The following is a 144,179-nucleotide window of genomic DNA, read 5'->3' as shown; positions in this document are numbered from 1 at the left end:
GCAATATGCATAGTCCCTAGGACTGGTGGCGTTGGAAAGTGGTTCCCATGGCCAACGTTGGCTCCATGGTTTCCAACCCTATTTCCCTCAAAATCACGCCTCCTACGGTCGTGGGATTGTCGCCTTGAGCGATTACCTTCTTGAGCATTTCGATCGTATGGATCATGACGTCGATGGCGACTTTCTCTAGCCATAGGACGATGCTCTTGATAGCTATCTTGAAGCCTATCAAATCTTCTTTTCACAAGTTCATTGCCATGTCTTTCAGTAGTGACCATAGCTTCAATAAGCTGTTGAAAACTTGTGATCCGCCTTGCATTTACATGAGTCCGGAATAAGTCAGAGGACCTCATAGCATAGACGGGGAAGGTATTGAGGGTTTTCTCAATCAATTGGTCTTCTGTGATTGTTTTTCCACAGAGACGCATCATTGCTCTGATGCTGAGAGCTTCCGAATAAAATTGCATGACAGTGTCAAATTCAGAAAAGCGAAGATGTTTCCATTCTGCTTCTGTATTCGGAAGTATGGAGTCACGAACATTGCCATATCGTTCGCGAAGCGCATGCCAAAGCTTTATGGTGCTATCCTCATTTATGAACTCAAACTGTAGGTCACTATCCATGTGACGTTTCATGAAGGCAAGTGCCTTGGAATTATCTTTCTCAGTTTGAGGGTCTGGAGCTGTTTCTATAGGACAAAGCTCTTGGATTGTATGCAATAAATCATGGGCAATGAGGTGGATCTCGACATCAGTGACCCAAATTAAGTACCTTTTGCCTGCATAATCCAATGGAACAAAATCGAGTTTGTTTGTGTTTGACATCCTGAAAGATGAAACAAAAACAAGTTAGTTTCGGAGTCAATGCTTCCACGAAAACTAAATAAGATTTCCGAGCTATGCTACCAAGAAATCGATTTCCAAGAATAATTGGATTAGACCGAAACAATGATGTTTATATGGTCGTTAATCGATGCTTACGGACGCTCTTAGTCCGAAGTCTTACGAACGCTCTTAGTTCGTTAATTGCGTGAATCCCCACGATTCCGCTTTTCTCAAAAATCGAACCCACGTTATAAGAAAGGTGGGATGTAGAAGAAGGGAGGTTTTCAAGTCCCCGAGAAAAGAAGAAGGAATATAACTTCTGAAATTATAGGAACTTCAAAACTTACTCTTTTGAATACTTACTTGTATTTGGATCACGCGCGTGTCGATGCAGGCGTGATGGAGCGAAGCAATCCGAGTAGATTCTGTTCTGAACAGCTTGTACCTCGATTGGTGTACAGATCTCAATATGACTCCGATAAGGCTGAAATTCGGAGGTTAGATGGAAGAGACAGAGACGAACAACTTTGATGAAGAAAGTTTTTCGATCTGAGCTTCCAAACTAGACGTTTCGAGGCTTGCAAGAAGACGGATGTGCACAGGAACGGGAAAAAGATGCAGTGGGTGTGCGTTGGCTTGTTTGCGCAGCAGGGATGCTTCGGTGGCAGCAGGCTGGAACGCAGGGCTGCAGGGAGGGGGCAGCAGGGGCTGCTGTGCAAGGTTGCAAGCGCAAGGGCGCTCGGGCTGCAGCGAAGGCTCGGCTAGCTCGGGCTAGGGGCTGATTTGTGAATGAGTTTTGGTTTTCTGTTTTTGTGGTTAGAGTCGTGCTGATAACGTGTTTAAGTATATTGGTATTGAGAGAGATTGATGAGAGAAGTGTGTTCTTATTATTGAGAATAGGAGCCCTATATATAGGGATTACAAAGTGCTAGTTCTAATGTTACAAGGAATACCAATCCGTGTAGGATTGGGAAATCTAGAACCTTCTCTCCTATTGCTACTCCTAGTTTGATAAGGCACACTAAATCGATATTCCTTCAACACTAGCAGTATTCTCTAGAACAATGTTAAACAATAGTTGTTCGAAAAAAATCAAGAGTTGGACATATAATTTCACTCATTCTCAAGACTTTCCTTATTCTGATCAAAATGGATCACTGTCTGGCCAATTACTAATACATGATTAGTACATTAATAAACGGCCCCTTCATTTAGCAAGTTCGACTTATTTGGGACTTACTCTATGTAGAGAAGTGGCATCGTGGCAAAGAAAAAGCAAGGGATACTAATTCTAGACTCAAGCTGACAAAAAATGTTATTTCATCAATAAAGATGTCCACCCAAGGCTATTATTGTTTGTATGCATCAATTCCAGACATTATTGGGGATTACAAATATGAGGCTAATATTACAATTGAACCAAGAAGCAAAATTCAAGTGCTTGCTTTTATCTACAAACCTCCAAGAAATTGTCATACTTTATAGAAAATTATTATTATCAATCGCACTATCTCCGAGTTCTACATACTGGGTCCGTATCAAACTCTCACTAATAAATTGTACATTTTCTCACAAATATTTTGGCAATATAGATTATGGGCATGTTATGAAGGTCAATACCATGACTTTGATCTCATCTACATAGTTGGTGCTAACAATTACGGTGGCGATTGAATTTTTTTTTTTCCGCTCAAGTGACCAACAATGATATAGGAAATGAAACCTATGTAGGAACCACATGACAAATTTAGTTTGGACTTGACAGTGTGATTCATCCTAAAAATTTTACACTCCAATTACTCATCCCGGAAATTTTACACTTCAATTGGCATTAGCTTCAGCCACTCATTCAAAATTGCAAGATCATTTTAAATTTTTCAACAAATAGATTAGGCTTGGACAATGCTATAGCAAGACATGGAATTTAAGGTTAATTTGTATTCATTGTTTAGTGTCAGTATACCAAGTTCTTTGTTGCATGAAGAAACAAGTATAATCTATCTAACACACCCAAAAGACTGATAACTTTTCGAAGAAATCATGTATGACTATATAGGACTAGTGATAACATGAACATATTAGCAGAACAAAATCACAAGATTGCATGTCACACAACACAATATTGGGAGACAACTCGTTCTCTCTCACCCAAGTACAATAGACAAAGTTTGTTGCTACATTACAGACTATGAAGATCAAGTATAACTATATATTGAATTGCACATCTGACAACTCTCTTAACATTCACATGTAATCTTATTGTCTGATAACAGCTAGGCCTTCTCACAATTGTAGTATAAATGTGTGCTCTTCTGTAATCATTATTCATTTCAATCAAGCAAATATCATTTCTCATTTAGAAGGACATTCATTATAAACATCAACCCCATTCTTCATTTCTTTCGATGTTTACAATATGATTGGATTGGGCAAGACTCAAGCAGGTCGTCAGTGCATATTTATAATAAAAAGTTTTGTTGATCAATCTAGAATGATTGATATTTGAAGTTTGCAATAGATGATCTATTTCTAGTTGGATTCGGCCAAGACCACCATCCAAACAGAAGAGAAAAACAATTAGATAACTTAGTGGGTATATATGTTGGAACTCAAATATATGAACTCAGAATAACAATAAGCCAATGAAGATAATACGAGACATGCGAAAAAGATCATGCCCAAGTGAATGCTGTAGGAAACGAGGCGGAAAATTGCACTAATAAGTTCCATTATTAGCCACACCATGATTTGCTAGCTTATCGGCAACCATGTTTTTCTTTTTGAAAATGTAGGATATGTGAATATTTAATTGACTGACAATATATAAACAATGAAACCATCTTGTCCTTAGGCGCCATGGAACCAACTCTGGCTTTTGAAGTAGCAGAATCACAATGAGAACAAAAGGAATCACATTGATCAATATAGCATGACATCTACTCTATCGATCAGTTTATGATTTTTAATCACAAAAAACATTCAAGATTCACTATGGTCATCTACCTACTCTTGCATCAAATAACTTAAAAAAAAAAAACATAAAAGTACCAATCAATAGGATTATGAAATAAGTGACAATTCTTACGGTGATTAAAAACTCAACATCAAATTCATAACTAATAATCATTCAACTAAAAATGTAAAATAGTCGAGCTAAGGTTCCATCATGACCCTAACAAAAAGTCTAGCAAAGAATAACTAAAGAAAATATAAAAGAAAGTAAGAAAACAGAGGAAGAATGGAGAGGATGATAAGAGCTAGAATTGAGATGATTCCAATAAAAACTCATCAATTAAGTTTCATTTTCGAATTTCCAAACTTCTGAATGCTCCATCTCAACAAAACATTTCTACATGCATTTAATTTCGTCTTCCATTGAACGTGGTTGTTGCCAGAATAAGGTTTGTTTTAACAACTAGAAATAACATTTTTGCATTCTGGGTCTCGATTCTATTTCTCTTCAAAGCAAAAAGGCCTTGACACTTTTGAATCTTTTGGTGAGCAAAGAACGTACTGCAATTAGGTAATGATTACTTCAGAATTTAGCCAACATTCATACCAATCCTCACTAAGCAAGACCTTATCCAACCTTCCTTGAAACAAACTTCGATCCTTAAAATTTTGAACCAAGTGAATAATGGACCACTATAACTACTGTTCAATTTTGCATCAAAAATGAAATCTTTGAAAAACTGCATTCTTCTTTCCTCTCTTAAAGCACCACCATAAGCATGATCTCATTGAAGTCTCCAATGCATAACCAAGGTCCATAGATACAGACATCTATAGTAGAAGGTAACTTCCAAAATTCCTTCCTTCCCATGCCATCTCACTAGGAGGACCATAGACAAAAGAATACCTAGAACATTTATTTATTTTCAAACAAGTAACATAAGTATCAGTGATATATTTGAACTTGTCAATAATAGAAATATCCACCAAATCATCCCAAAAAAGAGCCAACCCGTAGATTTGTCTTATTGCTCCACTAATTAACCTGCCATTTATTCATATACCCAAACTCCTCTTAATACCATCTAACTTTTTTTTTTGTTTCCATAATAAAATAGATATTCTGGTCCAGGTTACTCCTAAGATTTTCTAAAGCATTTTCTGTCAAGATAGGACCCAAACCTTGACAATTCCATGATATAATCCTCATGGCTTCCTTGTGGTGGAATGGGGCCCACCACCACAACCTTGTTCAGTAGTACGCCCCTTGTAACTGGCACCTTGTGTAACTCATCATCAATCAAATTTGGAGATGGAATAATAGCTGCATTAGCATTCTTATGCAAATATTTACTTTTTGAATTTATGCTCTTACTACTGTGAGTTTGATGAGCGATAATATCATCACTATCAATGATCTAGAATAGAATTCTTAAGTTCTTCATTAGGTCACCAGCACTCTTCCATCTCTTTGTTGCTATCCACATCTTCCAATAACTCATTTTAGCATTTTAATTTAAGACGATCAAAGACTAGCTGTGAGTTCCACTTCAGGTTGGAATGGGGATTTGGACTATACACTGGCCTGAATAGAACTTTGACCCCCTAACTTATCCCAAAAGTCTGGTAGAGGCACCATTGTGTCCTTCACCGAAGGTTCATCAAATGTTAGCCTCCAAGAAATACCAACCTTAGTTTCTGAATCCAGAGTAAGCTATTTTCGGTGGCAATCATCCCATTTGCAAGTCTTCAAAGCATGGCCAATGTGACCACATTAGTAGCAGAAATCACGAAGACGTTCAAATTGAATTCTAATTTTCTAATGTTCTGAAAACCCTCTTTTGGGTGCTAGAACCGATCGAATAGAGGCTTCTTACCATTAATACCTTAAACCTCAAGAAAGTCTTAGGATATTTTATTGGATGCTCCACCTCCACAACTCTACCCATTTTCCAACCAATATTCAGTCCACTACCATCAAAGATCATCACCGGCACAAGTTGGGAGTGTGCACCAAAATTAAATTAAGAGAGAAATCGACTTCAATAACTAGATCCTTGGCCAATAAACCGTATTAAGTAAATAGTTATCAATATTCCATGGACCAGAGTTTAGGATATGCTTTACCGTAGCTTTAGATCTAACCACGAAGGAATACAAACAATTAGTGACCAACACAATTTGAATTTCATTATCATCCATAGCTCCTCATACCACTGTCAAACCACTAATCACCGCCACTCGATATGGTGGTCGATAAGCTAACAAAGCAGTTGCAACCAATTAGATCCGGGAAATCAAATTGCGCAGGTAAAAATCGACTAATAAATTTATGATATGAGGCTAAGAAGATAAAAATCCAGAGATCATTTGGAGTCAAAATGCACAAAGCCTTTCATACTTGTTTGCATAATTAATACCGATTATTTATTGATTTAAGAAATTTTTATGAATCGAGATTTTGAGACACATTAACCCTTATCTTTAGTTCATCTTTTTAGAGATTGCCTTGCCATTCAGTTTATCTGGAGCTCCTTTAATCTTCCTCCTGCTATTGCAAATACGTTCTCCATGAGTTGGATTGGATGGATTAAAGCTCATCTTCTTAGCAATATTAATTTTGACATGGATATTCAGTGGAGTTCCTTCTTTGTGTTTATCTGTTGGTTTATCTGGAAATGGAGAAACAAGCACATATTTGATCCAGGTTTTCATTATCCTCATTCTCCTGATATTCTCATAAGCAATGCTGCAAAGGGATGGTGTGCAGCTCAAGCTAAGCTATCTTTGACCTCAGATTATTGTTTAAATATGCTAAATTGGTCTAAACCATTTGTTGGTGCTTTTAAACTTAATGTTGATGGCTCTAGAAGTGGCAACTCTGGAAAAATTGGTGCACGTGGTGTCATTCGAAACTCTGATGGGAGCTGGATTAAAGGTTTCCAAGCCAATTTGGGTATTGGGGAAGTTCTTCATGCCGAATCATGGGGCCTGTACTAAGGTCTAAAGCAAGCTCATAAATGTGGAATTAGTATGTTGGAGATCGAAACTGATTCTACTATCTTGGTTAGACTTATTACTGACAATGATATATCGTTGCATCCCCTTGGCTCTCTTATCTCTTGCTGCAAAAATATGTTTGCTCAGTTTCAATCTGTGTCTTTGAAACACATTTATAGAGAATGCAATGTTGTTGTTGATTGTCTTGCAAAGAACAGCATTACCCATGACTATGGAACTGTTGAATTTGAAGATCCTCCCTCTCATGCCTTGAAAGCTTATTTAGATGAAATGGACTCTGTTGCTAGAGTTAGAAAGTCCAGAAACAAACCTGCTGATAGGTCTTCTAGTTAATTTGCTCCCTTTGCTCTTTGTTTTTTCCTTTTAGGCCCCATGTAACTAAAAAAATAAAACATGTTTAAGGAAAAATGAAATTGGGAGAGAATTGAGTCGTACTTTCATTGATAATAGGGGCCTCTTTATATAGAGGATTACAAGGCATAGAATCAGAATTCTATAAGGAAACGTAATATTACAATTGATTGGATATCTCCAAGATTCTCCGATATTATCTCTAATTCTAACCTTATTACCACTAGGTCAAGTAACCTAGAGTTTGGACCAGACATATATTCTGGATTTACTTGAACACTCCCCCTTGTGTCGCCCAAACGTGGTGCTCCTCTCCTTGCCTCATTAAAACCCTTGCCGAGTAACAAAAACCAAGTGGGACAAAAATAACCTCTGTCGAAAGGGAAAAAGAGCACAACACACCCTTCACGTTTCGAGACCATACATGTAAACACCTCCCCCTGATATCTGCATCTCCCCCTGACGACTACGGTCATTGGAGTTCGGATAACTTCCGCAAACGATGCTACCAACATGTTTCTCGAAAGTGGAATTTAGGCAATGACTTAGTGAGAAAGTCTGCCATACTGTCCTCAGATCGAACCTAGTTCACTTTGATCTTGAGGAGAGTTTGTTGTTGCTGATTATCCTTGGTGTTGTCGCTTTTGATGTAGCCTTGCTTCATTTGTTCAAAACAAGCAGCATTATCCTAAATGCTTGTAGGCTCATCTATGGTAGACTTCAAACCACAATTGTTCGAACATGCGTAGTTCTGGATCCAATCCATAAACATTCACGAACCACTTCGTAAAGAGAAATAATCTCTGCATGGTTCGAAGATATAGCGACTAGGGTCTATTCTATATACCTCCAAGATATCATGGTCTTTACCCATGGTGAACACTTAACCAGTTTGGGAATGACCTTTGTATGGGTCAGAGAGATACCCAATATCAGCAAAACCTTCCAAAACACATGTTGTTTTGGGATGGGGATAGTGGAAGCAGGCCAGTGTTGGCGGCGTTCCTGGTGTGTAATGGGTCCGAATCCATCATCTCTCTGTAGGGATAGAACAAGCCCATATCAATCGTACATCTCAAGTACTGAAAGATATCTTTTACACCAATCTAATGGTGTCGCGTTGGCGCAAAGGTATATCTAGCTAACAAGTTCACAACATATGAGATGTCTGGTCTTGTGCATTGAGATAAGTACAATAATGCGCCTATTGTACTTAAGTAAGACACTTCTGCCTCTAGCACATCTTCGTCATCATCCTTTGGATGAAAAGGATCCTTTTCAGGATCAAGACTACTGACGATCATAAGGGTGCTTGAAGGCTTTAACCCTGTCAAAATGCCGAAGCATCTATCGACACGATGCTCAAGTTCCAAACCGAGACATAATCGTGTTCCCAAAATCCTTAATCTCAAACTCAGATTTCAAGTGTTCAGCGGTTTCCCTTAACTCTTTAAGGGCTTCTAATGAAGATCATGTCCAACATTAACCGCGATAGAATCCGAAACTTGTTATGGAAACGTGCGGGCATATCCCTTCCCAATCAAGTAGTCACTTTAGTGACCTTTTCAATCTCTTGTAAAACGCGCTCCGTAGTTTAGAGCCACTTGACTTGGGTAAATGAAGTTCACCATGAACCTTCATGTATATTCCGTATCTAGATCCCCATAGAGATACGTAGTGACCACATTCGTAAGCTGCATGATCAGTTATTCGGAAACTACCAAACTGGTAGGGCAGTGGAGTGCACTGACATCCATTACAAGAGAATATGTCTCATTGTAGTCGATTCCAGGGCGTTTTGTGAGAAGCCTTGCGCCATAAGGTGAGATTGCCATATCTTTTTCTTATCACGCTTTCTAACAAATATCCATTAGTCAACAGGTTTTATGTTAGGAGGTGTTGACATCATTGGCTCAAAACCCTTCCTCTTCGTTAGAGAATTCAACTTAACCTAGATCACATCTTTCCATTTAGGTCAAATTTCTCTACATTGGTATTCATTCATCAATGGAGCGTGGTTCGATATCATCGGACTCAACAAACTCATGCACAACGAAATGCGCAACTACATCATCAATTATGATGGAGTTTCTATCCCACGTCTCATGTACACTAGTGCAATTTTCAAAGAGCTCTATATTCTCAAGAATAGGTTCTGATGTTGAGGCTTCCCCCAACGATAACCATAACCCAAAAGATACTCATGAGATGGATTTTGAGTCTTGATTATCAAAGGATTGGAATGTGCCAAAGTATACTTCGAACCCACGGGCCTCCCACACATCATAGCTCGGGTCATGGCCTATAACGCCAGAGTGTCACTCTCTTTGGCATTGGCTCCATGCCTACCTCTGTGTAGGGTGGCACTACGTCCTCTTGTAGGGACGTCCTTCCTTGCAGACATATTTGTAGCAGATGTGTGATCTCGTCACTTTAATGGGGACCGAGATGAGACATAGTGGGGACAGACCACGACAATTCATATCGTTCATGTTGAATATTCGTGTTCTTATCTCCCCCTAACAACTGGAAGACTGTCTCATCAAAGTGACAACCCGCAAATCTAGCGGTAATGAGATCGCCTTGCAAGGGCATTAAGTGGTGGATGATTGTCGGAGTCTCAAATCCAACGTAGTTGCCCATTTGTCTGTAAGGACCTGTCATAGTGCGTTGTAGCGGTGCAATTGGCACACTCAAATATGCCTAAGTACGATACTTGTACCCAGTCACTAGCTGTAACGCAGAGGTAGATTGAGTGGCGATGGGTCGTAGATGAATTAGCATAGCTGCATGCGATATTGCATCACCCCAAGTGGATATAAAGAGGTTGGTGCGCATTACCAAATCCTGACGACCATCGTAGTCATTTCCGCGAGACCATTTGGGTGTGTACATGGGAATATGATGTCCAACATCAGTCCCATTGCAATAACCATCGAAAGTCTTCGATGTAAACTCTCTAGCATAGTTAAATCCAATTGACTGAATAGGATGATTCAGGGAGTGAGCCCATTGTCATATGATATATGCTAGGAGTGTAGCAGAAGCAACATTACAAGTGGACAATGGCACAACACGTGACCAACGTGTTTGCGTGTCAACTAACATCATGAGATATTTAAACGTCCGCAAGTTGGTTGAATCAGTCCATAGAATCCCCATGGGTTCTATGTAAGAACAAAATGAGTATTTTCATATCCTTTGCATAGGACGGTCTCAGTCATAATTTCCTTAAGGAACGGGCTTTGTAAAATGAGCGAGAGGCATTAGAAGCAACCAATGAGGATTTTGTTTGGATGAGCGTTTGAAACGCTATTTGAAGCAAAGTTGGTGATTGGAACATCACCAGTGGCGTCATCACCATGATGTATGCTATCCATGGCATCATGGTTAAGGACTATGCCAGCCCTAGGCTGGTGGTGGACGGCAGCGGCGGTCACACTTTGTCCAAGAATCAACTTTTGATTCATGCTTCGTTTCGCTCGAGAAAATAGATATCCGTGTGAAGTCTTTAGTAGATGGATCATCATGACTAGGATGACCTATCCTGTCGTGACAAAGCTATTATGTGTCTAAATCCAAGAGATCTTCTCTCATAACTTTTATTGGATTTAATAGCTCGAATAGTGACATAGAGTCTATTAGAGAGACACATAAACTTCTGTAAGATGCGCCTTTGTTCGTAATCATTAGCGGCATTGCAAAGGAACTCACTTTCGTTCTCTACATGCGCTTTCGCTTGAATCCGTTGGCTATTCATAGGTGCGATTTGACCTAGAAGCGTAGAGAGTTTCTGTGACAGTAATCAAGGTGCCATTTGGCAAGGCAGAACTTGGGCTATTCCATGTCCTTGAATCAATACTGATGGCCCAGCCATCATAGTCACAAAGTCATATGCTCATAATCAAAATGGAGTCATAATGAAAAGAACTCGAAATTTTATTCATAAGCCAACATAGTTACATCATTATCTCTTTGACCAATGAAAATCTAATCCAAAATGTTAGTTAATGCAAAACAATGGTAGTCCTCTAACTTCTTTTGATAATTCCAAAATAAATGTGACTAGGTGAGTAGAAAGATGTCGGTGGAGCAATGCTCACTTAAGTACTACTAATCTCATAACCTTCCTAGACATCATACTTACTTTGGGTGGGCCTACTTTGAAGAAAGACTAAACCATTGGCATTTATTACAAAGTATATGGCAATTGCCTATTACATCTCTTGGAAAAATAAAGACTTAAACAAAATTGGCGATCTATTAATCCTAGCCAGATTTGTAGTCTTCAACCCTTCACTCTAGATCATCTCCATGATCTTCTTGTTCCACATAGTGAGCTTCTCTTGCTTCACAATATGCTTTGTAGGTGGTGACAATTTCTTCACGAGCTCTACAAATGTGTGCCCAATGACCGGATTCGAGAACATACATCTTTTTGCTCAGATTTCATTTATTGAGGCGCTTTGAAAGCGACATTTAGATGGTTCTTAGTGTTGGTGGCACCACCAACATGGCCAGAGGCGTTGCCTCCCTCTCTCTTTCCATGTTGACCTATTCGGTTCCGTGTTCACCTATTTTGGCGGTTACCTTCCCAAGTAGAGCAATTATATGGACTAGAGCGTCCAGAAGTATCCCTAAGATTAGAGTTTTGCTCTTAGTGCCCTCTCTTAGAGGCGCGACTATAATTGGATTCCGGAATATGCTATGTTTCCATGGATCTTGAATTATAGTTCTTCACAAGGATGTTGTCATGCTTTTCTGCTACATTCATAGCTCCAATGAGCTCATGAAACCTTGTGATCCGTCCTGCAGTAACATTGATTTGATAGTTCTTAGCAACCATCAATGCAGAGATGGGGAAGGTAGAAAGAGTCTTCTCAATCAACATCGCATTTGTGTTCTTTTTACCACAGAATTTCATTAAGGATTTAATGCGAAATGCTTCCGAGTTGTAGTTAAGAACTGACTTGAAATCACAGAAGCAGAGGCTATGCCATCTCACTTCTAGGTCAGGAAGCAGGGAGTCACAGACGTTGCCAAATCTTTCTTCGAGTGAGACCCACAACCTTCTGGGGTCTTCTTCATTCATACACTCGCACTGGAGCGAATCATCCATATGACGAGTCATTAGGATGGTGGCTTTCGCCTTATTTGCCTCTAAGGCTGCTCTATTTGCTTCCAAAGCTTGAGCTTGCTCAACAGTTAGCACGTCTTAGCTAGGCACGAGAATCGTATCCAAGATTTCATTGGCCTTGAGATACTGGTGGACATCACGAACCCACCTGTGATATCCAGAGCCAGTTGTTCCCAATGGAGCAAAGTCCAATTTGTTCAGGTTACTCATCCCGAAATAGAACAAGAAATTAGGGTTAGTTTCGGGGCGTAAAAAGGCTACCCCGAAAACATATAAAATTTCTGAGCGTAGTTGCTCCCAAGAAATTATGAATTTCTGAGCATAATCGCTTCTAAGAAATTAGGAATTTATGAGTGTACTCGGTTCCAAGAAATTCAATTCGAAGAGGTATTAGATTAGATCGAAACAATGATCATAAATTCTCTACAAACTCTAAGTTTGGAGATCTTAACAAGCTCCAAGCTTGGAGTGAGCACAAACCCCCACAGTTCGGCTTACTTAGGTCTCCCCTATGATGAAGAAAATGGGGGTAGAAGAAGAGAGTTTGCAAGTCCCCGAGAAAAAGAGGAGAAATTGAATTAAAAACTCTAAAAAACGGGAAGTTTTAGAAAAAATATCTCGAAATAGGTCGCCGGAAAATTTGATCTGAAAAAGTCGCAGTAAAAAGTGGTCGGAAAAGTCGCCGAAAAAGTGGTCGGTGGTCAATGACCGGCGTTGACCAGGAGCTGACCGAGCTGCCGTGGCAGTGGGGTCCGATACTGACATGGCAGTGGGTCCCCCGGATGCTGATGTGGAGGCTGACTGTTCTGCTGACCCTGTGCTGACGTGGCTGTGGGGTCTGTGTTAGTGGGCTTGGGCTTCTGGGCTTCTTTTTCTTTCCTTTTTTTTTCTTTTTCTTCTGCCGGCTTTTCTGTTGGCCGGTTTTGCTACTTTAATACCGGTTTTTGGTATTTTTCTTTCGGTTCCTAGATCTTGGTATCGAAGAGCTGCTACTAGAAAAATCTGGTAGCAATCGGAAGTTTGGAAGGTGGTGTACCAGTGCAGGGATCCTTTTTTTTTCCTTCTTGGAGGGCTGGTTCGATACTTCCAGTGGCCGGTTCAGTGGTTTTCTGGCCGGTTCTGGAATTCTGGGATCGAGGGCTTCAATATATGCTGTAGTGGTGGCTAGGGTTTGAAGGCTACGAATTTAGGGTTTCAGGATTAGGGTTTCGTGTTGATAACGTGTTTAAGAAAAACTGAAATTAGGAGAGAATTGAGTCGTACTTTCATTGATAATAGATGCTTCTTTATATAGAAGATTACAAGACATAGAATCAGAGTTCTACAAGGAAACGTAATATTACAATTGATTGGATATCTCTAAGATTTTCTGATATTATCTGTAATTACCACTAGGTCAGGTAACCTAAAGTTTGGGGCAGACACATATTCTGGATTTACTTAAACAAAATCCTACTTAATGGGGTAAGTAGGAAAAGAATCTCTAAAAATGGGGTAAATGGACAAAAACCCTTTACAAGGGTCCTTGACCAAAAGCCCAAAATGAGCCAAAGTTATCTCACTTACCCCAGCAACAGATTTTTATTCCCACTAACCCAATGTAAAGAGAAATGACAACTTTGCCCTTCACCTAATTAAAAAACTACATGATGCCACTCTGTCCTCTCTCCTCTCTTTCCACGCTGCCAGCAACCCCTCTCTCCCCCCCTCCCCGATCTCCACCTTCGGTTACTCTATCTGCAATTGTCTCGCCGGAGATGTACTCCAAGCTCGAAGAGGACGAAGAAGCTCCGATCGAAGCTCTAGCCACTTCGAAGTTCTCGTCGCCGTTCAATTGATCGGCGATCCCGAGCCTCCGTAGCCTCGCCGTCATCGCTGTTATCGTTACGGCACTCGCCGTCGAGTAATTGCCCAACGCCACCATGATCGACGTTCTCCGTGCAGCTAGGTTGGAGTTCCAGTTAGTGCAGCAAGCTTGGAGGTCGCTCTATCCATCACCGGCGGCGAGTTCGTGCTGCAGCCTAAACTTCGATTCTGGTGTGCTTGCCTGTGTGTCTCTCGAGCTCCCCCGATCTGGAAATCAAAAGGCACTGTTGAGCTGGGTTTCTCATAGTGCAAGTCTACAATCGGTGAAGAAGGAAGAAGAGAATGGAGAGCAGCCAGATCTCTCACAGTACCGGTGGGTGCCCAGATCATTTTCTAGCTACCTTTTTTTTTTTTTTTTAAGTAATGGGACAGATTACAGAAGGAAAGAAACAAAATGTTTTGAATGTCTATTGGGGGGCAATAGACATTTTTAAATTGATATAATCTTTTCGTTTTTTTCTTTAAACAAAGTTTTATTATCTAAATTTTAGGAGATTAGTTCATATTATGGCAACCGAAAGTTCTATTAGAGGGCAATAGACGTCTATTGGGGCAGCAAATCTTTCCGGTGGGAGGGTGCCGGTGACCGGAATCTGGCGGTCCGTGATCGAATTCCCGTCGGATTCCTGCGATCGGTGACGGGACTCCGGTGAAATCTCCTATGGTTTCTCTCTCTTCCATTTTTTTTTCTCTCTCTCTAAGTAACAAGGGGTGAGGGTAAAATGGTATTAAAAAAAGATAAAAAATAAAAAAAAAATCTTAATGGGGTATTAGGGAAGTGTTTTGGATAAGAGAGAATTAAAAAAACTTAATAGGGTAAGTAGGAAAAGAATCTCTAAAAATGGGATAAATGGACAAAAACCCTTTACAAAAAATAAAGGGGTAAAATAGTTTTGTTTAGGGACTGAATTTTCAATTTTACAACAAAAGAGGGGCATTTCAGCTATAACTGCCAGTGATATAATATAATATTCCACCCTCCTTCTTTCGCACCAATTCATCTCCCACTGTCTGTCTCTGCTCATTTCTCCGTCTCAAGCTTTCTGCGAAGATCCAAAGTCTCGATTTTTATGAGGCCGATACGTCTTCCTGAGCCGCCCAGCCCCAAAATGGGGACGCCGGAAATCTTCGAAGGCGGCGTATACGGCGTCGTACGCCGCGCCGTCGTGATTGGCAACGGCTTCCCCGGTTCCGAGAATCAGAGTATCGGCCTGGTTCGCGCTCTCGGCCTCGCCGACAAGCACGTCGTGTATGTAAGTCTCATCTTTAAACCCCTAATGTCACCTTCAGTTTGATTTTGTCAGTTAAGTCTTGTTGTTAGCTTTATGGCTAAGCCTGTTCATATTTTAGTGGGATTCTCCTTGTTGGGGGTTTATTACTTTTGTGGGGAGTATATTGCTAGTATCTATGTTGGGTTTTATTAGAAATTTAAATTTCGGAGACTTTGAGTTTGCAGACGTGAATGATTTGTTGCCTTTTTTTTTATGGGTGGAGTGGTGTGGATCAGTATTGTGCTTGCTTAAAGGTGTTGAAAAACCCAGATGGAATCGAGTGAGCTTTGAATTAAAGTTTTTTTCTTTGTTCTATTTAAGCGAGTCTGGGGCCAAAGCCAGTTCTCTAGTTTCCAAGGTCTACTTTTAGTCTCATTATTAATCGCTAGACATAGAAAGGCACAAAACAAGGTGACAATAGGTGAAAGGCACAAAACAAGGAGTCTTTATTACATAGAAATGAGGTGTAATTGAGTAAGGGACAATAGGTGTGCCTATAAGGAAGGAGGCTAATGCCTCTGAAATTACGTTAGGTGTATGCGTCTTCTTCCCCCTTTTGGAAAGCAGAGAAATGGCAATGCTATTGAGAGCTTTGAATTCGCTTATATATGCATATATGGCTACCACCATCACTGTAGTTACCAAGTGCCACCCAACCTAGATATGTTTAGTTTTGAACTCCTATGAAAAGTATGTTTAATGCTGAATTAGATTTAACTAGAACTAGTGGAACCAGTGTACAGCTTTCCAAATTCTGAATTGTTTTTCAAGATGTAGGAGATTTCTATTGGTTAACTTGAGAGGAGCTTGTGACTTGCTTTTGGTGATCACTTGTTTGTCAGTCTTGTGTGTATTGGTGTTATCATGGAACTTGTAAGAGGGTAGCTCCATGGCTATGGCAACTAGAAAATATTAATATTTCTTTGGGCAAGTATTTCAACTAAAGATTTTGGTTTGTCATTGCTTGTGTGCACATGGGCAGCGCCTCATCATGATTACTTGTTACAGTCCCTTAGTTGCACTTAAAATATTATTGCTTGTACTATATGTTTCAGGTGTTCATATCCCTATTAGTTTTCAAATATACTCTTTTAAACTGTCCAGTCATGTTAACTTTTATGTCCTGATGCAAAACGTATAAGTTATCAACATCAGTTGTGTTTTCTTCCAATGTTCATGCTATGGAAATCCACTCTGTTCTGGTCCTTCGGTGTAGCAACAACTTTTTCTCTCTAAGAATTATTTTCCCATCTATTTTTGTAACAACTGCAGTTTCACTTATATATGTAGTTCCATTTTGTCTTCTAACTTGTCAATGCCATGCAGCGAGTTACAAGGCCAAGAGGAGGTCTAAATGAGTGGCTTCACTGGCTCCCGGTTTCTGTTCACAAGAAGTTGGATTGTGTCATAAGGAAGATGTGTATTTTGTTAATATATCGGGGGCAGAAAGTTGGGTCTCTACCAACAGAAAATGGTGGCAGTGCTGGGTTGAAATGTGTCTTAGAAGCTGATGTCCAGGAGATTGTAACCATGGCTCGTCAGACTTATGAAAAGTAATTTTTTTTTTCTTTCATTTTCGTTATAGATTTAGTTATCACAAGTACGTTCTTTAATAGGGTGCCAAATAGTGTTGTTAGGAATCAATCATGGCCTCTGTCCAGAATAATTTTTTTTTTCCCTCAATAGTAAGAATATGGTTCTTAACTTGATAGATGTTCGGTACTTATTCTCTTTCTTTATCAGGGATGGACCCATACTGGTGGTAGCTTGTGGCAGGGATACTATTTCCATTGCAAGTTCTCTTAGACGACTAGCATCTGAAAACGTCTTTGTTGTACAGGTTTGTCATTGCAACCTTAATCTATTTCAAGTTCAACTTTTTTTATTTATTTTAATTTTTTGCTATCTGTGTGCTGTTATACTATATAATCTGCTCTGAAATGATTTTAAGAGTAACAATTTATATCATATAACTTGATTATCTTTAGCTAGCAAGAAATGGAATATATCAAAAAGTTTATACTTATTCTGATGCTGTATGTACATGATAATCACTATATGCTTGACTGGAGTTTCAATCAACTTATGATTTTTAAATTGTGCATTGACTTTAGCACTCCAATTTCAACACAATTTAACACTTGCACTCTAATTTTAAGTTGTCAAAGTGGATTGCAAGTTTGAAGGCAGAGTGCCAAAATCATTCTCTAAAAATGTATTTTCAAGTGCTGGCAATTGTGTATTTAGTTTACTTATTTTCTCTGGGATGTAATGGATTGGTTGAACCTTGTGAGATGTTGGATATATATGCTCCATTAATTTCCAGTGGTCGGTTTCTTGGCTTTACTATGCCTTCGAATCTGTTGACCACTATTATTCCTGTTTGTGTTGTGTTCTTGTTCTTGTTCTTCTGCTACTTGCTCCTTGCTGCAACCATTTCTTTATTGGGGTTTTGGTTCTAAAGTGTTGTTACTTTGGAATGGCTTAAAGTTTTTTTTTGTTAGGATTTTATTTTGAATATCTGGTTTCTGAAATCAATAGTCATCTTTGTTGGCCACATGATTTAATAGAGCAGATCCATTTTCACCAACATATAGGATGTTAGGAAACATAAATGAAACATGAAAAACTAAGTTCAAAGAACTCTAAATTGATGGACTTTGTGTTCTATAAGTTCACTGAAGAAAATGCTCAGTTGTATCCAAGTTATTTTGACACATGGCCTTGAGATATACACCAAATGAAATTAGTTATCTGAGACAAGGTATAGCGACTAGACTTCACCAAAAAAAAGAAAAAAAAAAAAGGTTTAGCGACTAGGAATGCTTCAGCCAAACAAACATGAAAGCTAGTCCCTTCAAAAAAAAAAGAAAAAAAGAAAAAAAAAGAAAGCTATACTCTCTTAATGGTTTGACACATGACCTTTAAATTTCTTCTCAACTTTTCAAACTGATGAGAAGATATGATCATGTGTCAAATCACTCAGAGAATACTGCCTTTCCTATATTTTGCTCAACTGAAAAGGAGCTCTAGTCTAAGATTTCGCTATGTTCTCGTCTCAGCTAACTGATTGCATTTGGTGTAGTTCTCTCTGATTTTTGTTTTTGATGTCTTTGTTGTCAATTTCTTGTCCACTTTTTTCTCCATCATCCAGGGTGATTAATAAAACTTGTGGGAAGGCTCTCATGTTTGGGCAGCCTACATAGAGTGGTTTTATTTTTTAATTTTTTTTTTAACTGCATAATTTTCTGTTAATTAAGTGCTAAGGCAATAGAGATCTTTCAACTTGGAGCCTCTTAATAGTTAATACATTTAGCTGCGAAAAAATGTTAATTCTAGAAGACTGTTTTTGCAGCCTATACCCTCTTAGCTGCTTGTTGTAATACTGTGGTTAAGTAGTTTACTTTTGAAAGCAAATATTTTAAGGTTTTGCAAGAATTGTAATCTTTGTTAGATTTTCACTCTCTTTCAATATGATGGATAAAATCCCAAGTTTACAAATAATTAGGGCAATGTAAAGTTACTAAATTGACATGGTGTCTGATTTTTTTTTCCCTCACATCTCTAATATTGAAGTTTGTGCCCAGTTTTATAATTTTCAGTAGTGGATCTATTTGTATTTTTTCCTGTTTTGTGGCTCGTCATTGTTGGCTTAACATTTATACATGTGTGTGTGTGTGTGTAGTATTCCTCATTTTGCTATTTCTTTCGCAGATACAACATCCTAGGTTGCATCTCAATAGATTTGACTTGGTTGTTACCCCGAAACACGATTACTATCCTTTGACCCCTGAAGCACAGAAGCAGGTTCCTCAATTTCTACGTGGGTGGATAACTCCTCGTGAACCTCCTGACAGGCATGTGGTATGTATGATGGCCTCTAATAATACGCACTTGTTTGCTTTGTTTTAGAAATATAAACCTTATTTTATCATCAATTTCTCCCAGTAAGCTATTACGTACTAAAAACTTCTAAATTCAGGTCCTCACTATTGGAGCTTTGCATCAAATTGATGCTACTGCCCTTCGTAATGCTGCCAGTGCATGGCGTGATGAATTTGCAGCTCTACCAAAGCCCTTACTTGTGGCGAACATTGGTGGTCCTACAAGTAATCTTTTGTCATACACTGAATCTTTGTTGCTTGTTACTTATAGGATTGGCATCAAAGTATTTGATTACCGAGCATGCTTGCTAGTTGCTGTTATTCTGTTTTTGAATTAAATATTAGGTTAAATTAAGCTCTTCAGTGTGATAGCAGATAATTAGTTGCTACATAATAGGCAGAACCATCTTAGAAGCCACGCCACAAGGAAATTTGAATGACATATAAGTAGGCATTGCTTCTCAAAAGATTATATTTCTACCACTGGCCTGTCAGAGAGAAGTGAAACATATTTCTTTGATTACAGAGCAGCAATTTTCTGACCTAAAAAAATTATGTTCCTCTCTTTCCAAAGTTGTTTGGGGGTTAACTGCTTAAATGCTACAGTTTGCTAGAGGACATACTTACCAACACCCTTCAGTAAGGGCAGCCAAAGCAGGTTGGATTTATTAGATTCTAAAAACAACATAAGAAGGGTTCTACACATTTTGGAAACAGTAATAAATTGGCTGGTCCACCACACTTCTTGGTGATGTTTTTCAGATGTTTTTCACTTATTGGTTAGTTCCAAATAACCAATTTATCATCATGTGGTTTATGTCTTGGTCAGAAGTTTGGTAAATTTATAAGAATTATTTGTTGAATACTTTTGAGTATCTCTGTGCTGTTTCCTTCATCAACTAATTTGATAAGATATTAGATTATAAGCCATATACATGCAAAGTTTTGAAGTCCTAGAAATTCATTATTTTTCTGTAGGCATAGTATAAAATACAGAAGTAGCCAAAAACGAAATATAATCAATACCATCTTGCAGACCTTTGATAATAGTGATCTAAAAGGGTCAAATTAGCATTCTGTTATTCAGGAAAACAGACTCAGGTGTGAAATGTTTGCTTGCTGATTTGTGTTGGCTAGTGGTTCTGTTTTCTGGTATGTTACCTTTTATTTCATTGACTCCCTATGGACACTAGGAAGGGTAATGCAAGACATAGTTGGTATGACTACAGATCTCGTTGTTGAAATCATTATGGCTGGCCTCCTGTTACAGAAACTAGTGTTGGAATCTTTGAAGAATATTGGATCACTCATTTTTTAGGATTTGGTAGAATGTTTTGAATAATTTTGATGATTTGAATTTCTTATTGTTGTTGTTTCGAATGTTCCATTATGAGTCCACCATTTTCATTTGACAGGCAATTGTCGTTATGGTGTGGACCTTGCGAAGCAATTGGCAACCTATTTGCTTAGTGTTCTTGTAAGCTGTGGAAGCATCAGAATATGTTTCTCTAGTAGAACACCTGAAAAGGTATTGCCACAGGCCCAGAGGCAGATAACATTTTCTTACAAAATAATTATATTACTTTAGTTGGTACTCATTCTTTTTCTCTTTTGCTTTCTTCTACAGGTATCCAATGTTATAACAAAGGAGCTCGGAGGTAATCCAAAAGTTTACATTTGGGATGGTCAAGGTAACATGTGAAATTTAATTTAAGGGTTTTAGGTCAAATTCTGTAAACAGAATGAATAAAAGTTGGAAATGGACTGACAAAATATTATTATCAGCAGAGCCAAACCCGTACATGGGCCATCTGGCCTGGGCTGATGCTTTTGTTGTCACCGCAGATTCCGTTAGCATGATAAGTGAGGTTTGCAGCACCGGGTATGGTCAAGAAATTATCTCTATAACTGATGACTGGGGACTTATTTTCTTCCATTTTATTTAAAAGTTTGTTGGTACATAAGGATTTTCGTTTTGTCTGCCGGTATTTCCAGGAAACCTGTGTATCTAATGGGAGCTGAGCGTTGTAAATGGAAGCTTTGTGATTTCCATAAATCACTCAAGGAGCGAGGAATGGTTCGGCCATTTACAGGCTTGGAGAATGTAAGTAATCTGAATGAAATTCATTAACTTTTCCTATACACAATGATGGCCTTTTAGAATGGACAATGCTGAATATTCCATTTTTTCTTGTAACAGAGACCACATAATGTGGCAGTTATTTTTGCTTGTAAACCTTGGTTTAAGACCATGTGGTCTGTTTAGGATTGCCCAATTATCAGTGCCACGTCATGTAGTTTAAATGTACAAAGCACTGTGGCCTATCTGTCATCCTTATTTGTCAAGATAGATGCTTATGAATTAAACCTGCATGATCAATTGCCATGTGTCCCTGATTTCCATGTCATGTTGATGTCCATTTGGATGCCAAGTAGATAACCATTTGGATGCCATCTTGACCCTTTAGTTGCCCTTCCTCCCTCATGTAGAATTATTCTCACTGTTTTGAAACCGATAGTTCTGTATGATCCCATATTCATTTAAATGAAACTAACTAATGGCTATTTTGTTTAGGTAGAACTGTATGATCTGGTTGTGATTTATCCTGATTTTCATGTATAGTATTATTCTAGTTAGAAAATGCTCTGGAACTATTCTGTCAACTTCTGACTTTTGCGATCTTGACAGCTCCATGAGATTCATCGGGCATTTATGGTGTTAAAAGGATTTGTCTTTTAGTTTCTTGGTGGCATCACATTGTTGGTTATAATGATAATTTGTTTGTTCATGGAACTTCCATTGAGTTTTGATGAATGTTCTCTGTATAAACTTTTTTTACATTTTTTTCCTTTATTTTTGATCACTTGTCTTGTAGCAAATGCAATTTCATACATTTGAAGTGGTCTCTTGTTTCATCTCTTATAATCTTGATGTTTTTTTTCCTTCTTTGCAATTATTTTTTACAGATTTCAGAGAGCTGGAGTTATCCACCGCTCAATGAAACTGCAGAAGCAGCGAGTCGAGTGCATCAAGCCCTTGCTGAACGGGGATGGAGATTGCGGGCATAGATGGTCGATAATTTTTTTTCTTGTAAACACTGTTCAATCTTATGAACAAAAAAAGAAAAGAAAAAAGAAATCTTTTGTTAAAAGGTGTTAGGGATTTCTGATATCGCGTATAGTAATGACAGCTAAAGGCTGTGATAGCTCATATATTTGATTCTTCCCCTTTAGGGGTCCTGAGATATGTAGAACGAATACTATCCGTAATTGTGCGGCTTGTAAAATAGGGAAGAGGTTGAGCTTTTCTTTTGTCCATGGGTGGGTTTGTTTCTGTGAAAATGATTCTTTTGTTGTAAACGGAAGGAATGAAAAAAGAAAAAAGTGGATTTATTTATCTTGAACTTGTAGATGGTTGTAATGTGTTCTCATTACGTACATTTTGCTATTGTCAAAATGAAAATTATGAAATAGGCAAATATTGTTAACTTGGTTGATTGAAGTGGCTTGTACTATAATTTTTCCTCTTTGAATGGAGATATATCAAGCCAACGGCCCCGTTCACATGGTCACCTACTGACCAAATATCATTTGGTCAGTCACCGTTCGATTGAGATCAGACGGTTGACAGCTCTCATCTCAGATTTCATCACTTAGCTGTCAACCGTCTGATGTCAATCGAACGGTGACTGACCAAATATTATTTGGTCAGTAGGTGACCAGGTGATCATGACTGCTGGGCAAAATCATGAACCAAATCTGAATTATGATGCATGTATAGAATCCACACTGACTAAATATTAGTACATTGGGTGATGAATCAGGTTAGTGTATTATGAAATGAATAATCGTCATGCAAAAACTCCTTACACTATTTGGCTTGTACTATAATTTTTCCTCTTTGAATGGAGATATATCAAGCCAACGGCCCCGTTCACATGGTCACCTACTGACCAAATATCATTTGGTCAGTCACTGTTCGATTGAGATCAGACGGTTGACAGCTCTCATCTCAGATTTCATCACTTAGCTGTCAACCGTCTGATGTCAATCGAACGGTGACTGACCAAATGATATTTGGTCAGTAGGTGACCATGTGAACGGGGCCGTTTTGCCCAGAGTGGAGCAAGGTAAGCATTTGACAACTACTCCTGTTCCTCTACATACATATGGTACGATGTTTAACACATCAGTATATATTGGATTAAACTAACCTATTAACTGTAATACATTCCTTGCCAATTTTCTTCAAACGATCTCTCACAATCTAATATTCTATCATGGACTTGAAAGAGTGAAAACATAGCAGTTACTGAAGCAAAGGCCGCGGCCAAAGGAAAAGCTGCAGAAGGTGCTCCTCATACTGCTGTCGTCGACGAAAACCAAAACACAGACTAGAAGAGGATCCAAGATAGGTCTAGCAATCGTAGACTTGGCGCTGAGGCTTGGTGCCAGTGCAGCTGCTTCTGCTGCTGCTTACCTGTAGTACTACATGTTATTCTGACCAACTCTTCACACAGTTCCTCCAGTTCCATGCTGAATACAATGATCTCCCGTCTTTCACGTATGCAAATTAGAGACGGTATTGCATGGCCGTTGAATTCTTAAAGTGATAATGATGTATTGCAACAGATTTTCTTTATTTATCAATATTTAGACTGTATCTCCATGATGCATTACATACCTTTGAAATTTAGCAGTATTTGCTTTTAATATGAATCTTCTATCAGGGCTTATCAGTAATATTCTCTTACTAAATACAGGGTGATATCAGGGAGTAAATGACTGGACTAGTTTACTTAATGTGATAATTCAAGCAGGTATCAGTTACATCACTCTTGTGTGCTAGAGAGTTAAGTTACTCAGCTACATCCAAATGTGGTTCCTTTTGAGTCAGAAGAATTGGCCGAAACTTTGTTGTTGCTACTCAAGAATCTTTCATTCTTATGTCTTTGCTTTTCCATTTCCCATTAAGACATCTGTAATTTGTATGATACTGATGAGAACAATTAGTAAATTTGTGTAACACGATTCGGCTTTCAGTTAACGAGCAATTACATTTAAAATGAAATTGATAGCACCAGCGTATTCTGTTTTCTATTGCAGATGAGGAACAATGGTAATGAATTCATGGTTGACTCTAAGTTATCAAATTTCAGAGTCTTTTATCCTCGGCCTATTTATTGGTCAGATATTGTACTTTCATGTGAAGGAGATGACATGTTTTTTTAATGAGGGCTGGAACCCAGTCTAGCTGGGGGGTTTGGCACTCACACCCATATTATTAGTTGAAGATACAAGAAGGGGGGGGACTTAATGCCTAAACCCCATGAAATAAAATTACACAAATCGATTCTCTTAGAGAAATATATAAAAGAGAAAAACTGTTGACTAAAATGCTAAGTACTCAAAATCAGAAAAAGTGGCATTCCACTCTCCCATTTCCATGGTATTTGGCTGCTCATCATTCATTAGCTCTTCCACAAAAAACATAGGCCAGTTTTCACCATTCATAGCGTCACTCAAGTTCCCTCCATACACATTGGGTTCAGCCCCCATTTGCTTCGCCGGATTTTCATCTGGGTGAAACTGAAAGCCACTCATTATCTCATCAGCTGCAAATGTCGATGGTGCATCAAGTTGCTGCTCCAGATTTTCTCCTCCTAGTTGAGGTTCAGCTTCCAATTGTTGCAGTCCTGAATTCTCATCAACAGGCAAGGAAACTTGTTCAGCCTCTAGTGTTGTAGGTCTTGCTTCAAATTCCACTTCAAACCACTTTTCTAGTTCAGCCAACTCCGATTGCTGCAGTTCCATATTCTCATCCACTTGCAAGAGAAGTGGTTCATCTTGTACTGCTTCTTGTTCAGATTCTAATGATGGTGCTGGCTGCAAGAATTGTTCTTGTTCAGCTTCTAATGATGGTAGAAGACGTTGCCGTTTCTCTTGCGGCTCCTCAGTAACCGATTCAGGATCTGTGTTATCTCTGTCATGGTCCTCGACATAGTCTCCAAGCATCTCCTCTTCTTCTTGCCTTTTTCTCTTTCTTTCCGGCAGTACATCGTTTTTCCTAAGTAAACAAAGAACATAGTCATTCTTGTTTACTTGTTTCTTGTGCACGAGTTGTGACTTATCAAGTTCAAACTCATACATGATCCAGCGACCATCATGCACAGACCCCTTGTTCTTATAGGTGTAGGTTTTCTTGAAACCAAGAAGAGTAGTCGTTGGCTGCTGATTATCATCAAGAAGATAGATCTCCTTGGCTGCATTCTGGCCTTTCCAAGTACCGCCACTCCCAACAGTTCGGCTTATACGTGAGCTTTTTGCAGTCTTTTTCTTCTTTTGGGTGAAGTAGAGATCTTTGTTCCTCCTCAAGTCGTTGGCCTTTCTTACTTCGACTCTTTCCCATATCTTCCAAGGATCGTTGTCACCGTAAAGATCCAACTCGCAGATAATGTCGTCGTTGCCGGGCACTTCCATCCCGCTCACCTTAGGCTTAAGGTAGAACATGAGTAGTTCATCTTCGATGGGGCAAAACCTTTGGCCTGGAAGAAGCATACGACCACCCTCCATGAATGAAAAAAAGGAAATTCTTTTTGTGCTAAAGAATTGTTTTGCCCTAGAACACTGCTGCGAGTGTATTTTAGAAACTAATTAATGTTGCTGACTATAGGGTTTGGGAATGGAGAGGATGTATTTATAGAAACCAATTGCGTACAAAGCAAGAACCGATTTTGTAGGGGTGAATTAGGTGGACCAATCAGATTTCCAATTGATAAATGGATTTTTTTTGTTCTTTTCTTGATCATTAAGTAACGAAATGTTTTACGCTATTTCCTTCTTTTCAAGATCACTTGTACTAATTTTTAGCAATTTGGGTGAGGGTATTGTAGGGGTTACTTTACTCACTACACCTTACAGCCATATTTTCACACCTAAAAATTAAAACTTACTGTGATATACAATGACTAAAATAAAATCCCATAGGATTCGATTACTCATGCAACAGTTTGCAGCTTTCTCATGTTGTTTTGTGCTTAGAACTTGCAATAGACTTACCCACGAGATAGCCGGACATGCTTTGAGGTGTGTTAAATTAATACTTGGCAAGTCTCTTTTCTCTCTTGGCTCACTGAAGATCTTGACGTAATGAAAGTTGTTGCTCTACCGGAAGCCTATTAACTTCCTATGTGTATTAGTTTCCCCATTCAATAAAATCGTATTCCCATTCTCTAAAAGAAAAAAAAAAAAAAATCCTATATCCTTTGCAGTAGTCCACCGGAAACGTTCCCCTTTCCCTTTCTTTCTCTTTCTCCCTACTCGATCTGTTTGATCTGTACCCTTATGAAAAATGAAAGCAATCTTTCTCCGACCACCAGATTTTATGTGACACTTCCGGCCAGCCCGCATGATCTTGACGCCATCTAAGTGGCTCGCACAATTCAAGGAGTTTGAACAAAATTTGAGTAGCGTGTGTGGCGCAAGTGGAAGGAAGAGGGACAGATTCTAATTTGTGTTAGCTAGTGGTTCTAATTTCTGGTATGACGTTACCTTTAATTTTATTGACTCTCAATGTAGACTAGGAAAGGTAATGCAAGACTTATTTGGTAGGACTTTAGATCTCATAGTTTAATCATCATGGCCAGCCTCATGCTTCAGAAATTTACTGCGACATGCATAATTGGTAATTTGGGTCAAAACTGAACGGTTATCTTTAAAGAATATTGGATCATTCATTTTCTAGGGCTTTGTAGAATGTTTGGAATAATTTTGATGATTTGAATTTCTTAATATTGTTCTTTCGAATTTCTTATCCATTTTCTATATTATTATAATTATTTATCACTGGTGAATGGCCTTACTTAAACCTTGGTTATGCCCTCTAGCTAGTCTAAAATCAAACAGAGGATACTTTGAAGAAGAAAGACATAGGCCTTAAAAGCATGATTAAGCAAATGAAAAAAAAGTTGTAGGTAAAATAATTTCATACGCAAATCATATGAAATTCAAGCCAGCCCTTGCTTGGATTAGTATTTTCCAAGCATAATTTGAAAGATGAGTGCCATACCTGAAACCAAATTTATCTGATTTCCTTTTAGTTACACAAAAACTGCCCGAATATGTAAAGTACCTAAGAAATAAACCAAATTTATCTGATTTCCTTTTAGTTACACAGAAACTGCCCGAATATGTAAAGTACCTAAGAAATAAAACAAATTCCCAAACGTAAATCTAGAAGAAAAATTGATAGGATGATAATCATCCAACCAACAGTGACCTATACTCACCCAAAAGTGCAAAATCTTCAGAGAGAACAGGCTGGATGATGTAGGACGAGAACGAGATCGATTTAGCCAGAACACCATAAAAACAAAGAAGCAGCATAGAATCAAGAAGAGTGATTGGAAAATAAGTAACTCACGTGTAATGAGGTTACTAACCGCTGGAATATTCAAGAAGATTTGGTTTTGGACTTTTCGGGTTACTCGTGCAAAAAGTTAGGTTTTGATTGTGAATCAGATTTGATCAACTTTTAGCCATAATGTCCATTTGAGACACATGATACCTTTCCGGAATGGGAACGACGAGATCTTCAAGACTCACTTTAGTGAGCCCTATCAGATTTAGGCCAAAATATATCGTCTTAATTATCCTATTCGGCATTTAATATTTTTAGGTTTGTTTTACATTTGTTTTAGAATTCTTTTATTTTAGATTTTTAGTTTCCTTTTAAATTTGGATTCTTTAGGATTTCTTGTTAGATTATGATTTTAGGTCTTGGATGCCTATATAAGCACCATCATATTTTGTACGAGGACCATTACCATATTGGGTAGATTTCTTTCTCTCATTTTTGGCATGGTGATAAAGGGATTAACAAAATGGTGGTTCTATTCATACCTCCAAATTTCGTATTTAGACCTCTTCAAAATCAATTAAACTTCCAGTTGTGTCCTTTTTTTTTCTTTCTATTCTTTCATGTCCCTTCTACCTACTCTGCCTTTGCATCACATCACTGGCAACGTAAATAGCCATTTGCAACTGTAACCATATAGGCAGATCAGAAGTAAAAGAATTGTTTTGTTTCTTTTCTCCTTAACTCATCTAAAACTTCAAAGATTATGCTTGGGTGAAATATAAAATGATTAGATCAACGTAAATGTCAAGGTTTTCCTCGTTAGTTGCAATTGAATTCATTAGATTACATGTTAATATTTTAGTTTGGGAAAATTTCGCAAACAGTACATCAAGTAAAGGCCACTAATAATTCTTATACACAAAGTTTCAAACCAAACATTTCGATACACGAAATCTGAAACTCGACCCACTATCAGTACATGACGTCAATTTTTGACACCAAAATGTCCATTATGCCCTCAGTTCTTTTTTTTAATAATATTTTTTTTTTGTTATTTTTTTTTCCTTCGTTTATAAATGACTCGAGTCATTTTTTTTTTTTTTTTTTTCTGTTATGCGAGGTGAGGAAGGCGGCGTTGGAAGCGAGGAAGTGAGCCTGGAAGAAGGAAGAAGAAACGAAGGAAAAAAAAAATAACAGAAAAAAAAATTATTAAAAAAAAAAGAACTGAGGGCATAATGGACATTTTGATGTCAAAAATTGACGTCGTGTACTGATAGTGGGTCGAGTTTCAGATTTCGTGTACCGAAATGTTTGGTTTGAAACTTTGTGTATAAGAATTATTAGTGGCCTTTACTTGGTGTACTGTTTGCGAAATTTACCCTTTTAGTTTTACTGCTCTCTTCCAATTACGAGAAACTCTAAATGATAATCCCTGGGTAAGAATTTGTGTCAAAACTCTCTTCCCAAAATATTGATCTTGTCTGAAAGAGTAAATTGTCATGTATTAAAAAAATAAAAAGTATAGTTTCTTCAAGATTGTTTTGTTTATCTATACTATTATTAAGAGAGGAGACTTTGTTAGCAAAAACTGAAATTTTTTACTTTTATACCCTCAAAATATTAAATAAATTTATATCTAATTGTCAAGGATAAAAAAGTTAAAATTTAAATAAATAATTTAATATATATATATATATATATTTAATATATATACACACACACACACACTAGAAATTGCCTACACCCGATGGGTGTGGGAGTAGTGGGTAGTTATGCTTCGAGTGGGTAGTTTTAGGAAATTTTTTTAATTGATTTTTTATTTTGTTTATTATGGTTTGATACTTTTGTTCCTGATGAATAAAATGTTATTCATGATATTTTATTCTTTGAGGGTTGAAAAGGTAAAAAAAAATCAGTTTTAGCTAACAAAGTTTCTTCTCTTAATAATAAAATATATATATATATATATATATTACTTTTCAGAAATTAATTACCCACTTCTAAATTGGTAGCCACCCACTTCCCCACACCCATAGAGTGTGAGCAATTTCTAGTCTATATAAGACTAAGGTGAATAAACCTTCAACTGCTTACGTTCAAATTAAAAGGAGAGAAAGCCAAGCATGAAACTAGAAGGGGGCTGGGTTGAGTTGCAGCTAGCCCGCCTCATTTTTTTGAAAAATTATTGTAAGTACGTACAGGTAAAGTTTCATATATATTAAAGTCAAAAATCTCCTCCCATCCTCTTTTTTTCGTCTATCATCCCCATTTCTCAGGTCTACCTTTTGTCTAACTTAGTCATTAATTAAGAAAATGACTCTAAATAAAAGATCTTTGGACTTAAATTTGAGTAGCAGTCTTTATTAAAATTTACCACCCTGTTTTAGTGTTTTTTAGTTCTAGTTCCATCCATGGAGGAAGCCAAGTAGCTAGTAGCCTTCACAGGTTTGTCCAAAAAAAATAGTCACCTTCATAGGGCTAGAGTCCATCCCGCAAATAGTTGAAGGGCCATAGAAGACTCAATTTTGATGAAAAACGTCAGCTCAGAATTTGAATGAACTCGACTATTAATTTATTTGTTTGGATTTATTGAGCTCAACCAACTTCTTCAATGTCTACCGGCCCCTAAGAACTAATGCAGCTCATTCTCCACATGCCCCATTCGGCCAGTTACATACCCAAGCTTACTATAAATGAGAGGACAAATTATAGTCCTTGTATACTCGATTTCTACGTGCTCCATATTTTCTACACAACTCTTCCTAATTTCCTTTTCTCTCTCAACATGATGAAGCAGAACAAGAGCAACCGGGTGGCTGTCCGTTCAAAGCTAACGGCAGTATCCAGCCGGCCGGTGAACCCGGGTACGATCCATTCTTTCACGGGTCTGGATCATGCAATGGCCCTGCACAGCGTTCACGTGATATTCTACTACAAGGAGAAGCTGTTTTCATATTTTGACTTGGACCCGTTTAGGGTGTGTCTCTCGGAGACCCTATCGCTGTACCCGCCAGTGACGGGTAGGATAGTCCGGAGAGAGGTCGACGGTGAGTGGGAGGTCAAGTGTAACGATGCCGGCGTGAGGGTGGTGAAGGCCACGGTGGCGACAACACTTGATGAGTGGCTGGCAACTGCTGATGGGGCGGAGGAGAGGTTGTTGACGGCGTGGGATGATATGCCTCATGGTGATTCTAGTTCATGGTCGCCGTATAGAATCCAGGTGCGTACTCCGATCCGGCCGGCTCTTTCCCTCTCTTTTTAACGAAACAGAAAAAAGAATATAGGAAAAAAAATAGAAGTTTACCTAAAATAAAGACTGCTTCACTATTTCCTAATTTGTACGCGTCCACGTCAGTGAGTTATTATTTATTTACATTTGGTCTCGTTGCTTCTTTTAAGAGATTTTAAAGTTGGGTCCTTGACCACCAGCCCCAAAATAGGCTAATTTTAACCCACTTACACCACCAACAAAAAACTGTTCTCACTAACCCAAAAGCAGATTAAAAAGACGATTTTACCCACTAAAAATTAAAAAATTACACAATAGCAGCACTACCTCTCCTCTCTGTCTCCACGTTGAGCACAGCTCTCCTAAAACTGTTTCATTCTCTCTCTCTCTCTCTCTCTCTCTCTCTCTCTCTCTCTCTCTCTCTCTCTCTCTCTCTCTCTCTCTCTCTCTCTCTCTCTCGGATTCCGAACCCGACGCGTCCGAGCCCCGCGAGCTCCACGACGGAGGCTCCGGTGAGTACTCGATCATCGATGGCGCTGCAGGCTGTCGTTATCAAGTCCGGCACGACGAGGAATCGGAGAGAGATCCACCACTCACCGGATCCTTCATGGGCGGAAGACGACGTCGATTGCATACGACGAAGAAGCTCCGGTTGTGGCGTTTGCTTCCGAGTCGGAGAGGAACTGGATTAATGCTAGAGCGGCAGCCGGAGTTAGAGTCCGAGTCCGGGTCGGGTCCGGAGTTCAAGCTGGAGTTCGGTGCTCTCTCTCTCTGAGTTCGACACTCTTCCTCTGTCAACGACGTCGTTCTTCTGTCTCTCTTCCCCGATCTCTGCCTCAGATCTCTCTCTCTTCTGTCTCTTTCCCCGATCTCCACCTCCGGTCTTTCTCTCTCTCTGATCTCTAACTCCGGCGCGGCGTCGAAACAGGATTTAGGTCGAGGAGATGAGTAGGACCGGTCCACGTCGTCGGAAGTCCGGTGGTGGACTAGTGGTTGTCGTCGAAACACGGGCAGAAGCACAACATCTCTCACCGGAAGATTCCGATTCCGGTTTCAGATGGTTTCACCTTCGACAGCCAAAGATCGACTGACATCATCAACGTCGATTATCCTCCAGTGCTCGACGCAGGTTGTGGCAGAGAAGAAAGATGATTGGGTGCCCAAAGCATCTTCATCGAGCATTCCTTCGTCTGAAACTCCTTCAGAGTCGCCGGCGATGTTCTCATTGAGCAGTAGCCCACCAAGTCCGACGCCGGTAGGTTTGTCGCCTAAGGGTGCTTTGGTCTTGGGTGCCCAAATCATTTTTTTTTTTTGTAAACTGTGGGAAGAAATCGGAGAAGGAAAGGAAAAAAAAAAAAAAAAGTTGTATTGGGGGCAAATCAAAATGGTGCTACTTCTGTTTTGCAACAGAAGGCCCGAAAGGAAAGAAAACATGAAAAATAATATTCTATTGCTCCCCAATAGACGTCTATTGGGGAGCAATAGACGTTTGAATTAATGTAATCTACTCGTTTTTTTGCTTAATCAAAGTTTTATTTATCTAATTTTAGGAAGAGTAGTTCTCATTTTGGCTATCGAAAGTTCTATTGGGGACAATAGACGGCTATTGGGGGCAATAGACGTTTTGAATTGATGTAATCTCCTTGTTTTTTTTTTCTGTAATCAAAGTTTTATTTGTCTAAATTTAGGGAGATTAGTTATCATTCTGGCAACTGAAAGTCCTATTGGGGGGCAATACATGGTTGATAGTCGTCTATTGGGGGGCAATACATGGCTGATAGTCATCTATTGGAGGGTAATAGACGTCTATTAGGGGGCAATAGATGTCTATTGGGGGGCAATAGAGGTTTATTGCCCATCTACTAGGGGGCAATAGATGTCTATAGGGGGCAAAAAAACTTTCCGGTGAGATTTTCAGCAAATTCCGGTGGGCGGCAGTAGGTGACCGAAATCCGGCGACCAGTGACCGGATTCTGGCGAAAGTTGGCAGGAATCCGGCGTTCAGTGACCGGAATCCGGCGACCGATGACCGGATTCCGGCGGCCGGTGACGGGCTCCGGCGAAGTCTCCCATGGTTTCTCTCTCTTCTATTTTTTCTCTCTCTCTCTCTCTAAGTAACAAGGGGGTGAGGGTAAAATGGTATTAAAAAAAAATTAAAAACAAAAAAAAAGGTATTAGGGAAGACTCTCTTAGAGTGTATTGGGTAAGAGAGAATTAAAAAAACTTAATGGGGTAAGTGGGAAAAAAATCCCTAGAAATGGGGTAAATGGACAAATTGAGAATTCTAACCTAGATAGTTTATGATTCATTTATTCTTTCACCACTTTGATTACTAATTCCGAAAGACTTGAGGTATTCCTCAAAAAAATGATATTTACTAATGATATTTACTGCATGAAGCCCTTAGGTTTCCCTTAGGATTCGACCAGAGTACTATTAATCCATTATATGCAGGTCTGGTAACAAACATCAAGAGCTATCAGCTATGAATGCTTGTTTGTTTCTTTGATATGGGAGAAAAAGCTAGGGTAATTGAGAATAAATGGGTAGTTGCGAGGGGACACTTGTCGATATCCAGTGAGTTAATTTATATGGGGATGCGAGTAGGGGTGGGCTCGCGAAACCGAAAACCAAAAAAAACCGCACCGATACCCGAACCGCAGCCGAAAAAAACCGCACCGCACAGAATCTGTTCGGTTCGGTTTTCGGTTTCTGCAGGGCAGAAACCGAACCGAACCGCAAAACCGCACCACAAACCGCAAAACGACGTCGTTTTTGAATAGGGTTTAACTTACCCTAATGACCTAATCCACTCGGTCTCGCACTCTCGCCTAACCCTCGCAGTCTCGCACTCTCAGTCTCCTCTAACCCACCCTCTCGCTCCTCAGCCTCGCACTCTCAGTCTCCTCAGCGATCTCTGTCGAACCCACCCTCTCGCTCCTTAGCCTCCTCTAACTCTCTATTCTCTAAGCCTAACTCTCTCAGATCGCCTCCTCTAAGCCTCTAACTCTCTCAGATCGGCGACCTCTCTCTCTCAGACCAACCTCTCTCTCGATCACCTTCCGGAAATCGAAGCTCTCCCGACTAGGCGACTAACGACCTCTCTCTTAGACCGACCTCTCTGCCGATCACGTTCCGGAAATCGAAGCTCTCATCGATCTCGCCTGTAAGCACTGTGTATCTCTCATCGATATGATATTTAGGGCTAGTTTCTGAGTTTCTCTCATCGATCTGATTATGATTCATTCGTGACCTTCTGCCATGTTAATTTAACTTCAATATTCTGGCTGTTATTTGTGAATGATAATTTGAACTTAACAATGTCAACATATATACGTACGTAAACTTTTGGTTCCCGAGTCTTGTGATTCTCTCAATCATAGTAACCATTATGTGGTTTTAACCTTCAGGGCTATGATTAGTGAAAGACCTAGATGGAGAATCAAAGCTAAAAGTGTGTGCTGAACCAAGAATAATGGGCAAAAGAAAGTAATATTCATTTGAAATTAATGAATGTATAGCTGGACTTGCAGCAATTCCAGAGTATGTACGTATAGAAACCTAGCTAATTGATAGACTGCATTTTTTTTTATCTCATCTTAGGCAGAGAAGAATATTTATGCTCAAAGGTTAATTTCCAGTCAATGTGTTAATGATAAGATACTTGCACTCATTGCTTGGTTGTAATCCTTTGTTGTTTTCCTTAATCTATACAAATACGACATCATTCGAACTGTACGTTGAGACTTGAGATCATCAATGACTTGCATTTGGTCGTTGATCCAGATATGGGTTTTAGTTAAGTTTAATGTTCCCATCTGCGATTAGGATCATTACTGTTAGTATGCACTACATTTATATGATTTCACCAGATCATACTACATAAGAGGCCTCCTGGAATGGTAAATAATGTTAATGATCTGGAATTAAAAGCTCTTATAAGGAGCATGAAGCTGCAGCAAAAAGCACCTTAATTATCCTAATTCTTAACAAATTTGAAAGATCAAGTGCAATAGCCTAGAGAGAGAAAAACCAATACAAAGTTAATTTTATTGATAAGAAATTGATTTACAGTTCGATGTACTGTTTGCATGACCCATTCTTTAATAGACGTAGCATCATGGTTTCTGGTACACAACCCAAGGCAGCTAACAAGCCACATGCATGCAACGAAGTTGCAATCCTTAAATACACATCTACAAAAAGGACGAGTTTTTTTTTTTGAGTTATACAAAAAGGACAGAGTTGCTCATCCAATCTTATCTTGTTATGTAGAGCATTCTTCGTCGGCAATATATTTTTCACCAGTCGCCAGACAAATGATTTCACCTTAGGTTGAACGTTGGCTTGCCAAATGAGCTTCCACAAACCCTTATTAAGCTGTGTGTTGGACGTAGAAACTTGGTTAGTCAATGAAGCTGTAGATCTAGCCAACTGATATCCGCTCTTAACTGAGTAGAGGCCATGCATGTCTATCAAAATGCCAAACTAGTCTGTCTTCCGGACTTCGTATACTCAGAGGGATTTTGAGGGATTTTACGAATTAATTCAACCTCATCTGCATAGAATAAGTCATCCAACCAATCTTCCATCCAAACATTCGTCCCAAGGTCGATTAAATCAGCAAAGTTTAAATCTTCCAGGCCTTCCATTACTACCGAATGGTCTGAATGTGTGAGGTCTGGGTATCTACGGATCATTCCAGACAGAAATAGACGAACCCGTGCCAACCTGAAAACGAATCTCTAGCCTTTTTCCAAGAGCTTCTTTCCTTTCATTAAACTCCTCCACGTGTAGGAGTCTCCCAGGTGGACACTAGCATGCATTGAATCACCGTTAGGGTAGTATCTTGCCTTCAAAATCTTACCAATGAGAGACTCAGGATGCCTCAACAACCTCCAGCCCTGTTTGGCTAAGAGTGCTTGATTAAAAAGCTCCATATTCTGGAAACCTATTCCACCCTCCTCCTTCGAGACGCACATCTTATCCCACGTGAGCCAATGAATTTTCCATCCTTTCTCCGAATCCCCCCACCAAAACTCAGCCATGCAGCGGTGCAATTCTTGACAATGATGCTTCGGTAGCTCAAAGCAACTCATGACATACGTGGGCACCGATTGTACAACTGATTTGATCATCACTTCTTTTCCGGCCATGCTAAGTGTCTTCTCCTTCCAATTCTTCATTTTGTTTCTGATCTTCTCCAGGATGAATTGAAAAGCCTCTGTTTTAGAGTAACTGACTTCAGTAGGGAGGCCCAGATATTTATCATGCTTATCAACTCTGGTACTTACTTATGGGCTAACATGTCACACTTTGGCAACTCCGAACACATTAGCAATTTTATGTATGTGCAGAAGTTTAAAACATGCATCGAGGTACTGCTTTGATGTATAATTGTATATATCAGTCTATTATGACTAAGGGTCGTGTTTTGGTCATCTTGTTTCATAAAACGGTTGGTTTCTGAATGGTAGTTATATGTAGTTTCATAATTTTTGTTGATCATTAAATATAAATATAAAATGGATTGAAGAACTGCATTTATTATTATATGATTTCGTTTGTGATATCAGTTATATGTGGTAAATGGATTAGAAGCAGTACGTGAAAGTTTAGATCATCTAGAGGTCGATAAGGACTCTTGTAAAAGTCATAAATATTCTTTACATTAAATTCTTCATATGTGGGGTATGAGTTTATGATCCAACTGCATGATGTCCGTTCATATCCATGGACAAAATATATCCTGCTTCAAGATATATGATATGTACTCGTAAGGCCATCTCCAACCCAAATGGCTAAAAATAGCCCTGGGGCTAAATTTTAGCCCTAAATTTTATATTATTCATTGATCTGACATCAACCGTCTCCAACCCGTCAATGCTAAATTATAGCCCTAAAATATATTTTAACATTTTGGATTAGTTATATATATATATATATATATATATATATATATATATAAACCAACGGCAATAAAAAAAAATTTAATTAACCAATGGCTAGCTGACGTCAGCTACTAGCTATTGTTGACATCATGCTGCTGTCACCCTCCACTACCCGAATGGGCCACCTTTAATCTAATCCAGTTTTTTGAAGGGCCAAAGGGCTCCTGCAAGGGCTAAAAATGCCCCTTTAACCTCACCTTTGACCCTAAAAAATGGCACTTTACCCCTTAGCCTCATGGGTTTGAGAAAGAAAGGGCTTTTTTTTGGCCCTTTGGCACTTTAAACAATTGGGTTGGAGAAGGCCTAAGGGTACTAAACCCTAATAGTACTCCTATTTTGTATTAAATATTGTTTATCTAAACCCTAAGGGTACTCGACTACATATCTCTTTCTTAACAAGATATCTGCTTCTCGTCAACATAACTCCTCTTCGATAAGATGTCTGCTCCTTCACAAGATATTTCTTTCTCTATAAGATTATTCAAATAGGCAACTCTACTTATACTTTGCATTATCGAAGTCTAGACTTGAATCATGTACTACAAATTTTTTTATCTAAAGTCGTTTATGTTTAGACTTCGACCATCTTTGTCAGTTGAATAAGGTTTCATAATCATACTTTTGTCAATTCCATACTAGTACATCAAATATATACTATTATTAAGAGAACCCACTTTGTCAGAGCCAAAGTGGGTGTGAATTTACATAAATATCCTTATACTATAGGTTAATATATGAGAGGTGTTATGGTAAATAGCAAAATATAAATATAAATAAAAATTCAGGAAAAAAAAATTCATCCCACTTTCTACAGATATAACTTCCCACATCTTACAGTTGTAACTTCCTACTTTTTTTTTCTCCAAAAAGTAAAAAATAAGAATAAAAATAAAACTATTTAACACATGCATCGCATGTAGGGCTGGGCATTTAAGCCCGAAAACCCGCGAACCCAGACCGGCCTGTCAAAGCCCGACCCGTACGGTCCGGGCCCTATTTTTTTTCTTCCCTAAAACGGTTCGGGTCGGGCCTTGACTTTCAGATATACAGTTCGGGCCGGGCCTTGATTTTCAGATAAGGAAAAACCCGCCAAGCCCGTTGTAGATAAAAAAGAGACAAGTGTCCTTATATTACTGGTTATAAGACAAGGCTCAACCTTCTTATTATACAAACAAACACAGGAGATTAGAGTCCCCGGCCTCCAAAGGGGCAAGCCTAATTAACCTTCACTCATTTCGTCTTCACTCCCTTCAGACTACCAAAGAGGCCGCCTCTCTCTCCTTCAGTCCTCACTCCTCACCAGTCAACAGTCAACACGATCAGTTGAACAAACTGATCGGAGACGCGCAGACGACTTGATCTGATTCTCCTTCTTGATGTAAATCCCCAGTCAACACTTTCTCGCTTGTCAGTCGAACAAACCGATCGGAGATGCGCAAACCAATCAGAGAAACAGAGATCTGATTCTCCTTCAGTCCTCTCCAGATCTGATTCTCCTTCTTTCTCCGCAAATCCCCTAGACGCAGACAAGCGACAGATGGGATTGTTCCGGTCTTGTAGCCTGGTTACCAGCTGCGATTATTCTGGTTATCAAGGTTTCTCAATCATGTTATCAAGGTTTCTCTCTTTCTCTCTTTCTCTCTCTCTCACCATATGTGATTTGATTTCCTCTGCGAGTCTTTTGAAAGTCTGATTACTGAATGTGACTTTTTGATTCATAGATTTCATACTCGTTGTCGCTGATACTGATTACTAAATGCGATTTTTGAATTTTCAAAACTGTAGTACACTTCGATTAAGCACAAAGTGCTTGTGAAGATCAACCACAGCCCAGAAAAAGCTATCTCTTCGAACCACAGGCTCCAGCTCGGACAAAGCCTGAAGGAGGAGAAGTGATTACTGTCAGAGAGGGCAAAACCTTCAAGCTTCCAGTCTTCAAATTCTTAATCAAGGTCTCTCTCTCTCTCTCTCTCTCTCTCTCTCTCTCTCTCTCTCTCTCTCTCTCTCTCTCTCTCTCTCTCTCTCTCTCTCTCTCTCTCTCTCTCGCTCGGTTAATCATAGATTCTGTGTATGATATTTGAGTGCAATGGTGCAGAGTAAGCTAATTCGTCTCCCTATTTTGGTTGTAGAATGGCCACCGATAGGAATGCTATTGTTCCATCGCCAAAAGCTCCAGCTGAACCAAATCCGGGAGCTCCTGAGGCTTTGCCTACAGTTCCAACGTCTGCTCAGCCTCCTATACCATCAAAAAGTAAGAGAAAGTGGGCTGTAAAGAAGGCAGTGAAGCCACTGAAGGTCACAGCCAGGTCTGATTTCTGGGCACACTTTGAGAAGTTTGATAGTGCAATTATAGAAGTTGTGGATGGAAAGAAGCAAGAAGTTGGACGTGAAGTAAGATCAAAGTGCAGGTATTGTGAAACTGACCTTGCTGGAGATTCTTCTTTTAGTGGCACTAGCACATTAAGAAGGCACATTGAGATTGTATGCAAAAAATACCCGGGTAGGGCTGACATAGAGGGGCAGCAGGTTTTAACTAGTGATGGGATGGCTTCCCGTACTCTAGTGTCTAGAACTTGGACTGAAGATGCATGTACTTTAGCTGCATGTAAAATGATAGTAGTTGATGAACTACCATTTAGTCATATAGAGAAACCTGGGTTTAGGCATTTTTGTGAAGTAGCTATCCCCCATTGGACAGTCCCATCTAGACGTGCCATTGTAAGAAAGTTTTTAGAATTGTATGATGAAAAAAAAGAGGAGCTGAAAATGGAATTAAGCAAGCATAGGATCTGTCTCACTACCGATACATGGACATCGGTACAAAATGTGAACTACATGGTGTTGACCGCCCATTTCATAGATAGTGGGTGGAAAATGCACAAAGAATTTTGAACTTTTGTGTCATTTCCAATCACCAAGGCACAACCATAGGAAAAATGCTTGAAACGTGTTTAGTTCAATGGAAAATTGATAAAGTGTTGACTGTGAGTGTTGATAATGCTTCGGCAAATAAGGTTGCCATTGATTATTTGAGGAGAAAAATGGCCAATTGGGCTGTACCCACTGTTTTGGGAGGCAAGCATATGCATGTTAGATGTTTTGCACACATTTTAAACTTGATTGTGAAATCTGGTTTGACTATTCTAGATAGAGCAATAGCTAGTATAAGGAATGCGGTAAAATATGTTAGGAGCTCTTCCTCTAGATTAGATGTGTTTAAGTTGTGTGTTGAAAGAGAAGTGCCTGAATGCACCAAGGTGTGTATTCTTGATGTTCCAACAAGGTGGAACTCTACATATTTGATGTTAGAGACTGCAATTCAGTTAAAGAAGGCATTTGATAGATTGGCAGAAGAAGAAGATGTGAAATATACAAGCTACTTTGATGAGGATGAGGAACTATTAGAAGAAGAAGCTGCTCTTGAAGAGGCAAAGCGCAGAAAACCGATGAAGAGGGTAGGGCCTCCAAAGGATGAAGATTGGGAGAGGGCTGAGTTGTTTGTGGGGTTTCTGAAAGTTTTCTATTCTGTTACACTCCGGATTAGTGCATCTACTAAGCCTACTACACATAGAGCATTTCACTATATTGTTGCTATAAATTCAAAGATAAATGCATTATTTAGGACGCTGGAAATGCAAGATGGAAGTGAAGGTGAGAAACTTATGGTTGAGATGGCTGTGAAGATGGGGACAAAGTTCCGGAAGTATTTTGATAGCATAGATGATGTGAATCAGCTGCTGTTAGTAGCCTTGGTTTTGGACCCTCGATACAAACTTAGGAATCTTGAGCATATTTGTGTGAAATACCTGCAATTTGACAATGAAAGTGTGAAAAGAAAATCTGCCAAAGTGAAGGAGTTGTTGGTGTCTTTGACTGATTTGTATGCATCATCGGCTGCTGCTCAAAATGGTCAAAAAAATCGAGGAAGAGAGGCTGTGAACAGTAGCAGTGTCACTACCAGTTCTGCAGCAAAGAATATGACAGGCAAAATGGCAGAAATGCTTGATGATTGGGAGAGGGAGCTTGAAAACAGCTGTGAAGTTGTCGTGGAGAGTGAGGTAGATAGGTATTTGTTGGATCCTTTTGAAAAGCCTCCAAGAGCAGCTGAATTTAGCCTCTTACTATGGTGGAAGCTTAATGGCTCCAAGTATCCTAATCTCCAGCTAGTAGCAAAGGATGTTCTTGCTATTCAAGTGTCAACCGTTGCTTCCGAATCATGTTTTAGCACCGGGAATAGAGTAATTGATCCGTATAGGAGTTCTCTAACTCCTAAATCTGTTGAAGCATTAATATGCTTGCAGAATTGGATCAAATCAGAAAACGTGCAAAATATTGAGTTTTTTCCAACAATTGAGGAGATGGAGTTCTATGAGCTGTGTGAACATGGTGTGTATAATGTTTACGTGTTTAATAAATCGAATATGCTATTGTTTTTCACTTTTTGATGGGGCTTAGTATTAACTTAATGTTTTTGAATGAAATGGCAGACTATGCGAAGGAGAAGGCTGCTGAACAATCAGCAAAAAAGGCTGCTTGTAGGGCCAAAAAATCAAAGATGGCTGCAGGTATTTGATTAATTGCTTGCTGCATTATTTTTTGCTTGCTTGCTGCATTTTGCTGCTTTGCTTGGTTGATGCATTTGCCTTTCTGTGTGTAGTGCTAGTTGAGTAAAGTTGCAGCTTGAATGGTTTGTTATCTAAATCGATTTATGATGCCTGTTGTAGGGACAAGTGTGGAAGCCAATTAATGGATGGCTACATTGCTGGTGAACTACTAGACTGAAGTCTGGAAGAATGGCTACGAAGTTGTATTTGAATTAGGACTTTCTATTTCATTGCATATTTGTACTTGAATTTGGACTTCGTATTTAAATTTGGACACTTTGTATTTCAATTGTAGCTTTAATTGTTCTTGATGAGTACTTGAATTTGGATATTATGTATTCTAGATATTCGAATTGCAGCTTGAACTTTGGATTTTGATAGTGTTTTAATTCAAATCTTCACCAGGTTGATATGAATGAAATTTGGATATATAGATATAGAAATGGTAAAATACAGGTTTTTGGGCCCGAAAGCCCGCAAGCCCGGCCCGAAATGAAACGGGCCAGTTCCGGGCCGGTCCCTGTTTGTGTCAAAGCGGGCCGGGTCTGGGCCCAATGAAAAACGGGCCGGTCCCGGCCCAGTGAAATTATTGTTGGACCCGGCCCGTGCCCAGGCCTAATCGCATGCATGTGTCAATAAAGACTAGTATAAGCTAAGCGAAGTTCTATCCGTGTACTCATTTGTTCTATTATTTCAGTCGTTGGATATTGAGTTCTGCTCATTTGTTTTTCATGCGAATCGAGCTTTCCAGCCTTCGATTCAATCCAATTGAGTTTTCTTCGTGTAACGCCTCTTATCTGTCTTCATCCTCAACTCTGTCTCTCTCGGTGCTCTTGGAAGGACGTCGTTCCACCTTTGCTATTCTCAGTGGCCACCTCAAGTTGGGTCTTTGCCTTTGCAATCAAAGTCGGGTATTGGGGATAAGCCGAAGAGCTTCACGGCGGAGATTATGGGGTATAGCAAAGGTGTATTTGCATTTCATTACCGTCACTTCCATTAGACATTAAAGGTTCATACGATCCATCATGCCTGAAATAAAGAAAAAATTACACAAACTAAGATTACAGACTAATATGCAACATATAGTTCAAGGTATTTGTAGATGGATTATTTATATCAAATTGAAACCTGTAGGACCCTTTATTAAAACAAAATTACTGTATTGAGAACAACACGTGCGTACATAGTAGACCAATTTAAGGCAGAGCCAGGACCAATATGTGAGTATATTCTTTTTTTGTTTAATCAACAAGGTATATATATATATATATATATATATATATATATTTAGATTCTAATTTCTATAAGATTTGCTAAGTTAATACTAGTTTCGTAATGTGAACATAGGCCAAGCAATGGGAATCACGGATTTCATAAACCATACTGAACCTGGAAAGCCTTTGCATGAGGTCAGTTCTGTTATATAATTTATAATGAAGACTAGACCTACTACCAGATTACTTGGTCTTTCAAAACTTTATAACCTAGGAAAGCAGTCGAGAAGTGAAAAATAAGGATCAAAACTTTCAAGTTCATTGCTTCATTACTCTATTGATATCATCTTAAACAACTGGTAAACAACTGGTAGAAGCCTATAAGGTGGCTAAAAAACATAAAGCAACTACAGGCCTAACAATTGACTAAATTTTGTCCTAACAAAATATCAGTACCAAAGCCCTGAACTTCTACTACAGATATGATCTCAGCATGGCCTAAAAGGCCTATTGGCCATGCCTGATAGGAGCATTTTAATGCGACGTTTTAACTGCATTTCCCTACATTTTCTGCGTTATTTCCTTAATAAAACTCTGTTTAGGAAAGTTTCCATTCTTCGATTGGGAAAGTTCCTATTTGTACAAAGTTTCCATTTTTGTAGTTTCTATTTTTCATTTTTAGAAAGTTTCCCATTTTCAGTTTAGGAAAGTTGCCATTTCTCATTTTAGGGAAGTTTCTATTTTTCACTAACAGTTTCTATTTTCAGGTCCTTGTCACAAATGAGCTGAAATGAGCTCACAAATGGAAAGAAAAGCTAGCCAACGTTGGAGGGAGACAAAGTGAAGTACAAAGGGAAGCACAAATGAGCAGAAATGAAGAAATAAAGCTTTCCTGGTCCAACCAGGAAACCCTGTCCAGAAAGGAAAGCTTGCCAAAACAAGACTCTTGAGCCAACCAAGAGTGGAGATCGAATTAATGAAGTGACATGGCATGAGAGAAGCTTCTTGAAGACTCTAGATGATGACATGGCATAAAGGTGGCGCATGGAGGCCCAAGAACTCTCAAGAATGAAGTGGATTTTCAGCAAATGGATCAAAGGCCCACAAGAGCCCATGGAATTAGGGTTGTGACGCAAGAGTAAACCCTAGAGATGTTGCCGTGAAATCCTAAGAGAGAAACAAGGAAGTGGCGTGAAAATCAGAAATTATCAAAGAGAATTTCGGTTGAGATTTTCTAGGGTAATTGTTATGGAAGGAAAATACACTTGGAGATTATCTTGGGGATTTGCCGTCCAAAGCTATGAGATAAAGGAGGAATAACGTGAAAACCCTAGCAAAGATGACGCCAAGAGAGATTCAAGGGAGAAATAAAAGGAAAGAGAGGTGGAGACCAAGAAAAGCTCAAAAGAAGTCTAGATACATTCCTATATTCCCTAAAGGAGTTTTGGCCGAATTTAAAGTATAAAATCAGAATATATCCATGGTATTTCGGCCAAGATTATTAGGGAATTAAATGGAATTTTGTGATTGGTTGGACCACCTCATAGGGCTTATTTGGCAAGATATTATTGGAGGAAATTATGTGGAATTTTCAGATTAATTCCATGAGGTTTACACGGCTTGGAGACCAAGTTGGCCGTGCTCCTATATAAACTCCCCCTTTCTCAACGTCAAGGGTTCCTCTTCCTCTCCCCCATACAATTTACACTTTAGAAAAAAATCAGAAAATCTTCTTAGCATAGCCGTGAGTTTCTCCATCCTCTAGTCATCTCCACGAGTTCAAGCAAGGCCAAGGGAGAAGAAGCATAGCCGTGAGCATCCATCATCCATCTCCAACCTTGAAGCTTGCTTTCGAGATTCAAGAGACCACCACATCAATCGTTCATCACCATCTCCATCTCACGGTGTAATCCAATTCTCCTTTGTAACCTTTGCTTTGAATTTCGTTGGTTATGAACTAGTTGACATATGTGTTTGAACAAATATTAATTTCTGGAATTTTTATGACTAATTGAGAATTTTCAGATTCATATTATTGTTCTTCGAGAGTTGCTTATGTGGGTTTGTTTAATTAAATTTGCGTTATAGATAACTTTTGTATTTTAATCTTATGTGGTTGCAAACACTTAGGGTTTCGATATAATTGGTGCTAGGTTTAAGAACATGAAATCGACCTTTCGTTTTGTGTAAACTTGAATCAAAGTAGTAAAGGTTTTGTACAAAGATCGAATTTAATTAACGAGGATTGCAATTAGGTGGACTTTTCCATACTAAGTTGTACACTTGAGTTGATAGCCTTTCTCTATGTGTAATGCGTTAAACATGACATGATTGACTAGATTGCATGTTTGATAGGATTAATCTAGGTGCTTTCGCTTAGGTTAATTAGCATTGAAAAGTAAAAATGGGAATTCATTTGCTTTCGAATGTTTCACATGATCAACTCCTTTCTCATGACTTAGATGAACAATATTAGGGTTTGAGTCAATTTTAATCATATGTTTCGATTTTGATCTTTGTTCTCTCATTCCATCTTTGTATTTACGTTTTTGCATTTTAATTGTTTTGTTTACTTAGGATAATTTTCAAAATCAAAATCCAAACCCCCCCTTTTTCGTAAATAATGTTTATACTTGTGAATATCTTTGTGAATATTATACTTTGTTTTAATTTTAATTGTTTAATTGTTTGCCAATGACAGGTGTACCCTCAATCTCCGGAATAGAACGATCCCTACTTACTTTTACTACTAATGACATTTCAGGGTTAAATTATGCGCTTGCTTTTAGCCGCATCAATGCCTTTGATTAAGACTGATAAATATAGTTTTAGTATAATGAGATCTAGCTATATTTACATTATAAACACTACATCATTGTTAACAAGTCAAATGACTATTGGTCATTAGTATATAGGACGTTGACATGTCTATTTGCATGCTATACCCACTGGCAGTACGAGGACCACCACCACCATCAAAGTGACTTCCAGAGAATACTAAAAGGATCACCAAGAGAGGTGGAAGCAAAGACATCCCCCATCACCACCTCCCGAGCTACATAGTAGGCAGTTTTAGAAGAAAACTTATCCTTTTCCCCAAGTTTCCAACTCAAACGATCGCTTCGATTTCTATGACTGAGAGGAACACACAAGATAGCATCAACAACTTCTTGAGAGAATAGACGTTGCAGAACATCAACCCTCCAACTTTTGGTTTCCGCATCTATCAAGGAAGAGACTAGCTCAATATTACAAGCAGCTAGTTTACAGAGTTGATGAGGAGAAACAGTTGGAATCCACTGATCACTCCAAACATGATTAGAGGAGCCATTACCAACCTGCCAAAATAATCCAGTCTGAAGGACAATTCTAGCTTCCATAATGCTTCTCCATGCATACGAGGGGGATTCCCCCATATCTGCATCCAAAAAAGAACCATTCGGAAAATACCTAGCCTTGAGCAAATGAGACAACAAGGAATTAGGATTAGTGAGTAACCTCCATCCCTGTTTTGCAAGCAGAGATAAATTATGAGCATGCAGATTCTTGAAACCTAAACCTCCCTCACTTTTAGACAGGCACATCCTATCCCATGACCGCCAGTGAATTTTGTGATTAGAATCTAAACTTCCCCAAAAAAATTGCGCACAAAGTTGGTGGAGATCCTCACAAAGACCTTTAGGAAGCATATAACAACTCACAACATACGTTGGAATAACTTGTGCCACTGCCTTAATCAGAATCTCCTTCCCTGCAGAACTCAGGATTTTTGTGCGCCAACTAATCAGCTTCTTAGTTAATCTTTCCTTAAGATAAGAAACAATTACCACTTTTGATTTTCCCACATGAAGTGGAAGCCCTAGATATCTGCCATGGTCCTCCACACACTGAACCCCCAAAATAGAAGCTAAATTAGCTTTAGTATTCGGGTGCACATTCCTGTTGAAGACAACACTGCTCTTCTCTAAATTAATCCTTTGGCCAGAAGCACGCTCATACACATTCAAAATAGACTTGAATGTAGAGCATTCCACCACAGAGGCTTCTCCAAATATAAAGCTTTTATCGGCTAATAGCAAATGATGAATAGTTGGGGCTCAAGGACTCATCTTCAACCCCTTCAATGAACCCTAGGCTACTGCATGAGAAATAAGGGACGAGAGACCTTCAACACACAAAATGAATAAGTATGGAGAAATAGGGCCCCCCTGCCTGATGCCTCTGGAGGGAGTAATATAACCTGTAGGTTTACTATGTAGCAGAATAGAATAACACACTGTTCTAATGGAACAAAGAACAGTGTCAATCCACTTTTGTGCAAACCCCATTTTAGATCAGATAGAGATCAAGAAAGTCCACTCCAATCTGTCATATGCTTTGCTTATAGCTAACTTAAGGGAGAAAAAACCCTCATTCTGATGTCGGAGCTTATGCATAAAATGAGCAAGTTCAGATGCAACAAGAGTGTTATCAGATATCAAACGGCCAGGAACAAAAGCACTTTGAAGAGGAGAGATAATAGAAGGCAATAATACTTTCAATCTGTTAGCAAGCACCTTAGAAGCAATTTTATACCCCACATTGCAAAGGGCTATAGGCTTGAAATCAGCTGCAATTTTAGGCTCTTTAATTTTAGGAATAAGAGTCAAATGAGTAAAATTGCTCTCAGAATCCAGAAGACCTGTGTTTAAAAAAGTCCTCACAGCTAAACACACAAGATGATGTGTATTTAGTATTTAGAGGTATGTGGATAAAATTTTCCATCCCTTAATTATTTTTGTTAAAAAAGAAAAAAAAATTCTCATACGGATACCCAAATCTGGGTACCCTCCTTCTTCCTCCTTCTTCTTCCTTCTTCCTCCCTCCCTCCCCGATTTGATTTGGACACCCAAATCTGGTTACCAAAAATCTGATTTTCTTGTCCTCCTCCTTATTCCTCTTCCATCCTCCCTCCTCGATTTGATTTGGACACCCAAATCTGGGTACCCAAAATCTGATTTTCTTCTCCTCCTCCTTATTCTTCTTCCTTCTTCTCCTCTTTCTTCTTCTTCTTCTTCTTCTTCTTCTTCTTCTTCTTCTTCTTCTTCTTCTTCTTCTTCTTCCCTCCCTCCCCAATATCAAGTTTTGATTTGGACACCCAAATCTAATTTTCTCCTCCTCCTCCTTCTTCCTTCTTCCTTCTTCTCCTTCTTCTTCTTCTCCTCCTCATCCTTCTTCCTCCCTAATATCAAGGTTTGATTTGGACAATCAAATTTGGTTTTCTTCTCCTCCTCCTTCTTCTTCTTCCTTCTCCTTCTTCTTCTTCGTTTTCCTTTTCGTTCTTCTTCCTTCTTCTTCTTCTGCAATTTTTTTTTTGTCAATCAATGAAGGATTTGTCCGTACAAATTTGACCAAAATCACACTGACTAACGGGAGCTGTAACGGCATACACCAATTTTGGGTCGGGATTGTAGCGTCATGTACCAAAGTTAATTCTTTGAAACCTAATCCATCGAACTTCGGGACGGCCTATATGTCATGTACCAATCTTAAACTTTTTCCCCTAAGAAAAGCATAACAGTGTCACAGACTAAGTCAGTAACCACACCATGGCATAGTACCGTTAAAAGCATACTATCCATTTCTTGTGCCTCGAGATTGTAGTTTATACCATGTTCTTTTTCTGCATTCCACCCCCCCCCCCCCCCCCCAACCAAATTATCCATCTCATTTTGGACATTACTTCTATTATTGAAATGAATATACATTATGTCGACTATGTCTTCTTGAATAGTTATGAAGCATCATTGTTGCAATAATTATTTTGAGTTGTGTAATGAATTGATAACTAGGCATGTCTTTTAAAATCTTTATTTTTTTTTCCATGCTCCAAAAATACGCTCAGCGCCTCTCCTAAAAGCTAAGTTCATGTGGTTACATACTTGTAGGTTCGTCGCCGAATTGAAATTGTGGAAGATGATACCTCATTTGTGGGTAACCAGCATCCACAATATAATATTTCCATGTCAAAATATATAATTTCAATTTTAATTTTGAAGTTGCATAATTTGAGTCATTATCATTGGGAGGTTTCGGAAACTTCAAAGTATCATTCCTCCTTATAGATGAGAGAAATATGAAAATATTACAGAAGATAACCAAGAATCACACATACGTACAACCCTAAATCAATATGTGAGAAACAGAGTTGCTTAATTCAAGCGACTGACTTTTTAGACTCATAAGAAATTCAAAAACAACATAGCCTTACCAAATAAGTTTGTAAAGGAGTGATCATCTGCAGATATGTAGATGGAGAGAACTTAGAGCAGGAGAGTATCTTTTTGTATTGGCGTCGATATCTTTTGGTTCAGTCTAGAATGGTAAAATGTGAAACCCTTTGATCATCTTTTTAAAAAGAAAAAAAAAATAAATAAATAAAAAGTAAAATGAGATCAGGCAATATAACATATAAGATGAGGGTAAATGAGTAATCTAGGTAAAGTCAAGAAGTGAACTCAACTTTTGAAATCCCTGCTTCTAGAAGCACCAATATAGCAGCTTTGTAGATTATACCTAGAGAAGTGGGAGATTCTAATTATAATCGATGGTTGTTATTTTACCGAACAACTTCAGCGACTTAAATTGAGAAATAAGTTGTTTAATCCAAGGTTGAACTCGAGGCCAAACTGGGCCTATATTGCACGAGGTCACCAGCCTTACCCAAATGAATGCTTCGCTGCTCAGAAAATTCTTTGGTTTAGTTCAGTATTTTTTAGGCTCTAAGCTTGATTTTGTGTCCTCATTAAGTCACAAGCTTTTTCAAAAAATTCTTCTTTTACGGTAATGGTACACAAAATGAAATGGTTTTTCCTATCTTGGTAAATGGTAATTGTGACATTCATTTCGATCATGTGGCTTTGTACATTACAGCGTGACTGTATCAGGAATTTGTGTTGACTTTTTTACTTGTTTCTGTGACCAATTAGGATTAGGATTAACCTCCCTCTGTTTATAATAAATAAATAAAACCCCCGCTCGTCTCTCCTCTCTTCTCTCTCTTAATTCTCCAGTTAGGGGCTGATCTCAGTTTCTGAGATTGTATTAGCTTTCCTTGTATTACTTGTTTGAGTTTAATAGAGAACTTTCCTTGAATAAAAAAAAAAATAAAAAAAAATTCTCCAGTTTATTTGTGACCGTTGCAAACAAAACCGGGTTTGAAAGTGTTCCAACTCCGTTTAGGATTAGGATTAGCCTCTTTATAAAACCCACTAGTCACTCTTCTCTCTCAAAAAAAAAAAAAAAAAACCCTAATTCTTTTATTTGTGACCGTTGCAAACAAAACCGTGTATGAATGAGTTGTCTTAAAGAACGCGTTTGAGAGCAATTCCAACTCCGTTTAGGATTAGGATTAGCCTCTTTATAATACCCACCCCCCACGAAGACTCTTCACTCTGCTCTCTTCACTCTCAATTAGCCTCTTCTCAATTCTCCAATTCTCCAATTCCCGAAACCCTTTCTCTCTGAAATTCTTTCCATTCTCTCTCTCAAAAAAAAAAAAAAAAAAGAGTGACGAGTGGTGGGGATTTAAAAAAAAAAAAAAAAAAAAAAATCCTAATTCTTTTATTTGTGACCGTTGCAAACAAAAGCGCGTGTGAACAGAACTGCTGATTCCAACTCCGTTTAGGATTAGGATTAGCCTCTTTATAAAACCCAACCCCCACGAAGACTCTTCACTCTGCTCTCTTCACTCTTCTCTCTCTCAATTCTCCAATTCCCGAAACCCTTTCTCTCTGAAATTCTTTCCTTCCCGAAACCCTAGTTTTTTGGTCTCTCTGAAATTCTTTCCATTTCTGCAATCATGGCAATTCTCTCCAACAAACTCCCAGTGGGGGTCAGGTTCCTTCCCACAGACCAGGAACTGCTCGATTACTATCTCCGCACAAGGATCGCCATGGGTGACCAGTTTCGCACCGATTTCGTCGCCGATTGTCCTCATTTCTACGGAGACAAGGAGCCCTGGGTTGTCTGGCAGATCTACGGCGGCGGTGAGTCCAAGAAAGTGGAGGATGAAAATACTCTCTATTTCTTCACCCATCGGAGAAGGCTGAGTCCCACCGCCAAGAGATTTGATCGGAAAGTGGGTTCCGGCACTTGGAGTGGTCAATATTCGAGAGAGGTTGAGGATGATGGTGTTGTTATTGGGCTCAAGCGGGACTTTCGATACGAGGGCGGTTGTGACGAGAGTCACAACGACGCTTGGTTGATGCAAGAGTTTCAGCTTGATGATGATTCGGATTTGGTACTGTGCTCTCTGAGAAAAAACCCTAGAAAGGGGAGCAATACCAGAGTAGTTAATGATAAAAAGAGAAAGAGCATTCCACAACCCAGAAAGCCAAAATCTAAAAGGCAGAAAAAGGAAGGGACTTGTCATCAGGAACAAGGCAGCAGCAGTACTGTTCATCCCAATTACGAGTTGCCCTATCCACAAATGGATGTTCATCCCAATTACGAGTTGCCCTATCCACAAATGGATGATCTAGATTTTTATTTGCCTGAGATTTATCCAGATCTGTTTGTTGATGATGGGCGTGATTTATTTACTATGGATGACTTGCTTGGAGAAACCCCAGTTTGGGAGGAGGGCAACAACTTCAATTTGGGGGAGGAGGGCAACAACTTCAATTTGGTTACAGGAGTACCACTTCTTTGATAATCTGGTTACAGGAGCTAGGAGTACCACTTCTTAGATAGTTCATTTTAATTTTTTACTCCTTCATGTATCTAATGTACATTTTTTTCATTCTTAAACCCAGTTAATGGGTTATACACACTACTTTGTAAATCAATTTCTATCGAATGAAATCAACATCACATTGGTTCTTCTCTCTTTAGCTGTGCAATTGTTTTTCAATATCAAATTTGTTTTTCACTTGGTTACTTAATTCCTATTTCTGTCACACATCAGAGTTTCATGTTCTTGTCCTGTCAAACAGCAAATATAAAGAAAACTCCACTTTACAGGACTCTCTGTCACACAACTAGCTGCAATGAGAATTAAATGAATGACAGAAGGTTTCAACTCGCAATTTGGTCCTTAATAGGATCATAGAGGTGCATCTCCAATCCAAATCTGTAGAGAAGGCACCCAACAAAGGCTTTAGACTTTTCCATTACCAGTAAAATACTCGAGTCCATGACCAAGGAATCCTCAGGATTCATAAAAAATGCACCGCATTAGGAGGAAAATTAGGTGCATATTAATACATGAGGGAGAATTATAGATACAAAATTGGCCATTCACATACTTCTGCCTATTTTACTGGGCTGGCAGACACAAAAGGATGACATATACTATAATACAATACCCCAATCTCTTCAATTCGCAATCGTGGTTGTCCTAGGCCCATGCATTTTTTAGCACCCTGTGGAACATTAGATTTTCAACCAACTCTTTAGCTGATGGTCTGCAGACTGGATTTGGATCCAACATGGCCTGATAGATTCAAACAATATGATGCAATCAGCAACTCCATCACATGTCCTTTTTATTTGACCAAACCAACTTAAGAAAAGCAGGATACTAGGTGCATCTTTCCTTTGAAACAGATTTCTTATGAAATAAGCTTACTGGATCCAACATTACTACTTATGAAACACATATTCAGAGTTTCTTAGCAATTCTTTCTATCTTATATCTACTTGCAATTTCAGAAAACCATACTACATGAAAGATATTACTGTGAATCTATGATAAGGGGTGGTTTTGATCAACAAACAACATTTTCATCTCCCATTTGAAGATTTGGAGCAAAAGTTATAAGGAAAGAGAAGCTGAAAACTTTTGTTTATGCATTTCCCCATTTCACATATACTGAAGAACACGTTCATTCATAAGCAGAAGAACTACATAAGTGACAACTTCACATTTATAAAGCAAAGCCAACAACTAAAGGAAAAGAAAACATAGAGTACCTTGAGCAAGTTCTGAAGTTGCAAGGAGTGACCAGGAAGCAGTGGCAATTTTCCTTTCTTAAGATTTAAGGTTTGAGGTCCTTCTTCCGGTAACGGTGAACCTCTAATAAGCTCATACATAGCAACTCCCAATGAGAAGATATCAGCCTTGTCAAGATTGTTATGTTTCTCATTCAGGATCTCTGAAGGCATATAGCGAGCATCACCCTCTTCAATTGGTAGGCTTTTATCAAGTAGTGTTGCACATCCAAAGGCACCCTTTGTTCGGTGCCTTTGTTGGAGAAAAAAGAAAGTAAAAGGTTATGCATCTAGTCTAAACTTTAACCATATTCCATAACAATCATTTTCCACTTTTCAAGAGAGAGAGAGAGAGAGAGAGAGAGAGAGAGAGATAATCATTAACAAAGCCCTTCATCACCTTCTTTCAAATCAACACAATATCCAAATTGGTGTGATTGAACTGAAATTGGACATATAGCTTATTTGGTTTTCGGTGATAGGTTTATAAGATTCTAAGGCTCATTATGTTGGTCCTTAGCTTGGAGTTGAATGACTGTGCCAATTGATTTGGGAATTCAGCATACTTATCTGGATTAGCTAGCAGATTTACTTCCCTCTGAAAGGGTATACATTCAATAGGTCCTAAATTTATCACAACCATCTTCTTTGCACAGTTGCACCCAAATTTGTATAGTCTCTGCATTTCATAACAAATCTATGTTAATAAAACTAATGACAAACAACAATAGTAAAGTATGAATGACTGACTGTATTTCTCATCATAACAGTCAATGCACCTAAAATCCCACAACCAAATTCAAAATCCAATGTATGGGGAAGTGATATATTTGAGTTATAACAAAGAAAATGTTTACTGTAAGTTGAAGTTTGAGTCTTACAATCAAAATGCCAACAAAGGTTTCTGCAGGTATCAACTTCCTCTCAACTCAGTTATAACTGGCACCAAGTAGTTACTAAGAAAATCGTTTGATTCGATTGTTATCCAGAAGAAAGTTCTTCTTAGTCCATTCTTCTAAAATCCCTTTTAAAGATTGTTACTTTGATGGGGCTTAAGAAAAATGAAAGCAGATGAAATTCCCAGCCGTAGACGAAGCAAAGAGTCCTTAGTCGAAGGCCAATTGAAAAGTTTATTTGCAATAGCTTGAACTAACTCAGTTCTTCTTGCAACATTCATTCACTAATTCCTCCCTAAAATTCAATAAAAATAAATCACTGAACAAAACCATCCCACACTACATTGAACAACCACACTTCTCTAGACATTTTCAATGGTGCAGAGCCTACATGCTAGCTTATGAGGACAGTATCAATTTTACTATCAAAATCCTACCCAAAACCAATACCCTATTCAAACAATTCATATTGATAAAAATCCAAACGTTAACAAAAATTAGGGAAAAAAATAAAACCACCCAGTTCCATAGTTGTAGATTAAGCTTGAAAGTTATGAACTTTGAGTTCAGTAACCATTTTTATATAAGTTCTAGGAAGCAAAAAACCCACAAAACCCAGTACCATACAAAAATCAAAACAATAAAAAAAAAAATAATAATAATAATAAAAAATAAAAATAAAAAACCTTGAAAAAGGGTTGGACGTAAATTGATGATGAAGGTCAACAGCCATGATATTACCCAGGTCAATTAGAATCGCCGTCGTTTCTGTCTCCATCGCTGCAAGCTCTGTTTTGGTTAAGCAGCTCAAAACTTGAAAGCTGCGAGGTCGTTTCCTTAGCTCTCTCTGTCGCTCTCTACGGCTCTATTCCATCAAGCCTTCCCATTATTGTATATAAAAAATAAAATGAGTTGTTTCACAAATGAAATTGAGTTTTTAATACCAATGCTTCACAGCTGTGCAGGCAAATAACATTTACCTTGAAACTCTCATTGGAGATTGACTTTCCAACAGAATCAAAGAAATGTTGTACTCCTGCTAAGACGAACTTGTCTCGGATGGCTGAAGCCAGAAAATTCCATGACATTTCCTACCATGCTTCCAATGGTATGCCCGGAAATATAAACGACGAAAAACTTGTAACAGGTGTATTGCAAACTCAACTTTTATCAATAACAACAAAAGTGAAATGAGCAGTCTAACCAGACTTTCTAAATAAGTTGCAAAAGTAATCAATTAATTTGAGGTTTGCGATACTCGAAGTTTGAAAGACAATCATGAAGAAAGATAAAGAGTGTTTATCAGCTTGGAGACTCACGATGTCTTGCAGGTCTAAGAATAACATGAAATTTGAAGTAGATTTGTGGACATTTTACTTTATAAAGGTGATTACCAAAAAGAAAATGCTTAAGTCTAAGATAAGATTGGCTTACTCTTTCAGTTCAGGGGAGTGTCCTTTTACATGAAAAATCTCATTCTGCAATTAATTTGGCTGCTTCATGAGGCTTCATGATAGCCACATTCTTTCTAATACTGCAAAAATCAAAACATAAGCATAAGAGTAACACGCCACATTTTTTCTAGTAAGATTCCGCCCCAATTATTCAGTTTCAGTTATTCATTAATATGCTCAAATATGAAAGAAAAAATTCAGTATTATTATTACCTCCATTGCAATAATCCATTGGGAGCAATTTGATCCATATATACCACAAAGATCTTCCTGCAAGCATTGAAACATATAAAAATCCAATATTTTTCTTTTGTTTACAAATGTAAGTAACTGGGGACTTGACTTCCAGGATTTAGCACACATGTTCTTCTGAGGTTTGAGTATCAACTGGTTCATACATAAGCAACACGGCTACTTAGGTCTTTCCACAACCAGTTTCCAGATACACAATTATGTTCTCCTCCAAAGCTTTCTTTCACAATTAAATGATACCTTCAAAATCAACACATAAAAACCAATAAACAAAACAAAAAGACCCCACATGCAATGTATATTCATTCTCTTTGACCCATTTTGGGTCTAGAAATTAGGCATGCAATCATGTGATCGGGTTTTGCAACCAAAATTACCTCATTCTCATTGCCAGACTGGAGTAAAAGCAATATGCCGATATCGTGCCTGCAGTCAGAAGAATAAAAAAAAGACTGAAATTTGATCTCAATCGGGTACAAAATTCAACAATCCTAAGGTTATTTTCTTCAATCTCTGAGAAGATTGGGTAAAAAGGGAAGAGGAAACCCTTGACGGCGGCGGCGGCGACACCGACCAATTACTGCTGCTGAGTCTGATACTGCGTAACAGTAAATGTCGATCTTGACAAAGGCTTCCCGAAGATAGAAAGAGTTGGGAATTTTGCTTATACTGGGAAAGAATTTGGCCTGAGCCGGAGAAAGATGAAATTTGACAGCGATTCGAGAGAGAAATGGAAGGGAGCGATAGAGAAGAAAGAAGATCGGCGGTCGCAGAAGAAGGCTGTTATACCTAGGACAGAAAAGCAGGCCAAAATCATAAGTTCACAGTGACGGCCCGGCTCGAGCCGGCACTGTTCATAAGCCGAGGAACAGTGCGTTGAGAATTAGTATATAGTAAATACTAGAAATGTTATCCGCGCTTTGCTGCGGAACTTGTCACTGTGAACAACTTGCTCCAAATTCATTTGACATTAAACCACTCTATCATGACAATGTTCAAAGCGAGCAAAACAATGCAGATAACATATTCCAAACATTAAACCCAAAAGCACTTTCATTTCAGAGACATTCCCAAACACACACTTACTACCTCTGGTACAAAACAACTAAATCCATCTAAACCAATCTGAATACTGAGTATAGACCATAACTAAACTCAAGAATTTTAGGACCTTCTGTGTTCTAATACACCCCAAAGGTCTAAATAGAGAAAATGAAACACAACAGGTTTGCGAACTTGCTTCAGCCCTTGAAGGTTTGTCTCTAAATCTCTATTTAGAGAAAAAAAAAAATTAAAAATAATAATAAAAAAAAAAAGCCCTTGCAGAATATAATTCCAGAAAAATTCCATTAAAGTGATTCCGTTACATGATTTTGATGAATGAATGACATGAGTATTTGAATAACAGAACTATTAAAAGCAAGATGATGCTTCACTGAATTGATAAACATATTGAAGAGATTCATCTAACCGCATCTAGTCTCAACCAAAATTCAACTATAATCAGTAAATAGTCAAAATTTGACTCACAATTCTGCAGAGGTTAGGCTCCAAAATTGAGGCAAATCCTTGCAAGCTAACCACCTTCAGGGATTCCACAATCACACTGCATAAAATGAAGCATGTATATAAACAATAGACACATAACATCTGACACTAAGACAAATCTCAATTATCACATATAATTATGATTGATGGCAAGTTATCTTACAAACAGAATGCAAATATATACAAACCGTTTCAAATTGATTTCTGTGAGATATTGCTGCCTTTATATACTTGTTTATGACTAAACCATTTCTAGATATGAATAGAACACTAATTCAATTCCAACCAGACTAAACAATTTCAAAGCAACATCAAGTACTGGCCAAGATGTTCCATTCCAATTAAGATTTGGCTAGCAGGAAAGCTAATGCTTCTTTCAGTTACTAACATTGTGAAACTGGACTAAAAGTCAACTCCAATGTTTCCGGTTAGGTCTAAAGTGAAATTGAAAGAAATGTGTAAGTCATGCTATTCTTTGTTCAAACTTAACAGTGAAACACAAAAATAGTCAAATACATAAATGGAGGGTGTAGTTTACAATGAAAATTAATAAAGTCTACATCTTTGTGTTTTAATGATCTGAATGATTTCAATTGAAACATTTGTGTTATCACAGATGAAGCTTGGACCTTAGGTTATGTTAGAGCTCTACTTGGCTGGAAACAAAGATGGTTATCACTTAATAAGGCCATTAGATATATGGTTATCATATTATGCAAGCTGATAGTATTCTTGGATTGTAGAGTTTCACAATCTAAACAAAATTAAAGATCCCAAATTCATTAAAGCCACCCAAAACTGCATGTATCAAAATTTAAAACCAATAAACCATAAGAAGCTTACCCGGAGCTCAATCCTTCAAAGATCTCTGATTGCTCAATCAAATCCCCCAATTTGATCAAATGGGTGCCAGCTCAATCGGATATTCCTATTTGTTCAAATGAGCTCAATTTCTCCAAGAAAAACTATCACCAGCTCCTTCGTCTCTGTGAAAAGGAAAAACCATCTTTATTCTCTGAAGCAACATTTATCCATGACTCTCACAACATGGGAGAAATGTTGCTTCAGAGAATAAAGATTGTTTCATCACTCAATATATATATTACATATTCTAACCATAGCCACAGTTTTGAACTTGTAGAAATGTCTATTCATCCAATTAAGTAACCAAATCTATTACACTCACTCACCCACAAAAACCAATAAGAAAGCAAGAAGAATGGAATTATACAGAAAAATTTCGCTTTCATAGCACATTGCAAAATATCCAATCAGATACCCAATAAGTGCTTACCAACGCTGATAAGCAAAGCAGAGAACCCCTTCATAGCCACATAATATCCAACATAGAGTTTCCCTCTCTGCATCTGTAGTTGTCAACAGAAACAAACCCAAATTCAGACGCAATTGAACTCATAATTGTAACCTGCGCAATTGAAAGACTTTTGTTTAAAATGAAAGGATTGAAATGAAAATATTAAGGAAGATCGTGACTCAATTCAATGAGTACTTACCAATGCCAGTGAGCTGAGCAAAGCAAAGAACCGCTTGTTCTTTGCCAATCCTCCCTTGAATATCTTTCTGCACAAAAAGAATGATGGAACCCATTAGCTTATTCTTGTCGTAGTACCCTATTTCATGCAATCACCTTAGCTAGTCTCACTACCAAGAAGCAATCATAAAATAAAGTATTAATAAACACAGAATAGAAAACCTAAAAATGAATCCAACCCTCTGATATGAAATTAGAGAAGCTGATGAGAAAAAAGGAAGACCTGAATTCACCCCAAAACTAAGTAGCTTTGTTGTTTGATCAAATGTCTCTGATGAGAAAAGGAAATTGGGTGTTGATACAGAAGCATCTCCTAAGAGCAAGTCACCCCAAAACTAAGTAGCTTTGTTGTTTGATCAAATCTCTCTGATGAGAAAAGGAAATTGGGTGTTGATACAGAAGCATCTCCTAAGAGCAAGTCACACACAGAGAAACTATCTACTGCTGCGAAACTACATAGAACACACAGAGATCAAAGTCAAATGAGAATCCTAAGGTTCGTGATTCACTGATGAAATCAAGGAACATCGAGATTGTTGGGTTGTTACATGTGTGGTTGCAAGTGTTGCTGTACTTCTTCGATGTCGTACTGAGTGATGGCGATAGCTTAATAAACCAGGGCAGAAGGGAGGAAGAGAGAAACCAACAGGAGAGAAGAATCCCATGGCAGTAGAAGAAAGAAGAAACTGATGGCTCAGTGGCAGAAAATGAGGGCAAAAGCGTCATTCCATTTTGGGGCCTTAGGAACAGTGCCCATGAACAGTATCTCCCCCTTACAAACAGTGCCCATGAACAGTATCTCTCCTTTAGTATATAGTAAATAAACTAGAAAATTAGGCCCTCGCGTTGCCGCGGGAACTGATTGTTGATTGTTTGCAAGTGAAAGGAACGTTGATTAAGAGATTATAGAAGAGTAAAGAAAGGTGGAAATACAGATGAGGAAAAATGTTGCGGAATAAATGAGTATATATATACAGGTTGTTTATGTATATAGATTTGATTGAAGTGTTTGGCAGAAGCAGAAATTAAAGGAGCAATTCAAAAAGTTTGGAAGGAAGTTTAAACAAAGTTCAGTTGGCAGTGTTGTTTATCAGCAGCACAAAGAACAAAGATCTTAGAAAAGTAAAATTCTTGCACTGTTATTGATCATTTTGCTCATTCACCTTTCCTCTGTCCCATTGAAGTTAGCCCCATTAGTAAAAAAAATATTAGTGAACTGTAGGTTACTGAAGTGCAGTTTCAAACTTTGAACTGTTTACAACTTCCAATCCAAGATTTTTGTGGTTTAAAAAAAAAAAAAAAAGAGAGTGCAAAATAACACTGAAATTGTTTGGAACAAACTAATCTAATTGTCCAAAAATCTCATGGCAATCAAGAACATTAGGTAACAAACACCAGAATGACTTTCATTTCATTTAATAATTAAAAAGGTTCCAACTTTCAATTGTTAGCACAGTATAAAACTATTAATAGGTAGACGCTAGGCTACCAACTAAAAACACGAACAACACTAAAAGAAACTAAGAACAAATTTCACATAATCACATGCAATAAGACAAAACCCCCAAAAAAAAAAAAGAACCACCCATTGAAATTGACCAAATCCCACAGATTAGACCAATTCTCATAAGAAGCACGACCTACATTTACATCGAAAACAGAAATTAAGCGAATACAAAAGCAAATAGTTTGTGCTGGGATTGATCCAAAAAATAAAAGATTGATCCAAATAGTATGCACATGGCAAAAAGGTATCAGCAAATAGTAATATCATTAAGTCTGTAAGTACTGTTTTATACATTCCTACTGGTTTAGCTACTGTTACCTTTTCTGCTATCAACTGATGTGCTCTTTTCTAAGTTCTAAGATTCTACGCGAACTGTATTAGCTGCCTCTTTTGATATGCTTATGGAAATCCCTGCAGTATATCATATCTAGAGGTTAAATCCATGTCAAATCTAACTTGAACACAAATTTGCTGTAAACAGAAGTGAAAGCAAAATGAAAAAAGAAAAAAACACAAAGGTTTGAAAGTCAAATTGAGCAAACACTGATTAGTTAATTATATTTCTAATAGTAGCTGCACATATTTTCAGCTACCAAGCTCTATTACATATATAGCCAAATAGCCAAGATCCAAAACCCAGCAGAAAGAAAGAAAGGAACCCAGAAAATTATAACTCCAGTTTTCAAAAGATCATAAATAGCTGAAACCCAGAAAATCATTCTTACCTACCACCCAAATTCACCCCCTTCCTCCCCATATCAAAACCCAATAATTCCAATAGCTGATAAGAAAATCTTCGCTTTTATCTTACATCTCTTATAAACTGAATCACATCAAACTCCAAATTCAGCAACCCAATAAACACCCGTAAATAAACATGAGTAATCAGATATGGTAAATAGTATTTCAAATAAGCAAAAGCTGGCAACTTGTTTTAAGTGACAAATACTGGGCAGCAATTCACAGAAAAAGTACCTGGGATGATCAATTTACTCGATTTCCCTCTTCTTCTTCCTTTTCTTATTCCTCTTCTTGTTCTTTTTTTTTTTTTTTTCCTTCTTCTGTTTCAACAAAATCCCAAAAGAAAAAAGGTTTTATGAGCTCTCATCAAACATAAAGGCAACCTCTATCAAGCCTTTATCCGGGGCTAAAATTCATCTATAAAAGCTAATAATTAGCAGCCATGAATCTGAACCAAAAAAAAACAGAGTCCAAATTTCAAATACCCACCAATTAAAATTTTGATTGGGTTTTTTAATTTCGAATCAGACAACTCTTGTATATTGAACAATCTAGTCTGCATCAAACTACACTCCTAACTCTGCTTTATGTCATATTGCAATTATATCAAAGTAAAACAACTCTATGAATTTAGGTTTCGTTTTAAACTACTTTTGTTTTTATTCTTTGATGCCTACCACATCAAGGGGAATTATTTCAACCTCTCAGCTACTCATGTTATGATGTTATCTTAATAATTGAAGGAAACAATAGATGTTCTTGATTGCAGATGCATTTGCAATGATTTGGTGAGTGGATCACTATAAGTATATTTCATATGTAATGATTAAACTGGTGGATTTCATATGTATGTCGAACTAACAACTCAAATGAAGAGGTCTATAGTTAGATGCCTTAAAAATTCGACATCAGCAGTTCACATATCAAACAAACACCGTTATCACCCAAGCCATAAACAAGGAAGCAAAAACCAAACCCTTATTCTCAAATTCCACAATCGAAAATCAAACACAGAAACCCAAAACCCCCCAATTTCCATCCAAACACCACAATAACCAAGCCCAGAAGAATGGAATCAAGACAATATTCTGGAAATTCGAAACTCCCAATTTCGCAGAAATCAGACCTGAGAATTAGATGACCCAAGCTTGAAATTATCGGATTCAATTGGCTTCACTGGGCGAGGACTCTATGTTTTACGGATTTGCCTCCGATGTCCCTCTCTATGTCTCTCTCTCTCTCTCTCGTTCTTGATAACTGAAAATGATGACTATAGGAGTGTAGAAGAACGATGAAAACAACGGGAAGAGCGATATATCCAGGTCAGTTGGCAACAAAAAAATTTCAATCGAGGGCAAAACCGCCAATTCGAATGAACAGTGTCGAGGAACAGTTGAATGAACAGTGCTCCGTCTTTAGATGTATGTATGTATACAGGGCTGCTCACATGCGGGACACAATTTAAGGGACAAAACGGGACGAATCAATCTGGGCCTTTAGATTTTAAATGAATAAATCCTATGGATCTAATGGTAGCAGCATTTCATCCCAATTCTTATCCAACTCCTGCGGATCTATTCTTCTTCTCCTCTCACCTCTCATCCTTCTAAGCCATACCCAAATCTGTTCTTCTTCTCCTCTCACCTCTCATCCTTCATCTTCTTCTTCTCTCATATCTCTCCAAACCCAAATCTGTTCATCTTCTTCTTCTTTCATATCTCTCTAAACCCAAATCTATTCATCTTCTTCTACTCTCATACATATCTCTCTAAACCATGCTATTTGCTCTTAAAACACATCTACGCTCTGCTCTTTTATTTTCATGGGCTTGGTCTATTTTCAAATTAATTTCTCATACTTTCCTACTCGATTTCAGCTGATATAAAAAGCATCCCCATGCTTGTTTGTAGGATAGGTTCTTCTTTTTCTTATATTGTGATTGATTTTCTCACAAGATCAGATATTTTATTTTTCTATTTTTGTTGGATTTAGTTTACATGTTGCTGAATTCAAATTACAACAGTCCTATAGAAGATGAGGAAAGAATAGCATGTGAGGCTCTTAAAAAATTGGATGATGAGATGAGGAAAGAAGAAGACGAATAGAGCTGGGTTGCAAAGTCTCTGAAATGGTGAGATGGGGGAAGAAGATGAACATATGAGAATTGGAATGAAATCGTGTATTCAGTAGATCCGTAGGATTTATTCACTTAAAATCCAAAGGCCCAGATTGATTCGTCCCGTTTTGTCCCTTAAATTGTGTCCCGCATGTGAGCAGCCCTGTGTATGTATAATAACTAGAAAATTCTCCCGCGCGATGCTGCGGGTGTAATTTTTTTTATTTTTTTTTTCCCTCAAATCGTGATCTACATAATATAATACAATTATAATTTTACATATTACAAAACTGATATTTCAATCATAAAGAGAGATTCAGCTAATACCTGGTATTTTAACCAAGGTGGTATCAAGTTTCTACAATGGGGGTTTAGCACTGATCTAATTCATTGGCAGACTCAAATGCATCTTCAACTGAAGTGGGCTCATCTACAGATCCATGGACTGTACATACAGAATTTCAAATCACTTGATCATGGATCCCACCTATTTGCAATAATTTTACACGCAGCTATACCATGGATCAGATCTGCTACCAAGAAAGTTTCTTACATATGAAGGTAGGAAACTTCTTGCGTGAGCAGGTTCTTTTGACCTGATAGAACATCATTACCAGAAGCTTCTCCATTTGCTGCTAGTGCACCTGAAACAAAGTAAGACTCATTTAGTGTGACAACTGGTATCAAGATGAGCACAATCTTGTAGACTCACTATCAAAAAGAAAATCACACTGGTTCTTTATGCAAGATGAAAACAAATGTTACATAAGCAAGACAACAAATTAACTCTCTTTATGAAAGTTGCACTTAGAAAAAAAAAAACATTGTACTAAACCAAAGACATATAAAAGCAATATGGTTACCTCCACCAGCAAACTAAGAACAAATTCCCCAAAAGCGCATGCAACATGGAAAACAAAAGAAACATTTCTCCCAAATTAAATTACACAAATGAATCAAATTCTAGATGAAAAAAGAGGACGAAAATTGACTGCAAGTACAGAAAATCGGAACGCAATTAATACAGAGATGAGAAAGCGTACATAACTACATACGAATATGAAGAAGCAATATTCGAGAAGAGGCACCACCAATTGTGGAGAAGAAATTAACTAAATGTGATGAAGAAATTGAGTGAACTCACCCAACAACCACGAATTGAATCCTTCTTCCTCTTCGTGTCCCCATGTTCTGTATCCCTCAATCTGTCTCGGCAAGCACCGGAAGACCTCTCTGCACCTCAATCGTCCCCACATCAAATCCAGAACACAAAATCCGGAATTTCACATCAAATATGGCACATAACGAAACCTCCATCCACTTTCTGCAACCCGATTTAAAACAACAAAATAGACAGTCAATAATCAACAATCATTGAAAAGGGGCAGATCGTGAGACCAAAATAGTACCCAATCACACTACAAAGAAAACCACAAAAGAAAGAAAGAAAGAAAAAACGATTTTATGCAAGGCTCAATACCTCTCTCTTTCTGCGTGCAACTCTCTGAAGCTCTCTCTTTCTTTCTATCCCTAGATCGTTATATCACCCTCACTCCGTAGCTCTCTGTCTCGCTCTCTCTATCTCACTATTTCTCAGAGTCTAAAACTCTCTCTATCTCTCTTTTGACTCATCAAACTGAAGAAACCAAATACCACAAAAACCCATCGCATAACAACAATAACAAACGAAACCAAACTGTAATTGACACTAAAAAAAAAGGGTAAAACCGTCATTCAATTCCATCCTAATGAACAGCTGACCGTCCTTAGAGGTATGGCAGCATGGTAATTCAGAGAAAACCGAGGGCAATACCATCATTTCGCACCATTATGAACAGTTGAATGAACAGTGATGAACAGTTAAGGACATTCAGCTTTAGATTATAGTATAATTGCAGCACTCATAGTGAAGTTTACGCTTCCTGAGACAAAATAATAATTACAGAGTATAAGATACATATTAGCTTCCTCTTCTTTTTTTCTCATTTTGATTTGTGAACTATAAGCTGAGTACTATAGTTGACCTTTTAGAATGACATTAAGAAGCAAACTAAAATCCCAGTAATAATCATTAGCAGAAAGTACAAAATGTAGGCAGAGTTTGTAAGTTTTGGTAGAGTAATATGATCTTCCTATTTTGACTCAAGTTCATACAGATATATTGAATTTTGAATTCCATAAGAAGGAGAAATTAAAAAAGAGAAGCATCGAATTTCACAAATTGAAAGTAAATAACTCTGAGAAGAAGGAAAAAAAAAAAACCAGACTTGCATCCCTTTAATAGATTCTTAGTTTGAAATATGGTTCAATCTTATCTAGCAACTAATACAGATTGTTGGTGTTGTTTAATAGATGTCAAGTCCTTGAAATGATGTATACAATCACGCAAACCAAAGTAATAGTTTTAGTGTCTGATTTTATGCAAACTATATCTTTGCATGTTCTTTGGTTCAAAACAATTGATAACATAATTCAAAGGTGATCACAAACCAGAGCAGAAATATCATAACTAACCATAAAGCAAAGAGTCTTGCAATTCAAAATGCATTTATGACAAGAATGCAACTATTTTTTCTGCCCCTTAGTTTGAAAAAATATTCCATTTTGAGGCAGAAAAGCATTCAAACAATAAACTAACTGTCGAGCCATCTTACAGGCTCTACGTGATATCAATGAATTTGAAATGAAGTATATTTGTAATCCAAAACAATTCAAATTGTTTCACTTTGAACTTCTTCCATCATATCCGATATTATATTAATTATGAGAACCTTTAGTTACAATCGTTAATAACGACATTTTAGACAAAAGCAAGAGCCAAAGCAAACCGCCAAATGTAATCAAATTTAAACTGCTATGGAAAGGTAAAGAACTTAAACTTTGCAGAGTAAAGACCTTGAAGACTCGCGCACAAAACAAATGAGCTAAAAGACGTTTTTGAGTAGGTTACATATTGGAGTTAGTAGGCGCTCTAGGGCAAGAGCCAGAAAGCTGTCAAAAGAAACCAGATAGGAGGCCTTTGCTTAAAGATTTCATTTTTCAAAAATTAATGTTCTAAACTTTCATATTTGCATATTAAAACTTTCCTTTTGCGTATTTTAAGAGAAAGCTAGCTTTGGCTAAGATGATACACGGAAATGGCAATTGGGCAGTATCAGATTTTCTTTTAAAACAGCAACATAAACTGCATGAGCCATCAAAAATCTAGCTTTGTCGCTCATCTCCTTGGGGAAATGAAAGTGCAATTTCATCCCAAAAAAAAAAAATTTACCTTTGTGATGTGCCATTTCAATTGCACATTCCTAAAAGGTCCCAATCAAAGTTGTCTAATATTGATGAGATCATGCGAAAATTCTAAGCTTATTGTTTTACAGATCTCTAAGAGGAATTTCCCCACATTACTTCTAAGCTTACTGTTTTACAGATATTAAGAATCATCTGCAGAATCCACAAATCTAGAAAACCAACTAAACAATTCCATGAAAGAGCCATAATCCGATGAGTAGATAACGATTGTAAACAACTGTGAAACTACTTGCAGGATACAATTATGATTTTGACTAGAAACACCACACTAATTCAGCCTCAATCATTTCAATAATGGAAAACAGAAAACAAAAATACTCATAAAGTGAAACGCAATAACAATAATAGCAAGCGAAACCTGCAAACAAAATCAATAAGAACCCAATATCCAAGTATTCAATTTTCAAGCATCTAATCATTGACCAATCAAATATACAACCCAGAAAAAAAATTCAAATCAAATTCTCACAAAACCACAAATACCTTCCACTTGTGTTGTTTTAGTCAAGAGCTTCCGGTTTGTCTCTTCTCCTTCTCTTCCTTCTTCTCGGGTTCTCTTCTCCCTTTCTTTCATCTCGCATCTTTCTCTGGACAGAAGAACACAAATTTCATTGCCCAAAAATAAAAAAGAGCAAAAATTCAGAAAAATAGAAACAAAAACTACAATCAATGACACCCAATAGTTTACTACACCAATCATCGTAAACATGGTCATCAAACAAAATTAACGACTCCAAAACAATGATCATAGTATCAAAACAAACAATCAACAACCTCTTCCAACCCACCATCAAATAACAATTCCATAATGTGAAACACAAATAACATAGATAAAGCAAACAGTAAGCAACATAGACAAAGCAAACAAATGTATGTAAAACACATCAAATTCGTCTACAGCCGAATGGAAATGATGACGTTGCACAAATTGCCTAACGTCAATGAAGTTTGAACAATTCCAACCTACTATCAAAACAATGTGCCAGCAATGAACAACAAATTTTCATCCAATGTCCTAGTATGGTCAAAATACAAATATCATTGTCCTCTCACCACAGTGTTTGGTGATCAGTCAAAACACACAAGAAAGACAAAAGATTGAGAATAGAAACCTGAGCTGATTTGCAGAGGAGGAGTCCGAGATTTAAACAAACCAAGTCAAGTTCATGATCAACCAAAGAGTTTCTTCGTCGTTAATCCGAGGTCAATCTTCACTACTGTGCAGCAAAGATGGTGGCTTTGTGCTCGTCTAGGTCGACTCTGTTTTTGAAGCTATGGTCCTGTTCTTGCTGCTCACAACTCTCTCTCTGTTGCTCTTTTTTGTAGTGATTTTTGGGTTTTGAGGTGGACTTTGACTCGGGTGTAAGGACAGTAGAGAGCTCTAGAAGAGAGAAGAAGATCCATCGATACACATATCTCAAAGGAGGGCAGAACAGTCTTTTTTGACCCTGAGGCACTGTAGCTCTTATGAACAGTAAAACAGTGCAACTCATGTTTAGTATATAGAGAAGAATATAAAAAAGAATCATCAAGTCACATTAATAATGGCAAGCTGAGTGAAACAATTGACAGGTAGGGCTAACATTCCAGACCGGAAACAAAACTAGCAAGCTGCTCTAAGGTTTTGATTTCTGTGTGGGCTTCAATGTGTAAATGTATTGCAGAGTTATGATTCTCTGTGGACTGTAGTGGCTACACATATGGAAAACATCTTAAAAGTTTTCGAGGTAGTTGCAGAAACATGAAAATTTTATCACCCCGGCCTCCAAATTAAGTCTACTACACTGACATAAATATCATGTTCTTGCCAATGCAAGATATCATATATTGCAATTAAGTAATCCATATATTTCAAAGATTATAAATTAAAATCATGTCTACAGTGGTTCGTTGAATATAGCTAGGAATATGTACCTTAATCAAATGCATAGAGATCATCTGCATATAGGTTCATTGACCCTATTGAAAACAAAATTTGAAAGAGACATACGGTTGACCCCTTTAATTCGATCCCCCTGCATAACTAATATAACAATGATAAATTATGTACATGACAAATCGAGACTGCTGCCTCATATCCATTCCTGGTTAATAGTTTACCAGCATTTGCATTCACCTGTAGGAACTGAAGTGGAGCTGAAATAGGATAATGACATGTGTTGACGCTTGATCTCCATAGGCTGCGTTGTTTGCACCAGACTAAACCGACCAATATTTCTTGTGCAAAATTCCACATTAAGTTTCTTCATAGGATTTCAGTTTTATCATTTCCCAAATGAAGCATATGATCAATAGCCAAGATTTTAAGGAACAGCTAAGAATTTCTGTTCTACCTCCTCATCTAGAAATCGAATGTTACATAAGTAAGCATAGTCGCTTAACATAAAATCAATTTCCAGTACCTAGTCTATTGTACTGGAAACTCCATAAAATATAATAATAATAAATAAATAAATAAACTCCATAAAATAGGTATTGCACTCGATTGCAGTCATTAATTAATCACAGTATTTATGGTATCTTCCGCTCAATTAAACGTCCTCACACCTCAACGCTCATCAGCAACCTTTGCCGAAAGTTCATTCCAAGCTTAGAACAAAAACCTAAACATGTCTTCTCTCCAACCAATATTCTCTTACAAATCCAGTTCCAACTAGTGAGGATCAATGGGTGATTCAAATCCGAAAAACCGTAGAGGAAGAGCTCGACGATGATAGTGAAATCCCTGTCTCCATTTTCAACGTCCCCAAATCCCTCTTGGCTAGTGACCTGGAATCGTACACCCCTCAACAGGTTGCGGTCGGTCCTTACCATTATTGATGTCCGGAGCTGTATAAGATGCAGATTTACAAAGTGGCTGCAGCTAAACAAACCCAAAAGCAGCTCCAGCTCAAAACCCTCACATTCCAGCACCCTGTTGACCAATTGACGAGGTCCGAGCTGAGGATTCGTGCTTGTTACCACAAGTACTTGGAGGTTAGTAGTGAGACTTTGGGGTGGATGATGGCCATTGATGCTTCGTTTTTCCTCGAAATCCTCCAAGTCTATGAGGTCCAAGAAGGCCCAAGAGTTTCTTCAAGGATGGCGCATTTGGTTGACCATGCAGGAAGGAAGTCAGCGCATCATGCAATCCTTAGGGACTTGGTGATGCTTGAGAACCAAATCCCACGATTTGTTTTGAAAAAAGTGTTGAAGTTTAAGCTCCCAGCGTTGGAATGTGCCAAAGATAAGCTTCTTTCCATGTTTATGGGATTGTGCAAAGAGCTCTCCCCATTCAAGATGAATGACGAAGACATGCCAAATATGGGAGTGAATATCCAATTCTCGAGTTGTTTTCACTTGCTGGACTTCTTGTACCGCTTGATCACCCCCAAGTTAGTAGCCGAGCCATCGGAAATCACAAAAGCCGTGGGATATGAGGCCGCACAACAACAGAAGGGAAAATCATCAGTTAATTCGAATTTTGTCAAACAATTTCTGAAGCAGGTACGGAAGTTGCTATCGAAGTTGAATAAAGGCCCAATACCTCTTCTGAGAAAAATTCCAATATCTGGACCTGTAAAAGATAGAGGAGATGACCATCCGAAGATGACCATCCGAAGATGACAGTTCGAGCAATGGCATTAGTAAACCGCCGAAGATAGAGGAGATCACCATCCCATCAGTCTCCGATCTCTCAAAATCTGGTGTCAAGTTCTTGGCCGGCGGAATTAGAATTTCAGACATCTCTTTCAATGCTGAAACTAGCTCATTTACCCTCCCGATTACTAGCTTAGATGGGAACACAGGGGTGATCCTGAGAAACTTGGTGGCCTATGAAGCATCAAGTGTATCGGGGCCATTGGTTTTCACTCGCTACACCGAGTTGATGAACGGGATCATAGACACCGAGGAGGATGTCAAGTTGCTTAGAGAGAAGCGTATCATTGTGAACCATTTGAAGAGTGATGAAGAAGTGGCAAATCTGTCCAATGGCATGAGCAAGTCCATTAGATTGACCAAAGTGCCCTCCTTGGATAAGGTAATCGCAGATGCCAACGAGTATTACAATGGTAGATGGAAAGTGAAGATGAGGAAGTTTTTGAACACTTTAATGTGTATGATGTTGTTTGTATTAATCTTTATGACTTGTACTCCTAATTTAAATATATAGCTTACAAGTAAAATGGTACCAGCAACAAGCATGGCATATATTTTTTTTTTTTAGCACCGATAAAAAGAATAGTATATTTTTGGTTTTATTTTTTTGAGCAATTTTAACCTTTTTTAAGTATTCATATAGAAACCACGTGGTGTGGTGTGTTGGTCGAACGGCCTAGTCTGGAACCCCCAGGTTTAGCGTTCGAATCCCAGCTCCATCCCTTGGCCAGCAAATTTGAGGGACCCTTTGGGTTCGTGCGTCTGCAGTGCAGTGGATTAGTCTGGCTTTGCCTGGCTTTTGCCGCAATGTCGGTGCAGGTGTCCTGGCGCTGGGATACCACTGCATGGGTGTGTGAGTTACTAACAACTAACTACCCGATCAAAACAAGTATTCATATAGAAATTAATCTTGAAATAAATAAATTAATTATATACATGCAAAGTGGAATAATCTCTTCTTCAATATCACAAGTCCAAAGTGACCACTCCATTTGTATAGCTGTGATGGGATGAACTGCATGTGCTCTCCTTATTGTGTCTGGACTGGCTTCGGATAACCCAATGTACTTGATCTTTCCTTCTTCCACAAGTTCCTTCAGCTCAGCCATCTTAAATCCAAGAAAAAAGAGGAAGTATCATATATCCACTTGGGGTTGTTTTGGATCCTCTTAATTGTTTTCTATATTAGTATTATGCATACGTTCAAATGAAAAGTACATGTGTAGACACAAGAATTTAATGAAAATAAAATTCATTAAATAATTCGGTAAACACTCGAAATTATGACCGAACAAACTTAGTTGGCATGTAGGTCCTACAAAATGTGCACATGGCTTGTAGGTAAGCAAAATCACGCAGACTCAGAAAATGACACTTGACGACACATGGAAGGCCCGACGGCAATAAATGAATTTGTTCTGGCTAAACCAATTGATATTAAAGCGGATCAATCAAAATATCAAATTAAATCAATTGATTCCGAGTCAAATCAAGTATTAAATTTTGTCTGCTAATTAGATGTCAATTTATTTAAATTGATAATCAAGATGAAAATCAGCCATCAAATTAAATGGCTAAATTTCTTAATAGTCGTGATTAAATCGATTAATTAAAGCTGATTGATTTAATTATGCTATTAATGAAATACAATTAAAATCAACTATCAAATTAATTAGCTAAATTTCTTAATAGTTGTGATTAAATAGATTAATTAAAGCTGATTGATTTGATTATGCTATTAATGAAACACAATTAAAATCGGTCATCAAATTAATTGGCTAAATTTCTTAATGGTCATGATTAAATCAATTAATTGAGGCTGATTGATTCAATCATATTAAGGAAAATGCAATTAATTACGTGTCATCAAGGCATTTCAAATTGAGAGAGACGCCAACACTATAAATACCCCTTCTCCAATCAAGAGGAGGACTTCAGCCAAAAAAAGAAAAAAAAGAAAAAAGAAAAGAAGAAGAAGAAAACACTCTTAAAATTTCAGAAGCCTCCCAAGCTCGTGAAGAAAAATCAAGCTGCGAAATAGCCAGTTCCTCATTAACCTTAAGCCAAAACGTTCGTCACGTGTCAACTCTCGTGACCATCGTACGACTCAAGATCAAGCGTCAAGCCCTTGAGTGAAATTCATCGCCGGTGATAGAATCAGAGGATTACCCACTACTAAAAAGAATTGCTTTTGCAACGGAAAAAACTTTTCACGACGGAAAATTGAGCCTTTTGCGACGGAAATGTTGGCGTTGCAATAGGTGGTGTCACAAAATCCATTTGTGACGGTAAAATGCTGCATTCCTACTTATAATTTTTGCAGTACGGTACTAGCTTTGGTACCAAAGATTGTAACCCGCACTTAAATTATTAATAAAATTATTATTTTTGTACACGTGTCTGCATTCTATATATTTTCAGATTCTCGTGTTTACAAATTGGCACGCCCAGTGGGACCTCTTTGCCTCTCATCTCCTTCTCCGTAAAACGCTTTCAAACAAATCCGTTCGAGCAATGGCTTCCAAGAACACTCAAGCCATCCCGAAAAACAAATCCAAGCCAACGACCTCGAAATCAAACAGCAACTCATCTGGTCACGTCACCAGAAGCATGGCAAAGGTTCAGCCTACAACATTTGTGGCTTTGCCTTCTAAGCCTCGCCAACCAATCATCACCCTGGAAAGTTTAGGGGCAGGGAAACATGTCCCTCGAAGTGAAGAGAGAGAAGCTCCAAATACAAAATCAAGGTAACAGTCATTCTCACCTGCCTCTGATGACAACTCAAGCACTGGATCATACCATGGAAGTCCTAATGCTGAAGAAAATAACACTTCTGGGATGCAGTCAGACGGTGCGTCTCACCCCTCAGCTATGCAAGTCATGATGACTGGGGCAACCACGCTCAAAGAGCAGATAGCTAATCTAATGGCGGAGGTTCAAAAGCTCACTAATACTGTCGAAGAAAAGGATATATATGCAGATTGCTCAACTTTGGAGCAAGCTCGAGAAACAAAATGATGAGAATTCTGCTAGGATTCCATACAAGGTTGACAAAGACAAACAAGAAGAAATTCCAAGGCGAATGACAAGGACAGTGAAAGCCTACTTGGTTCTTTGTCCGTCCAGCAGCTGCAAGACATGATCAATAACTCCATCAGAGCTTAATATGGATCCCCTCTCGTGATTCTCTCACATATTCTAAGCCATACACAAAAAGAGTGGATAGCCTGAGGATGCCATATGGGTACCAGCTGCCCAAGTTTCAGCAATTCGAGGGGAAGGGCAATCTAAAACAACATATTGCTCATTTTGTCGAGACTTGCAACAATTCTGGAACTGAGGGAGATCATTTGGTTAAGAAATTTGTACGTTCATTAAAAGGAAACGCCTTCGAATGGTACACAGATCTAGAGCCTGAGTCAATCTATAGTTGGGATCAAATGGAGCGTGAGTTCCTGAATCGTTTCTATAGCACGAGACGCACAGTGAGCATGATGGAACTTACTAGCACCAAGCAATGGAAGGATGAAAGCGCAGTTGATTATATCAATAGGTGGCGTTTGTTGAGTCTCGATTGCAAAGATCGACTATCAGAAGTATCTGCAGTGGAAATGTGCATCCAAGGCATGGACTTTGATTTGCTATACATTCTATAGGGAATCAAGCCCCGTACATTTGAAGAGCTGGCTACGCGAGCACACGACATGGAGTTGAGTATAGCTAGCCACAAAGGGAAGAAAGAGTCAATTGTTGACCAAAGGAAAGACAAGGTCTTCGGAAGCAAGATTGACAAGGGCCCGAAGATATCTTCAGAAGAATCAATGGCCGTCAACATTGCCCCAGTCACCTCAGGTGGTGATTCTTGGGGGCTTTTGAAGCCCATAGGACATAGAAGCATTCTCCCAAGGTGGCTTGCAACGATTCAACCTGTGGAGCTCGAATTTGGAAGATTTGGAATCTAGCGTTCATCGGTTTCAAAACTTGCGAGGTAAATTCCGGCCAAATGGCTTTGATTCAGACTTTGTGCTAGTTATGAAAGTTGTAATTGGATTTGAGATGAAGATATTTTGTTTAGGAAGTTTGACGGAATTGTTTTGGGTGAACATTTGTTGATTGTGTGATCTTAACTATAAGAGAAGACGTAGCGGGATTTAGAGGTGAGTAAATCTCACGTGGTTCATTTACGAACCGAATTACTTTTCGTACATTTTATTTCTAAATTGTGAAATAGTTTTAAGCAAATAAAGATTTGTTTGAAATAATATGAACTCGATCGACTACGGTTCATAGGGCTACGGCTCATAGGTAAAAAAATGAATTTAAGTATAAAATGAATTTCTTGGTTTTAATACGTATGAACTATAGTTGATATTAGTGGTCATTCCAGCGTGAATGACTACATATATATATATTTATGTGGAATATATATATATGTATATATATATATATATATATATTGGATGGTGTGACATTGGTGAAGTAATGATTGAGAGTTGATTGAATTTCTATTTCGAGCATTTCTCTTACGAGCATACAATTATCATGATGTGTTGATTATTGTGTAAAAGTGTGTTTTGCTTGAGGAAAGTATTTGAGTCAAGTGGCCTAGCTTTCAAATGTTCGGTTGAGTATCGTTTATCACATTGGTGATCGAGGCAAGTATTATAGTAAGGCTGAACCTCGGCCGAGGTGACAGGTTACGATTCAGTTAGAGCTCTAGTCTATCTGCCAATGTACTTCTTGGAACTTTGAGTTATTGTGTGCCCTTGAGTACAATGTACTTCTTGGGGAATAACTTTGAGTTATATATTGTGCCTTTGAGTACAATGTACTTCTTGGGGAATAACTTTGAGTTATTGTGTGTCCTTGAGTACAATATACTTCTTGGGGGATAATTTTGAGTTATCGTGTGCCTATGGGTATATTTGTTTCAAAAGAGAGTATTGGTGTCCTTTCTTATGTCATTCGTGTGGGACTTGATTTCAAATGAATTGTGGAGTGATTTTAAATGTAATCTCCTTAACTAAGTTATATGCAGGGATTGCTGCATTTTTAATTATTTGTTTTAATGTAATTTCCTGAACTAAACTATAGGCAGGAGTTGCTATGATTTGAATTGTGTGATTTTAGATGATCTCCTAAACTAATTCTCTATGCAGGGATTACTAATTTTTACCGAGTGTGATTGTATGTTTGGTTGTGTTTTGTGGAGTTGAATGTTGTTGCTTTAATTTATCTCACGAGTTGAGAAATTATAAGCATGCGTGACGTGAGTCATTTTAATTGAGTTTACTCACACAAGCTTACAAAAGCTTAACGGGTTTGTTGTTTCAACCCAGTGCACTATTTTATGGTGTAGGGTTTATTGTGCATATTAGAATTTCGATTAATCATCGTCGAAGCTGAGGTGTACGTTCGGTAGCGTGGACGTCAAAGGGTACTTTTAGTTTTAAGTATTCCACTGTGTAGTGAGTTGTGGTGGGTGTGTTTACTTATTGAATTGTCATTCAGTTTAATTTGTAAACTATCTGTAATGTAATATGTGACTCTAAAGAACGAGTTGGTATTGATATTGTGAGCTCAGTTTGTTTAGTTGCTTAATTTAAAAGAAAATTTTTCTATGTGTTTTTCTTGTGCTTATTAAGTTATCGCATTCCAGATTTGAATTTATTTATTCAAAATTCGTGGTGTGACAATGATACAAGGCTAGGTTGGTAGCTAACGGCTATGCACAAAAAGAAGGAATTGACTACAATGAGGTATTTTCTCATGTTGTTAAGCATTCTTCTATTCGTATTTTATTGGTCTTGGTTGCACAGTTTGATTTGGAGTTAGCATAGCTTGATGTGAAAACTGCTTTCTTACATGGTGAATTAAAAGAAGAGATATATATGACTTAGCCGGAAGGATTTAAAAGTGCTAGTAAAGAAAATTGGGTCTGCAAATTGCATAAATCATTGTATGGTTTGAAACAATCTCCAAGGCAGTGGTACAAGCAGTTTGATAAATTTATGTTCGGTCAGAAGTACACTCAGAGTCTTCATGATCCATGTGTTTATTTTCGCAAGCTACAGGATGGGACCTTCATTTATTTGCTCTTATATGTTGATGATATGTTAATTGCATCTAAGAGCAAGGTGGAGATAAATAAATTGATATCACAATTGAGTAGTGAATTTGAGATGAAGGACTTCTCCAAAAAGATTTTAGTCATGGAAATTGAAAGAGATAAATGAAGAGGCAAAGTTTGCTTGTCACAGAAGCAATATTTGAAGAAGGTACTACATCGGTTTGCCATGAATGATAAATCTAAACCTGCAAGTACACCTCTTGCCTCTCACTTTATGCTTAAATCTACTATGTCTCCTAGCACAGATGATGATATGAAATATATGGCTAAAGTTCCTTATGCTAGTGCTATTTATAGCTTGATGTATTGTATGGTGTGTACTAGACCAGATATTTCACAGGCCTTAAGTGTTGTAAACAAATATATGCATAACCTAGGTAAAGGTCATTGTCAAGCAATGAAGTGGATTCTATGGTATATTCTTGGTACTGTGGATGTTGGATTGGTTTTTCAGCAGGATAAGACGAGTCAGTGTATTGTTGGATATGTGGACTCTGATTTCGCAGGTGATTTGGATAAGTGCCGATTGATGCGGCTGAAATAGCCTCACAATTTAACCCTGCAAAATGTAGTTGTCAGTATAGGATAAGCAGGGATCGTTCAGTCCGGGGATTGTAGGGTACACCTACACAAAAAGGTCAATTAACAAATAAAAGAATAAAATGGGGGGGGGGGGGGGTTTTCAAATTTGGTTCCTATTCTAGTTAAAATAAAAACGAAACAGATAAAACTATATACAATGATCGACTTCCCTAACCTAGACCAATACTACTCAGAAATTACTAAGTGTAAAAACAGAAAATCCATTTCAACATGCAACAAAAATGTGCCCATCTTAAATGCCTAGATAAGAGCCCAAATGAAAAGCCTCAGCGGATCAATCCATTTATCTGATTCATTCTAATGTAAGCTTGGATCAGAAAAGTCCTTACCAAGCCTAATACTACTAATTTTCGAAAACACTCAGCGTAATTCTCTTAACTAGTAGTATTATCTAACCCTCAAATCAACTCACACGTGCAAATTAACCATTACACATAGAATTTAACACGTAATTTGCAGAATCATTTAATCATTAAAGCATGATTTTTACCACCCGTTAGAACTAATTACTACTTGTTTAACTCAGCGTCTTAACAAATAACAATTACTCTTGGCAAATTAAGCAAACACACAAGAACACTCAGCGTGATTCTAGCATGCAAACTTATGAATCTAACTCTGAAAATTACCTAAACACGTAAAAGGGCACAAGATTGTAACATGCATCATAAAAGAATTCTCGAAATTAACTCAATAATAAACTGAAAATCTCAAAAATATTCTGAAAATTTCATGTCTCCAATTACACAACTCGCAAATTGAAACGCACAAAACTGAAATAAAAATTGTAAGTAGAGTCATAGTTACACTTTGAAGCTTTCCTCAGCGGCTTAGCAACACGGTGATGAACTCGTCTCTGCTATGGTGGTGGAGCGTCCTTGACTCAGCGCCTAAGAGCTTTGTAGATTGATGGATGGATGGTGTCACGGTCTTGTAGGTGATGAAAGTTTAAGAAGTGAATTGGGCAGAGTCTTGGAAAAGTTTTTGGCTAGGAAGTGATAGGCAATGAATTATCTTGGCTGGGAAGTGATCCAAATTCAGTTCTGGACGTTGCCTATTTATAGGGGAGCATTGGTGGGCTTTTGTCGATCATACCCTTCATCATTGGACGGATGGGATTGCATCGTAATTCCTTTAATTTTCCAGCTGAAACATCTCCTTTAAGGCCTTAACTCCTCTCATAATGGGGCAATTCCTTTAATTTCCAAGCTGAAACATCTTTCTCCTTTATTCTCCAACTGAAAACGTCTTTCACTTTATTTACCTTCTTCATTGCTTGGTCAACCTGATTTAATAAAGGGCACAAAATTAAATTCTTTTAGAGAAAATAAAAGAAACTAAAACAATTTAATTTCAGAAAAATACACCCATAAATTTTCTCTTAAGGCCCACAGATTAGCATGACGGTGAGGAATCCTGATCCCGCTAGGATTCTTCATGAATTTTGCGTTTTCTGCCTATTTCACGCCAAACACTCCACAAGACTCTTAAAATGACTCGATGACTCAAAACACGAAACTTAAGGGAGAAACAAGGCTAAAATGGAGCACATACTCATTAATATCGTCGCACATTGTGCTCCTATCAACTACCCCACACTTAGCTTTTGCTAGTCCCTTAGCAAAACAAAAATACAAAACAAAACAAAGACTCAACGAAAAGCAAGTAAATGACTCTATTGCTCGTAACTGTTGTCTCAGAGACTCCAAACTCATGGCTTTCGCGTTAAACACTTAATCAAAATCGCATAGATGATTCCATGGTTAATAAACATGTGACATTCATATGACTAAGCAAGATATGGAGAACTTAAGTTATACAATGAATGATAGCATGTTTCGAACAAGTCCAATCCAAACTCATAAGGCATACTCTCTATTTTTCTCTCAGATGGCTATACTTAAAAGCTTCACACTCAAGTATATGCAAGAGAACAAATTGTAAGGCAACAAACAGCTTGCATATTTCATCAATAAACGCATTTTGTGAAGAATTTTTAAAGACCTCATGAAATGACTAAGTGCACAAATGGACCTAAACCATAAGCTCGACTGCGTACCTGACTCCACTAACCAAAGACTGCCCATCTCAAGGATCAAGTAAGCACTTAAAACAGGTTGTAATGGGGCTAAGCTAGGGTTTTCGAAATGAAGATTAAGGATACAAAAATCCTAAGGACCTAGCAGAGCATATAAGGACCACGTTATGTCATCATTTTTGTATGCCAAATATTATTGTTTTGGGCCAAACCTTCACTCTAACCAACATGGGAATGGACAAAGGCATAATTTTCAACTTTGAGCCTTCTACAAATTTGAAAGTCCAAAACCACACTTCAACAATTTCCCAAGAGTTTTCTTTTCAATTTGTCTCCTCTTTTGCCGTTTTTCTTTCTTTCTTTTTTTTTTTTCATTTTCTTTCATTCATTTTTCACGGCAATCTTCTTTCTTTTTCTTGATTTTTTCCCCACCCCACACTTGTCTTTCATCGTCACCCCTACACACTATGTCATGCTCTACTAAGTCCCTAAGACAAGGGTAGAGATATCCTGTACTAAGCTCATGGTAGGGTAGTGAGGGTGATGAAACAAAGGTTTTAAACGTAGGCTCAAAGGGGTTCATTCTAAGGAGTCCCACGACGGGCACAATTGGGGACACATGCTTGTTTGGCTATGGTGGTTACCCTAATGCCTTCTATCCTATCTAGGATCAGAGCATATTATGGCATACAAGTTTTGACAGTCACAACAGCCGAGTTCTAGTACTCTCTAGTCCATTAAAATCTACGGCACATGATCATTAGATTTTCAAAGAATGATGAGGTTTTGCAAATACAGTCATGAAATTATGAATTTATCAATAAGCACTCGAAAAGAAGGTATTTTAGCTCAACAGCTCACTTAGGGTCAAATGAATCAGACTTAATCCTAGCATGCTTAATGAACCAAGTTACAATCCTATCTCAAATCTTCATACAAGCATCACAATGTCGATTAACCACATAATTCAATTAAGTCCTATTTTGATTGTGAAAACCTTCAGCCATGAATTCAGAGACATGTTCATCCTAGACGTTAGGAGCATCTTAAGACTCAAACAAACAAAAAGACTCTAAAACAAACATTTTTTTTTAATTTTTTTTTAAACTGAAAAAATTCTGAAAATAAAGGTGTAAACCCACCCCACATTTAGAATCTACATTGTCCTCAATGTAGGCAAAAAAAATATGGTATATAGACCCTAAATATGGGGGGGCTACGAAAATAAGAGAAGGGTAAAACAAACAAACAAACAAACAAAGACACAAGTACAATTCAACCTAAGCAAGTGAAGGGATAGAAATGTCAAACTCGTTGATGGCTCCTTCACAGCTTCGGTTGAAATGGGTTGCCTCCCATGCAGCGCTTAATATTTATAGTCCTTCAGCCTGGACTCTTCTCCTTGTTCACACGTCATGGGGTGCCTCCTGGAGGGGTATCTCTTCCAATGTGTGCCCCACCAAGGACTCATAGGAGGGCTTGAGACGATGCCCATTTACCTTGAACTCCTTCCCCGTTTTCTCACTCTTGATCTCTACAGCACCATGAGCAAACACATTTGAAACTATAAATGGGCCAACCCAACGAGAACGTAGTTTACCCGGGAATAGCTTAAGTCTGGAATGGAATAACAGAACTTTCTGGCCCACTTGAAAGCTTTTTCCGCGAATCATTTTGTCATGGTAGGCCTTTGTCTTCTCCTTGTAGATCCATGAAGCATCGTAGGCCTCATTCCTTATCTCCTCAAGCTCATTTAGCTGTAGCTTCCTATGTAGGCCCGCTTCATCATAATCCATGTTGAACTTCTGGACAGCCCACCAAGCCTTGTGCTCTAGCTCCACTGGAAGGTGGCATGCCTTTCCGTAGGCCAACCTAAAGGGATACATCCCAATAGGCGTCTTGTAGGCCGTTCTGTTGGCCCACAACGCATCATCCAATCTCTGGCTCCAATCCTTCCTTGTCGGGCCCACTGTCTTCTCGAGTATCCTCTTAATCTCCCTGTTGGATACCTCTGCTTGGCCACTGGTCTGAGGGTGGTAGGGCGTGGACACCTTATGGGTTACCCCATACTTCTTCAGCAAAGCCTCGATTGTACGGTTGCAAAAGTGAGAACCTCCATCACTGATTAGCACACGTGGCACTCCAAACCTGGAAAATATGTTAGTTTTCAAGAAACCTGCAACCACTTTTGAATCGTTAGTCCGGGTGGCTTTTGCTTCCACCCACTTTGATACATAGTCCACAGCTAATAGTATATATAAACAACCATTAGACGAGGGAAATGGGCCCATAAAGTCAATGCCCCAAACATCAAAAATTTCTACATTTATTATTGGGCTCATGGGCATTTGATCTTTTGGGCCAAGATTACCAGTCCGTTGGCACCTATCACAAGAAATACAAAACAAGTTTGCATCCTTGAAGATAGTGGGCCAATAAAATCCACACTCTAAGACCTTCAAGGCTGTTCTACGAGGCCCAAAGTGGCCTCCACAAGCCTCACTATGGCAAAATGACAGAATTGACCTATGCTCAGACTCTGGGACACATCTCCTAATGACTTGGTCACTACAATGTTTCCATAAATAGGGCACATCCCAAATAAAGTGCCTACCCATTTTCTTCAATTTATCCTTACTAGCTTTGGAAAGTGTGTCAGGAAATGTCCTAGTGACTAAATAGTTAACTATATCCGCATACCAGGGCACACTAACCTCTATCCCAAAGAGCTGCTCATCTGGGAAAGTTTCCTGTAGGGGTTGGACGTCCTCCTCGTGTACTATCTTGCTCAAATGGTCCGCCACCACATTCTCGCTGCCCTTCTTGTCCTTGATCTCTAGGTCAAATGCCTGAAGCAACAGGATCCATCAAATCAATCTGGGCTTGGCCTCCTTCTTGATCATCAGATATCTCAAGGCTGCATGGTCAGAGTAAACAATTACTTTAGAGTGCAATAAATAAGAACGAAACTTATCTAAAGCAAAGACTACAGCCAAGAGTTCTTTTTCAGTGGTGGAGTAGTTGAGCTGGGCGTCGTTGAGGGTCCGAGAAGCATAGTAAATAGCATAGGGCTTCTTATCCTTCCTCTGGCCCAACACAGCTCCAACAACATAGTCCGATGCATCACACATAAGCTCGAAGGGTAGAATCCAATCCGGAGGGCATATGATGGGGGCTGTGGTCAACAACTCCTTGAGCTTTTCAAACGCCTTCTTGCAATCCTCATTGAATACAAAGGGCACTTCCTTTTGCAATAGGGCACACATAGGTCTCGCCACCTTGGAGAAGTCTTTGATGAACCGCCTGTAAAATACTGCATGGCCAAGAAAAGAGCGTACCTCCCTCACAGTTGTGGGGGAGGGTAAGTGACGTACAAGATCAACCTTAGCCTTATCTACCTCAATGCCCCTATTAGATATTATGTGTCCTAACACTATTCCTTGTGTCACCATGAAGTGACACTTCTCCCAATTCAGCACAAGGTCAGTTTCTACACACCTCTCAAGTATCAATCCTAGATTATCTAAACAAGTATCAAAATCTTTACCAAAGACACTAAAGTCGTCCATAAAGACTTCAATAATATTTTCAATGTATTCTGAGAAAATGGAAAGCATACATCTTTGGAAAGTACCTGGTGCGTTGCATAAGCCGAAGGGCATGCGCCTATAAGCAAAGGTCCCAAAGGGGCATGTGATGGTCGTCTTCTCCTGATCCTCGTGGGCTATGCAGATCTGGTTGTATCCACTATATCCGTCCAAGAAGCAATAGTAGGAATGGCCCGCTAAGCGCTCCAACATCTGGTCAATAAAAGGCAAGGGCATATGATCCTTCCTCGTTGTGGCATTCAGCTTTCGGTAGTCGATACATACCCTATGACCAGTAACTAATCTCTGGGGCACTAGCTCATTATCCTTGTTCTTCACCACTGTCACCCCAGACTTCTTGGGTACCACTTGCACTGGAGAGACCCACTTACTATCAGAAATGGGGTAGATCACCCCACAATCAAGCAACTTGATCACCTCGTCTTGGACCACTTTCATCATGGGCGGATGTAGACGTCTTTGGGCTTCTCTTGTGGGCTTGGCGCCATCTTCTAACAGGATCCGGTGGACACACGTGGTTAGGCTGATCCCCTTGATATCTGTCAGAGTCCAACCAATGGCAGTCTTGTGCTTCTTCAACACGTCCACCAACTTTCTTTCTTGCTCTACCTTCAGTGTTGATGATATGATCACTGGGAGGGTCTCCTTTTCTCCTAGGTACGCGTACTTCAAATGCTCAGGGAGTACCTTCAATTCCAACTTTGGTGCCTGAACAATAAAGGGTAGCATTTTATTAGTAGAAACCGGAATTGAAAAATAGGAAATTGACCTCTTTATAGGCTGAGCCTCCAGTAAGGCCACAGTCTTGATCACTCTAGGCTCCTCAACGTCCCACTCAACCTTGGGAATAGGTTCTCCATTTGTATCATATCCGACCCCCTCTTCTAGGATCAGAGCCAATTCATCCTCAATCATTGCTTCAGAGAAAACCTGCGCGAGTGAATCAACTACATCAATAGCAAAGCAAGGTTTCAAATCAGAAATAGGGTACCTCATGGCTTCAAGAATGTTGAAGCGTATAACATCACCATCAAACTCCATGGTGAGAGTCCCTTTGTACACGTCGATTTTAGTTCTTGCAGTCCTCATAAAGGGACGCCCTAAAAGTAATGGTGTGGTATTTAGGGCCGATTCCTCCATGTCCAATACGTAGAAATCAGCAGGGAATATCAGATGGTTTACCTGCACAAGAGCATCCTCAACATACCCTTGAGGGTATTTGTTAGACCTATCAGCAAGTTGAATGACAACATTATCCCTCTTAAGAGGGCCTAGACCTAGGGACACATACAAATTATAAGGCATAACATTTATGGATGCCCCTAAGTCTAACATCACATTTTCAAACCTGGTGTCACCAATGATACAGGGAACAGAAAAACTCCCTGGGTCCTTCAACTTTGGTGGTAGCTTCCTCTAGATAACGGCTGATACCGTCTCGCTCATTTTCACCACCTCCTTCTCTCTTGTCTGCCTCCTTGTGGTGCATAGCTCCTTCAAGAACTTGGCGTATTTAGGCACCTGTTTGATGCACTCGATCAAGGGCATGTTCACTTGAACCTTCTTGAAGATTTCCAAGATCTCTTGATCAGATTTATCTTTCTTTGTCTTGGCAAACCTGCTTGGGAAAGGTATAGAAACAACTGGGTTAGTCTTAACTAAACCACTAGAGTTACGAATTGTACCTTTGGGTGCCTCAGCTTGGGGCAAGTCAACTTCCACCTTTGATGTAGCTGGGTCCTTCTCAACATCCTTCTCAGACACCTCCACAACGTCTTCTTCTTCATTATGGGCCGCTTGGGCCTTCTTGTGGGCTCTGGGAGGGGCAACTAGAACGCGCCCACTCCTAGTGATGATGGCCTAGGCGTGCTCATTCCTTGGGTTAGGCACTGTGTTGCTTGGAAGTTTCCCTGTTTCAGCAATCCGGCCCATGAAATCCACCACTTGGCCCATTTGATTCTTGAGCTCTGCAATATCCTTTGAATGGGTCGCCTGTCCTACAACCAAAGCTTGAGTAGCCGTGTTAAGTTGTTGTTGCCCCGCAGCAAGGGACTTCAACAGTTCATCATAATTAGGGGCACTCAAAGTATTTGAAACAAGAGGTGGAGGGACAGAATTGGGAATACCAAAAGTTTGAGGTACATGAGGCCTCAAAAACAAACCTGGTGGGCGCTGAGAATTCTGACCAGGGCCTTGAGGTGGTCTCAAGGTGTTATCATTGTTGGCCCAACGAAAGTTGGGGTGGTCTCTGAGCCCAGGATTGTAAGTATTGGAGTAAGGGTTGTACCTTGGGCCTCCTTGACCTCCTTGATACCCTAGGGCGTTAACAGATTCCCATCCTTCTAGAGAGGCAAGCTGGGGACATTTATCTGTGGGGTGCCCTTGAGTCGAGCACATCCCACACACTTGAGTCATTGCTCCTCCTCCATTAACGTTAAGACTTGAGACAGCAGAGTAGACATCTTGTTGACCTTGTCTTCAAGAGCAGAGTTAGTGGACACCTCATGTACCCTCCGTTGAGAGGAAAGCACCCCCTCATATTGTTGATAGTTTAGTGCACGATTAGTAAGTAGCACCTTGGCATCAGCAGGTGTCTTATCCATAAAGGATCCTCCAGCAGCAGCATCTAACAGACCACGCTCATTAGCGGTGAGTCCTTCATAAAAATAGGTAAGGAGGGACCCCTCACTCATCCCATGGTTAGGGCATGATGCTACAAGGCTCTTAAACCTGTCCCAATAATTGCAGAAATTCTCCTCATGGCCTTGAGTAATTCCACTAATCTGCTTCCTCAAAACAGTGACCTTTGAGGCAGGAAAATACTTCGTAAGGAACTTGCCCTTCATCCTATCCCAAGTGTTGATAGTCCCAGCAGGCAGCTCAAATAGCCAAGTCTTGGCCTTGTCCTCCAAAGTAAAGGGAAATGCCTTCATCTTCAAGATATTGATATCAGCTCCTTTAGGGCACATACTCCCACAGACAAACTCGAACTCCTTGAGATGCTTGTTGGTGTCTTCACTACTCATCCCATGAAACTTGGGTAGGTGATGCAGAAACCCACCCTTTAACTCAAAATCATCATTAAGCCCCTCTCCTGGTTCTGGATAGGCAATGCATAAGGGCGCAGCACCCCCACCTGTAGGATTAGACAGTTGCCTAATAGTCTCAGCCATTGGTGCTTGTACTTGCTCAACACGGGTGTGCTCTTCCTCTTCTTCCTCTTCAGTGACCTCCTCTTCTTCCTCTTCCAAGACTTGTTCTTCTCCTTCTTCAGAATGGTCAGGTTTGTTGATCTCCTCGGTTGATCTAGTTGAGGAGTTATAACCTGAATAGCTAGAGTCCTGAGAATCCCTCCTTTCTAGAGGAGGGCGGTCTGAAAAAGTGAGTTCTGCCCTTTGCTTAGCACGTTCCAATTTTTCAAAGAGCTCCTTAGTCTTATCAGAGACAGTGGACATTCATGGACCTTTAAGACCAAATCAAGTGTTAGTAACATGTACAAGGTTCGAAATACAAACATTATGTCTTTCCTTAACTTTCTAAGTTACTTTTACATTTACATACTTAGGTACTGGAACAGAGGACCTCGTTTGTGCAATGGGACTATAGAACAGCTACCCTCGACAAAGTCATGTTTAATCCAATATACTTTAAGCAGGTCGCACATCAATTTTTTTATTTATTTATTATTATAAACATAGTTAATATCTCAATTGATTCCAAGTTGTAAGTCGAGCCCAATAGAAACCACTACTATTGGTGAGATACGATATAGGGATAGTCGCCCAGACATAAGTCTCTTTCCTTTGTTTCAGAAGGCCGAATGGCCAGATTAAGAGGTAAGTGAGAGGGAGGACTCATTTTAGTGATACTACGGAGGCTACTCCCTCATTGAGGTTTAGGCCCCTATCAGCTACTCCCACATAGTGGTTTAGGCTCATTCTATAGTATCTCTGAGATCCAATTGAACCCATCACCCAGGGTCTCAACCTAAGACACCATCCGTATGCCCCTTACTCAGCTGGGAAATTAACTTATGTGTTAGACCGTTCTCCAAGTGTTAATAAAGGCCGGCCTCAACCCCAAGAGACCTTAGCAAGGTACTAATGAAGGGTTTAGGCCAATATTAACAAAAGGGCCCTTGTCTACTCATACGATTTTAAAGTATTTAGCTAAATTCATAACCTAAGTATATTAATCTAAGTGAAACACATTCAATTTACAATATGGTAAAAAAACAACTTCTACGAATACAACAATGACAAAAGACACGCTTAATTTCGTAACACTCATAAAACTTAAACTAAATCACAATTAAAGCTTGGCCTAACCGAAATCGCAATTTGTCACCATTCCACAAGTGTAGTACAAAAATTAGCATGCATTCTATATACAACAAAATCGATGACACTTTAAGTGCAAGGGATTTTAACAATCCCCGGCAACGGCGCCAAAAATTGATGCGGCTGAAATAACCTCACAATTTAACCCTGCAAAATGTAGTTGTCAGTATAGGATAAGCAGGGATCGTTCAGTCCGGGGATTGTAGGGTACACCTACACAAAAAGGTCAATTAACAAATAAAAGAATAAAATGGGGGGGTTTTCAAATTTGGTTCCTATTCTACTTAAAATAAAAACGAAACAGATAAAACTATATACAATGATCGACTTCCCTAACCTAGACCAATACTACTCAGAAATTACTAAGTGTAAAAACAGAAAATCCATTTCAACATGCAACAAAAATGTGCCCATCTTAAATGCCTAGATAAGAGCCCAAATGAAAAGCCTCAGCGGATCAATCCATTTATTTGATTCATTCTAATGTAAGCTTGGATCAGAAAAGTCCTTACCAAGCCTAATACTACTAATTTTCGAAAACACTCAGCGTAATTCTCTTAACTAGTAGTATTATCTAACCCTCAAATCAACTCACACGTGCAAATTAACCATTACACATAGAATTTAACACGTAATTTGCAGAATCATTTAATCATTAAAGCATGATTTTTACCACCCGTTAGAACTAATTACTACTTGTTTAACTCAGCGTCTTAACAAATAACAATTACTCTTGGCAAATTAAGCAAACACACAAGAACACTCAGCGTGATTCTAGCATGCAAACTTATGAATCTAACTCTGAAAATTACCTAAACACGTAAAAGGGCACAAGATTGTAACATGCATCATAAAAGAATTCTCGAAATTAACTCAATAATAAACTGAAAATCTCAAAAATATTCTGAAAATTTCATGTCTCCAATTACACAACTCGCAAATTGAAACGCACAAAACTGAAATAAAAATTGTAAGTAGAGTCATAGTTACACTTTGAAGCTTTCCTCAGCGGCTTAGCAACACGGTGATGAACTCGTCTCTGCTATGGTGGTGGAGCGTCCTTGACTCAGCGCCTAAGAGCTTTGTAGATTGATGGATGGATGGTGTCACGGTCTTGTAGGTGATGAAAGTTTAAGAAGTGAATTGGGCAGAGTCTTGGAAAAGTTTTTGGCTAGGAAGTGATAGGCAATGAATTATCTTGGCTGGGAAGTGATCCAAATTCAGTTCTGGACGTTGCCTATTTATAGGGGAGCATTGGTGGGCTTTTGTCGATCATACCCTTCATCATTGGACGGATGGGATTGCATCGTAATTCCTTTAATTTTCCAGCTGAAACATCTCCTTTAAGGCCTTAACTCCTCTCATAATGGGGCAATTCCTTTAATTTCCAAGCTGAAACATCTTTCTCCTTTATTCTCCAACTGAAAACGTCTTTCACTTTATTTACCTTCTTCATTGCTTGGTCAACCTGATTTAATAAAGGGCACAAAATTAAATTCTTTTAGAGAAAATAAAAGAAACTAAAACAATTTAATTTCAGAAAAATACACCCATAAATTTTCTCTTAAGGCCCACAGATTAGCATGACGGTGAGGAATCCTGATCCCGCTAGGATTCTTCATGAATTTTGCGTTTTCTGCCTATTTCACGCCAAACACTCCACAAGACTCTTAAAATGACTCGATGACTCAAAACACGAAACTTAAGGGAGAAACAAGGCTAAAATGGAGCACATACTCATTAATATCGTCGCACATTGTGCTCCTATCACCGATCTACTACAGCTTATGTGTTTACTCTTGCTAGTGGACCGGTGAGTTGGAAGTCGAATTTGCAATCTAAAATTGCTTAAGAAGCAGTTTGGCTTCGTGGTTTGCTTGAGGATTGGGGAATTATTCAAGAATATGTGGATTTTTTGTGATAGTCAAAGTGCTATTCATTTAGCAGAGAACCAAGTTACTCATGCTCGTACTAAACATATCAATGTCAAATTTCACAAGATTCGTTAGATAGTGGAGGATGGTGATGTTCAACTCCTTAAAATTGGAACTACAGATAATCCTGCTGATATGTTGACAAAGTCGGTTCCATTGAGCAAGTTCAAGCATTACTTGAACTTGATTGGTGTTTGTAGAATTTGAAATTCCCTATGGAGATGTTGGAGCGGCGATTGGTTTTTGAAGTTCTACATTGGAGAATTTACATCAAGTAAAGCCAAGATGGAGATTATTAAATATTGGTTTTAATTGAATTGGTGCACAAAATCCAATGTGAACGGCCAATGGTGAACATCATGTGGGCAAGAGTCTCTTGGTTAATTAGGAGATATATGTAAGCCTAGGTTAACTAGGATATATATATATATATATATATATATACACACACACACATACACATATCCTATCCAGAGCGGAGCTCCGCTTTGAAATTAACCTGTGAAGTTCGAGTTTTGGGTCACTTTTTGGTCGCATATCCATATCTCGACCGTTCAGTTTTTAGGTACTAGTGTATAAATCATCTCTGCAAATTTTCAGCCAAATTGATGACTGTTAAGGTATCTAACTCGCTTAAACCAATGGACGGACTGAATCTGTCAACCTGAACCATACTATCTTTAAGGCAGTTATCAATGTCTTAACGATCATCATTTTAGCTGAAAATTTGCAGAGGCGATCTATACACTATTACCTAAAAACTGAACGGTCGAGATGTAGATATGCGACTGAAAAGTGACTAAAAACTCGAACTTCATACGTTAATTTTCAAAGCGGAGCTCCGCTCAGGATAGGATATGTGTGTGTGTGTGTATATATATATATATGTTTGTTGCCGCCAACTTAGTTTGGTGTGAGAGAAAAATAATTAACCTAGAGTAATAGCCTATTCTCAGTTTTACTAGGGAATTGGTTGTATTGGGGTTTGGGTAGAGAGTTTATTCTCAAACTCTAATTATATTCTTTTCAATCGATTATAGTGGAATTTCTCGCTGGCTCTGAAAGTGGACGTAGCTCAATCATTTTAATTGAGTGAACCACTATAAATTCTTGTGTTCTTGTGTTTGCTTTCTTTTTCCTTGTTTGGTTGCTCATCTAGTTCCATATTAATATTGTATTTGTTACGCTTCTGCACAACAAAGTATACTATTGATTTGCAAAACTGGAAATGGGATTTAGATTCAAACTGTGAAAAGTAAAGCTCAAGATTCACAAAACTCTTTAATTTGCTATGTTTAGGATTAAAGTTGGCCATATGTATTTGTGGTTATAAATGTACTCAAACCCTGACAAGTGACATCACTGACTACGTCATAGTATCCAGTTCTATTTGGAACACTATGTCACTACGATAGCTAGATATCTAGGCCAAGAAACAGTATTAAGTAAACAGTTATCAATATTCCATGACCATAATTTAGGATATGCTTACCATACCTTCAGATCTAAGCACGAAGGAATACAAATAGTTAGTGACCTGCACAACTTGAATTTCATTATCATCCATGACTCCTCATACCGCGCGCTTTCAAACCACTAATCACCGCCACTTGATATTGCGCAGGTAAAAATTGAGTAATAAATTTATGATATCAGGTTAAGAAGATAAAAATCCAGAAATTATTTGGGATCAAAATGCACTAAATTTTTCATGCTTGTTTGCTTAATTAATACCGATAATTTATGGAGTTAAGAAATTTTTATGAATCGAGATTTTGAGACACATTAACCTATTTTACAAAAAAATAAAGGGGTAAAATAGTATTGTTTAGGGACTGAATTTTCAATTTTACAACAAAAGAGGGCCACTGATATTAATTATATTCCACCGTCCTCCTTGGCACCAAATCATCTCCACAGTCTGCTCATTTCTCCGTCTCAAGCTTTCTCTGAAGATCCAATGTCTCAATTTTTATGAGGCCGATACGTCTTCCAGAGCCGCCCAGCCCCAAAATGGGGATGCCGTATGAATTCCCATGAAAAGTATGTTTAATGTTGAATTAGATTTAACTAGAACTAGTCTAGCTCACTCTAGTCAGTGTACAGCTTTCCAAATTCTGAATTGTAAATCAAGATGTAGCTCATCATGATTACTTGTTACAGTCCCTTAGTTGCATTTAAAATACTATTGCTTGTACTATATGTATCAGCATTCTTTCAGGCGTTCATAATATCCCTGTAAGTTTTAAACTTCCCGGTCATGTTAACTTTCATCTCCTGATGCAAAACGTATAAGTTATCAACATTCATTTGTGTTTTCTTCCAATATATGTACATGCTATGGAAATCCATTCTTTTCTGGTCGGCTTAGCAACAACTTTTTCTCTCTAAGAATTATTTTCCCATCTATATTTGTAACAACTGTAGTTTCACTTATATACGTAGTTCCATTTTGTCTTCTAACTTGTCAATGCCATGTAGCGAGTTTCAAGGCCAAGAGGTGGTCTAAATGAGTGGCTTCACTGGCTCCCGGTTTCTGTTCACAAGAAGTTGGATTGCGTCGTAAGGAAGATGTGTATTTTCTTAATATATCGGGGCCAGAAAGTTGGGTCTCTACCAACAGAAAATGGTGGCAGTGCTGGGTTGAAATGTGTCTTAGAAGCTGATGTCCAGGAGATTGTAACCATGGCTTGTCGGACTTATGAGAAGTAATTTTTTTTTTCATTTTCTTTATAGATTTAGTTATCACAAGTACACTGTTTAATAGGGTGCCAAATAGTGTTGTTAGGAATCAATCATGGCCACTGTCCAGAATAATTTTTTTTTCTCAATAGTAAGAATATGGTTTTTAACTTGATAGATGTTCGGTACTTATTCTCCTTCTTTATCAGGGATGGACCCATACTGTGGGTAACTTGTGGCAGGGATACTATTTCCATTGTAAGTTCTATTAGACGACTAGCATCTGAAAACATCTTTGTTGTTCTGGTTTGTCATTGCAACCTTAATCTATTTCAAGTTCACCTTTTTTTATTTTATTTTAATTTTTTACCATCTGTGTGCTGTTATACTATATAATCTGCTCTGAAATGATATTAAGAGTAACAATTTATATCATATAACTTGATTATCTTTAGTTAGCAAGAAATGGAATATGTCAAAAAGTTTAGACTTATTCTGATGCTGTTTGTACATCATAATCACTATATGCTTGACTGGAGTTTTGATCAACTTATGATTTTTAAATTGTGCATTGATTTTAGCACTCCAATTTCAACACAATTTAACACTTGCACTCTAATTTTAAGTTGTCAAAGTGGACTGCAAGTTTGAAGGCAGAGTGCCAAAATCATTCTCCAAACAACGTATTTCCAAGTGTAGCGCATGTGTATTTAGTTTACTTATTTTCTCTGGGATGTAATGGATTGGTTGAACTTTCTGAGGTGTTGGATATATATGCTCCATTAATTTGTTTCTTGGCTTTACCATGCCTTCGAATCTGATGACCACTATTATTCCTGTTTGTGTTGTGTTCTTGTTCTTCTGCTACCTGCTACTTGTTGCAACCATTTCCTTATAGGGGTTTTGGTTCTAAAGTAGTCTTTTTGTTAGGATTTTATTTTGAATGTCTGGTTTCTGAAATCAATAGTCATGTTTGTTGGCCACATGATTTAATAAAGCAGATCCATTTTCACCAACATATAGGATGTTAGGAAACATAAATGAAACATGAAAAACTAAGTTCAAAGAACTCTAAATTGACGGACTTTGTGTTCTATAAGTTCAATAAAGAAAATGCTCAGTTGTATCCGATTGATTTTGATACATGGCCTTGAGATATACACCAAATGAAATTAGTTATCTGAGACAAGTTATAGCGACTAGACTTCACCAAAAAAAAAAAAAAAATGTAGTACTCTCTGAATGGTTTGACACATGATCTTTAGATTTCTTCTCCACTTTTCAAACTGATGAGAAGATATGAATGTGTCAAATCACTCGGAGAATACTGGCTTTCCTATATTCTGCTAGACTGAAAAGCAGCTCTAGACTAAGATTTTGCTATGTTCGTCTCAGCTAACTGATTGCATTTGGTGTAGTTCTCTCTGATTTTTGTTCTTGATGTCTTTGTTGTTCTTGTCCACTTTTTTCTCTGTCATCCAGGGTGATTAATAAAACTCGTGGGAAGGCTCTCATGTTGGGGCAGCCTACATAGAGTGGTTTTATTTTTGACTTTTTTCTTAACTGCATAATTTTCTGTTCATTTAGTGCTAAGGCAAGAGAGATCTTTCAACTTGGAGCCTCTTAATAGTTAATACAGTTAGCTGCGAAAAGTCGTTAATTCTAGAAGACTGTTTTGCAGCCTATACCCTCTTAGCCAATGGCGGACGCAGAAATTTTTGTGAGTGGGGGCAAAAAAACAAGGTTGAACAAATAAATATAAAATACTACAATGAATGAAGCATAATTTTTCAATCTTTCGATATTGATAATATTTTCAATGAATACATATTTTAACTTCCTAACAGATAAAATGACTTTAAAGTAATATATTTTTTGATACATAATTTATTTCCATCTATTTACTGTAAAATACACTTGCTATTTTTCCTAACAAAAAAAAAATACAAAATCAGCGTGCATTAAAAAAAAAACACCGGATACAAGCAATCCAATCTTCTTGTATAAAAACCAAACAATGCAAGATATTTTTTTTTTTTTTGAGAATAGTAAAAGATATTTCAAAGTAATTCAAACTAGTCATGAGATTGCTCGTGTAAGTTTCCATAGGTATCAGGCTAGCACGTACTCTAAGCTAGCTAGCTAGCCTAGTCCTTGATGAAGTTTCTTTTTCATTTGTTGTTGGAAAAGGCGTGCCTTGTGGAGTTGTGGGTATTAATCTAATGCTTTGTTCAATTTAAACTTGGTAATGCAGAAAAAGCAGCTAACTTTCCCATGTAAGATTATAAAAGCCAAATGCTTGAACACATTTACACGTGTAACTTTCTTTAGTTTAATCGTTGTGAGGCAGCAGATTACACTTCCTCTGGGGGCAGGGCAACATAATTTCTGGGGGCAAACCAATGAACATAACATATATATATGAAGCTGCTGCGCAAATAAAAAAAATCCACTGGGGGCAGCTGCCCCCACTCGTCCCAACGTGCGTCCGCCACTGCTCTTAGCTGCTTGTTGTAAATTGTAATGCGGTGGTTAAGTAGTTTACTTTTGAAAGCAAATATTATAAGGTTTTGCAAGCATTGTAATCTTTGTTAGATTTTCACTCTCTTTCAATATGATGGATAAAATCCCAAGTTTACAAATAATTAGGGCAATGTAAAGGTACTACATTTAAATGGTGTCAGATTTTTTTTTCCTTACATCTCTAATATTGAAGTTTGTGCCCTGTTGTATAATTTTCAGTAGTGGCTCATCATTGTTGGCTTAACATGTGTGTCTGTGTTGTATTCCTCATTTTCGTATTTCTTTCGCAGATACAACATCCGATAGATTTGACTTGGATTTTACCCCGAAACACGATTACTATCCTTTGACTCCTGAAGCACAGAAGCAGGTTCCTCAATTTCTACGTGGGTGGATAACTCCTCGTGAACCTCCTGACAGGCATGTGGCTATGTATGATGGCCTCTAATAATACGCACTTGTTTGCTAATAAACCTTATTTTATCATCAATTTCTCCCCGTATGCTATTACGTACTAAAAACTTCTAAATTCAGGTCCTCACTATTGGAGCTTTGCATCAAATTGATGCTACTGCCCTTCGAAATGCTGCCAGTGCATGGCGTGCTGAATTTGCAGCTTTACCAAAGCCCTTACTTGTGGTGAACATTGGTGGTCCTACTAGTAATCTTTTGTCATACACTGAATCTTTGTTGCTTGTCGCTTATTGGATTGGCTTTAAAGTATTTGATTACTGAGTATGCTTGCCAGTTGCTGTTTTTCTGTTTTTGCATTAAATGTTTGGTTAAATCAAGTTCGTCAAAGTGATAGCAGACAATTAGTTGCTACATAATAGGCAGAACCAGCTTAGAAGCCAATCCACAAGGAAATTTGAATGACATATAAGTAGGCATTGCTTCTCGAAAGATTATATTTCTACCACTGGCCTGTCAGAGAGAAGTAAAACATATTTCTTTGATTGCAGAGCAGCAATTTTCTGAACTAGAAAAAGTATGCATGTTCCCTCTCCTTCCAAAGTGTCTACAGCATTATTTGGGGGTTAACTGCTTAAATGCTATAGTTTGCTAGAGGACATACTTACCAACACCCTTCAGTAAGGGCAGCCAAAGCATGTTGGATTTACTAGATTCTAAAAACAACATAAGAATGATTCCACACGTTTTCGAAACAGTAATGAATTGGCTGGTCCACCACACTTCTTAGTGATGTTTTCCACTTATTGGTTAGTTCCAAATAACCAATTTATCATCAAGTGGTTTATGTCTTGGTCAGAAGTTTGGTACATTGATAAGAATTATTTGTTGAATACTTTTGAGTATCTCTGGGCCGTTTCCTTCATCAACTAATTTGATAAGATATTAGATTATAAGCCATATACATACAAAGTTTCGAAGTCCTAGAAATTCATTATTTTTCTGTAGGCATAGTATAGAATACAGAAGTAGCCTAAAACAAAATATAATCAATACCATCTTTCAGACCTTAGATATTTATGATCTAAAAAGGGTCAAATTAGCATTCAGTTATTCAGGAAATTAACAGACTCAGGTGTGAAATGTTTGCTTGCTGATTTGTGTTAGGTAGTGGTTCTGTTTTCTGGTATGTTACTTTTTATTTCATTGACTCCCTATGTACTCTAGGAAAGGTAATGCAAGACATAGTTGGTATGACTTCAGATCTCGTAGTTGAAATCATTATGGCTGGCCTCCTGTTACAGAAACTAGTGTTGGCATCTTTGAAGAATATTGGATCACTCATTTTTTAGGATTTGGTAAAATGTTTAGAATAATTTTGATGATTTGAATTTCTTATTGTTGTTGTTTCGAATGTTCCATTACGAGTCCACCCTTTTCATTTGACAGGCAATTGTCGTTATGGTGTGGACCTTGCGAAGCAATTGACAACCTATTTGCTTAGTGTTCTTGTAAGCTGTGGAAGCATCATGTTTATCTAGTAGAACACCTGAAAAGGTATTGCCACAGGCCCAGAGACAGATAACATTTTCTTACAAAATAATTATATTACTTTAGTTGGTACTCATTCTTTTTCCCTTTTGCTTTCGTCTACAGGCAGGGGCGGCCCTGAGGGTGTGCAGGTAGTGCCGCTGCACCAGGCCTCCAAAAATTGGAGGCCTCCGACTTTGAGTTTCGAGTATATATAGGTACAAATGAATATAATTAATTTAGTTCCCCATCCATGCATAGAATCTTGTGTAGTCCAGTTGGTAGGCTGGCCAAGGTGCGCTTGGGTTTTTATATCCTTGTCACGGGTTTGAATCCCAGACTTCCATTTTTAATCTTTATTTCTCTTCCTTTTTTCTTTTTTTTAAACCTTCGGTGTCCTTGATTTTTTCTTTTTCTTTTTTAATCTTCCTTTTTTCTTTTTCCTTCCTTTTTCTTTCACTATCCGTGTCCCTGATTTTCTTTGTCTTCTCTATTTTTCTTTGTCTTTTTTTACATCTCACATTCCTTTAGGGTTTAGGATTTTCTTTTTCCTTTTGTTAGTAGATTTTTTTTTATATTATTCAATAATTTGTCATAAATTTTTTTTTTTTATTGTACCCATTATTTTTTCTTCTTGTTTTTTAAAATCATTATGCAATGAACATAAGGCCTCTGTCTAATTTTCGCACTAGGTCTCTGAATTCTTAGGACCGGCCCTGTCTACATGTATCCAATTTTATAACAAAGGAGCTCGGTTGTAATCCAAAAGTTTACACTTGGGATGGTCAAGGTAACATGTGAAATTACTCAGTGAGCCAAGAGGGAAACTAATACACATAGGAAGTTAATAGGTTTCCAGTACAGCAACAACTTCCATTACAAGTTATTCTTGACATCTTTAGTGAGCCAAGAGGGAAAAGAGACTTGCCAGGTACTAATTTAGCACACCTCAAAGCATGTCCGGCTATCTCGTGGGTAAGAATAGCAAGTTCTAAGCACAAAACAACATGAGAAAGCTGCAAATTGTTGCATGAGTAATCGAATCCTATGGGATTTTATTTTAGTCATTGTATATATCATAGTAAATTTAAATTTTTAGGTGTGAAAATATGGCCGTAAGTTGTAGTGAGTAAATTGTAAGGGTGTTACCACCCTCACCCAAATTGCTAAAAATTAGTACAAGTGATCTTGAAAAGAAGGAAATCAGTTTTAGCGTAAACAATTTCATTACTTAATGACCAAGAAAAGAACAAAAAAAAATCCATTTATCAACTGGAAATCTGATTGGTCCACCTAATTCACCCCTACATAATCGGTTCTTGTCTTGTACGCAATTGGTTTCTATAAATCCATCCTCCCAATTCCCAAACCCTAGTTAGTAACATTAGTTTCTAAAATACACTCGCAGCAGTAACACGCTTAGGGCAGAACAATTCTTTTAGTAGCAAAAGAATTAAGTTTTTTCATTCATGGAGGGTGATCGTATGCTTCTTCCGGGCCAAAGGTTTTGCCCCATGGAAGATGAACTACTCATGTTCTACCTTAAGCCTAAGGTGAACGGGATGAAAGTGCCTGGCAACGAAGACGTTATCTGCGAGTTGGATCTTTACGGTGACCAAGATCCTTGGAAGATATGGGAAAGATTCAAAGCAAGAAAGGCCAACGACTTGAGGAGGAACAAAGATCTCTACTTCTTCACCCAAAAGAAGAAAAAGACTGCAAAAAGCTCACGTATAAGCCGAACAGTTGGGAGTGGCGGTACTTGGAAAGGCCAAAATGCAGCCAAGGAGATCTATCTTCTTGATGATAATCAGCAGCCAACGACTACTATTCTTGGTTTCAAGAAAACTTACACCTATAAGAACAAGGGGTCTGTGCATGATGGTCGCTGGATCATGTATGAGTTTGAACTTGTTAAGTCACAACTCGCGAACAAGAAATAAGAATGTCGACTATGTTCTTTGTTTACTTAGGAAAAACGATGTACTGCCGGAAAGAAAGAGAAAAAGGCAAGAAGAAGAGAAGATGCTTGGAGACTATGTCGAGGACAATGACAGATATAACACAGATCCTGAATCGGTTACTGAGGAGCCGTAAGAGAAACGACAACGTCTTCAAGCTGAACAAGAACAATTCTTGCAGCCAGCACCATCATTAGAATCTGAACAAGAAGCCGTACCCGCAGCATTAGAAGATGAACCACGTACACACTTCTCTTGCAAGTGGATCAGAATATGGAACTACAGCAATTGGAGTTGGCTGAACTAGAAAAGTGGTTTGAAGCGGAATTTGAAGCAAGACCTGCAGCACTAGAGGCTGAACAAGTTTCCTTGCCTATTGATGAGAATTCAGGACCGCAACAATTGGAAGCTGAACCTCAACTAGGAGGAAAAAATCTGGAGCAGCAACTTGATGCAGCATCATTTGCTGCTGATGAGATAATGAGTGGCTTGCAGTTTCAACCAGACAAAAATCCGGTGGAGCAAATGGGGGCTGAAGCCAATGTGTGTGGAGGGAACTTGAGTGACACTATAGTTGGTGAAAACTGGCCTATGTTTTTTGTGGAAGAGCTAATGAATGATGAGCGCCAAATACCATGGAAATGGGAGAGTGGAATTATGCTACTTATTCTGATTTTGAGTACCTAGCATTTTAGTTAACAGTTTTTCTCTTTTATATCATTCTACAAGAGAATCGATTTATGTAAATTTCATGGGTTAAGGCATTAAGTCCCCCCCTATATATTGGGAAAATTCTATAATGTGTTAACGTATGACATGCATACAATTGCCTTAAAAGTTGTAAAATGAATCCTCAAAATAGTAATATTAGTCCTCAAAGTGGTAACAGCCTGTCCCACTTCCTTGCCTCCCATCCCAAACCCAAATCCAATAAAAAAACCCAATCCTCAAATAAATCCCTGTACTTCTTTTAGACGCTCCAAAACAAAGCTCCTATCCTCTTTTGGGGCTACAGAGGCAAGCGTTGAGGCACACATCCTCAGTAATGAAGATCCTAGAGGAAGGGGTGGTAATAAGGGAAAGGGAAGAGTTGGCAGAGGGGTCAGAGGGGGAGGTAGTCAGATCGAAAGGGATTACCATACTGGTGCACATAATCCAAACGGAAGAATTAAGAGGTCGGCGAAGAGGAGAAATGGGGGCAGTACAACTACGGATCTCAATCTTGGGGAACTTCATGAGGTTCGGGTGGATTTGTTGGATGACTCTGAGGAAATCGGAGGAGGAGAACTTTCAAAGCTTAGTATTGAAGGGGAAGGTATTTCTTCAAACCATGGCGGTGGTGGCTGGCCGACAGCCACACGGGATCAATGAGTCAACTTCTGTCCTGGAACTGTCGAGGTCTGGGACGAGCCTTGACAGTCCAGAAACTGGGAGAGCTTTTACGCTCTCATTCTCCGTCCGTGGTTTTTCTAAGTGAAACAAAACAGTCTAGCTACAGAGTTAATAAGTTGAGACGTCGGTTGAAGTACTACAAGGGAATCACGGTTGATCCCTCTACCACCTCAGCTGGAGGTTTGGCGCTGTGGTGGCGTCCTGAAGTCAAAGTTGAGGTAATCTCCCGAAGCAGAAATTTAATTGATACTCTGATCCATTTTAAAAACACAGGAGCATCCTTAAGAGTAACCTGCTTCTATGGTCCCCCCTACCATGAGGAGAAGGAGCTCTTTTGGTCTTCATTATCTTGCCTTAGGGTACCAGATGACATCCCTTGGATATGTATGGGAGATTTTAACGAACTCGTATCCAATGACGAAAAAGAGGGAGGCATTCCCTGGCATTGGAATAGAGTGCGCTACTTGAAAGATTTCTTGGATCGCAATGCCCTCTTGGAGCTGAAATTTACGGGTCCAAAATTCACATGGGAGAATAGGAGAGAGGAGGCATCAGAGGTTATCCGAGAAAGGTTGGATAGGGTAGTGGGGAATGTGAAGTGGCATACTACTTGGCCAGATTCTCTGGTTCACCATGAACTTAGAATTGGTTCGGATCATTGTCCACTAGTTGTTTACAAGGAACCTCATACCTCGGGAGCTCCTAAGCCTTTTCGGTTAGAAGCGGCCTGGTTTGACGACCCGGAATGCGAAGAAGTTATCATGGCAAGCTGGAACCCTGGTCCACATGTCGATCCAACCAAGGGTTGGACCGATAACTTGAACGTTTGCAGAAGAAACCTGGTCAGGTGGAGCAGAGCTAAATATCCTAACAACAGGGCTATGATTGAGAAGCTGTCTTTAGAGCTTAAAAAGATCCAAGATGGTCCTGTTTCGGTCAACTCCAGGCTCAAGGAGGCAGCTCTAATTTCGGAGTTGCAAGATACTTGGAATCTTGAAGAGAGCTACTGGAAACAAAGAGCTAAGATTAATTGGCTCTTAAACGGTGATAAGAACACCAAGTTTTTTCACCTATCCACTGTGTATCGAAGACAGAAAAATCGTATTTGTAGCCTTTGTGTTGATCCTGACATCTGGATTAGTGGGGAAGGCCAGATCAAGGAGGCTTTCACAAATTTCTTCGGTGAACTTTACGCATCGTCGGGACCCAGAAACTGGGGCACCACCCTGGATGCAGTGGATAGGCAGGTTACTGCTGAGCAAAATACCAGCCTTACCAGAGACTTTTCTCCGAGTGAAATTCTCAAGGCTGTGAAGCAATTGGGCTCTCTCAAGGCCCCTGGCCCAGACGGTTTTCCTGGGCTTTTCTACAGTGAGTATTGGTCCACAGTGTGTGATAATATTAACCGTGCAGTTTCTTACTTCCAGGAAGGAAATTTGGAGCTGGCCTCTCTGAACAAAACCAATATTGTGCTCCTTCCTAAGGTCCCCCACCCAGAGAAGATGAATCAATACAGACCCATCAATTTGTGCAACAACTCAGTCAAAATCATCTCTAAACTTCTCGCAAACAGGCTCAAACCCATCCTCCCTTCACTGATTTCGGAGACGCAGAATGCCTTCGTTCCTGGAAGGCAGATTCAGGACAATCTCATAATTGCTCACGAGGCATACCACTACCTGAAGTTGAAGAAATCGTCACCGGATCACGAGCTAGCCTTGAAGCTTGATATGAATAAAGCTTATGACCGAGTGGAATGAGATTTTTTGGAGGCTACCCTCCTCAGATTTGGCTTCGATGCGGGTTGGGTCAAGTTGGTTATGAGCATGGTATCCTCTTTCTCTTTTTCTTTCCTAATCAATGGCAAACAGGGGCAGCGGTTTCAACCTTCAAGAGGTTTGAGGCAGGGGGATCCTCTCTCCCCATACCTTTTCCTCATCATCAGTGAAGTCCTCTCTAGGAATATTGCTGCCGCTATTTCCAATACAGTTTGCAAGGGGTGAAATTGAGCAGAAACTGTCCAGGTCTTTCACATATTCTATTTGCTGATGATGCGCTTTTTTTCTTGAAGGCAAATGCTAGTAATTGTAGTCATTTGGGATCTATTCTCGATGCGTACTGCCGAGCTTCAGGACAATCCATAAATCTTGACAAATCCTCCATTTTCTTCTCGGCCAATACTCCTTTCGAGTGTAAGACGGAGATAGCCAACACGCTCAAGATCCCTTTCTCCGATGAACCAGGAGTGTATCTTGGACTCCCAACTTTCTGGGGAAATTCCAAGAGAAAGGCCCTGGCCTATATTAGGGAAAGAATTAGGAAAAAGCTGGATGGATGGAAAGCAAATATCCTGTCACAGGCCGGAAGAGAGGTCCTCATCAAAGCTGTAGCAATGGCGGTCCCGGCATATCCAATGGCCATCTTTCTCATGCCTGCCACCCTTGCCCGTGCAATCAACTCGGACATCTCAAACTTTTGGTGGGGTTACTCTGATTCGCATTGGAAAATCCACTGGAAGGATTGGGATAGCTTGTGCAAACGAAAAGAGGAGGGTGATGTTGGGTTCAAAGATCTTCAACTGTACAACAAGGCTCTCCTAGCCAAACAGTGCTGGAGACTGATCAGAAACCCCAATTCCTTGTGGAGCAAAGTTTTAAAAGCAAGATACTTTGACCAAACTTCTTTCTCGAAGGTTTGGAAAGGGTAAAGACCCTCTTGGGTGTAGAATAGCCTGTTGGCAGGACGGGACACCATCACGGAAAATGCCTTTTGGCAAATCAATAATGGAAGGTCGGTGGATGTATGGAAGGATAGGTGGGTTCCGAATAAGAATGGAGGTCTTATCAAGCCCATTTTTACATCAAACCGTTTCACCCCCCTCTTGGTGTCCGAACTGGTTGATGAAAACAGAGGCTGGAATGTGGAGCATCTTGAGCCTTTCCTGGAACCCACTGACATCAGAGCAATCAAAGCAATCCCGATTGGCAGTCCAACAGTTGAAGACACTCTGGTATGGCCTTATACGAAGAATGGAACCTACTCGGTGAAAAGTGGTTACCACAGGTTGAAAGACTCCTCCAAACCACCGAAGGCCAGTAAGCCATCCACCTCCCGCAATGTGGATCGCAGTATTTGGAAGTTGATCTGGAACTCTCATAGTCTTCCAAAAATTTCAAATTTCCTTTGGAAAGCAGTCTCGGATGCTCTACCTACCGGCCAGAATGTCTGTAAAAGGAAAGTAATTCCTACCCCAATCTGCTCCATTTGTGGTGAGTTCCCTGAAACCCCTGAACATTTGCTTTTGTTGTGTCCCTGGACAGCCAATGTTTGGTTTGGTAGTCCCTTAGGATATGTCCCTAAGAGGCAAAGCATAACCACCCTGGAGGAGTGGCTGCTCGGGATAAAAAAGATGGGCCTAGCCTCGGGTGCCGGTTCAGAGGACATGTTACATTTAATCAGTTTCCACTTGTGGGAGATCTGGAAGCATAGATGTGAGGTTGTCATGAGGAAAGGAACTCCTAATCCTTCGGTTGTCATCGAGAATGTTCGGCGAAGCTTCTCAGAGTGGGCTGAAGTAACAATGAAGGTGGAGGAAGTAACGAATAGCCCTACATCTCTTACCCGAAACCGGGCCTGGCATCCCACCCCCAATCCGTATCTAAAAGTAAATGTGGATGGTGCTTGGGACAGTGGCTCCCTTAACAGTGGACTGGGAATCATTGTAAGAAACCATAGGGGTTTCTCGGTCGGAGGTGCAAGTATCCATGAGAAGTTTAACTCGGCGATTGAAGCGGAAGCCGCGGCCGTGGTTAAGGGTCTTCAACTCGCAGCTCATTTACATCTTCACCGGATCATTCTGGAAGGGGATTGCAAGGAAGTAATTGCGGCCCTGGATGACCCGTCTGTCACTCCCAACTGGAGGATCTCCCCTTTAATTGCAAATGTGGCACATCTGAAGTCTCTCTTTGACAACATCAAATGGAATTGGATCCCCCGTGAAGCAAACCGTGTTGCTGACGCAGCGGCTAAGCTAGCAAAACTGAGGTTGTGCTCCCAGGATTGGGCTAACAGGCCCCCAACCTCTCTTCTCTCCATTCTGAGGAACGATGGCCTACCTGGTCCCCCTACCACACCAAGTTCTTAAGCTGCGATAGCTAGAATTGTTTTGTTGTTTCTACTGAAGTACTTTCCTTGTTTAGTCTATTTCTTCTATGTACTCCCCCTTTCTGCCCTGGTGGCTTAATGAAATCCTTATTCAGGCCAAAAAAAAAGTGGTAAATTTTCTTAGTTTACCATATGAGTCCTCAAAATAATAATATTAGTCTTCAAAGTGGTAACATGAGTCCTTAAAGTGGTAAAAATAGTTGATGTATGAGAAATGTTAACATACCATAGCTTTACCCCTATATATTGTATCTTCAACTAACAATATGGGTGTGAGGGCCAAACCTCCCAGCTAGACTGGGTTCTAGCCCTCGTTAAAAAAACATATGTCATGAAAATACAATATCTGACCAATATATAGGCAGAGGATAAAAGACTTTGTGAAATTTGATAGCTTAGAGTGAACTTTGAATTCATTACCATTGTTCCTCATCTGCAATAGAAATAGAAGGGAAATTCTACAGTACCTGCATGCATGTGATATACTCAATTACAGATTTGACAACAATTTTGTTGTCATTGTGGTAAATAGAGTTATTTTTTGGGTAATTTTAGTTCTATTAGAGGTAATTACTCCACCTACGATATTTTTACAAGTTTATGAACAAATTCTTGTCGATGTGGTAACTTGGTTCAATTATATGTAAATGTGTAAAACAAATGTGATAACTTTGTTGTCAATGTTGTAAATTTGTTTCAACTAAATTGTAATTTTCGTTCAATTAGATGTAAATGAGTGTATGATAAACATCCAAGTACTACAGACAACCCCAAAAATAGAATACACTGGTACTATCAATTTCATTTTAAATGTCATTGCTTATTAACTGAAAGCCGAATCGTGTTACACAAATTTACTAATTGTTCTCATCAGTATCATACAAATTACAGATGTCTTAATAGGAAATGGAAAAGCAAAGACATAAGAATGAAAGATTCTTGAGTAGCAACAACAAAATTTCGGCCAATTCTTCAGACTCAAAAGGAACCACATTTGGATGTAGCTGAGTAACGTAACTTGCTAGCACACAAGAGAGATGTAACTGATACCTGCTTGAATTATTATCACATTAAGTAAACTAGTCCAGTCATTTACTCCCTGATATCACCCTGAATTTAGTAAGAGAATGTTACTGATAAAGCCCTGATAAGATTCATATTAAAAGCAAATACTGCTAAATTTCAAAGGTATGTAATGCATCACGGAGATATAGTCTAAATATTGATAAATAAAGAAAATCTGTTGCAATACACTCTAAATAAAGAAAATCATTATCACTTCAAGAATTCAACTGCTATGCAATACCGTCTCTAATTTGCATACGTGAAAGTCGGGAGATCATTGTATTCAGCATGGAACTGGAGGAACTGTGTGAAGAGTTGGTCAGAATAATTTGTAGTGTAAGCAGCAGCAGAAGCAGCTGCACTGGCACCCAGCCTCAGGGCCAAGTCTACGATTGCTAGACCTTTCTTGGATCCTCTTCTAGTGTGTGTTTTGGTTTTCATCGACGACAGCAGTACGCAGAGTACCTTTTGCAGCCTTAAAGGGCCATGCCTTTGCTTCAGTAACTGCTATGTTTTCACTCTCTTTCAAGTCTATGATAGAATACTAGATTGTGAGAGATAGTTTGAAGGAAATAGGCAAGGAATGTATTACAGTAAATAGGTTAGTTTAATCCAATATATAGTGATGTGTTATACATCATATGTATGTAGAGGAACAGGAGTAGTTGCCAAATGCTTACCTGCTCCACTTTGGGCAAAATCATGTACCAAATGTGAATAAAGTGTAAATATGATGCATGCGTGTATAGAATCCGCACCGATTAGTACATTGCGTGATGAATCAGGTTAGTGTATTATGAAATAAATAATCGTCATGCAAAAAGCTTCTTATACTATTTGGGTTGATATATCTCCATTCAGAGAGAGGAAAAATTATACTATAGTCCAAGCCATTTCAATCAACCAAGCAAAGTATTGTTAACGCTGAAATTTCCCATTTCATTTTGGCAATAACAAAATGTACGTAATGAGAACAGATTACAACCAGGCGTTGCACCCAAATCTACTACAAGTTCAAGATAAGTATATCCATTTTTTTTTCTTTTTTCATTCCTTCTGCTTACAACAAAAGAATTATTTTCACAGAAACAAACCCACCCATATAGCCAAAAGAAAAGCTCAACCTCTTTCCTATTTTACAAGCCGCACGATTATGGATAGTATTCGTTCTACATATCTCAAGACCCCTAAAGGGGAAGAATCAAATATATGAGCTATCACAGCCTTTAGCTGTCATGCCTATACGTGATATCAGAAATCCCTAATACCTTTCTGTTAAACAGACTCAATCTTCTCCTTCAATCACTCCCAGAATCTCCTCCATTGATTAGATAGTTTGTCTACTGCTGGTTTACCGTTTCCTAGGATTATGCATCAGTTTTGATCTTGTTGTTAATGTAATACTTGTAACTGTCAAATACTCACAGCTATATAATACATAGAATGTAATAGCTTAAATGAATAAAGGGAAATCAATTTCTACATGGTATCAGCCTAGGTTTAGGATCCTCATCTCTCTCTCCTTTTGCTTTTGTTTTTCCTCTTCATGTCCAGTCACTCAACTTTGGTTTCATGGCTTCCACCTCTTCCACCCCTCCCTCCCAAAACACTGCCCAATTTACCAAACTCACTGAAACAAACCACCTGGTATGGCTTTGTCAGATCAAACCCTATCTTCATGGTGCCAAGCTTTGGGGTTATGTTGATGGCTCCATCCCTCAACCATCTCCCACCTCCACAACTCCTGCCATTGAAGGAAAACCTGCCACCACCATCCCCAATCCCGAGTATGACAGTTGGTTTACCATCGACCAACAAATTGTAAGTATCCTCACCACCTCGCTAATTGAAAATGTGGCTCATCTTACCATTGGGTTTGATACCTCTATGGCAATCTGGGACTGCCTCGCCCGCCACTTCTCCCAACGCTTCGTTGCTAGCGCCACCCGCCTCAAGCTTCAACTCTTTGACCTTCAGAAGGGTTCGCAGACCATTGATACATATCTGCAGCAGGCCAAATCCATTGCCGATTCATTGGCCTCAATCAACCAACTTGTATCTGATGCTGACTTGGTGGTTGCCACACTCTATGGCCTTGGCCCAGACTACCTAATGCTCCGCATTGCTCTTGCACAGTCTCCATCTCTCCCTGATTTCTCTGACCTCCGTGCTACGATTCTCGCTTTTGATGCTCAACAGACTCCCTCTTCTGACCCGGCGGTGGCTACTACCTTGTGCACTCGTGCTCCAGTCCAGGAGCAGCAGCCCCGTGCTCCTTGTCGTGACTATCGCGGTCGGTCTCACCAATTTGGTGGTCGGATTGCAGGGTACAATCGACATCGGCGTGGGGGTGTGCGACACCAAGTCACGTCTCAGCTTGCATTTTCTCAAAACGTGCAGTAGCATGGCACGCTTGCAAATATGCTTTCTCCTTTTCCTTGATCTAATTGGGCTCCTCGTTCACCTTGGGCCACTGGTCTTCTTGGCCCAAGCCCCCAATGGTGTCCCAACTGTCAAACGAATCATCATGGCCTTGCTCAATGCCCTCACCATTTCTCAGGTCCCAATCCAGCACCCCCATTTGCTGGAGCCCATTCTCTTGGTGATCCGAATTCGTATCCTGATACTGGGGCTACCCACCACATGACAGTTATGCCACTACACAACTCACAATCTTACGATGGTCCACACAATGTTTACATGGGTAATGGCGATTCCATGCCAGTTACCCATACTGGTAACCTTCCTTTATCATTGGGCAACTTTCCCTTCTCCTTAGAAAATGTCTTATCCATTCCATCAATTCGTAAAAATCTTCTGTCTGTCGCACCGGTTATCTAGTACAGTCGCCGTCGTCTACCTCCCCATCCTTCGCCTCCGCCCCCAACCACGGCACCGGCCGCCTTGGATCTTGTCGCTCACCCACCGCCGGCATCTCCTACCTAGGTTGTCGTGTCCATGGCCGAAACCCCTTCTCAGATCGAAGCTTCAGTCGACACCCATCCTCTGGTCATCGCGCCTGCCAGCATTGCCGTTGAGTCGCTCCAACCCACCTCGGCCGATCCCCCTCCACTGGTTCATCCCATGACTACCCGCCTTCGTGACGGAACTCATCAGCCCAAACAATTCACAGATGGCATTGTTCGGTATCCTCTGCCTCGAGCTCTTCTCACCTTCATTGACACTGTTGAACCCACCTGCTACTCTCAAGCATCACAGAAAGCTGAATGGCTTGAAGCAATGGCAGAGGAGATCAATGCCCTTTTGAAGAACGACACATGGACTCTGGTGCCTCCCTCTCCAACCAAGAATACAGTGGGCTGTAAGTGGGTGTTTCGGGTGAAGAGGAGGTCTGATGGGTCTATCGAGCGCTACAAGGCTCGTCTCGTCACCAAGGGATTCCACCAGCAGCAAGGTATTGATTACGATGAAACCTTTAGCCCTGTGATTAAACCTGCAACTATTCGCACTGTGATTACACTTGCTGTGTCTCGAGGTTGGTCCTTGCACCAGTTGGATGTGAAGAATGCCTTTCTTCATGGCATTCTCAAGGAAGATGTCTACATGGTTCAACCTCCAGGTTTCATTGATCCGGCACGGCCTTCTCATATCTGCAAGCTCAACAAAGCCCTTTATGGATTGAAGCAGGCTCCCCGTGCTTGGTTTATCCGAATGAGTGCCTTTCTTTTATCAGTTGTCTTCTTTCAGAGTATTGCTGATCCTTCCTTGTTTATTTATCGTCAAGGGCTTCACACAATTTATTTCTACTCTATGTTGATGATATTGTGTTGACGGGTAGCAATAACCAACTTATCCAGACTTTTATTGATACTCTTGGGCGTGGCTTTGACATCAAGGATTTAGGTCCTCTTCACTATTTCCTTGGCTTACAGGTCACTCCACACTCTCACGGGCTGCCAATCAATCCAATAAAGTATGCTCATGATCTCCTCTCCAAGCATGATCTCCTGTTCAGTAAACCTGTGAGTACCCGTATGTCTGCTAAGTCTGACCTCAATGCCACTGATGGTGTCGTCCTTGAGAATCCTACATCATTCCGTGAAATTGTTGGGTCCTTGCAATATCTCACCATCACACGCCCTGACATTGCCTTCGTCGTAAACACAGTTGCCCAGTTTATGAGCCACTCCCGTGCTTCTCATCTTGTTGCAGCCAAATGCATCCTCCGTTACATCAAATGCACTCTTGATCATGGTTTACTGTTCACACCACAGCGTCAACTGGTAACTTTGTCTGGTTACTCTGATGCTGATTGGGCTGGCTGCCCCATTACTCGTCGCTCTACATGGATATCTTGTCTACCTACATTCTAATCTCATCTCTTGGTGTTCTAAAAAGTAGCCTACCATTGCTTGCTCTAGTGCTAAGTCCGAGTATCGCTCTCTTGCCCATGCTAGTGCTGAAACAACTTGGTTGGGCTATTTGCTATATGAGCTTGGTGCCCGAATTCAGTTCCCTATTTTGCTACATTGTGATAATCTGAGTGCCACTTACATGGCATCCAATCCTGTTTTTCATGCACGCACCAAGCATATTGAGCTTGATTACCACTACGTTCGTGAGAAGGTTGCCCGTGGTAGTCCTCGAGTCTATTTCATTCCATCCAAGGATCAGCCGGCAGATTTACTCACTAAACCACTTCACAAGTCTCGCCGTCTTCTCTTTTCCAGCAAACTTGTCCGTCCAGCACCGCCAAGTTTGAGGGGGGCTGTTAAACAGACTCAATCTTCTTCTTCAATCACTCCCAGAATCTCCTCCATTGATTAGATAGTTTGTCTACTGCTGGTTTACCGTTTCCTAGGATTATGCATCAATTTTTGATCCTGTTGTTAATGTAATACTTGTAACTGTCAAATACTCACAGCTATATAATACATAGAATGTAATAGCTTAAATGAATCAAGGGAAATCAATTTCTACACTTTCAACAAAAGATTACTTTTTTCTTTTCTTTTTTGGTTCATAAGATTGAACAGTGTTTACAAGGAAAGAATTATCAACCGCCTATGCCCACAATCTCCATCCCCGCTCAGCAAGGGCTTCATGCACTCGACTGGCTGCTTCTGCGGTTTCATTGAGCGGTGGATAACTCCAGCTCTCTGAAATCTGTAAAAAATAATTGAAAAGAAAAAAAAAAAACATCAAGATTATAAGAGATGGAACAAGAGACTACTTCGAATTATAAAATTGCTTTTGCTAAAGAAACTGATCAAGAATAAAAGACAAAAAAAATGTGATAAAAGTTTATACAGAGAACATTCATCAAAACTTAATGGAAGTTCCATGAACAAACAAATTATCATTATAACCAATAATGTGATGCCACCAAGAAACTAAAAGACTAAAATCCTTTACACACCATAAATGGCCCATGAATCTCATGAAGCTGTCAAGAACACAAAAGTCAGAAGTCGACAGAATAGTTCCAGAGTCAGGATAAATCACAAGCAGATCATACAGTTCTACCTAAACAAAATAGCCACCAGTTAGTTTCATTTACATGAATATGGAATCATACGGAACTATTGGTTTCAAAACAGTCAGAATAATTCTACATACATGAGGGATGAAGGGCCAACTAAAGGGTCAAGATGGCATCCAAATGGACATCAACATGACATGGAAATCAGGGATACATGGCAATTGATCATGCAGGTTTATTTCATAAGCATCTATCTTGACAAATAAGGATGACAGATAGGCCACAGTGCTTTGTACATTTAAACTACATGATGTGGCACTTATAATTGGACAATGCTAAACAGGCCACACGGTCTTAAAACAAGGTTTACAAGCAACAATAACTGCCACATTATGTGGTCTCTGTTACAAGAAAAAATGGTATATTCAGCATTGTCAAATGGCATATTCAGCATTGTCCATTCTAAATTAAAGGCCATCATTGTGTATAGGAAAACTTAATGAATTTCATTCAGATTACTTACATTCTCCAAGCCTGTAAATGGCCGAACCATTCCTCGCTCCTTGAGTGATTTATGGAAATCACAAAGCTTCCATTTACAATGCTCAGCTCCCATTAGATAGACAGGCTTCCTGGAAATATCGGCAGACAAAACGAAAATCCTTCAATACCAACAAACTTTTAAATAAAAATGAAGAAAATAAGTCCCCAGTCATCAGTTACAGAGATAATTTCTCAACCATACCCGGTGCTGCAAACCTCACTTATCATGCTAACAGAATCTGCGGTGACAACAAAAGCATCGACCCAAGCTAGATGGCCCATGTGCGGGTTTGGCTCTGAAGATAATAATATTTTGTCAGTCCATTTACCGCTTTTATTCATTCTGTTTACAGAATATGACCTAAAACCCTTGAATTAAATTTCACATGTTACCTTGACCATCCCAAGTGTAAACTTTTGGATTACCACCGAGCTCCTTTGTTACAAAATTGGATACCTGTAGACGAAAGCAAAAGGGAAAAAGAATGAGTACCAACTAAAGTAACATAATTATTTTGTAAGAAAATGTTATCTGTCTCTGGGCCTTTGGCAATACCTTTTCAGGTGTTCTACTAGAGAAACATGATGCTTCCACAGCTTACAAGAACACTAAGCAAATAGGTTGTCAATTGCTTCGCAAGGTCCACACCATAACGACAATTGCCTGTCAAATGAAAAGGGTGGACTCGTAATGGAACATTAGAAACAACAACAATAAGAAATTCAAATCATCAAAATTATTCTAAACATTCTACCAAATCCTAAAAAATGAGTGATCCAATATTCTTCAAAGATGCCAACACTAGTTTCTGTAACAGGAGGCCAGCCATAATGATTTCAACTACAAGATCTGAAGTCATACCAACTATGTCTTGCATTACCTTTCCTAGAGTACATAGGGAGTAAATGAAATAAAAGCTAACATATACCAGAAAACAGAACCACTAGCTAACACAAATCAGCAAGCAAACATTTCACACCTGAGTCTGTTTTCCTGAATAACTGAATGCTAATTTTACCCTTTTTAGATCATAAACATCAAAGGTCTGAAAGATGGTACTGATTATATTTCGTTTTAGGCTACTTCTGTATTCTATACTATGCCTACAGAAAAATAATGAATTTCTAGGACTTCGAAACTTTGTATGTATATGGCTTATAATCTAATATCTTATCAAATTAGTTGATGAAGGAAACGGCACAGAGATACTCAAAAGTATTCAACAAATAATTCTTATAAATGTACCAAACTTCTGACCAAGACATAAACCACATGATGATCAATTGGTTATTTGGAACTAACCAATAAGTGGAAAACATCACCAAGAAGTGTGGTGGACCAGCCAATTCATTACTGTTTCGAAAACGTGTGGAATCATTCTTATGTTGTTTTTAGAATCTAGTAAATCCAACATGCTTTGGCTGCCCTTACTGAAGGGTGTTGGTAAGCATGTCCTATAGCAAACTGTAGCATTTAAGCAGTTAACCCCCAAACAATGTTGTATACACTTAGGAAGAAGAGGAACATACTTTTTTTAGGTCAGAAAATTGCTGCTCTGCAATCAAAGAAATATGTTTTACTTCTCTCTGACGGGCCAGTGTTAGAAATAAAATCTTTCGAGAAGATAATGTCATTCAAATTTCCTTGTGGAGTGGCTTCTAAGCTGGTTCTGCCAATTATGTAGCAACTAATTGTCTGCTATCACTCTGCAGAACTTAATTTAACCTAACATTTAATTCAAAAACAGAATAACAGCAACTGGCAAGCATACTCAGTAATCAAATACTTTGAAGCCAATCCAATGAGTAACAAGCAACAAAGATTCAGTGTATGACAAAAGATTACTTGTAGGACCACCAATGTTCACCACAAGTAAGGGCTTTGGTAGAGCTGCAAATTCATCACGCCATGCACTGGCAGCATTACGAAGGGCAGTAGCATCAATTTGATGCAAAGCTCTAATAGTGAGGACCTGAATTTAGAAGTTTTTAGTACGTAATAGCATACTGGGGGAAATTGATGATAAAATAAGGTTTATATTTCAAAAACAAAGAAAACAAGTAGTGCGTATTATTAGAGGCCATCATACCACATGCCTGTCAGGAGGTTCACGAGGAGTTATCCACCCACGTAGAAATTGAGGAACCTGCTTCTGTGATTCAGGAGTCAAAGGATAGTAATCGTGTTTCGGGGTAAAATCCAAGTCAAATCTATTGAGATGCAACCTGGGATGTTGTATCTGCGAAAGAAATACGAAAATGAGGAATACAACACAGACACACATGTTAAGCCAACAATGATGAGCCACAAGACAGGAAAAAACAAATAGATCCACCACTGAAAATTATAAAACTGGGCACAAACTTCAATATTAGAAATGTAAGGGGAAAAAAATCAGACACCATTTCAATTTAGTAACTTTACATCGCCCTAATTATTTGTAAACTTGGGATTTTATCCATCATATTGAAAGAGAGTGAAAATCTAACAAAGATTACAATTCTTGCAAAAACCTTATAATATTTGCTTTCAAAAGTAAACTACTTAACCACCGCATTACAACAAGCAGCTAAGAGGGTATAGGCTGCAAAACAGTCTTCTAGAATTAACGTCTTTTCGCAGCTAACTGTATTAACTATTAAGAGGCTCCAAGTTGAAAGATCACTCTGGCCTTAGCACTTAATGAACAGAAAATTATGCAGTTAAGAAAAAATTCAAAAATAAAACCACTCTATGTAGTCTGCCCCAACATGAGAGCCTTCCCACAAGTTTTATTAATCACCCTGGATGACAGAGAAAAAAGTGGACAAGAAATTGACAACAAAGACATCAAGAACAAAAATCAGAGAGAACTACACCAAATGCAATCAGTTAGCTGAGACGAACATAGCAAAATCTTAGTCTAGAGCTGCTTTTCAGTCTAGCAGAATATAGGAAAGCCAGTATTCTCCGAGTGATTTGACACATAATCATATCTTCTCATCAGTTTGAACAGTGGAGAAGAAATCTAAAGATCATGTGTCAAACCATTCAGAGAGTACTACATTTTTTTTTGTTGTGAAGTCTAGTTGCTATAACTTGTCTCAGATAACTAATTTCATTTGGTGTATATTTCAAGGCCATGTATCAAAATCACTCGGATACAACTGAGCATTTTCTTTAAGGCATGGTAAAGCCAAAAACCAAATGGAGAATATATATCCAACACCTCAGAAAGTTCAACCAATCCATTACATCCCAGAGAAAATAAGTAAACTAAATACACATGCCAGCACTTGGAAATACATTGTTTGGAGAATGATTTTGGCACTCTGCCTTCAAACTTGCAGTCCACTTTGACAACTTAAAATTAGAGTGCAAGTGTTAAATTGTGTTGAAATTGGAGTGCTACCTAAAATCAATGCACAATTTAAAAATCATAAGTTGATCAAAACTCCAGTCAAGCATATAGTGATTATCATGCACATACAGCATCAGAATAAGTCTAAACTTTTTGACATATTCCATTTCTTGCTAGCTAAAGATAATCAAGTTATATGATATAAATTGTTACTCTTAATATCATTTCAGAGCGGATTATATAGTATAACAGCACACAGATGGTAAAAAATTATAAAAAAAAAAAAAAAAAGTTGAACTCGAAATAGATTAAGGTTGCAATGACAAACCTGAACAACAAAGATGTTTTCAGATGCTAGTCGTCTAATAGAACTTACAATGGAAATAGTATCCCTGCCACAAGCTACCGCCAGTATGGGTCCATCCCTGATAAAGAAAGAGAACAAGTACCGAACATCTATCAAGTTAAAAACCATATTCTTACTATTGAGGAAGAAAATTTATTCTGGACAGTGGCCATGATTGATTCCTAACAACACTATTTGGCGCCCTATTAAACAGTATTGTACTTGTGCTAACTAAATCTATAAAGAAAATTAAAAAAAAAAAAAATTACTTTTCATAAGTCCGACGAGCCATGGTTACAATCTCCTGGACATCAGCTTCGAAGATTACAGAGAAACAGGCTTTTCACAAGCAATGACTAGAGCTAAAGAAATTGCAGCTGGAGTGGAAGTCGATCCCGTCTTTCCTGAAAAAAGACAAATACGTAGAAAAAGACACTTTGATGAGTCGTCCCGATCAGCTCCTTCTGAATCTGCTGAAGAATCCTTTCGAATACACTATTTTTTATTCATAATTGATCAGGCTATTGGTTCTTTGAAGAGAAGGTTTGAACAATATCAAGAATATGAGGATATTTTTGGGTTCCTATTTACATCAGATGAGTTATGTTCTTTGGATGATGATGACTTGAAGAAGCGTTGCTTACATCTTGAAAGCAAATTGAAAAATGACGAGTCTGATATAGATGGGAATGACTTATTTGCAGAATTGAAACTCTTGAAAAACCATTTACCAAAAGAGCAAAATACAGCCAGTGCAATATTAAATATTTTGAAAAAGATGAATTGTTTTCCAAATGCATGCATTGCATACAGAATATTACTAACTATTCCTGTTACTGTTGCATCTGCAGAGAGAAGTTTTTCAAAACTAAAACTATTAAAATCTTATTTGAGGTCAACCATGCATGCATGTTGCAGAAGAGATTAAATGGATTAGCTCTGATCTCAATTGAAAGTGCATTTTTAGATATCCTTGATTAAGAAAGTCTTATTGATGACTTTGCTGCAAAAAATGCAAGAAGATCAATGTTCAGAATTTAATATTGCATTGGCTGTGTCTCTCTATCTTTTTCTTTTGGTACAAATGTGTACTAAGAGTTTCAGTTCTTCAAATAAAAGGCAGGACGTATGGTAGCTTATTGGGTGGTGCAGCAAACAAGTGCTTACGGAGGAGAGGGATACATATGAAGTTTGTTATCGTCATGAATGAATTAGGAGTTGGTCTCGTCTAACATTATTTGAAACTTTCTTAGTTATTTTGATTAGTTGTTTGAGAATAATTTTTATATTATTGAATGGGGGAAGTCTAAGGTGTGTTGATGTTTGTCATACATCAACTTTTTAATTAATATATATTAAATTAAATTAGTTGGTGAAACCTGTTATACAGGTCAACAGGTTATCCAATTATAATTTGACATGTGTACTTTAAAAAAAAAATTACCATACTAAGTACTCATTTATTATTTTATACGTAAATCGTTCAAAAACTTGTAATGAATATCGTAAATATAATAATTACTTTTATTACAACTATAATTATCATTAAATACGTCCAATGTGGTCTTTTGTTGTAAAATGCCTCATCCAGTTGTATTGGTAGTTCTTTCTCGCTTTGTACATGAACAAAGCGTCGTTCTTCCTCTTTTTCTCGTCTTCTCCTCTTTTTCAATTTAGGGTCTTTTTTTTTTAATTTCATTGTAGATATATAATTCAGAATTTTGAAAAAGAAAAAAAAAATGTTTATAAATACTACCTGTTAAGCAGGTCACCACTATTGAATATTTCTGACCATCAGATATATTCAACTTTTAATTAAATCTAACGGTCTAAAATATTCAAAAAACTTGATGTATGGCATACGTCAACATATGCTAAAATTTTCCTATTGAATGATCTTGTCATAACATTTTTTTTATTTTACCCATTCTTTTTTTTTTTTTTTAAATCATTATGCAATGAACATAAGGCCTCTATCAAATTTTCGCACTAGGTCTCTGAATTCTCAGGACTGGCCCTAATTTCAACCCAGCACTGCCACCATTTTCTGTTGGTAGAGACCCAACTTTCTGGCCCCGATATATTAAGAAAATACACATCTTCCTTACGACGCAATCCAACTTCTTGTGAACAGAAACCAGGAGCCAGTGAAGCCACTCATTTAGACCACCTCTTGGCCTTGTAACTCGCTGCATGGCATTGACAAGTTAGAAGACAAAATGGAACTACGTATATAAGTGAAACTGCAGTTGTTACAAAAATAGATGGGAAAATAATTCTTAGAGAGAAAAAGTTGTTGCTAAGCTGAAGGACCAGAAAAGAATGGATATCCATAGCATGCACATTGGAAGAAAACACAAATGAATGTTGATAACTTATACGTTTTGCATCAGGAGATGAAAGTTAACATGACCGGAAAGTTTAAAAGAGTAAATTTGAAAACTTATAGGGATATGAACACCTGAAAGAATGCTGATACATATAGTACAAGCAATAATATTTTAAATGCAACTAAGGGACTGTAACAAGTAATCATGATGAGCTACATCTTGATTTACAATTCAGAATTTGGAAAGCTGTACACTGACTAGAGTAAGCTAGACTAGTTCTAGTTAAATCTAATTCAACATTAAACTTACTTTTCATGGGAGTTCATACTTCATAAGGTGCGGCGTACGACGCCGTATACGCCGCCTTCAAAGATTTCCGGCATCCCCATTTTGGGGCTGGGCGGCTCTGGAAGACGTATCGGCCTCATAAAAATTGAGACATTGGATCTTCAGAGAAAGCTTGAGACCGAGAAATGAGCAGACTGTGGAGATGATTTGGTGCCAAGGAGGACGGTGGAATATAATTAATATCAGTGGCCCTCTTTTGTTGTAAAATTGAAATTTCAGTCCCTAAACAATACTATTTTACCCCTTTATTTTTTGTAAAATAGGCTAATGTGTCTCAAAATCTCGATTCATAAAAATTTCTTAACTCGATAAATTATCGGTATTAATTAAGCAAACAAGCATGAAAGGTTTAGTGCATTTTGATCCCAAATAATTTCTGGATTTTTATCTTCTTAACCTCATATCGTAAATTTATTACTCGATTTTTACCTGCGCATATCAAGTGGCGGTGATTAGTGGTTTGAAAAAGTGCGGTATGAGGAGCTATGGATGATAATGAAATTCAAGTTGTGCTGGTCACTAACTATTTGTATTCCTTCGTGGTTAGATCTGAAGCTACGGTAAGCATATCCTAAATTATGGTCCATGGAATATTGATAACTGTTTACTTAATACTGTTTCTTGGCCCAGAGATCTAGCTATCGTAGTGACATAGTGTTCCAAATAGAATTGGATAGTATGACATAGTCAGTGATGTCATTTGTCAGGGTTTGAGTCCATTTATAACCACAAATACATATGGCCAACTTTAATCCTAAACACAGCAAATTAAAGAGTTTTGTGAATCTTGAGCTTTACTCTTCACAGTTTGAATCTAAATCCCATTTCTAGTTTTGCAAATCAATAGTATACTTTGTTGTGCAGGGGCGTAACAAACACAATATTGATATGAAACTACATGAGCAACCAAACAACGAAAAAGAAAGCAAACACAAGAATACAAAAATTTATAGTGGTTCACTCAATCAATGTGATTGAGCTACCTCCACTTTCACAGCCAGCGAGAAATTTCACTATAATCAATTGGAGATAATATAATTAGAGTTTGAGAATAAACTCTCTACCAAACCCCAATACAATCAATTCCCCAGTAAAACTGAGAATAGGCTATTACTCTAGGTTAATTATTTTTCTCTCACACCAAACTAAGTTGGCGGCAACAAACACACATATATATATTATATATATATATATATATCCTAGTTAACCTAGTCTCACATATATCTCCTAATTAACCAAGAGACTCTTGCCCATGTGATGTTCACCATGGGCCCTTCACATTGGATTTTGTCCACCAATTCAGTTAAAGCCAATATTCAATAATCTCCACCTTGACTTTACTTGATGTAAATTCTCCAAAGTAGAACTTCAAAAACCAATCGCCACTCTGACATCCCCGTAGGGAATTTCAAATTCTACAAACACCAATCAAGTTCAAGCAATGCTTGAACTTGCTCAATGGAACCGACTTTGTCAACATATCAGCAGGATTATCTGCAGTTCCAATTTTGAGGAGTTGAACTTCACCATCCTCCACTATCTAACTAATCTTGTGAAATTTGACATTGATATGTTTAGTACGAGAATAAGTAACTTGGTTCTCTGCTAAATGAATAGCACTTTGACTATCACAAAAAATATCCACATATTCTTGAATAATTCCCAAGTCCTCAAGCAAACCACGAAGCCAAACTGCTTCTTTTGCACCTTCTGTTACCACCATATATTCAGCTTCTGTAGTCGACAAAGCAATTTTAGATTGCAAATTCGACTTCCAACTCACCGGTCCACTAGCAAGAGTAAACACATAAGCTGTAGTATATCGGCACTTATCCAAATCACCTGCGAAATCAGAGTCCACATATCCAACAACACACTGACTCGCCTTATCCTGCTGAAAAACAAATCCAACATCCACAGTACCAAAAATATACAGTAGAATCCACTTCACTGCTTGCCAATGACCTTTACCTGGGTTATGCATATATCTTCTCACAACACTTAAGACCTATGAAATATTCGGTCTAGTACACACCATACAATACATCAAGCTATAAACAGCACTAGCAGAAGGAACTTTAGCCATATATTTCATATCATCATCTGTGCTAGGAGACATAGTAGATTTAAGCTTAAAGTGAGAGGCAAGAGGTGTACTTACAGGTTTAGATTTATCATTCATGCCAAATCGATGTAGTACCTTCTTCAAATATTGCTTCTGTGACAAACAAACTTTGCCTCTTCATTTATCTCTTTCAATTTCCATGCCTAAAATATTTTTGGAGAAGTCTTTCATCTCAAATTCACTACTCAATTGTGATATCAATTTATTTATCTCCACCTTGCTTTTAGATGCAATTAACATATCATCAACATATAAGAGCAAATAAATGAAGGTCACATCCTGTAGCTTGCGAAAATAAACACATGGATCATGAAGACTCTGAGTGTACTTCTAACCGAACATAAATTTATCAAACCGCTTGTACCACTGCCTTGGAGATTGTTTCAAACCATACAATGATTTATGCAGTTTGCAGACCCAATTTTCTTTACTAGCACTTTTAAATCCTTCTGGCTAGGTCATATATATCTCTTCTTTTAATTCACCATGTAAGAAAGCAGTTTTCACATCAAGCTATGCTAACTCCAGATCAAACTGTGCAACCAAGACCAATAAAATACGAATAGAAGAATGCTTAACAACAGGAGAAAATACCTCATTGTAGTCAATTCCTTCTTTTTGTGCATAGCCTTTAGCTACCAACCTAGCCTTGTATCATTGTCACGCCCCGAATTTTAAATAAATAAATTTAAATCCGAAATGCGATAACATAACAAGCACAAGAAAAACACATAGAAAATTTTTCATTTAAATTAAGCAACTAAACAAACTGAGCTCACAATGTCAATACTGACTCGTTCTTTAGAGTCACATATCACATTACAGATAGTTTACAAATTAAACTGAATGACAATTCAATAAGTAAACACACCCACCACAACTCACTACACAATGGAAGACTTAAAACTAAGAGTACCCTTCGACGTCCACGCTACCGAACGTACACCTCAGCTTCGATGTCGATTAATCGATATTCTAACCTGCATAATAAACCCTACACCATGGAATAGTGCTCCGTGTTGAAACAACAAACCCGTTAAGCTTTTGCAAGCTTGTATGAGTAAACTCAATTAAAATGACTCACGTCACGCATGCTTATAATTTCTCAACTCGTGAGATAAATTAAAGCAACAACATTCAACTCCACAAAACACAACCAAACATACAATCACACTCAGTAAAAATTAGTAAACCCTGCATAGAGAATTAGTTCAGGAGATCACCTAAAATCACACAATTTAAATCATAGCAACTCCTGCCTATAGTTTAGTTCAGGAAATTACATTTAAACAAACAATTAAAAAGGTAGTAATCTCTACATATAACTTAGTTCAGGACATTAAATGTAAAATCACCTCCACAATTCATTTGAAATCAAGTCCCACATGAATGACATAAGAAAGGACACCAATACTCTCTTTTAAAACAAATATACCCATGGGCACACGATAACTCAAAATTATCCCCCAAGAAGTATATTGTACTCAAAGGCACACAATAACTCAAAGTTATTCCCCAAGAAGTACATTGTACTCAAGGGCACACAATAACTCAAAGTTATTCCCCAAGAAGTACATTGGCAGACAGACTAGAGCTCTAACTGAATCGTAACCTGTCACCTCAGCCGAGGTTCAGCCCTTACGATAATACTTGCCTCGATCACCAATGTGATAAATGATTCTCAACCGAACATTTGAAAGTCCACTTGACTCAAATACTTTCTTCAAGCAAAACACACTTTTACACAATAATCAACACATCATGATAATTGTATGCTCGTAAGAGAAATGCTTGAAATAACAATTCAATCAACTCTCAATCATTACTTCACTAATGTCACACCATCCAATATATATACTCCACGTAAATACACACACACACACACACACACGCAGTCATTCACGCAGGAATGACTACTAATACCAACTATAGTTCATACGTATTAAAACCAAGAAATTCATTTTATACTTAAATTCATTTTTTTACCTGTGAGCCGTAGCCCTATGAACCGTAGTCGATCGAGTTCATATTATTTCAAACAAATCTTTATTTGCATAAAACTATTTTACAATTTAGTAAAAAAATGTATGAAAAGTAATTCGGTTCGTAAATGAACCACGTGAGATTTACTCACTTCTAAATCCCGCTACGTCTTCTCTTACAGCTAAGATCACGCAATCAACAAATGTTCGCCCAAAACAATTCCGTCAAACACCTAATCACATACAATCTCAACTTAGCACATAATTCACAAAAACACAATTATACGATGATCCAACGGTTGGATCCTCATGCGAGACCACAAAAAGTCATCGGAACACTTATACGATCAATATTAAATCACAAGTCGATCGGAAGGCTGGATCCTCACAGATCGAAAACCGAAAGAACCGAAAACCCTAAAACCCTAAAATTCATAACTTGCTTATATGATCTTCAAAAATTACAAACTATATATCGAAATGATCGTATCGATGTGTAGATTAAAAAGAGGAACTTAAACTATTCCTGGGGTGGCCAGAACCTGCCGAAAAATACCACCACAGTGGCGGCGCGGCCGCCAATCCAAAGTCAAAATTTGGCCAAACTTCCTAAACAAAAGATCTTCATCTCAACTCCAATTACAACTTTCATAACTAGCATAAAGCTATTTAGCCAAAATTTACCTCGCAAGTTTTGAAAACCGATGAACCCTAGATTCCAAATCTTCCAAATTCGAGCTCCACAGGTTGAATCGTTGCAAGCCACCTTGGGAGAAAGCTTCTACGTTCTATGGGCTTCAAAAGCCCCTAAGAATCACCTCCTGAGGTGACTGGGGCAATGTTGACGGCTATTGATTCTTTTGAAGATTTCTTCGGGCCCTTGTCAATTTTGCTTCCAAAGACCTTGTCTTTCCTTTGGTCAACAATTGACTCTTTCTTCCCTTTGTGGCTAGCTATACTCAACTCCATGTCGTGTGCTCACGTAGCCAGCTCTTCAAACGTACGGGGCTTGATTCCCTGTAGAATGTATAGCAAATCAAAGTGCATGCCTTGGATGCATATTTCCACTGTAGATACTTTTGATAGTCGATCTTTGCAATCGAGACTCAACGAAGGCCACCTATTGATGTAATCAACTGCACTTTCATCCTTCCATTGCTTGGTGCTAGTAAGTTCCATCATGCTCACTGTGTGTCTCATGCTATAGAAACGATTCAAGAACTCACGCTCCATTTGATCCAAACTATTGATTGACTCAGGCTTCAGATCTGTGTACCATTCGAAGTCGTTTCCTTTTAATGAACGTACAAACTGCTGAACCAGATGATCTCTCTTAGTTTCAGTATTGTTGCAAGTCTTGACAAAATGAGCAATATGTTGTTTTGGATTGCCCTTCCCCTCGAATTGCTGAAACTTGGGCGGCTGGTACCCATATGGCATCCTCAAGCTATCCACTCTTTTTGTGTATGGCTTAGAATATGTGAGAGAATCACGAGAGGGGCTCCATATTAAGCTCTGATGGAGTTATTGATCATGTCTTGCAGATGCTGGATGGACAAAGAACCAAGTAGGCTTTCACTGTCCTTGTCATTCGCCTTGGAATTTCTTCTTGTTTGTCTTTGTCATCCTTGTATGGAATCCTAGAAGAATCCTCATCATTTCGTTTCTTGAGCTTGCTCCAAAGTTGAGCAATCTGCATATATATCCTTTTGTTCGACAGTATTAGTGAGCTTTTGAACCGCCTCCATCAGATTAGCTATCTGCTCTTTGAGTGTGGTTGCCCCCGTCATCATGACTTGCATAGCAGAGGGGTGAGACGAACCGTCTGACTGCATCCCAGAAGTGTTATTTTCTTCAGCATTAGGACTTCCATGTATGATCTAGTGCTTGAGTTGTCATCAGAGGCAGGTGAGAACAACCGTTCCCTTGATTTTGTATTTGGAGCTTCTCTCTCTTCACTTCGAGGGACATGTTTCCCTCTGCCCCTAAACTTTCCAGGGTGATGATTGGTTGGCGAGGCTTAGAAGGCAAAGCCACAAATGTTGTAGGCTGAACCTTTGCCAAGCTTCGGATGACGTGACTAGATGAGTTGCTGCTTGATTTCGAGGTCGTTGGCTTGGATTTGTTTTTCGGGATTGCTTGAGTGTTCTTGGAAGCCATTGCTCGAACGGATTTGTTTGAAACCGTTTTACTGAGAAGGAGATGTGTGATGACCTGGATTTCTGTTATTTAATTTTGGTAATTAATAATTGACCAATTGTATGAATAATTGTTATTGTGCTGTATTCGTAAGTTGTATGTGAAGTGGAATGGTTTTCGTACGTATAATTATTCGAATTTCACAGTTTACGGGGTCGTGTGAAGTTTGACTTTTTATACGTTGGGATTCTTGGAAAACTTCATTCTCGAGAGTTGTAGAGCGCGTCGAAACGAGTTTGTAGACATATGGTTTGCCTCAATCAGAGTTCGTATGAGAAAGTTATGGCTATCGGAAGAAGTTTTCGTTTTAGTATAAATATGGAAAATCATAAAATCCCATTTCCATTTCCGGCAACCATCTTTCTCCCTCTCTTCTCTCTCAATTGATACCTTCGGTATCTAAGTTTTCCTCCTGACCCGACCCGAACCCGGCGACCCGACTCGACTTTTTCGGCTATTTCCGGCGGTCTCTGGCCTTGAATATTTCCAAACTAGCTCGTCTCAGCTGTCTGCTTCTCCCTCTAGGGTCCTCTAGCGGCGATTCTCCTCCATGGCGGCACTGCAGGACGGCAAAGATTGAGGTTTTCAGACTTGACCGAAAAACGTAGCTCCGGTGATGATACAGCTTCAAGTTTCCTCCTTTGGCTTCGTGGGAGCCTTCTGGATCTATCTATGGTGTTTGTTTGGATCGATTTACGTGGAAATCGATTTAACTCGGATTGAGCAAAAAATCCAAAGCTTGTGAGATAGTTTTCGACCTTTTATGCTTGTTTTCTCACTTCGAGCTAGTTATGAAAATTCACAAGCATGCTTAGATGAACAACTTTAATGTTGGGAGTTTTGTGAAATATTGAGTTTTGGCTGGCGGCGGTGCGCCACCGCCTGTGGCGGCGTTCTGGTGGCTTTCCGGCTATGTAGGGAACTTGTTTTTGGTATTATATATGTTCTACTCGTTGATACGAGCGTTTCGATATATAGTATGCAAATTTTGGAGTTCGTATGGATTTGTTATGATTTTTACTGTTTCATACTGGTGGCTTTATTTAATCTGTGAGGATTCGAGCTTCCAATCGACTTGTGGTTTGGACTATCGATCGTGGAAGTATTCCGGAGACTTTGGGAGGTCTCGAATGTGGTTTTCCTTGATTGGCGCCACTTTGGGGATTTTAGTTCAACACAGGGGTTTCAGACTTAAATCGTTTGTGAATTGTTACTAAGTTGAAACCGTATGTGATTAGGTACTTGACTAAGTATCCTTGGACGGTTAAATTGTGGTTTAGCTGCTTTGTTCTGTATTGAAGAAGCAGCGGGAGTTTCGAGGTGAGTAATCTTACAAGGTTCATTTACGAGCGGAGTTATCATTATTGTTTTGGCGTTATTTATTTAACTGCAAACTATAGTTGGTATTAGTAGGCATTCATGAACGAATGACTACGTATAAATATTTACGTGAAATATATATATATTCTTGTGGATGATGTGTGATGAATAATATGCATGATGGTGTTCATATTATTGTTGAATGTGACTTTTCAGGAAACAATATTGTGGAAAAAGATGTTTTCTATTGTTTGAAAAGAATTGACCTTGATGTTACATTTTTGAGTCTAGCGTGACTCATTTTAAATGTATTTGTCTTTGTACCAAGAGCCACAAATGGTGAGCAGGGATAGGGAAAGCCGAAATTAGATGTCTGTAACATTTTTAGGTCGGGTGTGACTTACTTAACGTTTGATTTTATGACCGGACGGGGTCTGAAGATCATATGTCACAGATGGTGACAGGTCGTAGATGGTGACCTTGATGTTTGGTTTTATGACCAGACGGGTTTGAAATCATATGTCACAGATGGTGACAGGTCGCAGATGGTGACCAAGGCAGGAAATAGGTAATCACGTCCTTGGTAGGACGAGTGGTTACGATTTCAGTTAGAGCTCTAGTATGTCTGCCATTATAGCTTATGGGGGTAACAGTCGAGGTTGTTGGAGACTCATAAGTATGTAGTTTAAAGGAGATTTCATAGTGCATTCTTCCTTTATTGTCTAGATGAGACTTGAATTGCTTCTTGATGGTTAAGTTAGCAAATAGAACATTGTCACAACGGTGACTTATGTTGTCCTTTCGGTGGAAAGGATATGGAGGGTTAGAAGGAATCATGGTTGCATGGTTTCCTCAAGCTGATGTGTGTGAGTTGTTGATTGATGTTCACGAGTTACTCATACGGGCTTGCAAAAGCTTACCAGGTTTATTGTGTAGCAACCCGGTGCACCATTCATATAGTGTAGGGTTTAATCCTGCAAGTTTGGGCAATCGTGGCTGAAGCTGAGGTAACTTGTTGGTAGCAGAACGGGTAGGAAGCAAATTTTGTTGGCTTTGCCATTGTTATGACTTCCGCTATGTAGTAAGCTATAAGGAGCATTTACGTTTTATTTTGTGATGACAATTTAATTCGTAAGTTTTGTGTAATATGTGACTCTGTGGAGCGAGTCAATATTGGAATTGTGGGTTCAGGGCGTCAATATGTACTTGGTTTAAAGGGAAGATGTCTCCATGTATTTTGTATTGATGGCTGATCAATCGCGCATATATAATTATAAGATTATATATCGATTTTTCTTTGTGTTAAAAGTCAGGGGCGTGACAGATTGGTATCAGAGCATAAGGTACATATTTGGTGACAATCAATACTCCTCGAGTGATGACCCGTCTGCAGCGGATCCCCATTAGATGCTTTTCGGTATTGATATAGTCATTGGGTATGTAGTGAGTGTTAGGATGTGAGTCATTAGGGTAGTGTCGGCTCAGAGGATGAAGTGTAGGAGCTAGATGTAGCTTCTATGAGTTAAAGACTTTTGAGGGGAATGATGACCTTTAGTTTTAACTCAAGATTGACGTAGGGGATGGAATTGTATCATTTGACGTAGTGTTGTGGTTGATCAAGTCATAGCGTTGACTTATACTTGTGGTTGGGAGTTGTACAAGTATTAATCACAGGTTTCTATGCTCCTTTGGATGGATTCACAAGGAGGCAGAGCTAGGGGCCGAGTTAGACCCAGAGGCAGGGGTAGAGTCAGAGGTAAGGGCAAGATTCTTCCTCCTATTGAGGAGATGTTCGAGAATGATGTTGAGGCATCGAATGTTGAGCTGCCTGTTCCACCTGTTGTGGAGGTTGCAAATGTTGTAGATCCCACTCGTTTGTCAAAGTTGGCAAAGGAGATTTTGAGACTGGGAGGAGTCCCATTTCAGGGAGGTACGGATCACATGTTGGCAGAACAGTGGATCGAGAACATGAAGACCTACTTCGAGATGGTCGTCTGCGACGACATTGGGAAGAGAAAGATTGCGATATTTATGCTCCAAGGCGATGCACGGGTGTGGTGGAATGGCACACAGAGAGTGATGGATGTGTCCACCATGACCTGGAACAGTTTTGTGGAACTGTTCAGGAAGAAGTACTTTCCGCCTTCTGTGAGGGAGCAATTGGAAAGGGAATTTGTCTCGTTAGTCCAAGGGACTAAGAGTGTGAGGGAGTATAAGGCTGAGTTCTTAAGGTTGTATCGCTTTGTGAGGCAGATGGATGTTGAGAGCTTACTATGAAGTTTCAATGGGGACTGAATGCTTCGATCCTGCGCGATGTTGCTGTTCTAGAAAGAAGACGGTGGAGCTCATTTTCGCTAAGGCTATGACCATTGAGCAGGAGAACCTGACTTTCCAGGAACAAGAATCGGCTGAGAGGGATTTCCAAAGAAGGGGAAAGGCAACTGTGGATAGCAGTAAAGCATTTGGGAATCGAGGTGGATTCTGAAAGAGACAGAGGACTAATCAGCAAGCACCAGCTAGGGCTGCAGCTGCACTTGCTAGGGTTGCACCTAATAGGCAGGTGGCAAACCCGAAGTGTTTCAATTTCAATGAGATGGGCCATGTTGCTCGAGCTTGCACGAAACCAAAGAACTTGACATGCTTCACATGTGGCCAGACGGGGCACTTCTCAAAGGATTATACCCAGCAGGGTAGGGGACAAGGGAACCAGCAGAGTCAACTGCCTCAGGGGTAGGCTAGGGTGTTTGCTATTGGTCAGCAGAATACCAGAGTGGAAGGTACCTTATCCTTATTTGATTTCTTTGCTAGATTGTTGTTTGATACGGGAGCGTCCCACTCTTTCATATCTAGCTCTATGGTTGATATGTTAGGTTTGACTCCTAGGCCTCTTGCTAGACCCTTGTGTGTTATTTCCCCACTTGGTGTTTCCCTTGAGCTTGATATGTTTTGTGATGCATGTCCAATTGTGATCGGTGGTAGGGAGCTTTCTGCAACTTTGATTGTGTTAGCAGATCATACGTTTGATGTTATTTTGGGTATTGATTGGCTGAGGCCAAATCATGCTATAATTGATTACTTTGAAATGGTAGTGTCATTTCATATACCTAGACAGCCGGTGTTTCGTTATCGATGTCTTAGGTTAGATACTGCTTTGAGGTAGACCTGTAAATGGACAGGATTTTGATCCGGACCCGCTCCAGATCCGTGACTATTGGACGGGTTTGGATCGAAAATTTTGATCCGTTGATCCGTTAATGATCCGAATCCGTTAACCCGTTTATTTAACGAATCAAATACGGATTTAGGTCGATCCGATCCGTTAATGATCCGGCCCGTTTTTATAATAATTATATTATTATTTTTTTTAAATATATAATATAAAATATAAAATATGAAGAATTTGTGATACAATTTTTTTGCAGAAATCTAAGGGACAGTCCACCACCCAAGATTCAAAGAAGCATTAAGAATTTTGATAACGTAATTCTACTTTTGGTGATACTTTCATATTGTTTTAATATTTTATTAATATCTATGAGGTATAATGATATAAATTTAATATTACTATTTAAAATTTTAAAATATTTGAAATTATAAACAGGTCAGATTAGCGGATCGGGTATCCGTTAATCCGGCGGATATGGATTTGGATCAAGCTATCAATGATCCGCCGGGTTAACGGAGCGGGTTTGGATCGATTTTTTTTTTTTTTAAGTAAACGGATTTGGATTTAGGTCGATCCGATCCAAATCCGGTCCATTTGCAGGTCTACTTTGAGGGCAGGATTCTTAGCTCATGTGGAGTCAGTGAGTTGTGTTGCGGTTATGACAGAGATTGCTGTGGTTTCCAAGTACAGTGATGTATTTCAGGAAATACCAGGGTTACCTCCAAGGAGGGTAGTGGATTTTGCTATCGATGTGATACCAGGTACTGCACCTGTATCAATGGCACCATTTCGGATGGCACCAACTGAACTTAAAGAGTTGAAGGAGCAAATTGATGGTTTACTTGAACAGGGGTTCATTAGACCTAGTACTTCTCCTTGGGTGCATGTGGTGTTTGCGAGGAAGAAGGATGGTTCACTACGGTTGTGTGTGGATTATCGGCGGTTGAACAAGGTGATGATCAAGAATAGGTACCCTCTACCTAGGATTGATGACTTGTTTGACCAGTTTAAGGAAGCTACCGTATTCTCGAAGATCGATTTGAGATCCGGATATCATCAGTTGAGGGTGAAGGATGAGGATGTTCCTAAAACTGCTTTTAGGACTAGGTATGGACACTTCGAGTTTGTTGTCATGCCTTTTGGTCTAACCAATGCACCTGCTGCCTTTATGGACTTGATGAACCGTATGTTTAGTCCGTACTTGGATAACTTTGTGGTGGTGTTCGTGGATGATATCTTGTTTTATTCCAAGACGTTGGAGGATCATGATAAGCATCTGCGGATCGTGCTATAGATTTTGAGAGAAAAGAAGTTGTTTGCGAAATTCGCGAAGTGCGAATTTTGGCAAAAGGAGGTCAAGTTCCTTGGTCATGTAGTTTCGAAGGATGGAGTCTCTGTGAATCCTTCTAAGGTTGAAGTAGTGATGAACTAGGGCCAACCCACTACGGTTACTGAGGTACGTAGTTTTCTGGGTTTGGCAGGTTATTATCGGAGATTCATTGAGGGATTTGCTAGTATTGCTTCAGCTCTGACCAAGTTGACCAGGAAGGATGTCCAGTTTGTGTGAACTGAGGAATGTGAGCAATGTTTGAAAATGAGTTAATTATTGCTCGAGAATGGTGAAATTGTGTATTGAGTTATGATTGTAGAATTTCAAGTGTTAAGATACCATGAGTCACAGATGGTGATCGAGATTGAGTCACAGATGGTGACGGATCACAGATGGTGATCGATATTGAGTCATAGATGGTGACTTGGATTAGGTCACAGATGGTGATCGTAATCGGTGCAACATTTTGAGTCTAGAATAACCGTCTTGATATTTGTGTGATGATCAGTTGGATGATTGATATCTGTGTGATGAGTTGGATGATTGATATCTGTGTGATGACCGGTAAAAATTTGTGTGATGATTTACGTTTGGGTTGATCGATGCTAGGCCTTATCTTAAATGTGTTTTGAGACAGTAGTACATCATTGAGTGTGATGCATACTTCTTTTCTATTGTGGTCGAAATTGCTGTGAGGGTTTGGTCTATGGAAAGAAGTTTGTGTTGTTTTTGTGAAAGGTGGACTATAAAGGAACTATGTGTTGATGTTTGAGTTGAAGTGATGTTGTCATTTTCAATTCTAGGAAAAGCCAGTGTAGCATGTTGTGTGGTGCATCCTTCATTGTTGTGGTAGTAAAGGGTCTATACCACTTTAATTGAGATTACAATGACAGGTGATGATTTATGTGTGGGTCAGGCGGGGCCAGACCTTAGCTTGATTTTGTGTCTCAAGTTGGGTAGACACCTATTGAGTTGTGATGCTTGGGCTTTTGTTGATTTGAGTTGAAGTGAAGGTTTCACTTTCAATTCTTGTAATGCAAGGGTTGCATTATCGGGGAAGTGATGCAAATACTGTTGTGATAACAGGATTCTGGACTCTTGTGTGATCTGTATGTAGTGCTGCAGTCATAGAGTCTTTGTTGGGTAGTGTACAAGGATGGGATCCATAAAATGATTAGGTTACTACCAAGTGGTGTGGTAAAGATTCATAGTGCTGTGATACTAGGTAGGGTACCTATATCTATTGTTGATCTAGGTATGTTGCACAGTGTAGACAGAAGAGTTATGCGGATTTGAAAAAGAGACAGGTTGAGTTTAAAGAGGGTGATCATGTGTTCTTGAAGGTCTCACCCATGAAGGGTGTGGTGAGATTTGGCAAGAAAGGGAAGTTATCACCAAGGTTTGTCGGACCTTTTGAAATTCTAGAAAGGGTAGGAGATTTGGCTTATAGGTTTGCCTTACCTCCTAGTATGTCTGGCGTGCATAATGTATTCCATGTGTCTATGCTGAGGAAGTATATCCAAGACGAGTCACATGTGATTGATTATGGCACGATAAAGGTGCATGCAGATATGACCTTGTTGTTGAAACTGTTCATATTTTGGATAGGTCAACAAAGCAACTTCGAAGGAAGGAAGTTGACTTGGTCAAGGTATTGTGGAGTCACCATGACGAGGGTGATGCTTCTTGGGAGTTGGAGTCGGATATGAGAGTGAAGTACCCACAGTTGTTTGTTGATGAGCAAGCATGCATGAATTTCGGGACGAAATTCCTTTAAGGAGGGTAGACTGTGATGACCTGGATTTATGTTATTTAATTTTGGTAATTAATAATAGACCAGTTGTACGAATAATTGTTATTGTGCTTTATTCGTAAGTTGTATGTGAAGTGGAATGGTTTTCATACGTATAATTATTTGAATATCACAGTTAAGGGGGTCGTGTGAAGTTTGACTTTTATACGTTGGGATTCTTGGAAAACTTCCTTCTCGAGAGTTGTAGAGCGCGTCAATACAAGTTCGTGGACATGTGGTTCGCGTCAATCGGAGTTTGTATGAGAAAGTTATGACTATCGGAAGAAGTTTCCATTTTAGTATAAATATGGAAAATCATAAAATCCCATTTCCATTTCCGGAAACCATCCTTCTCTCTCAAGTCTCAACTGATACCTTTGGTATCTAGGTTTTCCACCTGACTCGACCCGACCAGACTTTTCCGGCTGTTTTTGGTCGTGAATATTTCCAGACTAGCTCATCTCAGCCGTCTGCTCCTCCCTCTGGTGTCTTTTAACGACGATTCTCCTCCACGGCGGCGCTGCAGGACGGCAAAGATTGAGGTTTTCAGATCAGACCAGAAAATGTAGCTCCGGTGACGGTAAGGGTTCAAGTTTCCTCCTTTGGCTCTGTGGGAGCCTTCTGGATCGATCTATGGTGTTTGTTTGGATTGATTTACGTGGAAATCGGTTCAACTAGGATTGAGCAAAAAATACAAAGATTGTGAGGTAGTTTTCGACCCTTTATGCTTGTTTTTTGACTTCGAGCTAGTTATGAAAATTCACAAGCATGCTTAGATGAACAGCTTTGATGTTGGGAGTTTTGTGAAATATTGAGTTTTGGCTAGCAGCATTCTGGTGGCTTTCCGGCCATGTAGGGAACTTTTTATTGGTATTATATATGTTCTACTCGTTGATACGAGCGTTTCGATATCTAATATGCAAATTTTGGAGTTCGTATGGATTTGTTATGATTTTTACGGTTTCATACCGGTCAAATTATTCGATCCGTGAGGATTCGAGCTTCCGATCGACTTATGGTTTCAACATATCGATCGTGGAAGTATTCCGGAGACTTTGGGAGGTCTCGGATATGGTTTCGCCTTGATTGGCGCCATTTTGGGGATTTTAGTTTAAAACAGGGGTTTCGGACTTAAATCGTTTGTGAATTGTTACTAAGTTGAAACCGTATGTGATTAGGTACTTGACGAAGTATCCTTGGACGGTTAAATTGTGGTTGAGCTGCTTTGTTCTGTATTGAAGACGCAGAGGGAGTTTCGAGGTGAGTAATCTCACAAGATTCATTTACGAACGGAGTTACCATTATTGTTTTGGTGTTATCTATTTAACTGCAAACTATAGTTGGTATTAGTAGGCATTCATGAGCGAATGACTACGTATATATATATATATATATATTTACGTGAAATATATATATATATTTATATCCTTGTGGATGATGTGTGATGAATAATATGAATGATGGTGTTCATATTATTGTTGAATGTGACGTTTCAGGAAACAATATTGTGGAAAAAGATGTTTTCTATTGTTTGAAAAGTATTGAGCTTGATGTTACATTTTTGAGTCAAGCGTGACTCATTTTAACTGTATTTGTCTTTGTACCAAGAGCCACAAATAGTGAGCAGGGATGGGGAAAACCGAAATTAGATGTCTGTAACGTTTTTAGGTCGGGTACGACTTACTTAACGTTTGATTTTATGACCAGACGGGGTCTGAAAGTCATATGTCACAGATGGTGACAGGTCGCAGATGGTGACCTTGATGTTTGATTTTATGACCAGACGGGGTCTGAAATCATATGTCACAGATGGTGACCAAGGCAGGAAATAGGTAATCACGTCCTTGGCAGGACAAGTGGTTACGATTTCAGTCAGAGCTCTTGTCTGTCTGCCATTATAGCTTATGGGGGTAACCAAGGTTCTAAAAAACGGCCTACGCGGCCGCCTAGGCGCTAAGCGTCAAAGAGCCGTTCGGATTTTGGCAAAGGCGTTTGCCTTAGGTGTTGGCTTGCTAGGCGTCCACCAAGGCGCTCTAGGCGGAGCCTAGGCAGGCTAGGCGGAGTCGCCTGGAGCTAGGCGCTGAAATAATTTTTGTGTTTTTTTATCGTCGAAAATCAAAACGGCGAAGAAAGACAGAACGAGATCCCATTCTCTAAACCGAAACACTGAAAATCTGGGTCTGAACTGAATGTTCTCTCAGTCCCCTTGATTCAAAGAACTCATGACAATGCGACCTCTCTCCTAGTGTCCTCGATAGTCTACGACGGTTCCGATTGCACTAGCATCCTCTCCGATTGAATTTATGTTCTTATGAAGAAATCAAAATCCATGAGGATTCCGAGTTCGAATGCGAATCGGAGTCACTGGTTTCTGATGAGTTTGGGGTTTTCACTGCAAATGAAATGATGACTAGAGTGGAGAGATTTCCAGAAACACCCAGATAGCAAAATCAAAACTTGGTGAATTGGGTAACACAGAAACGAAGAAATACGAATTGGATTTTGATTGAGATTTCTGGGTGTTTGAAATTTCAAACAAAGCATTGCAAAGATTGAAGCTTTATGATGAGAGAAAGAGAATAAGGATTGGGTTTTGGTTTATTTGTGATAAGGGGTTTTGGTTAAGCTACGAGGATGGCCTTGGGGATTGAAAATTGAAAGAGGGCATTGCAGAAGTTTGTCAGAGAACAGATGGTTAGGTAGTTGAGACTTAAAAGAGAGGTGGCCTGTTGGTTTTTGCTTTTTCGGCTCAGTGGGGTTTAAGGGGAGGGGAGATAGGAGATTCTGATTAGCAGGGGGCTAATTGGGAAATAAGGCCTAATTATATATGAGATGTCCAGGTTATGTTTTCTCTACTTTGATAATTATTTACAATGAATTGTTTGACTTTAAATATTTTTATTTATATAATTATATATCATAAAATGATAAATATAATTAAAAAAATTAAAATATTAAAAACCACCTAATCCCCGCCTAGGCCCCTAGGCGCTAGGCCCCAAGTCACCGCCTGACTAGCGCGTAGTGTTTTTTAGAACCTTGGGGGTAACGGTCGGGGTTGCTGGAGACTCATAAGTATGTAGTTTAAAGGAGATTTCGGAGTGCATTCTTCCTTTATTGTCTAGATGAGACTTGAATTGCTTCTTGATGGTTAAGTTAGCAAATAGAACATTGTCAGAACGGTGACTTATGTTGTCCTTTCGATGGAAAGGATATGGAGGGTTAGAAGGAATCATGGTTGCATGGTTTCCTCAAGCTGATGTGTGTGAGTTGTTGATTGATGTTCATGAGTTACTCATACGGGCTTGCAAAAGCTTACCGGGTTTGTTATGTGGCAACCCGGTGCACCATTCATATAGTGTAGGGGTTAATCCTGCAGGTCTGGGCAATCGTGGCTGAAGCTGAGGTAGCTTATTGGCAGCAGAACGGGTAGGAAGCAAATTTTGTTGGCTTTGCCATTGTTATGACTTCCGCTATGTAGTAAGCTCTGAGGAGCATTTACTTTTTATTTTGTGATGACAATTTAATTCGTAAGTTTTGTGTAATATGTGACTCTGTGGAGCGAGTCAATATTGGAATTGTGGGTTCAGGGCATCAATATGTACTTGGTTTAAAGGGAATATGTCTCCATGTATTTTGTATTGATGGCTGATCGATCGCGCATGTATAATTATGAGATTATATATCAATTTTTATTTGTGTTAAAAATCATGAGCGTGACAAGATGAGAGGCAAAGAGGTCCTACTGGGCGTGCCAATTTGTAAACACAAGAATCTGAAAACAAATAGAATGCAGATACGTGTACAAAAATAATAATTTTATTAATAATTTATGTGCGGGTTACAATTTTTGGTAATCCTCTGATTCTATCTCCGGCGATGAATTTCACTCAAGGGCTTGATGCTTGATCTTGAGTCATACGATGGTCACGAGAGTTGACACGTGACGAACGTTTTGGCTTGAGGTTGATGAGGAACTGGCTATTTCGCAGCTTGATGGTTCTTCCCGAGCTTGGGTGGCTTTTGAAATTTTGAGAGTCTTTTCTTCTCTCTCTTTTTTTTGTCTGAAGTCCTCCTTTTGATTGGAGAAGGGGTATTTATAGTGTCGGCGTCTCTCTCAATTTAGAATGCCTTGATGACACGTAATTAATTGCATTTTCCTTAATAGCATAATTGAATCAATCAGCCTCAATTAATTGATTTAATCACGACCATTAAGGAATTTAGCCAATTAATATGATGACCGATTTTAATTGTATTTCATTAATAACATAATCAAATCAATCAGCTTTAATTTAATCTATTTAATCACAACTATTAAGAAATTTAGCAAATTAATTTGATAGCTGATTTTAATTGTATTTCATTAATAGCATAATTAAATCAATCAACTTTAATTAATCGATTTAATCACGACTATTAAGAAATTTAGCTAATTAATTTGATGGCTAATTTTCATCTTGATTATCAATTTAAATAAATTGACATCTAATCAGCAGACGAAATTTAATACTTAATTTGACTCGGAATCAATTGATTTAATTTGATTGATCCGCTTTAATATCAATTGATTTAGCCGGAACAAATTCATTTATTGCCGTTGGGCCTTCCATGTGTTGCCAAGTGTCATTCTCTGAGTCTGCGTGATTTTGCTTACCAACAAGCCATGTGCACATTTTGTGTAACGTCCCGAACCTAAATTTACCAGTTTACAAGTCTTTCGATGGGTAAACGACATTTACATTTACTTTTTGGCTCCGTTTCGACATTTTAGGGGGCCCTAAAAGTTGACTTTTTGTTCGGGTCAAAATTTGAGAAAATTTCCTTCATGAAAGTTGTAGTGGACGTTAAACCGAGCGCGTGCATATGTGATACGTAAAAATCGGAGTTCGTATGCGAAAGTTATGATCGAAAATGTAAAGTTACTGTTTATGGTAAATTAGTATATATATTTAAAAATTTACTGTGGTAGATCAGTTCTACAACTTTCTCTCTCTCCTCTCCGTTTCTCTCTCCCCGAGCTCCTCTCTCTCTCTCCTCTGCACCTCCGGTCACGTTTCGATTCCGGCCACCTGGGAGCGAACCGCGACCACCGTCGGCTTCCTCTCCTCCTCCTGGACATGCCTGCGGTGGTAGCTCGTCGAGTCTTGGCCGAAAAATGGCGAACCAAGGCCGAGAAGTTTACTGTAGCAAGTGATTGTTGACCACAATTCCGGCCACCTCAGGTGACAAAGCCAGGCTTTTTAGAAGCGCATTGAGGCGTACTTGAAGCTCCCCAAATATCTTGAAGCGATTTGCAGCGTGGAGGAAGAAAGCATAATTAGAAAATTTTACACTACTTTGGTTTGCTTAATTGTTCGGCCACTTAGAGGTATTTTCTGACTTGGCCACAGTTATGAAAGACGCTTAGAATGTTGAGTTGATGATGTTGGTAAAATTTGGTAGCCAGATATGGTGGTTGACAGGCGGCGCGTGGGGCCCAGGCGCAGCTGCCTGTGGCGGCGCGTGAGGGCGCGTCCGGCCATTCCTGGTGAGTTGTGTTGGTCTATTGGGTAGTATATATTGTTACTAATTTATGGATAAGTGTTTGGTGGAAATTGGAAGAGGTTTGGATATTAATCGAAATTTCTGAAGTAAGTTCAATAGTTTGGTTATTGATTTATAAGAATTCCACTATCGGATTTCTCTCAGCTTTGCCCTACAAACCTTCAATTAAAGAATGGGTGCAAATGATAAAGTTTTGGTTTAATCAGAGAAGAAATAGAAATGTTGATTTACGAGAATAGGACATTGGAATCGTATTTAATTCCGGATTGTTATTCACGAATTATAATTGTGTACATGGCGATATACCGAACTATTACTCGATGAAGGAACTCGTATGCGTGATCGCCTAAATAGTACTGTGAGTGGACATTTATTTTAAATTAAATGTGCATGCAGTATATTATTAATTTCCGATTGTGGTCTAATTTATTATTTGAATTATTGAGTATTATGAGTTTTTGAGCTTGATTTCTTGAGATTTATTATGCTCTATGAGTCACGGGATTTTTAGTGGATTTCCTTCCCGAGGGCTTTCAATAGATTTTCAAGCTAATTATTTATGAGTTATTGAGTTGGGAAATGATTTTCGGGAAGTGACTGATTCAGAAAATATTATCAGAATTATTGATTTTGAATATAAGTTTTTATGAAGATATACGAGTACGAAGGATTTAGCAAATATTTGAGCATGATTGAATTATCGAGATTTATTGAGCTTTGAGCTCCGCACTTATCATCCTTGAAGTTAGATTGAGTTTTCTTTCCGAAAGCATTTATTGATTTACAGAGTATTTGATTTATACTTTCGAGGATTTATTGAGATATTGAGATTTGAGTTAGCGAGATAATCCTGAGTTTGCTTTCGGTGAATTGTTAATGATTTATTGAAGTAATATTGAGTTTCTTTCCGAAAGCAAGTAATTGAAAGAGGTTGTTTCCAGTTTATTGAGGAGGCTATCAGTCAGCGCATGCATGCATTACCTAGTTGGCAGTCCCTTCTAGGTAATAGTCTAGTTGGCAGTCCCTTCCAGACTACAGTCCGGTTGGCAGTCCCTTCCAGACTACAGCGCGGTTGGCAGTCTCATCCGATGCGTCATCTGGTTGGCAGTCCCTTCCAAATGACATGAGGTAGTTAGTTGGTAGTCCCTTCTAACTACCTGTGGTTAGTTGGCAGTCCCTTCTATCCACCGCCTCCTGTTCCGGTTGGCAGTCTCTTCCGATGCGTCTTCTGGGTGGCAGTCCCTCCCAGATGGCATGAGATGACTAGACAGCAGTCCTTTCTAATCATCAAACGAACCTCTTGAAAATGATGTTTTAAAAAGGATTGAGGATGAGATTTTAAGAGATTGCAGTAAAGATGATGATTAAAAGTATTTTCCAAGATTTTTACTGCATGCGAGATTTTAGAGAATAACTTGGGAAAGCATTAAGTTTTACTTATACATTCGGAATTACTTACTTTTCGTTCACTCACTCTAACGGTTTTTAAATGTTTATCCCTGGGCCCTTCGGTTTTAAATGCCCCGTTTGCAGGCCAGTTTAGCTTGAGGTCGAGCGTACTTGGGGTTGAGGCATAGCTGTCATAGCTTCCGCATTATAAAAGTATTGGTCGTTTATCTTGTATTTTACCTTCTTGTACGCCTAAGAAATAGATTGCTCTGATAACTCTTGAGATTAATATTCTTAAGTATCAGAATTGTTTGTGAAATGGGAGATGTTGTGATATAGGGAGCAAGGTGGCTCCAGGAGAATAAGGATGGATGATTTAGAAGTGTAAATGCTTTTCTACAGGTTTTGCGTTGTCCATTTTTAGGGGAAATTCTGTCAAATTTTTGGTAGAATTTCTTCTAAGGTGGGCCCCGCAGGGCCTCTTCGGATTTCAGGGTGAAATCCGGGGCGGGTCCTGTCATTTTGTAGGACGCACATGCCAACTAAGTTTGTTTGGTCATAATTTCGAGTGTTGACCGAATTATTTAATGAATTTTATTTTCCTTAAATTCTTGTGTCTACACACGTACTTTTCATTTGAACGTATGCATAATACTAATATAGAAAATAATTAAGAGGATCCAAAACAACCCCAAGTGGATATATGATACTTCCTCTTTTTTCTTGGATTAATTTAAGATGGCTGAGCTGAAGGAACTTGTGGAAGAAGGAAAGATCAAGTACATTGGGTTATCTGAAGCCAGTCTAGACACAATAAGGAGAGGACATGCAGTTCATCCCATCACAGCTATACAAATGGAGTGGTCACTTTGGACTCATGATATTGAAGAAGAGATTATTCCACTTTGCAGGTATATAATTAATTAATTTATTTCAAGATTAATTTCTATATGAATACTTAAAAAAGGTTAAAATTGCTGAAAAATATATATATACACACACACCACACACACACACATATATACTATTCTTTTTATTGGTGCTAAAAAAATAAAATATATGCCATGCTTGTTGCTGGTTTACTTGTAAGCTACATATTTAGGGGGGGGGGGGGGGTGTATTCATTTAAGAGTCTACAAGATTTTTTTGTATTTTGAAAGTCTATGAGTATTCAATTGAGATTTTAAACAATCCTTTAAAATCTTGATGTATTCAATTAAGATTTAAAATTATCCATTCAAATCTTCAAATATTCAAAAGTATACGGATTTTTTAGGATTTCATTAAATGTTGGATTCTGGAGGATTTTATAGTGCTTTTTATACATATCAAAACTCAAAAACAATCCAACCACTTCCCAAGAGATTTTGATGGATTCTTTCTCACTCAAAAAATGAAGAAACTCCTCACTAAAAAAAAAAAAAAAAAAAAAGAAGAAGAAGAAGGAGCTCTCAATAGGTGACACTCATCCATTTTGTCTTAGACCTATCTTCTCATTATCCTCCTCTGCCTCTACCTCTACTCTCATCTAATAAATTTTTTATTTTTATCACTATAGCTCTGGATGCCTTAATCCTTCTAACTAATTCAGCTCACTCTCAATGGTATTGTTAAGATGATACATACACACATGTTTCTTTTTTTTTAATCAAACCCGAAGCCGGGTGCCGATATATATACATATATTTATTTAAAGCCAGAATACGTCGTTACAGACACACATATTTATTTTGTAAATTAGATATGAAATAAATTATGTCATTAGTTTACTACTTTATTTTTTGTGTACCATTTTGGTTGATTAGTTTTACCTTATTATTCATATATCATTATATACAACATAAGGAATGGTAGATTGCCATATATCAGTGAAAAAAAAGTGTGTGTGTGTGTGTGTGTGTGTGTGTATGTGTGTGTGTGTGTATACATACATATATACATACATACACTTTTTTGTCATTGATATAGCATTATAGTTAACATTAGGTGTGTTGTGGGGACTATTCTCTCTCTCTCTCTCTAAACTAAGGCTGAGGCGGCGTGAAAAAATCACCACTCGTCTGGTGGTACTCCGACAGGCAGCAGGGTTGACCTTGGTCATGCTGCTATCATGACAGTGTTACCGGATGGGTATTGAGTTCTATGGCTGGGCCCTTGGGTCGACTCTGCTCGAAGGCTGGACGTGGATCCGGCTTGGCTGTTTTCATTGCTTTGAAGCTGTGATGGATGGGAGCACTAGTTTTCGGTTCATCGTCAGGCGTGCGTGGGCGGGGCTGTTTCCAAGCGGGGGTGATGGTGCAGCGGCGTCTGCTCGTTGGCGGCGTCAAGGTGGAGTCCTTGTTCAAATGGCGGTGATGGTGGCTGATAGTGGTGCTGCTACCAGATCTGCACAGAGAGTGAAGCATGGCTAGGTTGGGCTGCTTTTGGGCTTGAATTTTTGGGATGGTAGGGTTTTTGCCCTAGGTCCATAAACATTCTCTTTGTTTTAGGGATCCTATGTTAGTTGAACTTACTTTCAATAATTTCCTAAGTTTTTAGGGATCTATGCACTTTATATGTCTCTAGTGCCTCTGGAGTAGTACTGAAGGAGGATTTACGCTAGTCTCTACGAATTTGATGTATAATGAGTGGACCTATTTCTATGTACCACTGTAGATACTACCACACCTTCTTGATCTGTCTAGTTGAAGGCAGCAGAAGGGTATGTAATGGCCATTCTGGCATGTGATGAATGCAATTGACACCCGTTTTGGCCTTTTGGGTTTGAGTAAAAAATATATATATATATATATTGCATTATAGTTGGATCCATTCTGGCATGTGATGAATGCAATTGACACCTGTTTTGGCTTTTTGGGTTTGATTCAAAAAAAATAAATATAGCATTATAGTTGGATCCATACATCCATTGCTTTTAAAGAAGAAGAAGAAAAAAATAAACCTACCAAAGACATCATAAGGACTTGTAAAATCTAAACAAATACTAGTAAATCAATCCATTAGAATCAATCAGAGTCCATATAGAATTTAAACAATCTGTGGATTAAGTAAATCCATGGATTATAAAAACTCAAACAAAATCTTTTAAAATTTGAATTGAATACACCCTCCTTAAATTAGGAGTACAAGTCATAAAGATTAATACAAACAACATCATGCACATTGACTCTGATCACTAGGATAGAGAGACCTTCATCAGTAATTAAAGAAGTTTTTTTTTTTTTGAGAGTAATAATCAACCATTTTATTAATAATAACCATAAGAAAAAAAACAACATATAGATGTAGAAACTACATCAAAAAATAAAATAGCAAGAGAAATACTAGATGCAATAAAGCATCAGAAATAAAACCTTGCAAGTGTACGAAGGGATGCAATTAAGCATTTGATGAGGCACCAGACAGAGTCCGGGCTATGTAAAACGGTACCAATAGTACGGTCAACCATAGTTCCACGCAAATAAATACGTCGAATAGAGGGTAACCTTCTATCAAGGTAACCGCTGGTAGTCTGACCGACCTTGCCTACTCCACGCAAAATAATGCGCTGAATAGAGGGCAATCTTCTACCTAAGTAACCAAAGAAGCAATTCCAACATGCAGATAAATGTAGGGCCCAAAAAGAGTCTCCCAGATCCCAAATGCGAACCTTAACAGCTTCAGGGTCATTCGCCAACTGCCAAGCCCCAAGAAGGAAGACCCAGCCCAAAGCCTGACTTGACCAACCCAATAGAATAGAGGCCCAGGCCCACCAGGGTCTACTTTGGGCACCCAACGCCTCTCTGAGCACGCCCTAGATCGCTCCTGCGACAGCTGCTCCACCGCCAGTCGTTGGAGAAGGCACAACCCGGTCCTGTCATTGCGACTCCACCAGCCTCCACCAGATGTAGAGCAGGTCTAGCCCAAAGCCCATGCGCTGCTCCACTCCGATCGCTGCCGCTGCAACGCACTGAAAAACTGGATCGAAAACGTCGACTTGAGCCGTGCCCGAGATATCCCAGAAAGCAACGTCACCATTGCATCTCCCCATTGAACAGAGACACGATCAGAAATGGTCTGAAGGGAAGAAATTGCCACAGGCCAAAATCGAGCCACCAACTTCTGCCACAACCCTACCAGATCTGAACCACTTCCCTCCAATTTCAGTCGAGCTCGGATTGGACGAAGATGACGAACTCTCGGTGCCATCCCAGTCCAGGTATACATCGCAGCCGCTTCCATCCTCAAAAAAGAACCGGCATGTTCAAATAGCGTATGAGAAAAAGAGATTGTCGCCAGCAAGATTAATAACCACAACCTATCAAGCGACATGGTAAGAGCCGTGCGCCAAGGTATCGACGCCGAGAACGACGCCGGAATTTTGCTCCATCGTTGATGGAGTAAGGTATAGAGAGGCCAAGAGCGGTGCTCTCCCAACCCTAGCAGAGCGCTAGGTATTTTCATATTTTCATATTTTCAGATCCACAACTTGCTAAATGAGTAATTAAAGAAGTTCATGACACTTCATCTTAAAAGCATATTTACAATATTCATATTCTCAGTTGAATTTCTTTAATTTCTCCCAATATCTCATATACTTGATTAAATTAGTATTGTAAACGAGATACATAAACTAATAAAAATGAAAAATAGAGACTGAGGGCTGGTATGAGATGAAAATGATGGATATAAACACCATACATATTGTATAGGTTTAGGCTTGCAATATGAATGTGATAAAGATTTCATGCAAGATGTTGGCGTTTTTGTATTCCAACATACTATTATACCTACCTCTAGAAGGCACATGTACATCAATCTAAAATTCTCATCACATGGTGCAGGGAGCGTGGCATTGGAATAGTTCCATATAGTCCTCTGGGTCGTGGTTTTTTCGCAGGCAAAGCAGTTGTTGAGAGTTTGGATCCAAATGTTCTTGCGGTACATATCGTCTTCTCCCTCAATCATATTGATCTCTCGATGCTGTGGAAATCGACTCGGCCCCGAGTCCAGTTGCTGAGTTATGCTGATGACTTGGTTGTTGGGGGATAAGAAAACTCAGGGGCATACATGGAAGAAAATGAATCCACAACTGCATGTATAGTTACTGTCTAATATAATATTAAAACACCATGAGAACTTGACACATGTCTGAATGTGGCTCACACAGACTCACTTGAGTGTGAGCACTCCCCATACAATCTTAGAGCTATAATAATCTCTAACTGAAATCTTAACAAAACCACTAGGAATAGGATACATGGTGTCAAGTCCAGAGTGGAGAGTTGACTTGATTGTGTCGCAACTATTCACTTTATTGACTAGTTGCCTTGGGCATGAAAAAATCACTGGTATCTTTTGTTCCTTTTTTTTTTTTTTTTGAGAATAGGATCTTTTATTCCCTTAAGATAGGTATAACAGTAAATTTATGCTCGTCTCGTCCCGCTTAGGACCATTATTGGGTTTAAGCTCGAAAAGCTCGAAATGGCTTCATCCTGACATAACTGCTCCAGTTCCTCCTCCGGCAATGTCACCGTAACCATCCTTGCCAGCCCTCCTTCCAGAGCTGGCATCACCATTATCAACCCTTCCCCTTCCACATTTCCAACATGATATGACACGTGTACGGGCCTATTCTCCTTATCAAACACAGCTGTATTCATCAACAGTTTATTCCCAGTAATCCCAGGAAAGTCAACCATGTGCTCCATGCTCATACATGTCAATTCGGGGCCGTACATTCTAAAAGGTGCCCCAAACTGACCTCCCTCTTCCTTTCGTGATTCAAACCAGTCTAAAGCAGACCAAAACTCCCCTTCGCCCTGACTCGACACATGGTAGTGCACGGCTTCCGCCACATCTCTGAAGTCTTCCTTTTCTTCCACATCAGGTAATGAAAGCAACGAAAAATGTAAGGCATTACCGTAGTACCCATAAGAGAGCAGGAGCTTCTTCCTGAAGTCGACACAAATGGAGAGGGAGTGCTTGCTTTTGCTTTTCGGGTGCTTCAAGCGAGCAATGCGTGTCCAAAAGAGTGCGGCCAGCAAATCAAACGGGGTTGCAACAGAGCATGTTTGGTGGATTTCTAAGAGGCTTTGCTTGATCACTTCATTGGAAAATTTGAAAGTGGCTGTGCCCATTTTCTTTAGTATTAATGAGGTCTGTGCTGCCATGGACTTGGCTTCGTAATACGCGCGTGATGATTTTGTGTTTGTGTTGTGAATGTTGAGTCCGCGAGTGAGTGGTGAATTCGATAAGTCGTCAAAGGAAGGCGGGTGTACGACGGGTTCCCGGCGGTGAGTCTCGGCCCATGACTTGATGAGTAGGGTCACACAAGTTGGGTCTGCTTGCATGTGAGAGCAACTTAGTCCAATAGCCACTCCTCCTCCTTCAAATTCATTTATCTGCTCCATAGATATATAGTGAGTATAGTTAAACCAAAGACTTTCTTTTTATGTTTTTCTTTTTTAGCGAAAGATTTGTTATTTCATTAGTACTTTAAAACGTGCATATGAAGTTGTGAACTAAAATATAAAATTAATTAATTAATAGCTATATGACAGTTACGGCGAAAATTTTCAACATATTAGACATTGTCAAGCTAGTATGTCATTTTTTCACACTGATCATAATTATATAGCATTTCGTCCGTCTCTAGTTAGTCGTTTTTCAAACATCTCTTCTTCTTTTTTTTAACTTAGGAGGATTAATTTGTCCTCCCTCATTCAGAAAAAAAAAAAAAAAAAAAATTATTCAAAACTGTTAAAAAATAAAACTATTCAAAAAGTTTAAACTCATTTTAATTAAATTAATGAAAGAAATCAAAGTTTTACTGTAACTCAGGCATTTTGACCTCATAACTCTTCAAACGATCAACTGTGGCTCACGTCATGACTTTTTTTTTACCTGAAAACTAAATTGGTCCCCAACCAGCAGAAAACAATAAACCAAAATCACATCATATAATTATGA

At 38.8% G+C, this 144,179-nt stretch overlaps 9 protein-coding genes, 1 long non-coding RNA gene, 1 other non-coding gene and 1 pseudogene across 12 annotated transcripts in view; 6 read left to right on the top strand and 6 right to left on the bottom strand.

The window, feature by feature from the left end:
- The first annotated feature begins 15,119 nt into the window (after positions 1-15,119).
- Positions 15,120-22,710, top strand: LOC112167221 (mitochondrial fission protein ELM1). Its single transcript, XM_024304199.2, has 10 exons — positions 15,120-15,404; positions 16,749-16,975; positions 17,166-17,262; positions 19,137-19,286; positions 19,405-19,531; positions 20,722-20,834; positions 20,934-20,997; positions 21,095-21,188; positions 21,302-21,410; positions 22,274-22,710. Exons 1-10 carry the CDS (start codon positions 15,222-15,224, stop codon positions 22,373-22,375), a joined length of 1,266 nt encoding a protein of 421 aa, XP_024159967.1. The 5' UTR covers positions 15,120-15,221; the 3' UTR covers positions 22,376-22,710.
- Positions 22,711-30,411: 7,701 nt separating this feature from the next.
- On the top strand, positions 30,412-41,771 carry LOC121053066 (protein ECERIFERUM 26-like). Of its 2 annotated transcripts, XM_040519411.1 has the most exons (3): positions 30,412-30,885; positions 41,333-41,410; positions 41,570-41,771. In XM_040519411.1, the coding sequence occupies exons 1-3, from the start codon at positions 30,451-30,453 to the stop codon at positions 41,612-41,614; spliced, it is 558 nt and encodes a 185-aa protein (XP_040375345.1). In that variant the 5' UTR covers positions 30,412-30,450; the 3' UTR covers positions 41,615-41,771. The 2 variants fall into 2 exon arrangements, with proteins under 2 accessions (XP_040375345.1, XP_040375346.1); XM_040519412.1 differs by lacking the exons at positions 41,333-41,410; positions 41,570-41,771 and adding an exon at positions 34,305-34,356.
- Positions 41,772-50,503: 8,732 nt separating this feature from the next.
- Positions 50,504-51,355, top strand: LOC112203879 (NAC domain-containing protein JA2L-like). Its single transcript, XM_024344785.1, has one exon. It carries the CDS (start codon positions 50,504-50,506, stop codon positions 51,353-51,355), a length of 852 nt encoding a protein of 283 aa, XP_024200553.1.
- A 421-nt stretch (positions 51,356-51,776) lies between these two features.
- Positions 51,777-53,477, bottom strand: LOC121048880 (wee1-like protein kinase). The gene is made up of 2 exons (XM_024300498.2): positions 52,618-53,477; positions 51,777-52,138 (listed from the first exon to the last, which is right to left on the bottom strand). Exons 1-2 carry the CDS (start codon positions 52,807-52,809, stop codon positions 52,043-52,045), a joined length of 288 nt encoding a protein of 95 aa, XP_024156266.2. The 5' UTR covers positions 52,810-53,477; the 3' UTR covers positions 51,777-52,042.
- Positions 53,478-55,332: 1,855 nt separating this feature from the next.
- Positions 55,333-62,489, bottom strand: LOC112164277. The gene is made up of 9 exons (XR_002922314.2): positions 61,712-62,489; positions 60,820-60,905; positions 60,163-60,255; positions 58,300-58,366; positions 58,080-58,211; positions 57,629-57,847; positions 56,768-56,843; positions 55,615-55,663; positions 55,333-55,477 (listed from the first exon to the last, which is right to left on the bottom strand). It is a non-coding gene; the product is annotated as an uncharacterized LOC112164277 (transcript).
- Positions 62,490-62,935: 446 nt separating this feature from the next.
- LOC121048856 lies at positions 62,936-64,322 on the bottom strand. Its single transcript, XR_002922329.2, has 5 exons — positions 64,182-64,322; positions 63,846-64,025; positions 63,255-63,345; positions 63,029-63,146; positions 62,936-62,950 (listed from the first exon to the last, which is right to left on the bottom strand). It is a non-coding gene; the product is annotated as an uncharacterized LOC121048856 (long non-coding RNA).
- A 4,523-nt stretch (positions 64,323-68,845) lies between these two features.
- On the top strand, positions 68,846-73,608 carry LOC112203878 (putative UPF0481 protein At3g02645). The gene is made up of 3 exons (XM_024344784.1): positions 68,846-69,493; positions 69,648-70,028; positions 73,303-73,608. Exons 1-3 carry the CDS (start codon positions 68,846-68,848, stop codon positions 73,606-73,608), a joined length of 1,335 nt encoding a protein of 444 aa, XP_024200552.1.
- A 2,565-nt stretch (positions 73,609-76,173) lies between these two features.
- Positions 76,174-95,456, top strand: LOC112203877 (mitochondrial fission protein ELM1). The gene is made up of 7 exons (XM_024344783.1): positions 76,174-76,282; positions 90,521-90,537; positions 90,781-91,007; positions 91,191-91,310; positions 93,805-93,931; positions 94,039-94,165; positions 95,365-95,456. The coding sequence occupies exons 1-7, from the start codon at positions 76,174-76,176 to the stop codon at positions 95,454-95,456; spliced, it is 819 nt and encodes a 272-aa protein (XP_024200551.1).
- Positions 95,457-96,914: 1,458 nt separating this feature from the next.
- Positions 96,915-97,542, top strand: LOC112203876 (putative NAC domain-containing protein 94). The gene is made up of 2 exons (XM_024344782.1): positions 96,915-97,315; positions 97,419-97,542. The coding sequence occupies exons 1-2, from the start codon at positions 96,915-96,917 to the stop codon at positions 97,540-97,542; spliced, it is 525 nt and encodes a 174-aa protein (XP_024200550.1).
- An 11,457-nt stretch (positions 97,543-108,999) lies between these two features.
- On the bottom strand, positions 109,000-116,458 carry LOC112203875 (annotated as a pseudogene).
- A 1,288-nt stretch (positions 116,459-117,746) lies between these two features.
- Positions 117,747-121,454, bottom strand: LOC112203874. Its single transcript, XM_024344781.1, has 4 exons — positions 121,304-121,454; positions 118,414-118,481; positions 118,059-118,269; positions 117,747-117,793 (listed from the first exon to the last, which is right to left on the bottom strand). Exons 1-4 carry the CDS (start codon positions 121,452-121,454, stop codon positions 117,747-117,749), a joined length of 477 nt encoding a protein of 158 aa, XP_024200549.1.
- Positions 121,455-142,572: 21,118 nt separating this feature from the next.
- The window catches only part of LOC112203873 (protein ECERIFERUM 2), a 5,089-nt gene continuing 3,482 nt past the window's right edge, over positions 142,573-144,179 (bottom strand). Inside the window, exon 2 of the mRNA XM_024344780.2 lies at positions 142,573-143,611. Coding sequence (XP_024200548.1) covers positions 142,634-143,611 — 978 coding nt within the window. The 3' untranslated portion in view covers positions 142,573-142,633. The remainder of the gene's footprint in view (positions 143,612-144,179) is intronic.

Source organism: Rosa chinensis, chromosome 5 (assembly GCF_002994745.2).
Source record: "Rosa chinensis cultivar Old Blush chromosome 5, RchiOBHm-V2, whole genome shotgun sequence".
In the NCBI taxonomy this organism is placed as follows: domain Eukaryota; kingdom Viridiplantae; phylum Streptophyta; class Magnoliopsida; order Rosales; family Rosaceae; genus Rosa; species Rosa chinensis.
Note: the sequence above shows the minus strand (reverse complement) of the source record. Positions and strands in the feature narration are given on the sequence as shown.

Bases quoted from the DNA above. Each gene is read 5' to 3' on its own strand.
- LOC112203879 (XM_024344785.1), top strand. From the start codon at position 50,504: ATGGCAATTCTCTCCAACAAACTCCCAGTGGGGGTCAGGTTCCTTCCC.
- LOC121048880 (XM_024300498.2), bottom strand. From the start codon at position 52,809: ATGCCTTCAGAGATCCTGAATGAGAAACATAACAATCTTGACAAGGCT. The intron at 52,139-52,617 runs GTACTCTATGTT...TGAATCTATCAG, and splicing joins AACTTCAGAACTTGCTCAAG to GCCATGTTGGATCCAAATCC.
- LOC112203876 (XM_024344782.1), top strand. From the start codon at position 96,915: ATGGAGGGTGATCGTATGCTTCTTCCGGGCCAAAGGTTTTGCCCCATG. The intron at 97,316-97,418 runs GTCTGTGCATGA...TTGTTTACTTAG, and splicing joins TACACCTATAAGAACAAGGG to GAAAAACGATGTACTGCCGG.
- LOC112203877 (XM_024344783.1), top strand. From the start codon at position 76,174: ATGAAGTGGATTCTATGGTATATTCTTGGTACTGTGGATGTTGGATTG. The intron at 93,932-94,038 runs GCTATGTATGAT...TTCTAAATTCAG, and splicing joins AACCTCCTGACAGGCATGTG to GTCCTCACTATTGGAGCTTT. The intron at 94,166-95,364 runs GTAATCTTTTGT...TTCATTTGACAG, and splicing joins GAACATTGGTGGTCCTACTA to GCAATTGTCGTTATGGTGTG.
- LOC112167221 (XM_024304199.2), top strand. From the start codon at position 15,222: ATGAGGCCGATACGTCTTCCTGAGCCGCCCAGCCCCAAAATGGGGACG. The intron at 15,405-16,748 runs GTAAGTCTCATC...AATGCCATGCAG, and splicing joins CCGACAAGCACGTCGTGTAT to CGAGTTACAAGGCCAAGAGG. The intron at 20,998-21,094 runs GTAACATGTGAA...TATTATCAGCAG, and splicing joins TTACATTTGGGATGGTCAAG to AGCCAAACCCGTACATGGGC.
- LOC112203878 (XM_024344784.1), top strand. From the start codon at position 68,846: ATGCAGATTTACAAAGTGGCTGCAGCTAAACAAACCCAAAAGCAGCTC. The intron at 69,494-69,647 runs GTACGGAAGTTG...AAACCGCCGAAG, and splicing joins TCAAACAATTTCTGAAGCAG to ATAGAGGAGATCACCATCCC. The intron at 70,029-73,302 runs GTAATCGCAGAT...TACATTCTATAG, and splicing joins AAGTGCCCTCCTTGGATAAG to GGAATCAAGCCCCGTACATT.
- LOC112203874 (XM_024344781.1), bottom strand. From the start codon at position 121,454: ATGGAGTTGAGTATAGCTAGCCACAAAGGGAAGAAAGAGTCAATTGTT. The intron at 118,482-121,303 runs GTGATTCTTAGG...CTCCTAGCACAG, and splicing joins TGCCCCAGTCACCTCAGGAG to ATGATGATATGAAATATATG. The intron at 118,270-118,413 runs GTGTGTACTAGA...GTTTTTCAGCAG, and splicing joins ATAGCTTGATGTATTGTATG to GATAAGGCGAGTCAGTGTGT.
- LOC121053066 (XM_040519411.1), top strand. From the start codon at position 30,451: ATGATGAAGCAGAACAAGAGCAACCGGGTGGCTGTCCGTTCAAAGCTA. The intron at 30,886-41,332 runs GTGCGTACTCCG...ATGAAATGGCAG, and splicing joins GGTCGCCGTATAGAATCCAG to ACTATGCGAAGGAGAAGGCT. The intron at 41,411-41,569 runs GTATTTGATTAA...TGCCTGTTGTAG, and splicing joins AAAATCAAAGATGGCTGCAG to GGACAAGTGTGGAAGCCAAT.